General features: G+C 33.9%; 11 protein-coding genes across 15 annotated transcripts in view; 7 read left to right on the forward strand and 4 right to left on the reverse strand.

Moving 5' to 3' along the window:
• LOC142622794 (peptidyl-prolyl cis-trans isomerase CYP57) overlaps nucleotides 1-283 on the reverse strand; it is a 9,600-nt gene extending 9,317 nt beyond the window's left edge. The window contains exon 1 of the mRNA XM_075796328.1: nucleotides 1-283. This exon is cut by the window's left edge and continues 119 nt beyond it. Coding sequence (XP_075652443.1) covers nucleotides 1-101 — 101 coding nt within the window. The 5' untranslated portion in view covers nucleotides 102-283.
• Nucleotides 284-12,637: 12,354 nt separating this feature from the next.
• On the forward strand, nucleotides 12,638-16,701 carry LOC142618126 (U-box domain-containing protein 52). Its single transcript, XM_075791105.1, has 8 exons — nucleotides 12,638-12,821; nucleotides 12,948-13,033; nucleotides 13,320-13,441; nucleotides 13,538-13,750; nucleotides 13,972-14,269; nucleotides 14,450-14,551; nucleotides 15,056-15,484; nucleotides 15,913-16,701. The coding sequence occupies exons 1-8, from the start codon at nucleotides 12,638-12,640 to the stop codon at nucleotides 16,699-16,701; spliced, it is 2,223 nt and encodes a 740-aa protein (XP_075647220.1).
• Nucleotides 16,702-26,004: 9,303 nt separating this feature from the next.
• LOC142622810 (conserved oligomeric Golgi complex subunit 8) lies at nucleotides 26,005-34,561 on the forward strand. The gene is made up of 12 exons (XM_075796356.1): nucleotides 26,005-26,275; nucleotides 26,352-26,504; nucleotides 29,380-29,528; nucleotides 31,106-31,183; nucleotides 31,284-31,377; nucleotides 31,478-31,552; nucleotides 31,735-32,031; nucleotides 32,635-32,702; nucleotides 32,798-32,852; nucleotides 33,019-33,157; nucleotides 33,680-33,864; nucleotides 33,961-34,561. The coding sequence occupies exons 1-12, from the start codon at nucleotides 26,123-26,125 to the stop codon at nucleotides 34,255-34,257; spliced, it is 1,743 nt and encodes a 580-aa protein (XP_075652471.1). The 5' UTR covers nucleotides 26,005-26,122; the 3' UTR covers nucleotides 34,258-34,561.
• Nucleotides 34,562-35,458: 897 nt separating this feature from the next.
• LOC142638624 (uncharacterized) lies at nucleotides 35,459-41,461 on the forward strand. The gene is made up of 12 exons (XM_075812673.1): nucleotides 35,459-35,690; nucleotides 35,805-35,866; nucleotides 36,027-36,077; nucleotides 36,176-36,202; nucleotides 37,229-37,333; nucleotides 38,220-38,327; nucleotides 38,503-38,574; nucleotides 38,672-38,722; nucleotides 39,541-39,603; nucleotides 39,698-39,822; nucleotides 40,118-40,331; nucleotides 40,679-41,461. Exons 1-12 carry the CDS (start codon nucleotides 35,579-35,581, stop codon nucleotides 41,390-41,392), a joined length of 1,704 nt encoding a protein of 567 aa, XP_075668788.1. The 5' UTR covers nucleotides 35,459-35,578; the 3' UTR covers nucleotides 41,393-41,461.
• Nucleotides 41,462-60,083: 18,622 nt separating this feature from the next.
• LOC142608735 (eukaryotic initiation factor 4A-11) lies at nucleotides 60,084-64,260 on the forward strand. Its single transcript, XM_075780423.1, has 5 exons — nucleotides 60,084-60,289; nucleotides 61,595-61,664; nucleotides 61,810-61,916; nucleotides 62,395-62,825; nucleotides 63,162-64,260. The coding sequence occupies exons 2-5, from the start codon at nucleotides 61,597-61,599 to the stop codon at nucleotides 63,795-63,797; spliced, it is 1,242 nt and encodes a 413-aa protein (XP_075636538.1). The 5' UTR covers nucleotides 60,084-60,289; nucleotides 61,595-61,596; the 3' UTR covers nucleotides 63,798-64,260.
• A 1,649-nt stretch (nucleotides 64,261-65,909) lies between these two features.
• Nucleotides 65,910-66,263, forward strand: LOC142618286 (uncharacterized). The gene has a single exon (XM_075791195.1). It carries the CDS (start codon nucleotides 65,910-65,912, stop codon nucleotides 66,261-66,263), a length of 354 nt encoding a protein of 117 aa, XP_075647310.1.
• Nucleotides 66,264-71,939: 5,676 nt separating this feature from the next.
• Nucleotides 71,940-77,006, forward strand: LOC142637628 (putative magnesium transporter NIPA9). Its single transcript, XM_075811778.1, has 9 exons — nucleotides 71,940-72,174; nucleotides 72,269-72,367; nucleotides 73,473-73,602; nucleotides 74,086-74,174; nucleotides 74,284-74,340; nucleotides 74,467-74,525; nucleotides 75,249-75,369; nucleotides 75,721-75,869; nucleotides 76,350-77,006. Exons 1-9 carry the CDS (start codon nucleotides 72,064-72,066, stop codon nucleotides 76,567-76,569), a joined length of 1,035 nt encoding a protein of 344 aa, XP_075667893.1. The 5' UTR covers nucleotides 71,940-72,063; the 3' UTR covers nucleotides 76,570-77,006.
• A 2,952-nt stretch (nucleotides 77,007-79,958) lies between these two features.
• On the reverse strand, nucleotides 79,959-85,516 carry LOC142622762 (cytokinin riboside 5'-monophosphate phosphoribohydrolase LOG8). 3 transcript variants are annotated; one of them, XM_075796291.1, is made up of 9 exons: nucleotides 85,333-85,511; nucleotides 85,059-85,213; nucleotides 84,304-84,401; nucleotides 84,138-84,168; nucleotides 83,751-83,850; nucleotides 83,509-83,579; nucleotides 83,285-83,428; nucleotides 82,474-82,575; nucleotides 79,959-80,314 (listed from the first exon to the last, which is right to left on the reverse strand). In XM_075796291.1, the coding sequence occupies exons 2-8, from the start codon at nucleotides 85,170-85,172 to the stop codon at nucleotides 82,483-82,485; spliced, it is 651 nt and encodes a 216-aa protein (XP_075652406.1). In that variant the 5' UTR covers nucleotides 85,173-85,213; nucleotides 85,333-85,511; the 3' UTR covers nucleotides 79,959-80,314; nucleotides 82,474-82,482. The 3 variants fall into 3 exon arrangements, with proteins under 3 accessions (XP_075652406.1, XP_075652404.1, XP_075652405.1); XM_075796289.1 differs by lacking the exon at nucleotides 79,959-80,314 and having other exon boundaries at nucleotides 82,277-82,575; nucleotides 85,333-85,516; XM_075796290.1 differs by lacking the exons at nucleotides 79,959-80,314; nucleotides 85,333-85,511 and having other exon boundaries at nucleotides 82,277-82,575; nucleotides 85,059-85,317.
• Nucleotides 85,517-92,908: 7,392 nt separating this feature from the next.
• On the reverse strand, nucleotides 92,909-97,212 carry LOC142618417 (uncharacterized). The gene is made up of 14 exons (XM_075791349.1): nucleotides 97,137-97,212; nucleotides 96,474-96,514; nucleotides 96,239-96,308; nucleotides 95,944-96,092; nucleotides 95,763-95,858; nucleotides 95,600-95,670; nucleotides 95,074-95,135; nucleotides 94,884-94,947; nucleotides 94,717-94,798; nucleotides 94,493-94,619; nucleotides 94,176-94,258; nucleotides 94,009-94,072; nucleotides 93,654-93,733; nucleotides 92,909-93,196 (listed from the first exon to the last, which is right to left on the reverse strand). Exons 1-14 carry the CDS (start codon nucleotides 97,210-97,212, stop codon nucleotides 92,909-92,911), a joined length of 1,353 nt encoding a protein of 450 aa, XP_075647464.1.
• Nucleotides 97,213-103,919: 6,707 nt separating this feature from the next.
• LOC142618897 (mitochondrial carrier protein CoAc1-like) lies at nucleotides 103,920-110,594 on the forward strand. The gene is made up of 7 exons (XM_075791953.1): nucleotides 103,920-104,915; nucleotides 106,695-106,780; nucleotides 106,866-107,073; nucleotides 108,025-108,157; nucleotides 108,420-108,604; nucleotides 109,553-109,681; nucleotides 110,172-110,594. Exons 1-7 carry the CDS (start codon nucleotides 104,724-104,726, stop codon nucleotides 110,271-110,273), a joined length of 1,035 nt encoding a protein of 344 aa, XP_075648068.1. The 5' UTR covers nucleotides 103,920-104,723; the 3' UTR covers nucleotides 110,274-110,594.
• A 3,056-nt stretch (nucleotides 110,595-113,650) lies between these two features.
• LOC142635190 (G-type lectin S-receptor-like serine/threonine-protein kinase At4g27290) lies at nucleotides 113,651-119,032 on the reverse strand. Of its 3 annotated transcripts, none has more exons than XM_075809406.1 (7): nucleotides 116,918-119,031; nucleotides 116,667-116,792; nucleotides 115,163-115,323; nucleotides 114,855-115,065; nucleotides 114,484-114,721; nucleotides 114,258-114,408; nucleotides 113,651-114,179 (listed from the first exon to the last, which is right to left on the reverse strand). In XM_075809406.1, exons 1-7 carry the CDS (start codon nucleotides 118,218-118,220, stop codon nucleotides 113,889-113,891), a joined length of 2,481 nt encoding a protein of 826 aa, XP_075665521.1. In that variant the 5' UTR covers nucleotides 118,221-119,031; the 3' UTR covers nucleotides 113,651-113,888. The 3 variants fall into 3 exon arrangements, with proteins under 3 accessions (XP_075665521.1, XP_075665560.1, XP_075665599.1); XM_075809445.1 differs by having other exon boundaries at nucleotides 115,163-115,320; nucleotides 116,918-119,030; XM_075809484.1 differs by lacking the exons at nucleotides 114,855-115,065; nucleotides 115,163-115,323 and having other exon boundaries at nucleotides 116,918-119,032.
• Between the last annotated feature and the right edge of the window lie 11,158 nt (nucleotides 119,033-130,190).

Below are 130,190 nucleotides of genomic sequence, written 5' to 3' on the forward strand. Positions count from 1 at the left end.
GGAGCCTCTTTAGGCCACAGCTCTATGTCCAGAGGGCCGTGGCTGGTGTTCAACACCACCTTCCCCTTCGTCGGTGGCTCTAGCACATAAATCGTCGACATTTGATTTATTTCCCACTCCTCGCTCGCTTTTTATTCTATAAAACTCAACTCAATTCTTTCTTTGCTCACTGCACTGCAATTCTCACAACAAATACACTTCCAATTTCAACAATGGATGAGATGACCCTTTTTTTTTTTTTTTTTTTTTATTTATTATTGGGCGTCTTGCTTCTTCTTTATTTTTGGTTGCTAAATTACAAATTACACTATTTAATTTTGCCTAAAATTCAATTAAGTCATTTAATTGGATATTCTAACTTTCAATTTTGATCCATTCAACTTCAAATATTAATTGAGACGTTAATAATTCTTAAACAAATATTAAAATTTTAAGTTTTTGTAATATAAAATTATGTATAAATAAGATGTTTATTGATCAAATAGTAATTAACATCCGATTTGAATAAAATTTGATAGGTATATTAAGCATATAAGGAACATAAAACTCAACAGTTAAATTTTCAAAATTCACACGAGAGATGTATGAAAACTTTGGAGAGTTTCAATTTTTTTTTTGGCAAAATAACATCATTTTGCTAATAGTTTTGTTAGTTAACAACGTTTTCAAAATATTTTGGAAACTACCATCTAGAGTTTGTTAGACTTGAGTTTATTATAGCAACTCGAGTCCTAAAGACTCAAATTTTATGTGTTGGCAATGCTGAGGTGGAAAGATTATCCATGTAGAACTCAAGTCTTTAAGACTCGAGTTCTATTAGAACAAGAGAGGAAGAGCAAATAAAAACCCAGCAACATGTACACTTTTTCTTCGCTCATTGATTGAGAAATAAACATCTTCAAATATTTAAGCTCAACGAAGAGGCATCAAAACCCAGCAACGCATGCTGCGTCTCAACGTTCATGGTGCCAACAGCTTCTGAAGTTTGTTCATTTTGTTAGAGAATGCCAATTTTTGATTTAGTTCTATTGAGCAAATTTGGGGCTTTTGTGACAACAAACCTAGAAAAACAACAAAACCAAACCCAAGCCGAGATCGAAACTACTGTGGGGTTGTGTTTGATTTGGGTATGGAGAATGGGTATTTTTTTTTATCTTTGGGTTTTGGTTTCTAAGAAATGGGTTTGGTTGTTCTTCTTCTTCTTCAATTAGATCTTGATCTTTCTTTTTCTTCTTCTTCACTCTATTCTTCTTCACTCTATTGTTACAATTCTATGAAAACTTGAGTTCCACGTAGATAATTTTATCTACCTCGACTTGGAAGTCGAATGTTTAAGGCTCGATTTTTACTTTAAACTCGAGTCTGTTAGACTCGAGACGCTAGTTTTCTAAATAATTTTAGAAATCTGCTAACTAACGAAATTGTTTCTAAAATGGTGTTAAATGGGAAAAAAAAAATCTAGAGTTTGAAACTTTGTAATGTAAAAACCCCATGGCGGAGGAGCCCAACGGACCAAGCCTGTTATCCAGTCTATACAAGGACCCTTCTTATGAATGTCAAAAAACTCCATCATTGAATCCTTTGCTTGTCTACTAATCTCATGGAGAGGTCATGCTGATTGTTTTTAGCTAAGCTTGTTCCTTTTATCTGCCATAAACTATATATATATATAGAAAATGGATAAAGGTTTCAAATAAAAACAATTTCACGTGTATGAATTTAATTAGCAATATTTAAAACCTTCAATTTTATTAGAAACGTTAGTACATATTTTTGGATATATATATTAATAAAATTTACACTTCATACTTAGACTTGAGTTTATTGTAGCAACTCGAGTCCTAGAGGCTCAAATTTTATGTGTTGGCAATGCTGAGGTGGAAAGATTATCCATGTAGAACTCAAGTCTTTAAGACTTGAGTTCCATTAGGACAAGAGGGGAATAGCAAATAAAAACCCAGCAACATGTACGCTTTTTCTTCGCTCATTGATTGAGAAATAAACATCTTCAAATATTTAAGCTCAATGGAGAGGCATCAAAACCCAGCAACGCATGCTGTGTCTCAACATTTATTATGCCAACAGCTTCTGAAGTTTGTTCATTTTGTTAGAGAATGCCAATTTTTGATTTAATTCTATTGAGCAAATTTGGGGCTTTTGTGACAACAAACCTAGAAACAACAAAACCAAACCCAAGCCGAGATCAAAACTACCGTGGGGTTGTGTTTGATTTGGGTATGGAGAATGGGTATTTTTTTTTATCTTTGGGTTTTGGTTTCTAAGAAATGGGTTTGGTTGTTCTTCTTCTTCTTCAATTAGATTTTGATCTTTCTTCTTCTTCTTCTTCACCCTATATGCTTCTTCACTCCATATGCTTCTTCACTCCATTGCTATAGTTCTATGAAAACTTGAGTTCCACGTGGATAATTTTATTCACCTCGACTTGGAAGTCGAATGTTTAAGGCTCAATTTTTACTTTGAACTCAAGTCTGTTAGACTTGAGACGCTAGTTTTCTAAATAGTTTTAGAAATCTGCTAACTAACGAAATTGTTTCAAAATGGTGTTAAATGAAAAAAAAAAAAAAATTCTAGAGTTTGAAACTTTGTAATGTAAAAACCCCATGGCGGAGGAGCCCAACGGACCAAGCCTGTTATCCAGTCTATACAAGGACCCTTCTTATGAATGTCAAAAAACTCCATCATTGAATCCTTTGCTTGTCTACTAATCTCATGGAGAGGTCATGTTGATTGTTTCTAGCTAAGCTTGTTCCTTCTATCTGCCATAAACTATATATATATATATATATAGAAAATGGATAAAGGTTTCAAATAAAAACAATTTCACGTGTATGAATTTAATTGGCAATATTTAAAACCTTCAATTTTATTAGAAACGTTAGTACATATTTTTGGATATATATATTAATAAAATTTACACTTCATACTTAGACTTGAGTTTACTGTAGCAACTTGAGTCCTAGAGACTCAAATTTTATGTGTTGGCAATGCTGAGGTAGAAAGATTATCCATGTAGAACTCAAGTCTTTAAGACTTGAGTTCCATTAGGACAAGAGAGGAAGAGCAAATAAAAACCGAGCAACATGTACGTTTTTTCTTCGCTCATTGATTGAGAAATAAACATCTTCAAATATTTAAGCTCAATGGAGAGGCATCAAAGCCCAGCAACGCGTGCTGTGTCTCAACATTCATTATGCCAACAGCTTCTGAAGTTTGTTCATTTTGTTAGAGAATGCCAATTTTTGATTTAATTCTATTGAGCAAATTTGGGGCTTTTGTGACAACAAACCTAGAAACAACAAAACCAAACCCAAGCCGAGATCAAAACTACCGTGGGGTTGTGTTTGATTTTGGTATGGAGAATGGGTATTTTTTTTTTATCTTTGGGTTTTGGTTTCTAAGAAATGGGTTTGGTTGTTCTTCTTCTTCTTCAATTAGATTTTGATCTTTCTTCTTCTTCTTCTTCACCCTATATGCTTCTTCACTCCATATGCTTCTTCACTCCATTGCTATAGTTCTATGAAAACTTGAGTTCCACGTGGATAATTTTATTCACCTCGACTTGGAAGTCGAATGTTTAAGGCTCAATTTTTACTTTGAACTCAAGTCTGTTAGACTTGAGACGCTAGTTTTCTAAATAGTTTTAGAAATCTGCTAACTAACGAAATTGTTTCAAAATGGTGTTAAATGAAAAAAAAAAAAAAAATTCTAGAGTTTGAAACTTTGTAATGTAAAAACCCCATGGCGGAGGAGCCCAACGGACCAAGCCTGTTATCCAGTCTATACAAGGACCCTTCTTATGAATGTCAAAAAACTCCATCATTGAATCCTTTGCTTGTCTACTAATCTCATGGAGAGGTCATGTTGATTGTTTCTAGCTAAGCTTGTTCCTTCTATCTGCCATAAACTATATATATATATATATATATATATATATATATATATATATATATATAGAAAATGGATAAAGGTTTCAAATAAAAACAATTTCACGTGTATGAATTTAATTGGCAATATTTAAAACCTTCAATTTTATTAGAAACGTTAGTACATATTTTTGGATATATATATTAATAAAATTTACACTTCATACTTAGACTTGAGTTTACTGTAGCAACTCGAGTCCTAGAGGCTCAAATTTTATGTGTTGGCAATGCTGAGGTGGAAAGATTATCCATGTAGAACTCAAGTCTTTAAGACTTGAGTTCCATTAGGACAAGAGAGGAATAGCAAATAAAAACCCAGCAACATGTACGCTTTTTCTTCGCTCATTGATTGAGAAATAAACATCTTCAAATATTTAAGCTCAATGGAGAGGCATCAAAACCCAGCAACGCATGCTGTGTCTCAACATTTATTATGCCAACAGCTTCTGAAGTTTGTTCATTTTGTTAGAGAATGCCAATTTTTGATTTAATTCTATTGAGCAAATTTGGGGCTTTTGTGACAACAAACCTAGAAACAACAAAACCAAACCCAAGCCGAGATCAAAACTACCGTGGGGTTGTGTTTGATTTGGGTATGGAGAATGGGTATTTTTTTTTTATCTTTGGGTTTTGGTTTCTAAGAAATGGGTTTGGTTGTTCTTCTTCTTCTTCAATTAGATTTTGATCTTTCTTCTTCTTCTTCTTCACCCTATATGCTTCTTCACTCCATATGCTTCTTCACTCCATTGCTATAGTTCTATGAAAACTTGAGTTCCACGTGGATAATTTTATTCACCTCGACTTGGAAGTCGAATGTTTAAGGCTCAATTTTTACTTTGAACTCAAGTCTGTTAGACTTGAGACGCTAGTTTTCTAAATAGTTTTAGAAATCTGCTAACTAACGAAATTGTTTCAAAATGGTGTTAAATGAAAAAAAAAAAAAAATTCTAGAGTTTGAAACTTTGTAATGTAAAAACCCCATGGCGGAGGAGCCCAACGGACCAAGCCTGTTATCCAGTCTATACAAGGACCCTTCTTATGAATGTCAAAAAACTCCATCATTGAATCCTTTGCTTGTCTACTAATCTCATGGAGAGGTCATGTTGATTGTTTCTAGCTAAGCTTGTTCCTTCTATCTGCCATAAACTATATATATATATATATATATATAGAAAATGGATAAAGGTTTCAAATAAAAACAATTTCACGTGTATGAATTTAATTGGCAATATTTAAAACCTTCAATTTTATTAGAAATGTTAGTACATATTTTTGGATATATATATTAATAAAATTTACACTTCATACTTAGACTTGAGTTTACTGTAGCAACTTGAGTCCTAGAGACTCAAATTTTATGTGTTGGCAATGCTGAGGTAGAAAGATTATCCATGTAGAACTCAAGTCTTTAAGACTTGAGTTCCATTAGGACAAGAGAGGAAGAGCAAATAAAAACCGAGCAACATGTACGCTTTTTCTTCGCTCATTGATTGAGAAATAAACATCTTCAAATATTTAAGCTCAACGGAGAGGCATCAAAGCCCAGCAACGCGTGCTGTGTCTCAACATTCATTATGCCAACAGCTTCTGAAGTTTGTTCATTTTGTTAGAGAATGCCAATTTTTGATTTAATTCTATTGAGCAAATTTGGGGCTTTTGTGACAACAAACCTAGAAACAACAAAACCAAACCCAAGCCGAGATCAAAACTACCACGGGGTTGTGTTTGATTTGGGTATGGAGAATGGGTATTTTTTTTTAATCTTTGGGTTTTGGTTTCTAAGAAATGGGTTTGGTTGTTCTTCTTCTTCTTCAATTAGATCTTGATCTTTCTTTTTCTTCTTCTTCACTCTATTCTTCTTCACTCCATTGTTACAGTTCTATGAAAACTCGAGTTCCACGTAGATAATTTTATCTACCTCGACTTGGAAGTCGAATGTTTAAGGCTCGATTTTTACTTTGAACTCGAGTCTGTTAGACTCGAGACGCTAGTTTTCTAAATAGTTTTAGAAATCTGCTAACTAACAAAATTGTTTCTAAAATGGTGTTAAATGGAAAAAAAAAAAAAAAAAATTCTAGAGTTTGAAACTTTGTAATGTAAAAACCCCATGGCGGAGGAGCCCAACGGACCAAGCCTGTTATCTAGTCTATACAAGGACCCTTCTTATGAATGTCAAAAAACTCCATCATTGAATCCTTTGCTTGTCTACTAATCTCATGGAGAGGTCATGCTGATTGTTTCTAGCTAAACTTGTTCCTTCCATCTGCCATAAACTATATATATATATATATATATAGAAAATGGATAAAGGTTTCAAATAAAAACAATTTCACGTGTATGAATTTAATTGGCAATATTTAAAGCCTTGAATTTTATTGGAAACGTTAGTACATATTTTTGGATATATACATAAATAAAATTTACACTTCATATATACTTAGATTCAATTTTCTACTATATAATATTTGTTTTTGTTTTCTCACTCTAGGCAAAAATTTCTCTTTTTATGATCTTTGTTAAATGGTTGTCAAATTGATTTATGAACAAGTTATGGGTAAAATAAAGAGTTCCATAAATAGTTTTACACTTTTCTCTATTCCATTAATGTGCTAAATAATAAAGATGAACGTAAACTATAAATTGAAATGATTTTATAAAACACGACTTATGTCCAGTGCATCAGTTGTTTAACTAGATTTTATAAGTTTTCGACTTAAATTGATAAAATCAAGATCTATGACCTAATTTCTTTTGTTTTGGGTAGCGGATAACCTAATTTACTTTGTTTTTGGTAGTGGATAATAGAGAGGAGTAAGGGCAACCAACCAATCAGGCTCCTCTAACAAAACCCAAGGACGAAATAGAGAGGACATTGGATGCATGGGTACCCATGTCTTACAAAAATGGACCCAAGAACAACTTTGGCATCACCTTTGGCTTTGAATAGAACATAGGAGTAAGTTAAGGTGAACAACAGTTGAGACAGCCAAGAAATTAAGCAACATTCACTTCAACCCAAGTAGGGGAACTGGAGACATATGAGGTAGTCCAAACATATATATTGGAATATTGCAAAGCCGAAGAAGGTGCAAACAACATCTTCAAAGTTTATTTTTAACAATCCTTTAGATGAAGTTTGGAATAGAGGGGATCTCATCTAAGTGTGTTTTAGGAAGTTGCATGCGAGGAGTAAGAGAGGTTGATCTCAGTTGCGAAGAGTGTGAGCTTTCATTTATCTGATTCGTCAATATCTATATGTGTAGAAATTAAGGTGGAGGAGTATCCTTATCTAGGTAGGGGCATTATGGTGGCAAAAGGAGAGAAACATTTAAGGGCCATTTTGAGTTCGTCCATTATCCATACAATAGTTGCATATGGGCATTGCAAAAAAAAACATGAATGACAACGGATGGGTCTTCACTTGGCAACCCTGGGAAGATAGATGGAGGTAGGCTCATTCGAGACCAGAACGGCAACTAGGTTATAGGTTTCAGCCGTAATATTGGGATAGCTATCAGTGCTGAGTTGTGGGCTCTCAAGGATGGGTTAACTATTTGTAGAGAGTTAATTTTGTCACCTATTGAGATTGAGATTGATGCTAAAGTTGTCCTTGGATGGGTTTCAGATACTAGAGCAACAACATCAGCAGTGGCGGCTCCAGAAATTTTGTTTAGGGGGGTCATTAAAAAATTTTAATAAAACAAAAACTTGAATATATTGAGTTTTATATTGACCAAAAAAATTAATACATGAAAAAAATTAATACATGAAGTTTTACAATTTTTTTCTACAAATTTTAAAATTTTAAATTGTTATATGATAGTTCATTATGAGTTTCTATTTCCAATGTGGGTAGATATGAGCCTATAACTATTTTATTTTGTTAAGTTTTTCTAACATTTTTATTTTTATGTAGTTGTTATTATCTATTTGTTATTGTTTTTATAAAAAATTTTAAAACTAAATAACTAAACTAAACTCATTAGATTTGTATTAATTATTGACATAGACAACTACACTCATTTATATATAAACTTATACACTATGTGTCTATTTAACTAATCAAATGCTTGGACAACCATTAACTTTATAATTTTTTTTTCTTAAATTTTACTAACTTTATAACAAAAAGTTATTATAACATGATAACAATACACACACATGTAACAAACTATCTCTATTTCCTAATTATTATATTATATAAATTTATATTATATACACAAACATTCACACACATCATAATTCACACAAATAGCATTATAACAAAAAGTAATGCACACAATTAATATTAGATACACTCACACACATAATATAAATTTATAAAAAATAGTGATACTCACAATTCACAGACTTTTACACTTTACTCTTAGAGTTGGAAATACTTGTAATAAGTATGTGCAAAATTTAAGTCAGGGAATGCAAAAATATTTTTAAAAATAAATTAAAATATTAAACTATCAAAAAATAATAATATATATATATATATATATTTTTTTTTTTTTGAAGTCAGGGGGTTCATTTGAACCCCTGAATATAGAGTAGAGCCACCCCTGAGCATCAGTCTGGCCAAATTTTTTCGTCTATTTTACACTAAGAACTTACTTTTTCTATTTTACACTACTACTTTTCCAAAACACCCACACTAGTTCATCTTTTTTACCATCTATTCTATTTAAATATTAATATTTCTATAATTTATTGTTATTATTTTTTCATTTTCTATTGTCCTTATCTCTTTTTCTTTTGTACTTATCTCATTTCATTTGATCTGATTTTTCACTCTCATCTCCACTCCTCTGCCGTTTATTCTCAAGACTTTCCTCTTCCTCTCACGGTTAGATTACCTTTCCACCATAACCATCTTCTTCTTCTTTTTCTTCCTTTTCTTTTTTCTTCTTTGTCTCACGGTTAGATACACTCTCCACCACAAGAACCAATCTCCACCACAAGCACCGATCTCAAAGATATGAAGAAATCCCTTTCTATCGAAGCTTGCATGGTTGAATCTCTCTCATTTGATTTCAAGTGTTCTGCCACCATTGGGTTTGTATTTTGATTTTGATTTTGGGTTTGGGTTATGGGTTTTTAGTTGATGGTTTAATTTTAAGTTGATTTTCTGTGGATTTTGGGTAGATCAGGTTTGATTTTAGTTGTATTTTGGATTTTTGTTGTTTTAACAGGTTTTGGTGGTGGTGGTGGTTGTTTTAACAGGCGATGGTGGTGGTGGTTGGGTGGTGATGGTTGGACGGTGTTGGGTGGATGGTGGGATCTGCGTTTTGGTGGTGGTGCTCTTGCAGGTTCTGTGCGTTTGTGTGGGTGTGTTTGTGTTTGTGTATATTAGAGGAAGAAGAAGATGATGAGTTTGAGTTGGTTTTGTAGATGGAGAAGAGGGAGAAAAAAAAGGAGCCAAATGTGAAATTAATAAAATAATAGGATACACATCTACAGTAACTGTGGCAAATGTGTAAATATACACAATTTTAGAAGGACTGATGTGGAAGATTTTTGGGGCAAACTGTGTAAAATTTGTTACTTTTTGCAAAGTTTACATCCACTGATGCAGATGCTCTTATAACTATAACTTACACCAGCAACTCTTATTTTGGATTGCAGGATCCTCATCAACCAAATTCCTTAGGTGAGGATGACAATTTCCACACTTGTGTGGCAGCATGGGAGGACTGATGTCTTGGATTTGCATTCAACTCTAAACATAAAAATTTAACCTTTCTTTGAATTGGGCTAATGCTCAAACTTGGGTCAAAGTTTAATAATTTGGAATTTGGTTTGGAACTCTTAAAATCGTATATCATATCTATATCTATAAAATATCTAAAAGTTAAAGCGTAACATTTATTATTGTTATATGCTTCACATAAGCATAGCATTTTGGTAAACTTAGGTCTATTCCGTTCATTTTGGTCCAATTTAGTTTACTTTGGTCAATTCGGTCTACTTCAGTCCATTTTGATCCAATTCGTTCCATTTCAGTCCAAATCAATTCCCTTTGGTCCATTCAGATTACTTCAGTCCATTTTGATTCAATTTGTTCCATTCGGTCCACTTTGGTCTATTTTGGTCTAATTTGTTCCATTATGTATATTTCGGTCCAATTCGTTCCATATGGTCATTTTGGACTAATTGAACCTTCAATTGATTCATTTTGTAGGTTTCCTTTTCAATTTTAGGATCAAAATTTTATTTTTTTTCTTTATTTTTGGGTTGAAAAGTATGAAATGTTATTCTATTTGAGCCAAACTATTTAGTTTTGGGCTAAAAAAATACAAAAAAAAGCATTAGAAATTAGAGATGTGGGTCCTAAAAAAGATAAATATTATAAATATTAAAAAATGACCTGAAAGTATGAAACTTGATATTGGAAAATCATTTTAAATAACACGTGCACTATTTAATCTACAAATTTTATATTACATTCTTATAAAGTAATATTATTACATTTTCCTACGCATCATGTGAGTTTCAAGTAGTATAATATATTAAATTAGAAGCTTAATAAAAAATTCAAACTAGATTTTAATTGCACTCCGATTTTGCTTTCAAGTGTTTTTCTAATTGCCTTATAAATTAATGCAAAATGTCACTTTAATTATAGTCCAATTTATATTTACATGAAAACTCATGTATCTAAATTTAAAAAGTATAAAGAGACTCCATTTGATTTTTTTATGATACTAAATAATATTATAAATGTGTATAATCTATTACTTTGATATATGTATAATCTATTACTTATTTGGTAAAAATGTTTATTGTGTGTGCATATATATAAGAGTTAGGGAAATGCTAACGGATGCCCTTAGAACATTGGTTAATAATCCATTTAAAGAAAGTTTTTATGGAAAAAAAAACCAATTAATGTTTTGGCAGTTTTTTTTCATTTCCCATAAAAATAGTGCCAAAAATTTTCTAAAATGAATTGTTAAGCAATGTCCTAAAAGCATTCGTTAGCATGACCTTAAGGGCATTCGTTAGCATGACCCTAAGAGTTATAAGCAAATAATGGCTAGTTTTCTCGATAATATGCAACAACCTTCTTCTCAAATAATAATAATAATAATACAAATTTTTTTATAACTTGTTAAAGATGTAAAGTTTTGATTGGTGCAACATCAATTTTGTTGACTCATCACTAACGCTACCTTTATTACACATCAATTTCAATAATCATTTCAATGATTGTGAAACAAATTACAAAAAAATGGGGTTAATAGACTCATTGATAAAATAAATCGACCAAGGTGAACAATAGATTGACTAAAAATAAACTTAAGTAGAATTAAAAGGCTAAAAATCTTATAACTTAATGGCATAGCGTGCTCTCCATTATTAGTAGACCTAATCGACAATTGCTATCATTGTTGTAACTATAAATTAAAAATAGAAAAGAAAAGAGGAAAAAAAAAAAAAAAAAAAAGAGAATCTAGAGGATTGGTAGTGTGAAACATGTGCAGGCTACTGATAGTGTGCAATCTTTTCTTTTTGAGCAAAAACTGAAAACCGTTAGTTATTAACAGTAAATCACCCTATTAACTCACTAACCACTCCTCCTTTAGACTGCACATCCCAAGATTTATTCTACTAATAATTATCTAAAGACAGGTATATGACGTAGCGAATATTCTAGGATTAGTATTTAGCAAAATGCTACGTGCATAATATTTTCCCAATAAATTTTTAACAGTAAGTTATTGTTAGTTATAATTTAATCTTATCACTAAAATTATTTTTTTTTTACTAATAACAATATGTCATTTAAAATTTATTATGAAATTATTGTGAATATAACATTTCTCAAATAATATTTCATGATTAGCCACCATGCTTAAACTAACTCCTAATTATTTGTGGACTAAATTGAAAAATACTCCTTTCGACTAAAATTACATACAAATAAGCTCCAAATTGAAAATAAATAAATAAAAAAATAAAAAAAGGAAAGATAGGCAAATAATAGAAGAGTAGAACCAACAAATACAAATCTTTTGTACTAACTTTTTTATGTTCTACCTTATATTCTACAAATCACAACTTGTTGTGTATTTATTTAACTTTTCTTATAAAAAAAAATAAAATAAAATTTATGGCAAATTGTAATTGGTAAAACATGTAGTAAAACACAAAAAGTAATACAGATAATTTATATTGAGAACGATCCATACGATATCTCATTTTCTCTCTCTCTCCTCCAAAAGTTAAAGTTAAATCCCTAACATATGGTCATAAATTAATTAAGGAATTGACTGACTAGTCGGTTTTTAATTAAAGATTGGCCAGTTGTTCATTTGGTCAAATTGTCTAAATCAAGCGAATGGCTGAGAGTTACATTGTAAAGAATTAGTTAGTAACTTCCGTTTTCCTATTGGTCTCACCTACACCACCTTCATTCTCAAAGTCACAAAAACAATCACAACAGCAACAGCGACAAGGAACTAAAGCCTAAGCCTCAAACCAGCTGCTGCATCTTTCTCTCTTCCTCTTCTTCTTCTTCTTCTTCTTCTTCTTCTAAGATAGCAGCACTGGTTTTGAGGCTGTGGCTATTGGTGATGGTGGTTCTAATCTTTCATTGTTGTATCAACACTTCTATAACATCAACAACAACATCGTCATCATCATAATAACATTATTAATATCTCCAAAAGTATTTGTACTACTTTTGCAAAAAATTAATAACTATGGTTCCAAATTTTTCTGCCAACGATAGTCATAGTACTCCACCCATCAAGTCCACCGCGGTGGCCATTGATAAGGATAAGAACAGCCCTTACGCTGTCAGATGGGCTATTGATCATCTTATGGTTATTAACAATCCCATTATCACCCTCATCCATGTTAGGCACAAAATCAACCACCTCAATCGTAGGTACCCTCTCTCTTTATTTCATTATTATATATTTGGCATATTGCCATGCAGATACTATAGCATGTATCATTTTTGTTTTTGGTTCTGATTTTGGTTTTTGTTTTTTTTGAGAGTTTATGCAGAGGGCGCCAATGATGCTAATCACTCTGCCGAATCTGAAAATAACAATCTCTTCATCCCATACCGCGCTTATTGTGCTCGTAAAGGGGTACGTAGTTACATTTATTTGATTATCCAAGTGACAAACAAGCCAGGCAAATTTTATGTGAAAGTGTATTACACTCTCTCTCATGTAAGAATAGTTTCTCAACAATTTAGCCATATACAGTAGTAGTATATTTGTGAAAGATGTCATTAGTTGGGGGTGATAAAAAAGGTTGCATTTTGCAAATTAAAGATGGTCCATTTCGAAACTGTCTATATACATAGAGTATAAATTGGGAGGCCGGTCCATGTAATTAAACTGACATCAGATATAAAATTCTGAACTTCAGGTTCAATTGAAAGAGGTTGTCCTTGAGGAATATGATGCTCCTAAAGCAATTTTGGATTACATCCACCAGAACTTTATCAACAGTATTGTTGTTGGTGCATCAACGAGGAGTGCTCTCGCAAGGTCTCTCTCATACAAATATTTAAATCGTTAAGAAATAATGAATTTAATCATTTAACCGTTGATCTAAAACTAAGCTATCTGTTTGGGTTCATACAGAAAGTTCAAAGGTTATGATGTACCAGGCAGCTTAATGAAATCTGCACCAAATTTCTGTTCTGTTTACGTAATCTCTAAAGGGAAAATATTGTCAGCTAGGACAGCACTAAGGCCCATGGCAAATACTGCTACCCCACCAAAACAACCCTCATCAGGAGGACTTCCTCCAACACCTGAACAAAATGGAGAAGAAAACAGGTATGTACCCAAAATGTTAGATATTAGTCCATCGATCCACGTGGATGTGATCGTAGTTCTTAAAGTACAACACCTAAGAAACTCTACTTAAACTTAACTCTATATGAATATAACCAGTGTAACATAAGACATCAAAAACTAATAGTGGTGGTCTTGTTATTCAGTTTTCAAGTTTGCCTGTAAACATCCATTCCTTTTATTTATTTTCTTACATATTGTTTCTTGGCAAAACACAGATCTGTAAGGGGATGGAGAAGTGCAGGACCAGGTTATGAGAGATTACTTTTGGAAAAGAACAGTGATGCGATGAGAACATCACGCGAGCGAAGCAGGAATAGTCCAATGAATCTCTCATTGGAGGATATCGAGATTCCCAACCGTGGAGCAAGGTCTTCATTTGGCCAAGATTCTGTCAGGGATGAGAGTGATCTTCCAGGGGTGCTGATGTTTGGATCAGTGGATATCTCAGGCCAAAATTTAGATTTCAGCATTGCAGCAAGTTCTCCCAAGGAACAATCCACCAAACATTCTGCGGTAAGTGCAGATTGGTATTGAATATTGAATGCTAGTAATTAAGAAGGGTCTAAAATTTTGAACACTTTGTAGTCTGTTACCAGTTGCCACACAATAATAATTCTATATCCTATTCCTAACATTAAGAAGTGGTCTCATTATAGTCAAGTAATCTAACTGTGAGCTGCTGGTTTATTACAGCGAGAGCTAGAAGCTGAGATGAGAAAATTGAAGCTTGAACTAAAGCAAACCATGGACATGTACAGCTCAGCTTGCAGAGAAGCAATCTCAGCCAAAAAGAAGGTGACTTTAATTTTTCTTACAACAAGTGGGGGAGGGGATTTGAACCAAGTTCTTCCCATGTTGGAGACCGGGCAATGCTATTGAGGGACAAGGCTCTTGGAAAATGTGACCTTATATTGTCCTTCGAATGTGACCTGCCTTATTTGCTAGCACTCTTCAATGAGCTGTCCTTCGAATTAACTTTGTTTCAAAAGAAAACACTGCATTTTCAATTTTTAGCAATATGATCCTTAAAAATTAGTTTTCTTCACTTGCCACTGTATCTCAATCTTATATTGACACATTCCAATTACAAGCCAGCCAACCAAAGATAAAAAATAAAAATCCAATTTGTTAGTCCACTGTAGCATACTAGATACCATACGTTTCCCAGGTTCATTGATAAATGATTATAGCTCAGGCAGTAATCATTACCATTTATTAGAAAGGAGAAAAAGAGATAGGCAAAGCACACAAAAATCCTAGCCTAGAAACAATTAAAATAATTTTGTTGATGGCTGTCAGGCTAAAGAGCTTCATCAGTGGAAGGTGGAGGAGGCTCGTAAGTTTGAAGAAGCCAAGAATGCTGAAGAAGCAGCTCTTGCTGTTGCAGAAATGGAGAAGGCTAAGTGCAAAGCTGCCATTGAAGCAGCAGAGGCGGCACAGAAGCTAGCTGAGAAGGAATCACAGAGAAGAAAACTGGCAGAGATGAAGGCCAGGCGAGAGGCAGAAGAGAAAAATCGAGCATTGTCTGCATTGGCACAGAATGATATCCGGTATAGAAAATACACCATAGATGAGATTGAAGCAGCAACTGACAAGTTCTCTGAATCAATGAAAATTGGTGAAGGTGGATATGGACCTGTATATAAAGGCAAACTTGATCACACCCCAGTTGCCATCAAAGTTTTGAGACCTGATGCTGCTCAAGGGAGGAAGCAATTCCAACAAGAGGCATGATATTCACACTCTCTTTCTTTAAAAAAAAAAAAGATTAGGAATCTTATATGGAGCATGTTATTGCATAAATTAAGTCAATTGTTAAGGAGCATCAGAACATGCTCACAGGTAGCAATCAACAGATGCTACAGATCAGTATTTTTTTTTTCTTTTATTGTGATTATGGAGTGTGCCAGCTCAACTAATAATGTGTCATACATATTTCGCTTCAGTCCTTGTGAACTTGGGTATCTTCTATACCATATATGAAGTCTGGATGGGATAAATCATTCAAAAAAGAAAGATAATTGGATGAATCTGAGTGCCATAACTAATAAAACAAGATAACTTTAAAGTTTTAATCACTATACCTAGTACGTACTATCATTTTGATAGTTCTCATGATCTCAATTCTTAATGTAGATTGTCTACAACATATGCAGGTTGAGGTCCTTAGCTGCATTAGACATCCTAACATGGTCCTCCTCCTTGGTGCCTGCCCTGAGTATGGATGCTTGATTTACGAGTACATGAATAATGGCAGCTTAGAAGATAGGCTGTTTAGAAGAGGTCACACCACTCCAATTTCCTGGAGGAGAAGATTCAAAATAGCCGCTGAGATTGCAACTGCTCTTCTATTCCTTCACCAAGCAAAGCCAGAACCCCTAGTGCACCGGGACCTAAAACCAGCCAACATCCTCTTAGACCGCAATTTTGTGAGCAAAATTAGTGATGTTGGCCTAGCACGTCTAGTCCCACCTTCTGTGGCTAATAGTGTCACACAATATCACATGACTTCAGCTGCAGGGACTTTTTGTTACATAGATCCTGAGTATCAACAAACAGGCATGTTGACAACCAAATCAGATATATACTCATTTGGGATAATGCTACTCCAAATTATCACAGCCAAGCCCCCTATGGGTCTTGCACACCTTGTTCAAAAGGCCATTGAAAGAGGTACATTTGAAGAGCTGCTTGACCCCGCAGTGACAGACTGGCCTGTTGATGATGCTCTAGAATTTGCTAAATTGGCACTAAAGTGTGCAGAGCTAAGGAAAAAGGACAGGCCAGATCTTGCAGCTGTTATATTGCCAGAGCTCAACCGGTTAAGAGACCTTGGAAGGAACTGTGAAATATACAGAAGTAATGGTAGTCAGAATCACAGCTATTTACCACGTCATCTCACAACAAGTTCACATTCAAGGACAACTGCAAATCAGGTTTTTTGACTTTGTCATAACAGACACTAGATGCACTTTCAAATTCAAGCACAAGGTCATTAACTTTGATATTTCAGCTCAAACATAAAAAACCACAAACTTTTGTAGGGGAAGTTATTGAATCATTTAAATTCTTGTTATATTTCACCATTCCTCCTCAATGTTGGGCCACAAAATTCATTATTTTGAAAATATGTTTGTTTTTTCTCACACTGTTCTAAATATAATTTACTAGGAGCCAATGTAAAACCAGTGATGGGGAATTGAACATAGATTTCAAACAAAAGAAGATGGCAGCAGGTGAAATTGAAGACCACCGGATTCAAAGAACCACTAGCCATAAAGCTGCTTGCATTGGAAGAAACAAGTGGTTTGAATATGTTAAAGGACTGATTTTGGACAAGTAAGTACTAAGGTTTGTTGTAAGAAAAAAATTGGAAAAGAAATGTACATATTCAAGCTTCTTTCAGTGCTTGGAAAATGTCACTTCTGAAAGCTGTATTGGGAAAGTTCCATTAGTTTCTGTTATGTTGGCAACATCATACATAGTGATTTTGTTAATAATATCCTCTTCAATTTGACACACCCTAATCTGGTTTCCATTATGGCTATATAATGCAGTTGTGTACTTGAGATGATGTTCAACACCATCATGGACTAATACTACATAAATGGTTGCTGCCTCTTCAAATAAATGATTAAAGTCACAATTTCCTGACAGTTTAAGCTTTTTGAACAAGCGAAAATTTATCAGATCAGTGGTAATTTATCAGGTTAAACAAAATGAAAATGTTATTTGCACATTATCCCAAGAAGGTATTGTCTTTAACAATGGAAACATTCAAAATAGTGGAGTGGTCAAGATTATCGTCTAAGACTCCTCAAGTCATCCAAGGTGGTGCACCACTCGATTCTTATATGGCATGTCCACTTTATGGATAATACTAAAATCAAATAAGAATTCCCTCGAACCTGCAGTGGAAGAGGACATACAGAAGTCCCCCTTGCAAAGAAAAGTATAAATAAAGAAGAAGCATAGTGTGATACTTTGAAAAGAGAATTGATCCACACAATGATGGATTATGTTTGGAGAAAGGCATAACAAAAAGAAAGAGTTAGATTGTCAAAGAAGTTTTGCTTAGGATTCCCTCCACATGAAAATGAAAGAATACAATATTACATGCTCATACTCCAAGGGGATAATAAAGTAATCATGACTTGTATTTGACAGTGTCCTATAAACGTGATTACACACCGTTTTATGGGTCCCTCAATTATTCATCATACGCTCCATACCTAAATATCACTTTCAAGTTTCAAATGGTTCATAAAGTAATTAGCAAGAGGACAAATTATTATCACAATAATTATACATTAGAGTCTTCTTGGTGGGACATATTATCGCAAAATCAGCTGAAGACTTCATGAAGTTGGGCCCCAGATGGTCAATCTTTCTTGCTCTGTCCATTTACACATACATGAATTATCAGTCACCACCGAAAGAGAAAAAAATGTACTGTTAACCATCTCAATTCAAACAAACTAGAATTATTTGCTTATTTAAAGGCCTCCAGTTCAGGCTTTCCTATTGTGAACATGAACACTCTTTGTGCCCTTACAAGATTAATTCTAAGAAGTCAAGGCCAATATTAGCCTTTTTTACATGTTTTAAGGATATTGGGTGTCCAAAATATAGCCCTTTAAGAAATATTAAATCAGATTGTCTTTTACTTGTTTCTTTTGATCTTTTGGATATGTTTTGTGTATCACACCAACTTTTTTTCTACTACCCCCCAAAAAGAGAGAGAGAAAGAGAGGAGAGAGACACAGTTAGAACACTTGAGAGACCAAATACAAAAAGGGTATTAGGAAATTTCCTCCTTAACAGAAATACACACCAATTCCTCATTAAAGAAAAAGCCTCTAAATTTAACTTTTTAAAAGAGTTATCCACACACATGTATAGGTTAAAGTAACCAATCTTGTACTAGTTGGCCTCATTTGGTTCCGTCCCAAAAAAGTCCCAGAGCACATTAAGAATGACAAGTTTCAGTCCCAAAGACACAATGCCTTATGCCATTCCAATTCAGATGGGTTACTGCAACCACTTGGCTTCTATGAGAAACAAATGGTGTTCTTGGTTCTGCAGGATATGGATCATGGGGCTGCTAATGTTTACGATTGTAACATCTGAGGATCAAATTGGAGCTCCCTCATCCGGTTCACTATGTATCAGTGATTGTGCCACATGTCCTGTCATATGTTCACCACCACCTCCTCTGCTAGAGTCATTTCCACCACCATCACCTCCAGTGCACCACTCACCACCCAAGTACTACTACTCCAACCCTCCTTCACCACCATCACTGCCATCATCATCACCACCAGCATCACCGCCAAAGTCTTCCTCATACCCTTCATTTGGAACTCCTCCACCTCCCTTCAAGTACTACAACAATATGCCTCCTTCAGGTAGGATGCCACCTATGGCAGGACCCAATGATTACCCCTATCCTTACTACTACTTTTATGCCTCCAAGGCAGCTTCTTCACTTCCAGTTGATGCTTCTTTTTACTTTATGTTACTATTTTTCTTTCATTGTGTCTTTTATTTTTGGTGAGTGTAGCAAGGTCCCGAGTTGTTCTATGGGAAAATCTAGCTGATAAATTTGAAGGAGCCATTGTACTTAAAGTTTATTTGCTTCCTTTTGTTATATTTAGAGATAAACTTATCTTCTTCTTTTTTTTTTGGAATGATTTAAGATGTATTTATTTGATTTGTATAGTGTGTTTGTTATGAGAAAATAAAGTACAAGCATGCATATAATTATACATGGTAGTTTTGTTTAGCAACCAATCATGGAGACGAATTTATGGTTCTTATGATGGATGTATTGCCTGACCAAGAACTTAACTTTGATGGCAATCAGAGTATACCAAGAATTTTTCTTTAGATTTTACTCAAAACCAAATAAGAAATATTCTTCGATCGAGAATTAATTAAAAGTTCCCGCAATTTCTTGGAATTGAACTTGAACATCCATGTAATCATGTAAAAGTGGTGAAAAAGCAAGTGCAGCTGGTGTTTCTTGACTTTCTTCTATTTGATATCCAAAAGTGAGTCATTTTACAGGTTGGAAGAAAGAAAAAAAAGTCACTAGTCTAGTAGCACTAGCAACTATTCGTCAATTTTCTTTGAGGTGCCTATGCATGACAATGATGACATGATTCCTTATAAGCATGATTTGTTGTTCGTAGTGGGGCTGGTCCACAAGATAAGATTTTTTTCTATCAGAGAAGATAAGTTTACGCAGATTTTTGGAATTAACCCAAAAACAAATTACTACCATCAAAAACCGCTAAAATTGCGGTGTGGTCGTTCATCACCATTGGTCTTTCCAATTTCTCATGCATCAATTGTTACACTGTTATATTCATTTATGGAAAGCAGTAAACTTTTATACCTGACAGAAACCAGAATTACAAAAGTTGCTGTTAGAAATACTGAATTCAATAATATTATATTTCACTATAAAAGAATATGAGTGCCTTTTATATCGAAGGCATATCAATACAGAATAGGTAAGAGTGTAGTATAAGAATGTTTGCTATACAACTAATTTAGTTTGACCTAAAGCTCATAACACTATAGAAGTTAACAGCCCCCTTAAACTCAAGGTGGATGTGAGACCAACTTGAAGTTGTCAACCAAAGTACGAAGGCTTCTCAAAGACTTAGGTGTGTTTACATTCTTTGCTACTCCTCTTTATTGTAACAGTCAGAGTGCCATTTATATTGCTCACAATGATGTCTTCCATGAACGGACTAAACCCATCAAGATCGATTATCATTTTATTCGTTATCATCTTGTCTATGGTGCTCTCAAACTGATCTCAGTCTCCTCTAAAGATCAACTGCAGATATTTTCATCAAGTCACATCCTAAGGGACGCCTTCATACTTTGGTTGACAACCTCAAGTTGGTCTCACATCCACCTTGAGTTTGAGGGAAGCTGTTAACGTGTATAGTGTTGTGAGCTTTAATCTGGAGATGACCCAAAAAGGCACTCATATGGAGTTTGATTTTGGATGACAGGACTGAAAATGCGATTAATAGCATGAATAACATGAAGTGCAGCTTCGCCTCAAAAAGGAGCAGGAACTTTGGTAGAGAGAAGGAGAGTACGAACAATATCAAGAATATGACGAAATTTTTGTTCAACTCTACCATTTTACTGAAAGGTACCTAGACAAATTAGTTGATGAACAGTGCCATATGAATACAAAATAGCTTGGAAAGCATATTAAGTGTATTCAAGAGCATTATCAGATTGAAAATTTTTTATGTGTTGGAAAACTGAGTTTTAACCATTTTTGCAAAATTACAATATACTTGCAATAATTCAGAACAACATTTCATATGAAAAATCAAGTTATAGTGAGAGTAATCATCAATACTATAAACAGAGGAAGACCCACAAACATCAGAATGAATAGGGTCAAAGATATCAGTAGATACTGATTCACTAGTATGGAAAGGCAAAGCTTGTTGTTTTCCTAACTGACATGAAACACAATCAAAATTTTCTGTAGACACTGAACCTAACAAACCTCTAGAAGCCAATTCTTGAACTCGAGAGGAAGATGAGTGACCAAGTTGGGCATGCCAAAGTGCAAGGGAAGGAATAAAAGAAATAGCAGCAACAGAAACAGGAGCAACAAGTGGAAGACGAAGGTTGTCTACCGGAAACATACGCCCAACTCTAGGACCGATCCCAAGCTCCTTTCCCGTTCTCTAATCTTGCACAATACACCCAGAATAATCAAAGATAATGCGATAACCCAACTCAGCTAATTGTCCCATAGAAAATAAATTGTAAGAAAGGCCAAGAACATTAAAGATCCCAAGAACTAAAAGGTTGGAGGTCGAAACGAAACTTATATTATGATCAGACATTATGGAACCATTTGCTATGCGAATATTAAGAGGGTGTGGTGTATGTTTAAGTTCAGAAAATAAGGACGAGAGAAGTGTCATGTGATTGCAATAAGTGGAATCCATAAGCCAAGAGGAATGAGACATACTAGATAAAGTTGAGAGAAAAGAGGAATAAGATGCATTACCAACCATACGAATGACATTGGTGATGATGTTTTTAAGGTCATCTGTGGACATGGTGAAAGTGCGTCCTGAAGACTTAGACTGTGTAAAGACGGGAGCCATTGGTTGGACACTTTCAGTGTTAGCAACAGTAGTAGCAAAAATTGAAACAACTGATTTGTTGTGATGATAACAAGTTTCAATATTGTGACCAAAAAATTTGCAAAAACGTTTGCTGGATTGTCGGCAGTGATTATTGCAACAAGAAGAAGACTTGTCCTTATTCTTCATTTAGAAACAAAATATGCAAAAATAGACTGCAAAAATAAAATATACGCAAAAAACTGGGTAAGGAGCACCTGAACTACAAAAAGTAAATGATGGCGTAATCAGCTGACTTCAGGATGACGTCAGCTGATGACGTGGTAGTGATGACATCACCTAGGGCTGACGTGGCGTAGATGACGTAATTGATGACGTTAGTAAGTCCAGATTAGGTGTGTGGTAGCGCGTGAAGAAGAGTGACGGTGCATGGAGGTGCGTGGTTTGTCTCGCTGAAACTTTGAGCGGCGCGTGAGAGCGCGTGGAGGCTTAGATGTGGAAGTTTCTAGTGAAGTTGAGTAGATCGGTTGACGATCTACACGATGCTATATCTTGTGTTGTAATCGGAGGTCAGAGGTGACAGATTCGACAATGGCAGTGGTCTTGGCGGCGGAGACGAAGCTTTTGGTGGCAGAGATTTAACTCTGAGGACCTCTGACAACGGCGGAGCAGTTGAGAGAGGGCACTGAGAGGGCTTATTGACCGTAAAAGTTGAGGTAGCGGGAAATACCGACAAAGACAAGACTGCAAGACATAAGAAAATTAGAGCAGTGGCTCTGATACCATGTTAGAAATACTGAATTCAATAGTATTGTATTGCACTATGAAAGAATATATACAAGTGCCTTTTATATAGGAGGCATATGAGTGTAATACAAGGAAGAGCGTAGTACAAGAATGTGTGCTATATAAGTAATCTAGTTGGGCTTAAAGCGCAACAACACTATACACGTTAATAGTTGCATATATGCTCAAGAAGAGTTAGATCAACAAAAATAGAAGGAGCAGAGCCTAAAATGAAAATACTAGCAAGGCATTTACCAAGGAACATGAGTAGGGGCGGAGCTGCACTTAGCAATGGGGGGCCATGGCCCCCCCAAAATTTTTTTAAAACTTCATCATGTATGTATATTTTGCAATTATTTAAAATATTAGACCTTAAAATCAATATTTGGCCCCTCCAAAAAATAAGAGTTGGCCCCTGCAAAAAAGAATTGAACAACTAATTGTTGGGTTCCAAAAAATAGTTGTTAAGAACAACAAACTATCCACCTTGTAACATAAATAGTTGTTACTTTCAAATTTTTAGTATTTTCCTCTCTTAATTGGTAAGTTTTTTTTTTTTTGTTGAGTTTAAATAGTAAGTTTTTAATAAAATAAATTTCTCTTAGAGTTATTTTATTTGAGACCAAGTCTTTTTGTTGTTTTTGTTAAGTTCCAAATTTTTTGTCAATTCTTAATTAGTTAGTCACAAAGCATCAAATGAAAAAAAAACTACGCTGAGGATATGTAACGTTAGAGAGTGACAATAGTTAAAAAACAATTTTCTCTTGGACACACACACACATATAATTTTTATATTTAATTTTCAATTTGGGATTAAGTCTTTTATTGTTATTGTTGTTGTTAAGTTTCCAATTGTTTTTCAATACTTGATCTAGACTAAACATGTTGAATGAAAAAAGGTAGAGGATAATTTAATGTTAGGGGGTAAAAATGTAGCTGTGTAAATGTATGTATGAATATGTAATTCGGCCCCTCCAAACTAAAAATCTTGGCTACGCCCCTGAACATGAGAGTCTGGCTCTAGCCGTGCCTTAATGCATACTTTTGCATTGCTGATCCTAATTAAATAGAGAAACATAAAAGGAAATTTTCTCCAAAAAAAAAAACATAAAAGGAAATGACAACCATAAGTTTTGGAAATGATAATAGAATATATATATATATATATATATATATATATGTGTGTGTGTGTGTGTGTGTGTGTGTGTGTGTGTGTGTGTGGGGACTGGCGTTGGATTCAAAGCCCACCAAAAATAGTGGAAGCTAGCCCAACAAGTCCAAAACAATAAAATTATTAGAGAGTGGATCTTATAAGTAAGCTACTAAGCTAAGTAATTGCAGGCGCTAGATAGATTCGGTTCAAGACAATAGGATTAAACAAACATATTCACTAAAATATCTATCCTCTGTCTAGTCTGAGGACAAAGTATTCTAATATTGATCAAGTTTTTTTGTTTACAAAGTGTTTTTCTCTCTATCCTGTTCTCTTTCATTCTTGCATGCCAATTTTTTATGGAGGCAATTTTTTTTATATAGTCTCTTCTCAATACATCTCAGCCTTCCATCTGTTCAATTTCTAGGAAATCTCTTAGATGTTTGTCCCATCAAGATTCTCCTGGAGGTAATAAGAAGGGCTGTGAGTTGGGAAGACACTGTTCAAATGTCATTTTTCTATAAATGTGACTAGTTCAGTTGGTGCAGTGCATTTAATGTGGTGGTGACAGTCACCTTTCCGCATATTTCTTTTTTCCATTGCTGATACGGTTTTGCTATTTTCCCTGAAGCTTATCTTTCTTGAATGGTTGACTTCCTAAAGCGCTCTTGAGGTGCCTTTGTTTCTCGGAAACCTCGGTTGCTATGTCAATTTCCTTTTTTCTCATTGGCCTTCTGGCCTATGTATGCGTGGACCCTTTAACCATCCTCGAGTATCTGATTGTCCTCAGACATGGCCCATAACCAAAAAATGTGTTCGGATTACCTGCCCTCATAATATATATATATATATATATATATATATATATATATAATTAAATCATATGTATAGTATATATGGCTTGAAACTATTGTAAATAAAATATGTAAATAGACATTTAGGGTGGGGCAAGCAAAAGTTATCTTTGTCCCCCGACTCCCATCACCTCTTTAAAATGAAAGATCTACAGGTAGAACAAGGTAGAATGTGTTAGGTGAGACGGGCTAGTTTTGTCATCCTACAACAAGGACAAAGTGAAAATCTTTTAAGCTTAATGGGCCAAGTTAGCAACTTGAATATGGTTGTTATAACCGCAGTTATCAAATGAGTATCGAGTTGTAATATTAGGTTGCTAATATGTTATTCTATCGAGTAAATGATCATTTACTCCATAGAAATATTAGGTTGTCATTTACTCATTTATTCTATTGAGTAAATTAATTTGTTAATAGTTGGTTAAATAACATAATTTTTTTAATAGAAACAAACACATTTGAAAAAGAGGAAACCAAATTCTAATTCAAAAGCATATCATAGACTCTACTTAAAGGCTATAGTAACATTAAGGTTAAATGACGAACTTTATTGTGCATCTGGTGTGCCTTTGTGTTAGAACTCATTTCTCTCTCCTTTATATGTGTGTTTGTTTCTATATAAAAAAAAAAAAACACAAACTACAACTTTCTACCATCAATACTGTAATTCGAGATTAATTTGTAAATTTCATTCCAACATTAAAATCAATCCATAAATTAAACTTGTCCTTTGCAAAGTACATCCTAAAAAGAGAGTTTTACAATTAACATTTAACTGATTTATATTTATTCTTTACTTTAGATACTAACACTCTGTTTGTTTTGAAATAAAATATTTTTAGAAAAATATTTTACACATTTTACTGAGTTTGTTTTAATGTAAAATATGGTCAATATGTTGGATTTAAGCCATTATGGTGGTGGTTTGGGTGGTCAGTGTATTGGTGGTGGGTTTGTTTTTATTGATTTGGTGGTGGTTGCTTAGATTTGATGGATTGTGAGATTAGGAAATTTGTTCTATTATATATTTTTTGCTATTTTCATGTAGACAATCAAACACCATAAAATAAAAATGCTTTTAGTAAAATTTACATTTGAAAATATTATATTTCGAAACAAAGGGAGCATAATATACAAAATTTTGTAGTTTAGAATATAGATAAAATATTAACTCAAAGAAAATTGAAGTGGCAAAAAAAAGGAAAGCCAAAGAAAATTGATAATAAAAAGATAAAAGTAGGTGAAACAAACGGTGAAGACGAGGGATGATGACGTTGATCTGAAAAGTGAAAACCGTTGAAATCCATTGGGACCCACTCCCAACAGAAGTAAGTTGTTTGAGCAAGCCAAGCCTTGGCGCTCACACACACCTCACTGGATCTAAATCCAGATCCCATTCTCAGAGCTCATCGATCGGAGCAGATCTTCCTTTGAAATGGACTCGGAAAATGCAGCAGAGGAAACGACGCCGTCGTCGCTGTCCAGCCTCATCTCTCTCGCCGTCGCTTCCGCCTCCTCCACCTCCTCCTCCGCTCAACAACCTTACTTCTCCGAGCTCCTCTCCTTCAATCTCGATCGTCTCCAAAAGGTTTTGGTTCTCTCTCTCTCTCTCTCTATGCTTTTGTTTTCTTGTGTGAGAAAATTTTTGTGTAAAAAACTTGTAGGAGCCGGAGCTTCTTCGAGTCGATGCGGAGCGGATCCGGAGGCAAATGCAAGAGGTGGCTGTTGGAAGCTACCGAGCATTCATTGCCGCATCCGGTGCATTGTCTACTATTGGAGAACAAGTTTCTGCTATCGATAACTATCTTGAATCTTTGGTATTCATTCTTCTTTTTCTTGTTTTAGATGCCTTACTCTATTGAATTTTGCTGCTTCGGTTTTGTTCGTAATGTAGATTTATGCTAAATTTTGATTTCGATTTGAATCTAAAGTAGGAATTATATATGTATATGGTTTCTGATCTATTCTGGTTAGGGTTTATGATTAAAATAGAAGAACAATGTGTAAAACCCCAACTCCTGGACCAATCGACCAAACAAAGTTTTCAATTGGTCTCAGGTGCTCTCCATGTCTTCAAAAGTAAGTCTATTTTGCTCCTTCCGAGCAAACCAGCACCATGTTCCAAATCTCTGAGCCATGTTTGCCAAACCAAATTCTCCTTCTAAATAGCAAAGAAGCAACATTCCTTGGCATAACCCATTGAATCCCAAACATCTGAAAAACATCACCCCACAAAGCATTAGCAATGTCACAATGGTTTAAAAGGTGAGCAGCTGTTTCCCCATGACTATGGCACATACAACACCAATTAACCAATGACAAACCCCTCCTTGTGAGGTTAAACCTTCACAGAACAAATGCCTTGATGGAGAAAGGATATGGTACTTGTTAGTAAATCAGAGTTCTTGTTGGTAATACAAAAAGTGCCAGAACCAATTAAAGAAATAGAGTACATGGTGCTATTGTAGCTGTAAGGTTAAGAAGGGACATGAATCTTAGTTTAGAATTTAGGTGGAAAACTTCAGTTTATTTATCCATCTATCCATCTATAAATGATTTTATAAAGGGTAAAGCTGAAAGTTATCAATTTAGACGCCAAATATTATGGCTTAGTCAATTTTAAGTTAACTAGAGAAATTAAGTCCAATTGTTTAAGTTATTAACCAATTGACATGAGCATGGATAGATAAGCATAAAAACAATCCCAATCACAAAAATCAAGCACCCGCAAGAACATTGAAGTAAAGGAGATAAGAACCCGAGAATCAGGCAAAAAAATAAAACTCTTTGGGGCCCTCTAGCACCAAAAGATCCACTTATCAAAAGAATAGTTGTAGTACATTACATATCACTTGCAAAACCCTCCAAGCTGAGTAATGAATATGGACTCAAGTCTCCAGCTCCTGCTAGCAACCGATTCCTCGAATCCTTTTTTCTTGATGGTCTCTGGATCATGGGATTGCTCCAATGATTCCCCAACACCAATCTAGACCATGAACTCTGAAGCTTTCAATGTGAGTGATGGTTTGAATCTCCTGTCATAGAATTTGGCAATTTGAGAGGGAGAAGGTAGAGAGAAGAGAAGGGTTTGAGCTCTAGGGTTTATGTGTTCGCTCTAGCTCTTCTAGTGGAATTGGATGACGAAATTTGTGGGAAATAAGGATTATATAGTGAGGGTAAAAGGCTGGAACAATGGGGAAATTTGTAACAGAATTCTCTCAGGTTCTGGCATTTTTGTATGACTGAGAGAGAGGCAGAAGGGCAAAATCTCTGATCTAACTGAATTTCAAAATCTGGATTAGCCTCTTATTTCACCCAACACTTCCAATTTTGTATGAGTGAGATTCTGCAGATGTGAACTTCAGTTTTCTACACTAACATTTCACATACCCATACAAATTAAAACTCAGAACAGTACATGAACACAAAGAAATTACAAATTAAAATTACATCCAATTTGTCATGTAATTAGCCAACCACTAAACATCCTAACAGTTAGTTGAGTTTGTAGCTTAGGTTTTCCAATTAAATTCAACCATGTGGTTGCATTGAGTAATGGATCACATGATTGGATATATTGTCATTGGAAAAAGATAATGTTGTTTGTGTTGCATTGATCAATACAACTATTTGATTGAATCTAATTAGGGTATCTAAGGTTCAAAACCTAAGGAGTTGTACCTAAATTTTACCCTTGTGTGAATAAGTACTTTTGTATTAGTTATGATGTGAACATAATGATGTATTGTTCTTCTTGATTAGGCTTGTTTGTTGTGGAAATCTCTAAGAAAAACAATGCAAGAATACACTAAAGTTGTTCATGTTGCCAATGAGCTTTAACCTTTAAACCTACTTGGTTTTTCCATTATAAGAATAGGGTGGAGGGTGGGATTCTGGATTCAAGACCCATTTGGTGCATGTGTAGATTATCAATTAAAAGAAAGAAAATAAAATTGAAGTTGGTCATTTGGACGATTTTAATAATTCTAAGGCTATGTTCATTACACAAAAACGCAAAAATAATTAAATTTTGAAACATCATGAAAATTTGATTTTTTTGGAGGGTAAATTCCCACATCTTACAATGCCTATGAATATACCAATTATCATGAAACGCAAGGATTTTAACTCTCACATTTTAGGTAGGAAATGACAGTTCTCCCATATCTTGTATTAAGTAATACTAATGTGAGAGTTAAATTCAACTTTTCATTGAAAAAATAACTACATATAATTAATAGTTTTTAAAAAATCTTTATATTTCATCCAAAAATATGTTTATCAACATTCATGTGTATTTTTCTCATTTAAAAATTATTCATAACGGTCAAATTATTAATTCTCTTAACTGATTATGTATAAGATCAATTTAAACAATCAAATCTTTTATTTATATATATATATATATATATATATATATTATAAATAGTTATTCTAAAATATGATGTTAATTAAAATTTTAAGCATATTAAAAAAAAATTAATTTCAATAACTCTCACTTATCTCCCCCAAAGAAGAAGAAGAAGAAGAAGAAGAAGAAAAACTGTTGAGGACTGTAGTTTTTATGAGATTAAACTCTCAATAAACAATAACTCTTGAGATTTGAATTTCTTAGCAACCAAATAGACCTTAAATAATTGTGAAGTATTTGATGACAAAAAGTATACTGATATGTAATTTCCTCCTTTGCAGATAAATGAGACCCCAAATTTGACGTCTGGTGGCACTGAATTTTTAGAAGCTGCAGAAGAGATTTTAGAGAAGAGGAAGATGAACCAAACATTGCTTGCAAATCACAGTATAGTGCTTGACTTGCTTGAAATTCCCCAGCTTATGGACACGTATGTGTTTCAGTAAATTTGAAGGTCACTTGTTAAAATTGAATCGCTAATCCACGAATAAGAGGTCTTATATGTTGTGTGCCAAGTGTGAAATTTGAATTTATTTCCTGAAACTCATGCATTCTTGATTGAAAATATTATGAAGATTGATTCACTTGAAGGTCACTTGTTAAAATTGAATCACTAATCCACGAATAAGAGGTCTTATATGGTGTGTGCCAAGTTTGAAATTTCCTGAAACTCATGCATTCTTGATTGAAAATATTATCAAGATTGATTCATTTTGTTGTTTAGAGAAGTTATCCTTCCATTTTATGTGCAACAAGTCGATAACCTGCACTTGGTTTTCTTTAACTCTAGCAATCAGATAGTTGTCTTGCCTTGGGGTTTAGACAGTTCATTTGTCAAAGCGGGGAGAAAATTGTCTTTGTCTTTCCAGTGTTGAATTAACCACATTTATGCATTGTATGTTTGATACATTTTGGCGTTAAACATTTAATTTTACATCTGCAGCCCTTAAACTATTTGAGGTGATTGATGTGTGAATGATGATGGGGAACTAGACAATGGTGTTTTTTTTTTTTTTTTTTTCAAAGTAACTGAGAGAAAATGAAATGCTTAAGTAGGAGAAATAATATCAAGAATCAACTGATGTAATGTCATGTTTATATGCATTTACAAGATTTTTTTGGAGGCCCCCGGGGAGGTGGGGGGGGGGGGGGGGGGGGGTTGGGCTGTAAATTGCCCTCTATTTGTGCTAGTTGGAATGGGAGGATCTTTGAGAGGCCTAGTTACAGACTGAGGATCTGGAAAGTATAGTTATGGGATGGATATTTATTGTTGACCTTTGTGGGTGTCTATTATGAATTGTTTATGGAAAGTGGCATGATGATATTTTTTTCTAAACACTGGTATGTTACACATGAACAAAGTGAGTTTTGAACCTATGACCTTACCCTTTTCATCCCTTGCTCTTGGTGCCATTTGAACCAGAGCGCTTGGCAAGTGGCATGATGACTGATCAGTTATAAATGATGTCCTTGCTTCCCCTTGCCTCTTTCTTCTTTCTAGCAATTCTATGTCTTTGTGATTTTCTGATGCAATTCTTTACCTTTATGGTGAAAAGAAAAATCATTTGGTAATATTTTTGAAAAGTAATTAGCATTTTTGTTAAATGTTAAGAATTTACTCACCAAAGTGGATTGTTGGCTTTCATTATTCATGCAATTATTGTTCCTTTTGTTAGACAGGTTTATAATTTAGTATACTATATTTTGTTACTTATCAAAAAAAATTAGTATACTATCTTATTCAGAAATCAGGACTACAAATATTACAATTTGAATGCCATACTATCATCATCCTTTCTGCAGATTATTTTGACTTCATATTTGTAAATGGTGAATTGTTTTCCCTAAGAAAGCAGGATACTGGTTATTTCATATGAAGTAACATTTTAATGGCATTGTTTTTGTTGGTAGGCAGGCATAACAAGTGCAAGACCCGTCTTTCTTAGTGCAGCTATTCTTCTCATATGATATCTACTACAAAGCTTGTTGACTCTCTTCTTTATGCAGTTGTGTAAGGAATGGAAATTATGATGAAGCTCTTGACTTAGAAGCGTTTGTTTGTAAACTTTCAACTATGCACCCCAAGTGAGTTATATCTATTTTGTTCTTCTCACTAGCTAGTATTTGTTTTGGCTGTCAACTTTGTGGAAGGCCGCTTATTGAGGCTCTGACCTTTATCTTTAAGGTTACCTGTTATTCAAGCACTGGCTGCAGAAGTCAGGCAGACAACCCAGTCTCTTCTTTATCAGCTTCTCCAGAAACTTCGCTCAAATATTCAGGTATTCAGTAGCATTGTTCTGTTGGATCATTTACATTGATGCTACTTGTATTTCTGGAAAAAATTATATGTTTTTGTGGATGTATCCTTCTGTATTGCAGTTACCAGAATGCCTTCGTATTATTGGATATCTACGTCGAATAGGAGTGTTTAGTGAGTATGAGATGCGTTTGCAGGTATTTGTGAATGCTTACAATGTGTAATTTATAATTGTGTTAAATGTGATGCTAAAAACTTGATATTCGACACTGGTTGCTGATAGTGCTGCTGGTTTAATGAACTTAAGTGGCTTTTGTTCTTTTTATAGTTGATAGTTCTATGCTTGAATCTGACCAAGATTATTTTTCAAGCGTTACAGTTTTTGAGGTGTCGAGAGGCTTGGCTTACTGGACTTCTTGAGGATCTGGACCAGAGAAATCCTTATGAGTACTTAAAAGGGATGATAAACTGTCATAGGATGCATCTTTTTGATGTAGTTAACCAGTATCGAGCAATATTTGCTGATGATACATCAGGAAGTGAAGAAAACTATGACGGTGGGCTTATTTTTAGTTGGGCTATGCATCAGATTACCTCACACCTTAAAACTCTCAAAGTAATGCTCCCAAAGATAACTGAAGGCGGATCTCTCTCAAATATCTTGGATCAATGCATGGTGAGCATCTTCCATTTAGAATTCAATGCTTGCTTGGCTTGTGCATTTATTCATAGCTTTTGATAGAAGGGATAAACTATATCTTGAAATGAGCCACATCATATTTTTGTGATGGCATGACTACCAATTTGGATGGAGGATTGCATTACTTACAATGAGGAATTTTAGTGATAAAAATGAAAGATTTTAAATTGTAGGGGCCAAATTAGAATTTACTCTATATGTCAAGGACCGAAAGTACAGTCTAGCTTGTTAGGAATATATCCCTAGGGCCCTTTTTATTTTCCTGGCTAAATGATAGAATAACTCCACTCCCCTCAAATCCCCATCCATAACATGTCAAACTACATACCTTCACTAGGCTATAAGGTCACTCCCAGAATGTATTCATATAAAATATCATTGTTTGTGCAGTTCATGACTTGTGGAGGAATGTTGTCTTTCACTTTTAACTTTTCTTTCCCTTATATATGTAATTATTTTATTTTTGCATATGGCAATAATCATAGTCTGTAATTCAATGTTTTTCTGTTTTGCATGGACATATTTTCATGAATCGGGACTGTCCAGAATTTGTTGACTGTTCTTTTGTGTTATTGACAGTACTGTGCTATGGGGCTTGGTTGGGTTGGGCTAGATTTTCGGGGCCTGCTTCCATCGCTTTTTGAAGAGTAATATTCTATTTTATATATTCATTTATCTCTGCCCATAATAATCCTTCCATTTTTTTGGTATCTTATTAAAATTGAGTTTGGTCACTTTATAGGGCAGTTCTCAACTTATTCTCAAAAAATATGAGTACAGCAGTTGAAAATTTTCAGGTAAATTGACCAGAGGTGAAGTTTAATATTTATTTCTGATTTTGGCAAGATATTTAATATATGTTCCTTATGAATAAGAGGCACGTTTGGCTGGTAATTTCACTTTGTACCAGCCTAATGCCTCATATTTGGTGTTATGTAACTTGATGCTGTAACTCTACTCTAGGTGGTCTTGGATTCACATCGTTGGGTCCCACTACCAGCAGTTGGCTTTTCAGCAAATAGTGTTGGTGATGATAGTCATGAGGATGTCACTCCGCCATCTTATCTGATGGAACATCCGCCTCTTGCTGTGTTCATCAATGGTAAGTTCAACATATGCTTCTTAGCTGGGTGCCATTTTAGAACTGATTGTTCTTCACCCTCCCTTGATAATTTTCTTCCTGTGAACCTTGGTGGTTGTAATATGCCTACACTAAGTTATCAGTTGGTGGCTTCATATGAAGTGGAATTGTTCAGATTAAAGGTTTCCTTCCCCTGGGCGCATGGTGGGGGTCTGGGAAGATTTGATAGTAAATATTTGCAAATAGTTACATAGACAACTCTTGACTCTCGTCATCACATTTATCGATGACCTTTTTTTTTTCAGTCTGATGGCTGAATTCCTGTCTGGGAGTTGACTCTTTCCATTTGTTCTTTGTAATGTCTAAAGTTTTGCTATTTACCCACAACTATTGATCGGAAGTCCTCTGACGGTTTTTGGTTTAGACTGAATGGTTGCTATTGATTATTATTTTATAATATAATAGCGCATGATGTTTAGAATATATTTTCTTTGTTCATTTCTTATCCTCTTTGGCATTCATCTCACTTTCTGGTGGTTGTAGGTGTATCTGCAGCAATGAACGAGCTACGTCCCTGTGCCCCTATAAGTTTGAAACATTTACTTGCTCAAGAATTAATTAAGGGATTGCGGACGGTTTCTGACTCTTTGTTGAGGTACAATACAACTAGGATGCTCAGAGAAAGTGAGTCTGGACTTTTCCTCGCTCTTTGCCGGGCATTTATTGAGGTGCTACTCTTACTTGTTGAGCTGATTGCAACTGCAATGTGTCTGTTAATCATATTAACAGCTTCCTCTAATATTTATGAACCCTCTCCTTCATAGGTTGCTTACCCACATTGTGCTACATGCTTTGGCCGTTGTTACCCTGGTGGAGCTGCTCTTATCATGGATGCAAAGAACTTATATGATGGAATTGGCCGCCTTCTGACAGTCTCTCCCTCAAGAGATCTTATCAAACCAGCCAATACTGCAGAAGCAAAGAGCATATCAGAAAATGGTGACTTGCCAGTGGTCGAAAATGGACTTATGCCTGGTGTTGAACAAACCGACGGCACTGATGCTGATGAAAAGGAGAAGAGTCCCGCTTTGCAAACCGATGAAAGGCACAGTGATGTGTGAAAGCACTTCAACGAGCTATAATTTTTCAGCTTTCCGTACCTTAAAACAAAAGGAGAGAGGAGCAGAATAAAACTGGGTCTTATCAGTAGCTTGTAATTATTTCTGTTCGAAGATAGACCAATTTTTTTAAGAAGTCAAAACCAAGATGTATATTAGAAGAGGATTAGATTATCTCAGAGAGACATTTGAGCGTAGATCAGCAAAAATAGTTAGAAAACTTCATCCTGTGTCTTTTATAGTACACATTCATTTTTTTCTCTTACATTTCATTCCATACAATGAAAGGTTATTATTTTTGAACTCTGATTATATGCTTTATACATAAGATGAACATCAGTTTCTTTACCCTTTCCTCATTTAATAGTCAGTTAGTTTTTGAAGGTGTGATTGGGATGTCTGTCACTTTCTCATAGATCTACAATTTTTTTTTTCCGCTACTCATAGTCAGCCACATCAGAGAGTTGTAAAAATAGGTGTGGAATTGGTTATGAATTGTAATCTTAGAGTTTTTCCTTTGAAGGTGAGGCCCTCCGAGTCCCACAACTGTATCAGAACCACGAGAAATAATTCCATGCACCAAGAGAGCCAAATTAAGAGTGTCTAGTGGCTCTACCCCCCAATAAAAAAACATATTACTTAATTTCTTACCTTATTGAGTTGTGTCAACTTATGGTAAGGATAACATTACATTCATATTAGTCCACCACTAACACAATTTTTTGCATCAATCACAACATGTGAAATTGGATGTCCCTAAACTTGATAAAAAAAAATGCTAGGTGTTTTAATTTGATAGCTTGATCGTAGTCACATAAGTCATCCCTTGCTTTGGAGGGGAAGGAAGGGAATGAGTTGGATATTAGTTTTATAAGTTACTAGTTAGCACCGGGCCGCCAAACCGGCAACACCAACTGCCTAGTCCACTAGACCAAAGACCTAGCCACCAAATAAGGAAGAAAACCACTAAAATACTTTATCAAAATTTTAAAGGTAAAAGGTTTAACAATACAAAGGAGCCACCAAATAGGGGAAGAGAACTATTGTGTGTTTTTGTAAAATATTTTATCAAAATTTTAAAGGCAAAAAAAAAAAAAAAAAACATTTTAAGATCAACGAAAAAACATTTTCACGTTTAACCAAATTTTACAATGAAATAAATACTATAAAATGCTAATAATGTTTCTCCATTAATTCCTCACGTGACAAACCGATGGGTCGAAATAGCGATGTGAGAAAAGCAGTGTAGAGCAGTGACAAAGAAGCAAAACCCTTAGGCTTTAGCTGTGTCTGTGTGTGGTCTGGGCTTTTGAAAGAAAGAAAGATGGCGAGTGATGCGCAAGAAGAAGGCGAGGAGCAAGAGCAACAACAGCAGGCACCCCAGAGGATCCAGATATTCCCTACCCCTACCAATGCTATCTCCCCTTTTTGGAGAGGTTTCTCTCTCTCTCTCTCTCTCATATTTTGTAGAGAGATTGTTTGTAAAGTATATTTTCTAATTGAATATTATGTATGTGTTTTATTTATATATGAATCTTCTTCTGTGGCAGAGAAATATGAAAGAGAAGCTAAGAAGTATTGGGACATCTTTTACAAACGCCATCAAGATAGAGTATTTCCTTTTCTATATCTACTCATTTCTCTGCTTATTCAAATGCTATTTACTTGCTTTTTTTTTATTTTATATTTCTATCACTGTAAATAGTACTACCATAACCATTAATCATCTTCACCCATCTAATTTGATGCCCACTTTTTTTCTCTTTCTTCAGTTTTTCAAAGATAGGCACTACTTGGACAAGGAGTGGGGCCACTATTTCTCTGTCAGTATTGGTCTCTTTGTTCCTTTTTATATTTGGAAATTTCTTCAATGATTTAAGATGTATAAATCTTCTATGGGTTTTCTTTTTTGGTTTTTCAGGGATCAGGAAAAAAAGTGCTTTTGGAGGTAAATAACATTGACACAGACACTCTCTCTCTCTCTCTCTCTCTTGCAAAACCAGCCTAGCTTTTTCTTGATAAAAATTATGTATAATTCCTTAGGTGTTGTAACTTTGAATTCAACAATGTGGCTATATTTATCAATGACCTACATGGTTGAATATAATTGTTATTGGAAAAGGTTGCAAGAGCCATATAGCTTAGTGGCATTGCCTAGTCTTCTATATGATGAGAACTAGGTTTCGAAGTCTGCCCTCCCCCACTTGTTATAGCAATTGAATTATCCAAAAAAGGTCGTTGGAAAAGATATCATAGTATTGTTTTTACTTCATTAGTCATTACTACCACGTGTATGAATTCAATTGGGGAACCGAAGTTAAAGCGCCTAGGAATTGTATCTAAGTTTTGCCCTTTTGTTTTGGGTGACTAGGTTGTAATCTAGCTACTTGGGGTTCTTGTATTAATCGAATATTTTTCATGACTTGTTGAAGTTTGTAACTTAGTTTTATGTCACCTTATTTTATCTTTGTACAATGCTTCATCTTTGACTGAAATTTTGATTAATTGAGTTGGATGGAAATAGAGATGTTTGAGACATTGCACATCTTTTTGGAAGTGCCTATGTTGTTAGTGGAATTATTGCGTCAAAATGTTTTGTCTTACAGGTTGAGTTTTAAGTAGTTTAGCTTATTTAATTACTTTTTGCACCTACGGTTTCAATCAACTGAACTACTTCTCATTCTTTTCCTTATTTATTTCCACCACAATGAATGCGTGCTTTTTTTCCATCTCTTCCATTACTTTTACTGATATGGAGTAGAACTTATCAAAGTTATCATGGCTATTCTAATTCTCATAGTTTTTCTCTTATTTATTTATTTTTTTAAAAATAAATTGTGGGGGAAATAGTGTAGCTCATTTTCACACACACACACACACACACACATATACATATATCTATCTTTAGAAGCATCTTAACTGCTCTTAAGAGGTTACTATATATTGGGTAATTAATATTTGTTATTGTTAGCAGGTTGGCTGCGGAGCTGGAAATACTATCTTTCCCCTGCTTGCTACATATCCAGATGTTTTTGTTTATGCATGTGATTTCTCACCACGTGCTGTTAACTTGGTTAAGGTTTGATTTTATTGTTTTCTCTTGCTGAATCATTGTTGAACTTTTATGACTGGACACTTGTGAGATCTTGGTTCATAATGTATTGCTCATAGATAACTTGAATCTGGAATAGTTATGTGTCTATGTCATGATCAAGTAGTGGAGTTGTTGAAGTTTATCAAAAAGCTCATAATATTGGAGAAAAACTCTAAAATTAATATTGGAGGGAGAGGGAGACTAAGCCTTCAATCTTACTATTTAACTCTAAATTCTAATGGTAATGAAATTGGGCTGAATGTTCCATTGTCTAATAATTTGAAGTTTTCTCCTGTTTGATTGCTTCTTTATATTCTACCAACAAACTCAATGACATGCCACCTGTATATGATTCAGAGAAGCTACAACTGGTATGTTGACCAGTTTAATAATGAGTCAAAACTTTGGTGGAAATATGTTTTCTTTTGACCTTTCATAGTACCATGAAGATTTTGCATAAATGTGAAGAGATATGTTGAGTTTGGGCTCTAATCATTGTAAAAGACGTGCTATACATCATGAGTTCAATTTATTGTTTTCACACTTGGCCTTGAATGGCTGGCTTTATTACTTTTGGCATGGGGAAATCTTATGAATTCTCAAATTTCCACCAATCTTAGAATTTATTGAAAATTAGGGGTAAGACTACCTATTAATCACCTCTCACAGATCCTATAGAAGTGGGTGTTTTATGCATTGGGTACGGCCTTAAAATTTATTAAAAATTGGGTACTTTGGGTGGTGACATATATCAATTTTCTTGTTTTATTCGTTTTGTTACTTGTAGCTTTAGGAGTCATTTCGTCCAACTGTAAAACATATAGTTTAGGCAGTTATATTTGGCTGAGTGTATTCATTTTGCTTATTGCAGATGCATAAGGACTTCAAAGAATCCCAAGTTAGTGCATTCGTTTGTGATTTGACAGTTGATGATCTGATCAAGGAGATTCCTCCATCTTCAATTGATATTGTGACCATGGTATTTAAATGGACGTTAGAATATATCAGTTTGCGTGCTTATTGGACATCTGTTTGTTCATGTTCATTGATAAATAATTGCATTTCTACCTAATTTATAATTGAACAATATGTTCTTGTGATTTAGTTTCACTTTGGTGTTTGTTATCCTGTCAACTAGCTGACTTGTTAAGCAGATTTTTGTGTTATCTGCAGTCTCCCCAGAGAAGATGCCTCTAGCGTTGCAGAACATTAGAAAAATTCTGAAGGTACAATATCAGCATACTTGCAATTGTGAAACATATTAATTTTATTGACTTTGGTGTAATGAATGTGAAATGTGAAATTCCAATTTGTACTTTTCAGCCAAATGGTTGTGTGCTGTTTCGTGATTATGCTATTGGTGACCTTGCTCAGGTTGATCTTCTCTCTCTCTCTCTCTCTCTGAATTTTTTTGCTAAGATTGATAAAACTCTGTAATTCTCTGCCAAAGAACTTGAACCCCCCCCCCCCCCCCTCCCAAAAAAAATCTTGAATGGCTGAGGTTTAGTGTTTGGATAGGCTTATTTTGTAAAAGGTGATGCTTTAAAAAGTTGTACATTCTCTTTTAAGGTAAAATTAAGCTCATCCAAAGTGTGAGTTAGTAAACCGGGTTGGTTTTATATTTCTTGAAGGCCAGTAATGGTTATGGTAAAAAAGAAAAAAGGAAAAGAGAAAAGAGAAAAGAGGGGGGGGGGGGGGGGTCTAATTGCCTTTTTTGATAGTTGATAAAAGTTGACTCCTGCATGGGACTAAACCTGTGTCCTCACCCCTCAGCAATTATTTTCCATTTGATCCAAAGATCATTGGTGAAGGTGGGGATTCACTATCTTGTATGGAATATTCCCATCCTTCAATGTGCTTGCTTGAAATGAAGTGGTTTGGTGTATCCTGGGTGATTTAATGTTCTCCTCTTGAACAATATGAGCAGCCATAATATCTTTTAATACAATATGAGCATCCTTGTTCCAACAAACTTAATTTTGATTGTTTAGCCTAAAACAGGGTGTATCACAAAACTAAAATTCTCATTTAATTCATCTATAAAAATAAAGAAAAAATCTCATTTAGTTTGTGGCAAATCACCCCCTCCCCCAACCCCTCCAAAAATTTTGTTTAAGTTATGCGAATCTTATACTGGTTACTTCTTGTCTTTATATAGAGTTTTTCTATATTTTTGTATACTATATTTGCAGGAGAGGTTTACTTGCAAGGATCAAAAGATTAGTGAAAATTTTTATGTCAGGGGTGATGGCACTGTAAGTTCCAGTCTTGTTTATATGATGTTGTCTAGTTTCTTGAGTTAGCCACTTATTTATGTAAAACGTTATTGTTATTATTTTCTCTTTTCAGCGAGCTTTCTATTTTTCTAATGAGTTCTTGACAAGTCTATTTGAAGAAAATGGATTTCATGTTGAAGAACTTGGTTTGTGCTGCAAACAAGTGGAGAACCGCTCGAGGGAGTTGGTGATGAATCGGTAGGTGATTGTGTCTTAAATTTCCATTGCAGTTTTTTATTTTATATTTTTACATTTAAGTTTTACATTTTACTTATGATAGCATAATAGATATATTGTTAATGTGAATTTAGTAATCTGTCTAATTTAGGCTCTAAATTGAATTGTTTTATCAAGTCATTAGCTCAACAATTTAATACGAAAAAGCTTTGCTCTTGGCAAAATTTTTTTTTTTTTGGTGCCAGCCACTTTGTTTAAATTGTATTAAAAGATCATCTCTCTGATGAATGTATGTTTTTGTTTGTCATGATTCCAGGCGTTGGATCCAAGCTGTTTTCCGCCATTCAGATGATGCAAACTCTTCTTCCAGTATGGAAGCTTCAGTTAAGATAGACTTGCCTGGTGAAGAGTATATTGAGCCTAAAGTCAGGGGGAATACATTGACGGAGGTTGTGAATAATTTTGATGTTGACATGTCAGAGGGTGTGGCAGTTGATATGTTTGGAATTTCACCTTCCAATGATAATGAGGTAAAGTTTTACCTTTCTCCTTTTATCTTTCTAGTTGTTCCTAAATTTTCCTAAACTATTGCAACAATTTCTCACCTATGCTTAGGCTGTTAAAAATTCAATACTCTGCGTATGTAACTTGTTTTGTTGGTTACTTCAATAGTAGATTTCATTGCTATCTGAACAGGAAAGATATAGATATTTGAATAAGGTTATAAAAAAAAAAATTTAATTTGCAGAAGTCAAACATGTTTTTTTTTTTTTTAATACTAATTTTTGCCTTTTGGGGTGCTGAACTGATCTTTTAGTACTGGTCATATAATTAGAAAGAGCATTGTTACTCACTTTTTCTTGGTTTTTCCTTTTAGACTGTTGTGGTCAACCTTGGAGAATCTAACTACAAGATTGAAGTACTGTCCAAGGAGTATCAACACACCTGCAAATCAACTGGCTTGATGCTGTGGGAATCAGCTCGTTTGATGGCTTCTGTACTAGCAGGAAATCCTACTATTGTTGCAGGAAAAAGGGTGTTAGAGTTGGGGTGTGGCTGTGGAGGCATCTGCTCTATGGCTGCTGTTGTATCTGCTGACCTAGTAGTTGCCACTGATGGAGATACAATTGCTCTTGACCTACTGTCCCGAAATGTCAATTCAAATATTAAGCCACCATTCCTTGATAAATTGATCACAAAGAGACTACAATGGGGGAACAGAGACCACATAGAAGCCATCAAGGAAATAAATAATAGAGGTTTTGATGTCATTATAGGCACAGATGTGACTTATATTCCTGAAGCTATTTTGCCGTTGTTTGCAACTGCAAAAGAAATGATTTCATCGGAAGGAGGCATTACAGTGGATTGGGAACCAGCATTTATCCTTTGCCATGTTTTTCGCCGAGTAGATGAACCATCTATACTGTCAGCTGCATCCAAATTTGGTTTTAGGCTAGTCGATAAGTGGCATGCAGGAACTCCAAGTAAACAATCTAAAAGCATTATCAATTCTTGGTTCTCAGAGAATGCTTTCAAGGATTGTATTCCAAGTACTGCCCTGAATATTATGTACTTTCAAATAGAGTGAAGTCATTGTCGGGCTTCTGATTTTATAGCAATTTGCATCGTCATCAATTAGTATAATGAGAAGGAAAAAGCTTAAGGCGAGTGACAATGTGCAATTCCTTTCTCTTCATTGTCATTTTGCCTTTTGTGTTACATGAGTTTATTCAATACCTGTACCAGTTCTTTTTGTGTCACGAATTTTTGCTTGTAAGAGAGTATGCATGCAGACCAAAGCAGAATCAATATATATATATATATATATATATAAATAGAGACCTCACGTGGAAGTGCATGGGGTTCTGTCATATGGCGCTTTGTGTAAATACTTTCTCGATCGTTTAGGTTTTTACTTCCTGTTTTCTTATCAATGATTAGTTTAAGCCATAAATGCAGAAAATTAAAAGATTTGGTTATACTCATTTTTCCAACTTCTTGAACTCTTTCACTTTTAATTTCATTATTTTAAAAATGAAAGGTTTTTTCTATTCAATATTAGTTTTCATGTTCTTTTATATATTCCAATTTCACAAATATATCAAAAGGCCAAAAGAAAAACAAAACTAGAGAGATAGAGAAACAAAGAGTGAGAAATTAGTGTCAAATAGATTATGAAATTGACTTTGGTTTCAAGTGCATATGATCTAAACTTCTTAACAACAATATCAAAGCTTGATACAATGCTTTAACAACATATGGAATTTCTAAAAGGTATGTGTTTTTTGTCTTTATTTATATGTTTGAAAAGTGTTTGATCTTTGTAAGTGATTAAGGTACTCAGATGTAAGTAAAATTATATATAAGATATGAAATAGTATAAGTTTATATTTTCCTGTTTAATTATTGTTTTATTTTTAATCTCTTGGCATGTATATTTAGTTTTGTGAATTAGAAATTATAAACCTTAAATCTTAGATGTTTAGCCTTCAAAAGTTCACATGTTTTCTTTTTAAAAAGATAAATACTTCTAAAAAAAGAAAAGGAAATTAAAAAAAAAAAATTTATATTGGTAACAATCAAATGTAAGAGCTAAATATACATATACACCTTATCAAACAAAAGATGGCATATAGTGGCATTTTTAGAGTCTAATTAATTATGGTTACTTATGAATATATTGTGTTACAATTTTTTTTTATTCATTATTTTAGTGACGTATAATACATAATTGAAATTAATTTTCCAAACATTATAACACATATGAGGATTATAAAATAACTAATAATGAGCACGCGCATTGCACGGGACATCTACTAGTTGTAGTTAAAAATGAAGTAATATTTGAAATTTAGTAATTATTGAATGGGTAATTTTTCTATTTTATCCACCTGGCTATATAAATAAAGTTTATTTATATATATTAAAATTTAAAATCAGATTTAGATTTTACTATTAAATTAGTCAAGCTAAAACAGGATAATACATTCATGAAATCTGAAAATGATAAAAAATGTATCTCAATTTTTAACATTTTAGAAGCAATAAATTTAGCCAAGTCCAAGATCCTCCAACACATGAAAGACATCCAACAATCAATTTTGGGATTGAATTAGAGTTGTAATTAACGCAAGTGGAAAACTAATTGAGCACACATGCTAGTAGTTGGTTAGGCTTATATTTAGTTGGAAGTTACTTAGGTAAGTGCACATGTAGCACGTGTATATTCTTTATTCACATGCCTAGCTATTGAGTTCATCCAATAGTAATGAGTCATGTGGCCATTGAGAATGAGGCAAGTGATGCATAAATTGTGCCATGTCATCATCATTGTCTTGGATCAAAGAATAATCAAGTTGTCGCCTAGTTTTCCTATTTTCTCATGGAGGTAGAGACTCCCTTGAGATAGTCTCATCCTTTCTCTTTTTAGTTTTTTTTGGAGGAGTTGACTCATTTGAAGCAATCACAACTCATTCAATCATTAAGTATTCATGGTAAACCTTCATAATTAAAAATTTAAAACCCTAGAAGTGTTGTCACACAAGCATTAATCTCTTAAACCGCCCTAACCTTAAGGACAAACCTTAAACCGTAAGGCCCTAGCTAAACATTGAGTTCTAACATCCAAACCATCAAGAACTATCTTTTTGTTTTGTTTTGTTGATAGACATTAATAAATATCTTGAATCATCCAAGAACCCTAATCCTAACTAAGTTACTTACATATGTTATGATCAGTGAGAAGAGTGATTTTGTTTCAATCACAATTTTTCAAGATATTCACTCTAAAAATGCTAATATATTAAGTTAATTTTATAAAAGGTCCTTGATGAACATAAGCTAGATGAGAGATACCAAGTTTTTATTTTTGGGTACTTGTTCATATCAAATAGACAACTTTCATATATTCATTAGAGTTTAGAAGATGATAAGTTCTCTTGATTTCAAAGTCAATAATCTTGTATATAATATATTTATGACTTATGATTTACTTTTTATCTCATACACTTATATGTACACTTATATGTACCTAGTATATGTGTGTGCTCATGCGCACCTATTTTGAATTTTTCTTATCTAATATATATGTACATCAATATCATAATAATGTGAGTTTCTCATCAAACAAAATTCATAACTCCACTCCTAAACATATTAATTCATTTTTTTAAAAGAAAAAAAGTAAAAATAACTCACCTTTTATTTTGAATATCAATGTTTAATATATATCCAGTATATCGGCAAGTTAAGTTTAATGTGACACAACAGCTAACTAAAAGCAAAACAACACAAAAAATGGATTCAAGTATTAAGAATATTTTCCTTGTAATAAAAAACAGGGTTATTTCATTTCTTTGGTACATTTACTTAGATTTTGTTTTCTTATTATTTATTCAGAATTTAACTAGTAAAAAATTTGTAAAATTTGTGTAAAGAATGTTTTAATACACAATTAAAATCATGAGATGTATTCTTTAGAAGTGATATGAAGGATTTATTTTTGACTGGATAGAAGACATATGAACGGTTAATAATGCAAGAAACACATTAAAACTCATCCAACACTCAACTTTTGACATGCTATATATATCTTCCCTTCCAATTATGGATTTTGATCCTCTATCAATGGATAAATGCTGATAATTAAGTAAATATATTGACGCATATAGAGGATTTTACCAGAGTTGGAAAGGAATTTAAATTCATATGTTTATTTTGTAAAATTGAATTCCTATATATTGAGTAATTTAATTTTTGGAATCATTTTTGACAAAAGAGTAAGAAGGCCACGTTGTATAATGGATTTTTTTTTTTTTTAGGTGGGGGGGGGGGGGGATGGAGGGGAGGATGGTCCCCTGGTCCTCATGTGGCTCTCTTCCACTAGTAATTATCAAACTATCCAAACATCTAATACAAATAACATAAATTAATTTTATATTCTATATCGTATATATCTATGATAAAAACTTAATTTACAAATACATACATATCGATTATATTACAAAACCTGCTTTAGTACATACATATAGATATATATAATAGAAAACATTAGGGTTATTCTCAAATTTCAACGTGCAAAACAATAAAAGAATTGATAAAAAAGTCAAAGATGTTTGTATTGTATATGAAGCTATGAATCACGCTAACAGTTGCTTGCTTAATAAACTATATAAGGTATCAATATTCCCGTGTAAAGGTGTGAATTTGGTATTTATATTTTGTGAAACAGTAATTTAGGATTTCAGGTGGTGGTGGTGGTGGGGATACTGCTAGACCTATACAGATAGATGGAATTGAAGCATGCGTATTGCTATCTTCGAAAAAAACATGTGAATGTATTTACGTTTTTGTGAGCAGTTTAATTTAGTGCTCACTGCTCGATCTGCAACACCTCCATATTGGGCCAATTGCATGCGTATTGCTAGACTGATAGGTCTGGATGATACATGTGATCAAGCACATGGCTATACTCTCTCTCTCTCTCTCTCTCTCTCTCTCTCTCTCTCTCTCTCTCTCTCTCTGCCTCTGATATATATTGCAGTAGTAGTTAATAAGGTGCATGTTGCATGGTTTGTCTTGAGTTGCACAAACAGGTATGGGGCATGCACTCATAGTGAGGATCAGCCTGCTCAGATATTGATCAGCGATCTATACTTCAATATTATTTTCAAACGTTCGATTCTCTTCATATTGATTGTTTATAGAGATTTACATCATGTTGTTTGATTCCTTAAAAGTTGAGTTCCAAAACAAAGTGCTTCCTCATTTTATCTTAATTATTATGTCAAATATATTCTATGGTGATTTGGTAGCCATTCATGGTAACTTATATATATATATATATATATATATATATATATATATATATATATATATATATATAGAGAGAGAGAGAGAGAGAGAGAGAGAGAGAGAGAGAGAGAGAGAGAGATAAGGATTTGGCTACTAAAATTTAGTATATATAGAACACGCTTAATACTTGTTTTATTGAATTATTGCATTTACTAGCTGATATATATATATCGATCTACTTATTGTGATGTTTGGCTACGCAAGGTACTTTTGAGAAGTTTAGGCTCGTTAAACTTAAAACTTTTTTTTTTTCTTCTTAATTTTAGGGGTAATATGAAAATTTAATCCCAACACAACTTTTAGTGTTAGTTTGGTATAGCATACCTCCATGGGTTTATTTTGCATAAAAATAATATAGACAAAATTACTGTCGTACTTAAAGAAATGAGGTATTAAAAAAGCACATACACAAGTAAGTAAAATACTTCACCCACACCCAAAAAAAAAAAAAAAAAAAATCAAACAAGATAGTGTAACCATTTAAGTGTATTTATTTATTTTTTTTGTTGAAATATACTTCTCAGTAAATTAACAAATCACAAAAAAAAAAAAAAAAAAAAAAAAACTACAAGGTGCATGGACTAATCTCATCTCGCTCTAGATTCCCAAGGAAAAAAGGGGGTAAATTGCAAATTAGGCCATTGAAATTAATTTGGAGGTGCTTGGATTTTATATCTTGAGATTTTAGAATTTAGATTTTACCCCCTGAAGTTTGGGGTGTTTAGATTTTACATTTTGATATTTCAAAATTTGAATTTTACTCTCTAAAGTTCAGAAGTGTTTGGGTTGAAATTTCAGGATGTAAAATCCAAACCTTCCCAAACTTTAAAGAGTAAAATTTAAATGCTCCTAAAATTAATAAGGCAAAATTCAAATTCTGAAATGTCAGGATGTAAAATTTGAACACTCCCAAATTTTAAGAAATAAAATTTAAATTCTAAAATTTTAGGGTGTAAAATCTAAATCTCCAAATTTTAGAAATAAAATTTGCAATTTACGCCGAAAAAAAAAAAGAATGATAGAGGAGACAGAGTCTTTGCATAACAATTACAAAAAAGAGCCCATTTGGTAATATTAGGGGAAATAAAATTTGCTTCTTTAAAAATATGATTAAAATTCAATCTGAAAAGGAGCTTGTAATTAATTTACTCCTAGCAATAATATTTCCAATAGCCCAATGGGTGAAAGTTGAAGAATTCTGAAATGGTTAGATCACGTTCAAAGCGTCTCATTCACAAATTACAAATTTGTACTCCAAAGCCTCTGATCTCTGCTGCTAGGGATTTATTAATGTTAAAGAGTCACATATATTGTCTCATGCATTCTTTTGTCATGAGATGTGCCTTTCCCCTTATAGATTATTGACAAAATTTCTTTATTTTTCTCTACTAAAAATATCGGCTTTAATTTTCCCATGGAGAAATTTACTTAATAAAAAATTCACCCTAAATATATAATATGAACATTGACTATACCAAACCCCAAGTCATATAAAAATCAAAGTATTTTGAAGTAATAACTCAATACTACTTAATAAAAAATTCACCCTAATTATATAATATGAACATTGTCTACCAAACACCAAGTCATATAAAAATCAAAGTCTTTTGGAGTAATAAATCAATAATTACTTAATAATATCACCTCAATATATAATATGAACATTGACTACCAAATACCAATAATCATATAAAAATCAAGGTCTTTCGAAGTAATAACTCAATAATGAACTATAATACACATTTTTTTAACAGAAAAAAAATGCTCTTAGGGCAATGGCTAATAATCCATTCAAAGAAAGTTTTTATGAGAAAAGAAAAAATAAAGTAATTAATGTTTTGATAGCTTTTTTCATGTTTCATAAAAGTGATATCCAAATTTTCCTAAAATGGATTGTTAACCTTTACTCTAATGGCACTCATTAGCATTATCTGGAAAAAAAAAATTTGTTATTAATAAATTAGTTTGAACACATAAATTGTTTAGGGTAAGACTTAGGTATAATATTTAGATGTTATTCCTTAGGTTCACCCCTTAAAATTCTGCTATGATGATTTTTTCTCATAGGATGGAAGTGTATTTTTTAGTTAAGTAATCACATGGCTCAATCTTAAGTGGGAAACCTAAGGAATAACACCTAAAGTATTGTACTTAAATTTTGTCCAATTGTTTATGCGTGGTTGTTTAATACTCAATAATTAAGGTGTTGATTTATAAAAAAAAAAAAATAATTAAGGTTTTGTGTTGAAGTAATAAATAGTAAAGGGGAAATGCTAATGAATGCCATTAGGGCATTGATTAATAATTCATTTAAAGAAAATTTTTATGGGAAAAGAAAATAAAACAATTAATATTTTGATAATTTTTTTCATTTCCCATAAAAATGATGTCAAAACTTTCTTAAATTGGATTGTTAACCAATGTCCTAAGGTCATAAGTTAATGTGCATTAATACTCAATTAAATAATGTTTTCATACATTTAAAACAAATAAAGTCATTGTGCACAGATATAGCAAAAGCATATTCAATCACAATGAATGTGGATTCCAATTAGCTCAATTAGTAAAGTCTTTAATAGTTGTATAAGAGATCTAAGATTCAATCCCCACCTACACCAAAAACTGATTGGTGTCTTGGTCTGATGATAAAGAGCGATCATCAAGAATGGACGCTATAGGTTGGAATTCTCTAAAAAAAAAAAATCACAATGAATGTGTACGTGTAAACCAATATATTATTAAGAGATTCTTCTTTTCAAGTACTACAAGTCATAATTAAATTTTATTATTTTGTTTAAATAATATATATAGATAGTCTTGTAAATTGTCATGTAGTAGAGTAGAAAGATATTCCACTAAATTGGCATGAAGGAAATTTTTTTTTTCTTAAAAAGTGCATAAGAATATCATTTAATAGAGTATTAAATGAACCTTTAATTAATTTGTGCTTTAAGAACACTCGTTAACAAAAGTCAAAAATCAAACCGATCTATTCGGATGTGATCCTCTACATGAGCACTTAGATGATGGAAATTCTTAGAATATCTTATTTTTGAAAAAGAAAAAGAAAAAGAAAAAGCTAATCTTTGGGCATGCAACATGTGGTCTTCATATACCTAATTCATGGTTGAAATTCAACCAACAAGCAGCTAACCCTGGAATGCCACTTGGAAAAACCCTGTGGAAGCTCAATACATGTCAAACCCAATTGGGATGCCGAAAGTAGATGAAGATGGATAGGGATGCATGAGAACATGACGTGATAGAGGTCTTCTTTACCTGCCATTAGGGCTACAAAAAATGAAAAAGGGACACTGTCCCAATCCCATTCCCATAGCAGCCGCAGATGCTTATCATTATTGGTGATGATGCAAGTTGGCACTCTCCCTTTTGAACATCTATTATTTGCTTCTTCGAAACTCCATTTTGGAATCAACATATATGTTATGTAAGCACTTCCCTCATTCCCCACTCCTCTAAAGGGAAAGTCCATATCATCATATACAAATTCCCACTTTCCCTAATGGGAAACTTTTCTTCTAGCTTTTCCTCTGTACCCACCAAGTCTCATCATTCATTACAACCATTTCAACAATAACCGATCAATAATATCAACATCTCGATCATATTGCAATTTATCTCTTCATCATTGTTACTCTCACTTGGATATGACACAACACCTAATAAGAAACAATGGCTTTGATTGGCTTTATGCATAAGGTTTGCTGTATAATATTGTTGAATCATGACGTTATATAAGGTACATGCATGATATATATATGGAATATAAAAAAGATTTTTTAACTGACCAATATTATAGTTAGTTTTTGCATAACTACTGTTACGCAAGTATCAAATCTAATCTTAATTTACACTACTAAAAATACAGATTGTAAAAAAGTCATGACGTCCATTTGCATTGATTGGTCCAAATATTATCAATGATTCTTTGTATTATTATGGTTTAATTAATTAAAAAGCATATATACTTTAGGTTGCTTTAGCGCCGCATGAGATCTTTGCGTGGCCTTTGTGTTTATGAGCCACTGTCAAGCTCTCATTTGTTAATTCGTTTCTAAACTTTTATTTTTTCTTTCCCCTCATCTTTCTCCGAGGGAAAGGGGGGACCTGCCATTATACTTCCATGTTGTAAGCTTCAAATTGATTTTCAGTTAATTAACATAAAGTATAAACCAAGGCACCTTGTACATTCCTTGCAAAAAAGATGCATTCCATTTTGTTTGTCTTCGCATGGACCTATCTTCTTGAACTTGATATAAATTCGAGCATCCACAAATCTATGTTTTTTTTTATAAAGCACATTGAATACTTCATTTTAAATCTTTTGGAGAACATAATGCTGAATAAATGTGAAAAAGATGTTTAATTGCTTTTAAGGTCAATGGACAGTTACAAACAATTTTGCACCAGTCAAAGTGACAAAGCCTAGCTAATACAGTAACCATTAATACATGAAAAGCATTGTGATTGATTGGATGTTTAACCTGAAAGGCCACATCTTTTTCTTAATGATCATTATATTCTTGAATCTAATTATCAATATGGTCATTTATTCTTCTCAAAAAAAAAAATATGGTCATTTATTGAAGTGTCACGTGAAATGTCCAAACATATGATAGCATTTACATCAGCACGGTAAAAATATATAGTATAAGGCCCAAAAAAGACGCCTATATTAGTATATCTATTCATCGAGCAAAATGGGATTTTGCTACAATAGTATTTATGCACAAAACTTAAGTATAGTACTTTAGGTACCGTTTTTTAAGTTTCACTTTTAAGATTCAATTATGTGACTACTTAACTAAAAAATACACTTCCATCTTATATGAAAAAATTCACATTGCAAAATCTTAAAAGGGGAATTTAAGAAATAACACCTAAGTACTATACCTAAGTCTTGCATTTTGTACAAATGTATAAGTCATGGTAACTTATGCAAAATGCTTTTTTATTCTATTTTTTGCGTTTTTTGAATGATAATTGTTGTGTGTGAAGAGAGTGAAACGATTAAAATAATCAAGAAATTTTGAAATTTGAATGAAATAGAAAATAAAATAGATAATAAACCATAATTTTTGTTTAAATTAATGTGAATACTCTTAATATTTCATCCAACTTGTTTACACAAAATGATATGGAGGTACTCACAAGCACAAATCTCTCTCTCTCTCTCTCAATTATAATTTGATAGATGGGAAAGGGGGGTTTTGGGAGATTTGGACCCTAGAAACATTAAAAGGTGCAAGCTCTTGGCAAAAATCTTTTTTAATTATTAGATGATTGCATTCACCTATTATTTACACGTTTGGGTTTGATTGTTCTAGAAAATATAAATTTTATTTTATTTTAAATTTTTTTTGTATTGGTAAATATAATCATCTAATTGAATTCAATTGACAAATCTACAATTTACATTTCTTGAAAATGTTAACTTCGACATTTTTTTTCCTGACAAAACCCTTTCATATATAGTTATAACTGATATAAGGAGACCATGGCAAGGCATGGGATTGGGGTGGAGAGGTGAGGTGAGGTGATAAAGGAGGAAGAGGAAGGATTGGTGGGTTACAAATTTAGAATTACAAGATGCATTGGTAACTGTAATTGAATAAATGAGTCTGGTTAGATTATATGCATATGGGGGAGTGAACAAGAAGATAAAGTTTCTAGACTACTTTTTTCTTTTTTCTTTTCTCTCTCTTCTGTAAAAATGGTATTAAAATATTAGGCAGTGAGCAGGATGATAAACCCACACATAATTATTCCATATTCCATATATACGTGATGCAACCATTCTCTTTCTAACTTTCTGATGCTATATAAAGCTCAACAGAGCTTCACTTCTTCTTCACACAACAAATCCTAGCTTTGTTTCAAGTATATGAAACTGGTCTAAATTGGGTTTGGCAAAGATACAGCAAAAGACTGTTTTGCTTTGGCTTGTGCAGTTACAGTCTAGCTAGCTAGCAGGGATACTATTTTTTGGTCATCGAGGATTAAAGGGTAAGGGAGGTGACAGAAGAGAGTGAGCACACATGGTATTTCTTGCATGCTGGGTTTCATGCTCGAAGCTCTGCGTGCTCACGCTCTATCTGTCACCCCACAACCTCTCTCTCTCTCTCTCTCTCTCTCACTCTCTCTCTCTCTCTCTCCTTGTGTGCTTTTCAAACCTAATCTCTCTCTTTCTCTCTCTCCTTGTGTGTGAATTTTGTGTGCTTTTTTTAAACCTAAAACCTTCTCAAACCCGTTTAGATTTGAGGAATCTTATTAGTCCAATCTCTCTCATCACTTGTATCTGAGAAATCTTATCTCATCTTTAAACATGTTAGTTTATTCAATTGTACTCACACAAGATCAATCTAAAGTTAATGTTAAATTTTAAAATAAAATTTAACCACATTCAACCATAGATAAAAACCATACGATCACTACATGAGTTGAGCACTATTAATCATTCAATTTGTATAAAGTTTTACTAAACACTTAGGTATTTTATAAGGAGACAAAGAAATAGGGGGGAGAAACTTAAGATTTTTAAATATTATTAATTTTTATTTTTGGGTTTAGATCAGATTCTCAAAACCTAAAACAATCTCTTATATAAACCTGAAAATTTCTTGATTCTTTCCAACTAATAAACTTCAAACTCATCTAATTAGGATCAAGATTGGTTAGAAAACCCATTAAACCGTTTTTTCTAGGTTTTTTTTTTTTTTTTTTTGACTTTACTAACTTGTTTCTGCAGCTCAGAATCCATAACCGACCTTCAAATATTGGGAGTAAGGCTTGTTTATTATCATTATTGTTGTTATTTACTAACTTTATTTCTATGTATAATCTTTTAAAAGTCTATGCATCAGATCTAGCTATATTATAGATGTTTGATATGGCTTGCCCTAATTATGTAGTCCTGTGGTCTTTGCTTCTTTGACACAAACTCAGAATGACTTGTGTAGTTGTTGTGTGCAATAAGTGCCCGTTTGTCAGTTTTTTGTTTTCATTTAAAAAGAACAAAGTTTCTCTCTAAGCTAATTTGAAGGGAAATTCTTCAAATTTTTTATATATTTCATTTTTAGGTATGAATTTTGTAAATTGAACTGTTGAATTTCATATTCCTTATGTTCTTAATATGCAATTGATTTTTAATTTTCTTAAAATATTATAAGTATTAAGGATGTAATAAGAACATATAATCTAATAGTTAGATTTTTAAAAAGTCACAATCAATATAAATGATATATGATGAGTTTGTAAAATTTTTCTTCAAACTAGTTTGGAGAGAAACTTTGAGAGATGGAGAATTAACTTTGTTAAAGAATACTAAAAGTTTGGAGAAAAACTTTGAAAGAATGAAAAATCAGCTTTGTTAAATAGTCCTATCCTAATTAATGCCTGGCCAGCTGAATTTTTGGTCCTGTACTACCTTGTACCTTCATCAGAAGATAAGATTTGTCTGACTTGGTTGGCTTGTCATTAATTGAGTCTGTCACCACACCATCTGAAGAGCTTTATTCTCACTGAAAAATGGGATTTTTAAGTGTCAAATATGGTCTTTGTGTAGGGGTTTAGAGAGAAAGAGATGGGCTGAGAGAATGGATGGTTTTTACTGTCTAGAACTATGCATGTTGCCCTTAGTGTAGGATAATTAAGGTGGGTAGTTTTTTTTTTTTTTGGTGGTAAATCTGACTGCAAATATAGTATCGTTTTATTTTTATTTACAACTTAATTTTAGACATTTAAGGACTTTGTACAGGAGGAAGTTAAATGCAAAATGTAGAAACCAATTTTTTATGTACCAACCTAGTATGTCTTCTTCTTCTTCTGTTTCCCATTTTTTCTTGGTTTTTCTTTTTCTTTCTCACATAGTGATGAATTCAGGTAAGGTGCAGAAATTCTTTGGTTTCTTGAAGATCAACCTCAGAGTTAGTTTCAAAAGCTGTTCGCTGTAGCTGAGGCAAGGAGAATTTTGCTTATTTTGATTTGTTTTTTGGGCTTAATTTTTTTTAAAAAGTAATAGACTTCAATATTCTTTCCCAATAGCTTGTAAATTAAAATCCCTTTGGGGTTTTAATGCTTCTCATGTAAACCAATTCTATAAATAAGTTGACAAAGAATCTTTCTTATGACTATTCAATTTGTGTTGCAGGTTTTGGAAGTATTTTCCCATTAAATTGTTTTTTAGTGTCATGTTTTAGCCAAATAGTAGTTATGGGAACGATTGGAAGAATCTGAAAACTACAAGCGTGTTTACAGGAGAAGAAGATTGAAATCTTGTATGACAATTCTCCAACATGAATAACATGGCTTACACTATTGTATGGTTCTTTAGCCTCTACTTAAACTAGTATTATGCTCAAAATGTCCAAATGATAGAGAAGACTCATTTGGTACGTAAATAGTGTTGGTACTATTTTCTTAAATTTCTTTTCTTATATTTAGAACAACCGAATCAATTACCTTATAAATTCGGATCAAAGAACTGTTAGAGACAGCCTTGTGGACGCCTGTTATCTTGGCCAAGCTACTTGAAACGTCTAGCTGTTTGTCTGATCTTGAGTTCATCTAAAACCAAGAATAATCAGCAGGTTAATTATGTGGAACAACTTTTTTTTTTATTTTTTTTATTGGAATGATGAGGTAAATACAAGACTTGGTAAGAAACAAACGTATCTTGTTTTTCATTTTGGTGAAAAAGACTTTGAGATTTGATCAAAGGGAATATATCTCTACTGACGAATTTGGAGATAAAGGCTGTCATAATGTTGGATTTCTCAGGCTGAAATAATTTCCTTAAAAAAATCTAATGGACTCTGAGGCTCTTAAGGTCTAAGCAACAAGTCATTCTTTAGGGGCAAGAAGATTTTGATTCTTTCTTCTTCTTCTTTTCTTAATTTAAATATGATATTGGGTAATCATAGAAAATTTTAATCAGTGAATTCAGTTAAAATTACATGGTCAGAACTCGGAAATGCTATGAAACGGTTTAACTCGATCAGATATGGATTTACCATGTAACTTAAAAAGGGTTGCAATTTTGATTTCTTGTTTATAGTGACTTATATCATTGTTCCCAACAAGAAAAGTTTCATATGCATCCGTACATTTTGCTCGAATCAATTATGGTTGGTAATTGTCGTAAAAATGCCTGGATGTCAGATTTATTATGATTAGATCAATGCAACCTTTAGAACAAATTGTCAATTACGAATAACACTAATAGCTTTTTTAATTTTTTACCATATATTCTTGTCACCACTTCATGGTTTTATGCTTATATCATCCATACTTTTACATATCAGATCTTTGACTCGGACATTCTGCCTGCACATCACAATCATGAAATTAATTAAAATGGTAACCCATGTCCGAAACAAAATCTTTGCAATACTTTAATTAAAACTCATGAACGGTTCCCATAATATCTGGTAGAAAAAGGGAAAAAAAATGATGATTAAAAAAATGGAATATTAAAGAAAAAATAGGAAAAATTACAATTATTGTTTTGCTAAGATATATAATTGTGTCGTGGCAACTTTATAAAAAGGGCTATCCTTGGCATTTAAGTGAGGAACACAATTATACTATGTGCATTTTTTCCCAGATTAATACTTGTGAACTTCTGAAGGGAGTTGCTAGAGAAGATATAATCAATCTAAAAGTAAAAATGTCAAAGTTAGTAGGCCATGGCAATATGCCCAAAAAGAAAGAGCAGATGATGAAAACTCTCTTAATATAAGATAACCACACATCAGAGTTAGAGAAGAGCTTGGAAGTACCAAAGAAAACCCACGTTTAGGAACACACTGTACAAAAGCGAAATATTACATGTAAGAGCTAGCAATATTGAAATAATGGTTAATCTTCAAAGTTAAAAAATAATATATGGTTAATCAATTAATGTAGATAACTTTAGCTTCAAATCAAGGAAAGAAAAATCTATAAGCAGCTATAAAATTTCTCTTTTGTACAGTGTAATGGTTCATGTAGATAGCTTTAGCTTCAATATCAAGGAAACTCTCGCTCTCCATCTCAAATTCTCAATACCCAAAAAAGACATGGGAGAACATGACAATTATTTTTTTTAGGACATGACGTGCACATTGCACGCTCTAAAGAGCATAATGGGAGCAATTCAAGGGAGGAAAGACCATATCTTTTAAACCTAGAGAAAGCGTCCCATCAGCCTCATCCAACACAAACATTTTGATGTTGTTGACACGAAGTGACTGCCTTTGCAACATGGTTGTTAAAATATAAACAAGAAAATATAGAAGAAGACTAGATATCCCTGAACATTTATATTATATATATTAAATTAGGACAAAATTTATGTACAATGTCTTAGGTATTACTCCTTAAATTTTCCTCTTAAAATTCTACCATGTAGCTATTTAACTTAAAAAATACACTTTATTCATGAAAAAAAAAACCACATAACAGAATGTTAAAAGAAAAACCTAAAGAATATTATATAAGTACTGTACCTAAGTCTCACTCATTGAATTATACATTGCATTAATTACTCAATATCTATATTATCTATAAGAAGATTTTATTCTTTGAATTGAACTTTTTTGTGGTTTAAAAATACCCTTATTAATGAAGGATAATTTATCTTTAAAATAGGGTCATAACAAATTTCAAGTAACAAATTTCATTTTGAGTTCAAAAAGAGACTCCTAAAATTTGGGATTCTTTCCCGTTCATCATTTTAATTACTTCCTAAAATTTAGTATTCTTTATTCACTTTTCCTCCGAATAAAAGTAAAACACCCCCAATTTAACAATTTAAAAGTAAAAAACTAAAAGAACTCCTAAAATTTAGCATTCTTTCCTCTCACGTTTATCTTATTTTTCCTAGCTTAACTTTTCTTTATATCATTGCACCACTTTCAAATACATATACTTTTAAAAAAGAAATTACAGTTACTTCTTATTTCTAAAGTTTATCATTTTTATTTGTTTGAAAAAATAAAATTTCAAATTATAATAGATATAAATTATTAATCTTTATCCAAAAAAATAAATATAAAAGAGTCTCTGAGCATGTGTCTATTTATAGAAATATATTAGTTTTAGCATGATAACCCTAAAACTAAAACTATGGTAGCTCATGGTATTCCAAATTTACAATAGCCTATTGTATTCTACAAAACCATGGTGGAGGATGTTCCACTACATGCTTATCCTTTACTGATAAAACCATTTTGTCTTAATAAAGTTGGAAGTCTTTTCTCTCCCAAAAAAAAAAAAAATGGTCTACACATTTATAACAATATCTTAATATATAAATTAATTAGCTACACATTTATGAATCTATGACAATGCCATAATTATTCTAACATAGTCCTCTCAAATTCAAGGTAAAGGTTTGAAGAAAACTTGAGTTTGGAATGAATTTTTCAATGCAAGCAAGGCTTTTAATGCCCAATTGAATGAATTGCAATCCACCCAAAAAAACCTAAAAAGGATCATTGTTTAGAGGAAGAAACTTGTGAAACGAGTGATGTACACACACACACATACAAAAAAAAAACGTTTTGGTGTGAGAGCGCTAGTAGACTAATCTCCAACAAGTGTTTTGTGTGGATTAAGGACTTATGGAAACTAGAAAATAGGTCAAGTGTGTTGACAAGACAAAACTGGTGAGCAAATTAAAAGCTCTAAACTCATGTGAGACACATGGATGGTGTCTTCAGAGTAGGAAATGGTGAGTGAAACCATAAAGAACTGCATGATTGAGAGTTGAGACTGAGATGGTGCATGTGGGTGTATGCGATACATACCCGAATGATGAGTATGAGAAGAACTAGATGCATACTTGAGGAGTCAGAGTATACATGGGATCCCCGTGGGTCGTTGGGGAATGTGCAGGAATGATCTCAAAGTAAGTTTTAGTCTGTTGCTTAGGTAAGGGAAAACACCAAAAAATGCTTCAACAAAGAGACTTGGTTCAACGACATAGACCCTCGTGCCATGTAAAAATATAAAGGGTTGTGTTACGGTGCCCATTAACAACACACGTTTGAGTAATTTCTTGGGTGACTTTTTTAGCTTTTGACAATTTTTTAGTTTTTGGCAAGTTTTTTTTATCTCTTTTGGTAATTTTTTTGACAACTTTTTTTTTTTCTTTTTTTTTAAGTGAAACACAAAAAAGGAAACATTAACAAGCACCGCACAGTGCTTGTTAACATTTCCCAAATATAAATAAGAGAGAGAGAGAGAGAGAGAGAGAGAGGGAAAATTAACCTGCTTTGGTCTAGCGACATATGTCTACAACAAAAGCCATAAACGACTATATTTTTCTGTTAGAAGTATATAGTTAAAAGATTATATTTACTATATCTCAATAGTTTAAGTTTTTGAGACAATCGATAATTTAACATGGTATTAGAGTAATAGGTTCTCAGTTTGATCATTTATCTCCTCCACTCTACCTCCTATTTAAATTCCCACGTGTTGGACCTCACCTATTAAAATGTAGTTTCGGCTTACATGTGAGGGGGAGTTTAGAAGTATGTGATTAAATAATTAAATTTACCATATCCCAATAGCTTAAGTTTTTGTGACAATCAATAATTTAACATTTTCTATATTGAATTGTGTGTTACAGTGCACCCAATATATATAGGAATATGTTGGATTTAGTTGGTAATCCTTAAAGTATGAAAATCCATATTATTCAATGAAACTATTATCTACACATTTATTGCAATTTTTTTTTATACAAGATAGAAATTCTATTTTAACTTAATCTAAGTGTATATGCGTGTGAAACTCCCTCCTAGAGACTTGAACCCTGTCCCTTATCCTCTACACCCAACAAGCAATTATACATGTGGCAATTTCTTAATATAGTTGAATTAGCTACATATTTATGAATATCCTAATATATTTTAACAATTCCATTCATGTGACTTTGAGTGACAACAACATGATGAATTCCAACAAAAATAATTCAGTTGCTCACGAACAATAGTCCCAACAGCACACATAAATCTTCCCTCTAACCCCACCCCCCCCCCCCCCCCCAAAAAAATCAAGGCCAGTATGACCACCTCAATCTATAGCTTACTCTTTGCTTTAGTAGAAGCAAGCACCAAGGCTTAATTATCAATAGGATTTTTAAATTGTGCAATCAACATCCAAGTAGGTTTAAAAAACCAGAGGAGCTGCGGAAGAGAGTCAGTCACATTGAGATGGCAAATGATGCCAAGTATTGCGACATAGTAAGGAGACTATATATAGAGCAAACATGAATTGAGTCATGTGGATGTTTGGTTGGAAGGAGGGGAGGACAAAAAAATTGGTGGGGTTAGGTGTTTTCCTCTCGAGCCTACCAAAATATTTTCTCTCTAAAATAGAGATAAAACTGAATAGGAGGAATTTTATAGGTAAATGACGAATTTGATAGGTAAAACTGAGTCATGTTTTTTTTTTTTTTTTTTTTGGTGTGGTTTGTATGTTGTCTCTTCCTTCTTCTTTTTTTCTTTTTTTGGTTTGGACATTGCCTCTTACTTTTTTTTTTTTTTTCCTTCTTCTTCTTGTGATTTTTTTCTTTTGTTTTTGTTTTCTATTTAGACGTCATTTTTTTTCTAGATATGATTTTTATTTCCTAATAAATTTGGGTGATTTTTTTTTCACTTTTTTTTGTTTTAATTGAGTATATTTTTTAATAAGAGCATATGAGTAAATTTATACAAACACATTTTTTTCATCCTTCCACTTTTTCACTCCCAATCAAAGAAAAATAAAGGAAATTAAAATATTTTCTATCTTCCAACCAAACGGACCATTAATCCGTAAGGGTAAAAAAAAAGTTGTTAGTAAATACTTGCTAGAGCTTATTTATAGCTTATCCAATTTATTTTGGCTTAATTACAGTTATATTTTGACTAACTTAATAAATTTAATGTGAAAAAAAAAAGACAATGAAACTATACTTGCTAGAGCAAACGAAAACTAAGGACCTGTTTGACACCTAATTTTAACACACAACTATACATTTTAAACAATATTACACATATTTACACACACTTTTCACCCACACAAATATCAAAAACACTCTAACAACATAATTTAAACTACTCTTCCAAACACCTCTAATTAACGGATGCTAATTTACAGCTCACAAACAGCTCTATAAGTAGTTTCACTTCACCTTCACCTTTCTTATTTAGGACAAAACATAATAATAATAATCGATGTTTGTTTTATATACGAATACGACTTTTCTGGTATAGAATAGAATCCAACGACGTCGTAACAAAAACAAAAACAAAACGTCTACGAGAAAACACAAGCAGTAAAAAAGCAATAACAAACAAGTGTGAAGGGCAAAACTGCCAAAACGAAAAAAGCCGATGCCGATCACAAAAGTCCAAAATCCCTAAATCAAAAACACATTTTTTTTTTTCCCCAATCCTCTTTTATTGCTTTTTAGCCTCTGCTTCTTCTTCTTCCTCTCTCTCTGCGTTTCATTGCTTTATTCCCTTAACTCCTCCAACCTAAAGAGATCCGAGGAGTTTGGGAAAAGAAACCCTAACCCTTAAAACCCCTTTTAATCAAACAATCTCTCTTTCTCTCTCGTTATCGCTTTCAGTTCAAGGTAAAAGCTTGCTTCTTTTTTCTTTTTTCTTTTTTGGTTTGAGTATGGATTTGGTTGTTGATGATTGGTTTTATTGTGTTTGTGAGCTTAGATCGATGAATAATTTTCTGGGCTTTCTTTGTTTTTCGATAAAATTTTGAAAAGATTGGAAATTTGGTCTTATTCATGTGCTTATTGTTCTTAATCTGTCATTGATTTTAATGAAACTTTCTGGGTTTAGCTCATCTAGTTTGATTTTTTTGTATCTTACTGGACAAGATCAGCTGTGATTTAGTTCATTAAATAGGATTCGTTTGTGAATAACTTGCTCCTGAATTATTTGTGTAAGGTTTTTCTTCCTCTTGGTGATGATGGGTTCATTAGGTTGTGTGGTTGAGTATATTTTGGGGGGACTGTGGGTGTTGTCTGGGTGGACATGGATTTGAAAATTTACGGGTAAGCTGTAATGTAATTCGCTTTTCAACTAATGAAGTTGAAGGATTGAATAAGGATATGCTTATAGCATATTGTATAGGGATTATTGACAGATTTCAGCTATGTAATAGAAATGTTAAACAAGTTGCTTACATGGTGTTCCGATATGTCTGTGATGAATCTTTTTATTTTTTATTTTTATCATCCACTCAACTTAGATATACCTTTATCTTCACTTTCTATCATCCAACATCTCTGAATGATTTCAATTTAGAGATAGCATTCTGGATTTTGGGATCTTTTAATGATACTTGTGCTCCACCCCTTGAAATAATGATGCTTTACAAAATGGTTATCAAACGGATCTTAATGAATCTACTATGCTTACCATGTTGCCCTTGTGTACTTGTTTTTTCATGAGCTGGGATCATCTTTGCAAATTGATTTGTTTGGCGGCTAGAGAACAAAAAGAGAAATAATCCCCTTCATGTAATTGTGCTTGTATATGGCATGTCATGTAGTCTTCGGTGGCTTTGGTTGGAATTATATGGAAATATGCTGTTGATTTAGCTGGAACCTTTTTTTCTGTTTGTGTTTATACTTCTTAGGATTCAGCAAAACTAGTATTGGAACTGAATCTTTCATTTTTTATGAATTTATCTTTACCTCTAATAACCTCAGGAAAAAAATTTATTTAGTTTCTTTCTAAGTGGCTTAGTGAATTCAAATTGATATCTTTTTAGCAAGATCTTGCCTTGTATGTTAATACAAATTCATATAATTGTTAGCCAATAATACATAGAAGATCTACTTTGTTATTGGTATGCATAACTAAATCAAGGTTTGCTTAAGTACATTAAGAGTTTATTATTTACTGCCTACTCTTTGCAGTCATGGCTGGTGTGGCACCAGAGGGATCGCAATTTGACGCTCGTCAATATGATGCTAAAATGAGCGAATTGTAAGTTATTTCCCTTCTATTTTGTTTTCCCAAAATTTTCTACACATGCATTGCTGGTGACGCATACTTATTTTGGCATATCATGCTTATTATATGATGCCTACAATAAAAGACTCATGCTTTGTTAATGAATTATTGGGAGCAGATTGGGAACTGATGGGCAAGAGTTCTTCACATCATATGATGAAGTTTTTGAGAGTTTTGATGCTATGGGTTTGCAAGAGAACCTCCTAAGAGGAATCTATGCCTATGGTATGTCAGATCATGCGTTTTGCTTTTGAAAGAAATTCAAACTTTCTGAGTCGGTGTATCTTGTTGAGGAAGTAAATGCAACCCACAGACATATGTGTTTCCCTGTAGAAAAAAAATGTCATGATTCTAGTTTTTTTTTATTATTATTTTTTTAATATTTTACGAAGATTGAAATCACAGACATATGTGTTTAAGAACGTCCTATTTCTTTTGTCCATCATGGCTCTGTAAGCAGATTCATTTTTTCTGGCAATATCCTCTAATTGTTTTTATGTTCACGGCTGCCATGGCTTCAGAAATTGTTTTACGAATCAGGTTGTAAAAATACTTGTGTGTGCAAAGGATGGTGTTCATTTAAAGTGATGTTTTGCAGTATAACATGATAAGTCAACGCCTTTTTTCTCTAATATTTACTCTGAGACTTGACTTTAAACTTGTGGTAACATGGGAAGCTGATATTTGGATGAAACTTTTGAAGGTTTTGAGAAGCCCTCTGCAATTCAGCAAAGGGGGATTGTTCCTTTCTGCAAGGGACTCGATGTGATTCAACAAGCACAGTCTGGAACTGGAAAAACTGCTACTTTTTGCTCTGGAATTTTGCAGCAGCTTGACTATGGCTTGGTTGAATGCCAGGCATTAGTTCTTGCTCCCACTAGAGAGCTTGCTCAACAGATTGAGAAGGTCATGCGGGCCCTTGGTGACTATTTGGGTGTCAAGGTTCATGCCTGTGTTGGTGGAACCAGTGTCCGCGAGGATCAAAGAATTCTTTCTGCTGGGGTCCATGTTGTTGTTGGTACCCCAGGTCGTGTGTTTGACATGCTGCGGAGGCAATCACTTCGCCCTGATTACATTAAGATGTTTGTGTTAGATGAAGCAGATGAAATGCTTTCACGAGGGTTCAAGGATCAGGTGCTTGCTATTCTTTTAATACGAATCTATTATTTTTGTGCTGCCTTCAAATATTATCTAGAAATGTGAGTTTGAGGTTTTTTTTATTATTTTTTTTAAAAAAATTAATGTGGCATTCATACTTAATTCAAGATAGTGGGAAAATATCTTACTCATTTCATGCTAGTTATTGGTAAAACTTGTGTTGGCATCTGGTGTGCTTATTCTTTTTAAATGAATGTGCGGCCTTGCAAGCTGAATTTTGCTCCAGTGTGTTAAAGATCAGTTTTCACCTAATCTAAATGCTGTCCATTTTGGTAGTACCTTGTTCTAACAAGCAGGGTTTCTATTTTCTAGATCTATGATATCTTCCAGCTGCTGCCACCAAAAATTCAGGTTGGGGTTTTCTCTGCCACAATGCCACCTGAGGCCCTTGAGATCACAAGGAAGTTCATGAATAAACCTGTGAGGATTCTTGTTAAACGTGATGAGCTAACCCTTGAGGGTATCAAGCAATTCCATGTCAATGTTGAAAAGGAGGAATGGAAGCTCGAGACTCTCTGTGATCTTTATGAAACCTTGGCAATCACTCAAAGTGTCATTTTTGTGAACACCAGGCGCAAGGTTGATTGGCTGACAGACAAGATGCGCAGTCGTGATCATACAGTTTCTGCCACCCACGGAGACATGGACCAAAACACAAGGGACATCATCATGCGGGAATTCCGGTCTGGGTCTTCTCGTGTTCTCATCACTACTGATCTCTTGGCCAGGGGTATTGATGTCCAGCAAGTTTCTCTTGTGATAAATTATGATCTTCCAACACAGCCAGAGAACTACCTCCATCGAATTGGTCGTAGTGGAAGGTTTGGGAGGAAGGGTGTTGCCATCAATTTTGTGACCAAGGATGATGATAGGATGCTCTTTGACATCCAGAAGTTCTACAATGTGGTGATTGAGGAGCTGCCAGCAAATGTTGCTGATCTCCTTTGATGTGCTTTTAGCTGGCATGTTCGAAGGATTCTAATCTGGAAGCAATATTTATTACTTTATTTCTCGTAGGTCTAGGGCTTTTTATAAGCATGGATTGAACTTGCCTAAAAATGGGGGGTTTTGGGTTCTCTGCGTTTGAGATGGGAGGCCATTCCCAATTTGGGCAAAGTATCCATTTTTGCAAATTTTGTCATGAGTTTGCTTTGTACTTCTGATGTCTTATTAAAGTAAAAGATTTGCAGAATCGATTGTAGCTTTGTTTGGTCTCATTTGAGCTAAGCTTGGTTTTCCGTGTATGTGTGAGAGGGGATGTTATGTAGAGTTGAAACATGATTTGATTATGTTGGGATGTTATGTAGAGCTGAACTTGCTCCAGTGTTTCTCTTTGAGCTGTTAACTTGCTATATCTAGTCTATCTCTGCGACTCTTCACTTTAAAATAATTATTTTTTTGGTACCAAAAACTGGAAGATGAAGCTGTGTTTGTGTTTCAACTACCTTAACACTAGAACATACCTCAAATTTGATCTTTTGGGCTGGACTGGATATTCCATTCTTTATTCTCTATCTCTCTCTCATTTTTATCTCTCAAATCTGTTTTTTACCTCCTGGCCTAATCCTTTGTGAATGATATGAGGTTTCTCTATATGGCTTGTGTTTTATGCTCGTTTGAGTATGCTGTGGAGGATCATGTATGGTTTTGAATTGAAGAACAAAATATTGCCTCTTGAAGTGATTCTCCACCCTCTGTTACCCACTTGCTGGAGGATGGTTATAGGATCTCTCCCCTTGGAATTCCCTAAGATATGCTTCAGAATATGTTGTATTATGAGGAACTCTCAAAATGCAATGGTAACATTAAGAACACTTCTATTATAATTATGCAAAGGGATGTCTGTGTGTGTTAGGGAGAACAAAGGGATTCAGAAGGAGAATAAAAAAAAGCACGATGACTTTTTCTGTTCATATTTTAATTATGCAACCGAACATGGCACCCGACATAATAATTTGCACCCTCGGGTACTCCAAAATCAACTTCATATTTATTATTTAGTGATTGATAAGTCTTTTTCTCCTTCAATGAAAATTGAACCAGAATTTATTTGGCCTTTTCTTAATTACAAAAAGCTCCACTTATTTCATGGTTAGAGTTTAAGATTTTAAGATATAATGCAGCTGTAATTATTTAGCTTATTTATAGAGCTGAATAATTCAATTAAAAACAAAGTGTGCCAAAGGAACACATAAAAGAAAATAAATCTGGGAAATAGTACATATATTGACTACATCTCGGCTTAGAGAGTAGTAATATCAACACTAAAATATTGGACTCAACTCCTCTGCTCGACTGACCATCCATCTTATTTGAATGTTTGGAATAATAGGAGGGACATAATATTTGTTACAAATTGAAACAATATCATTTTTACCTAGTAATTATTATACGCCTATCACAAAAAAAAAAAAATCAAGTATGATTCTAACCATTCGATAAACAAGCCCTTATATATCTTAAATCAAAATAAAGATACAATTAAAACATGACAATGTGTTTAAAATTAATCCATATCAATCTTATTAGTCTCGTCTCATGTCTCTTCCAATACTCGAATGCATGTGTGAGAAGTCTTGCCATAAAATAATGGTAAGAGTAAAAATAATGGTAAAGAGTAAAGACAATCAACCAACACAACAAAAATCGTAAAGACTATTATAGACGTGGGCTCAACGCTAGTCTTTTGGGGTTTGGTCCAAGTCAATGCAGCATTTAAGAAATAAAACAAAATCAAAATAAAAGAACTTAAGACCAGACAACATGATTCCCCCACTGAACACGCCAACTACAATCAACCCCAAAGTCAGGACTACTCCTATCCGAATCCGAAAATAAGGAAAATAAAAAATAAAAAAGTTAACTTTTTTGGGCACACCAAACCAATGTAACCAACATTAACCAACCCAGGTAGAGATAGCTAGAGCTGGTTAACCCATTACTAGACCCTACGTTTCAATAATTCATATTATATACTCCTGTCAAGATCAAAGCCTCACACCAAAAACAGAAACCACCTTAAAAATTGAATCTTTCTGTGTATCTCTGCCACAAAATATCATGGGAGACTACAACAGATCAGATGAATATGGGCATGGGAATATGCAGATGGAGAGCTATTATGGGCCACCACCACCCAGACCAGCCACTTCCTATGAACTCAGGTCCTACAGTGCCTCCTATGGACAGACCCAGATGGCCAACTACAACAACAAAAATAGGGGCATGAAGCTCAAGAAAGCGAAGAGTGCTTCTGCAAAGTCCTGGGCTTTTGGTGACCCTGAGTTTCAGAGGAAGAAGAGGGTTGCTAGCTATAAGATGTACTCTGTGGAAGGCCAAGTTAAGGGCTCCTTGAGGAGAAGCTTCAGGTGGCTTAAACATAAGTACGTCCAAGTGGTTTATGGCTGGTGGTGATTCTATACTCTGCTCTTTTCTTCTTGTATGTTAATTGCTACAAGTTCTGTTTGAATTTGACAATTTCAAATTTTGTGTCATTCTATAACTGTGTTTATGAAGTTTGTGGGTCTTGTGATCATAAATTCATGATTTGGGTTGATCAATAAACTGAGTGGTAAATTGGTGGGTAAACTGTGTTACTTTGTTGGCTCCTGGAGGATATTCTTTCAGGCTTGGAAGTTATTTTATTTATGTCACTTATAATTTTTGCTAGCCGACCCCCAAAATTGTGGGACTAGGCTTTGTTTGTTGTTGTATGATTCTTGATACTGGTGTCATCGAAAGCTATATTTGTCTTTTGAGATTGCCTAATGTTGATGAACCACCTTGGAGTACTCTTGGCTTTCTAATTTTTGGCACTTTGTACAAAATATAAATGTGGGATTTGATTTTTTTTATTTATAGGAATTTGATTTCTTTCTTAAGTAAAGGGGTTGCTTTCATCTAGTTGTTTATATTTATAGAAAGTACTTTCTTTGGTTATGACCTTAGAATTTTTTTTTTCTTGCCTTTTATTTTGATCATATCAAAAACACCTCTTTCCCTAGCCCAAGTTAATGTTTAGCATGATCCTTCTTTCTATTATTGTCTTTTCGTGTCAACCCGCATGGTAATTACACCTGCAATATCTCTATTGTAAATGCTCTGGTTACAGTCCATGGTTGACTCACAGCGATCAATAGTCAAGGTTACTCAGTATAAGTTTTGCCTTTGCGACCATATCTTGTTTAGTGATAGACTGATGCTAGCATATCATTTTAGCCCTTAAAAAGATTTCGTTAAAACTATTTCCTAGTCCATAGGATCAAAATGGATTAATGATTCTACTAACCTATAATTTCATTCAATACTCTTGGGCGCAATGCTTTCTCATCTCACGTTAGGTATATGGGGTATATGTTGTTTATGAATGACTTATGGGATGTTCCTTATTTGAGTATGGAGCATGTACCTTTATTCTTTGTCTTGTATTTTGCTCTGTCATTTACTGGAGTACTTCTTCTTCTTGTTTGCTGAGTCATGCTCCAGCATCCTAAAGCTTGATAAAATTATCATGTGATCATATGCGGACAATCATACTATATATAAATCTGTCATTTTTTATCCAAATAGAATATGGTTGTACATCCTGGTTGAGGATTTTAATGGAAGCAGTGACATGCTAGGAGTATGTGTCTTCATTAGTCATTAGCTTTAGTAACTTCTGAAGTCCCTTTATATCATCATTTTCCATTGACAATGGCTTTTCCAGCTGCTGAAATTCTCAGTCTTATTAGTTAATTAGGTTATTAGTATTATATTTACTTTCATAGAGTCAAGGTTATTTTTTGTAATTCAGGTCTTCCTAAGTGAATTAGAATTAGGGTTTAGTCCTAGTATGTTATATAAGAATGTTACTGTACTCCTACGGAGAAATTTGATAGTTTGCTTGATTGATAAAATTTCCATTGAGACTTTCTTAATGGTCTTGTGCTGATTCCAGCCAACTCTAAGTGTTGATTCCTAAGTTTTGCTTTCTTCTACCGATTTCAAGCAAGCCTATGTGTTGATTCCTATGTTCTTATATTTTACCAAAAATAATTTTTTGTCTTTAAATTTTACATGAAGTTCGGTTTTCATCCCCAATTACAAAAGTTTGGTTTTCACCCCTAAATTATCAACAAAAAAAAAAAAATTCTTTTCATAAAAAAGTTACACTTTGTCCTTTTGTCCACTTTCATTAACTGTTTACCCTACATGTCTAACAGAATGCCTAGGTGGCATTACTAAATTTGACATGAAACACAAAGAAAAACACATAACTTAATATGACATGGACATAAACATTATTTCCTTTTTTTTCTCACATTTTCTCGACAACCAAACACAATCTTCCAAAAATTCAGAACTTCGTGTGGTAAAGGACATAATTTGAAGTACCCATCAAGGATCTTTAACTTTAGTTCCCTATCATATTCAGTTATTAAACAATATTGAGGGTATGTATTAAGCTCAGTCTTAGCCGAAAGGCAAGGATAGGCAATAAGTTTAAGCACAAGAAAAAGTTGTTATTTCTTGAAGACATAACTAGCAGAGCAGTTTTAGATTTATCCAATTACACTACACAAACCTGTATAATTTCAATGCTGGCGCTAGTTCCTTGAATAACTTGTATCCTGTACGTTGCAATCCCACAACAAAGATGGTCACACCAAGGAGCATGGAGATACTAGAGACCTCAAAGCCAGTCTCACCCCAAATTAACTTGGATCCACACAATTATTGATAAGCTGACAGTACCACCAACAGATACTGTTATAAGAGGCAGTTGAAGAAGCTGGACATCTGCTTTGCTTCTTTTGGGTCAAATTGATCAGCACCGTGTATTTGGTTTCTAATAAAACGGAAAGGAAATTTATATATTAAATATTTTAACAATTTTTTTAATGTTTTGGTCCATGTCATACTAATACTTAGGATAATGATTTTTAATTTTTAATTTTTTTTTTTAAGTTTTTAATGTGGTGCTCTATTTCAGATTAAGTAATGTCACAGGTATCTAATACATAGGATAGAAAGTTAACAGAAGTGGATGTTTTCAATTGTTTATTGACAAAAAAAAAAATTATGATAGTTTAGATATTTAGGGATGGAAACCAAATTTCATATAAACTTTAAGGACAGCCAATATTTTTGCCTTTTCTTTTTCTGTTCTTTCATTTCAGAGTTGCATCAATTTTGATTTTGTCTTCTTTCAGTTATTTTCAAAGGAAATAGAGTTTTGTCTTTTTGGGACTTTTATATTTATATTTGAATGTCCAATAAATTCCCTTGAGTTTTTAAGTGTGGGTTTTCCTGTGAATTGAAGGAAGTTGTATCCTGTCCAATAAAAACTTTGGTTCATTGAGGTGACAGATGATAAAGTTCTGTTTCAATTTAATGGGTGAGCTGGGTCCTAGGGTGTGAGTTTTTTCTACTTTTTTTTTTTTTTTTGTAGAGATGCGGTTGCTTTCTTGGGTGAAGTTACGTAGACGGTTAATTTGTTACATCTGAGTTGGTTCTATCGTGCTAGCAACCTTCTTTCTCCTTTGAACTTTTTCCCTCCATATTGAGAGTAACTATAAGCAATGGAGAGTGAGGTTCTAGTGTCTAACAACTTTAAACTCTTTTTTATTTTGCTATTATTCAAGTTTTGCTTTTGGGACTTTGGGTATGTATGATGTGCATTAAAAAAAAAAAAAAAAAAACTTTCTTTATAATTTCCATGGTAGTTGTAACTGTTTCTATCGTCCTCCTTCATTGTTAGTTTTTCATTCACTTGATGTTAATGGTTTCTTACCTGTCATTTGACTCAGACCATGATTGTTGGAACTGTGTTGATCACAACACTCACTTTACTTCTCCTCCACTCTTCATTTTTTGAAGCAACATGATAAAACCCGTAACTTCACATCCAGTTCTGATATAAAGATTATGATCCAAAACCTCTATGTTTGAAAATAAGCGAAGTACCAATTGGCTTAGGTTGGATTTCGGTTTTCCTTCTCTGGATTTTGCAAAGATGAAGTAGATGAAATTGGGGATTGAATCTCAAATACTAATTTTGTTTTAGTGCATTTCAATCTGAATGTATGTTTATGCACGTGAAAAATAATTACCCTCTATGCTCTGGGTTATAATTGCCTTGGACTAAGAAATTACTGTATAGCCTTATATTTACAGAAAATAATTCTCTCCATTTGAAATGAATTAATTTCATTCATATTTATTAATCTTCTATAAATCATTTGTGTCATTTAATCATTTTTCAAACTTACTAAAATGTGGAAGCAAATTAGCCATGTCAGGGATCCCTAGGTCATCTTGCACTCATGTCACCACAAAACGCAGCAGTCAATGACTTAGAGTTGTCATCATGTCTTGCCAGTTTAAAAAATTAAAGGGCAACTATGTCTGATTTTAATATCAGTACAGCACATTATGCTCAAAGTTCATGTCTTTTTGTAATTTATAAACTATGCTTAAGTTTATGTCACAGCATGTCAGATGGGTTTATATAATGTATTGATAAAAGATTCTTAGGGAAGATGAATTTTAATAGATACACGTCCTGAGGACACCAGGTAATGCTGGACCACACGATGAGAAAGTTTTTAAATGAAGTTTCAGTTTGCATAAGGAGGTGCATTAGGACCATCTGCATTGGACACTGATGCTCATTTTATTGTTCAACGCTCTATGGTATTAGATAGGTTACTGTCACCATCCATTTCAGACAACCTTGGGAGTGTAATTTTCATTTGGCATGCATCTTCCCCTTCCATCTTCACTCGGATGAATTTTATTAATTTGCCTCTGTGGTCGGAAAAATTATTGTATAGAGACAATCTCATGGAGTGCGCTTCTCACAATATGTGGGTATGTGGGTCTCATAGCCAACCAAATGTCATAAGGGTGTATCATGAGATGGTCTTATGAGATACTTTCTCTTGTGATCGATGCATGAATCACAAAGTATAATGCCTTACCTAACATTGATTGTCAAGAATTCTTCTAGATGTAAATCCAATTATAGTGGTATTATTGTATTGAGATTACAATATGTGAGCTGTTGTGCAAGAACTTAAAACCAAAGTGAATTTAAAAAGAAAAAAGAAAAAAGAAGAAATAGATGATTAAATTTGTGAAATTATTAATAAATAAAAAAATGTCTGAAATTATAAAATTTTCCTTGAAATGGACCCTCTTTATTTTAAAAGCAAGTAAAAGAAGTTCTTTTTTCCAATTATTCACATTTTGAACCATTAGGGAAAATAGTAAAACACAATAAAAACAAGAACTTGGGTATATATTATTTGCTTTTTTAAGGGCAGAAATCAGCCTATAAAATAACTGTGGCTATTAGCATTAGGAAAAATAGTAAAACACAATAAAAACTGGAACTTGGAATTGAAGCATTAGGGGTAAAACACAATAAAATCGGGAACTTGGAATTGCAAAATAATCACCCTAGTCATGAGTAGATATTATCCACTTTGTGGCTCATAGGTTTCAATATATTGAAGGGAGATCATTCCTTATAAGCACATTCACATATACTTCTCCAAACAATATAAGACTTCAAGACTGTTTCTTCCTTTGATTCTTTACAATCCACTCCCTCACAAGCACACACATCCTCACATGTAGGGCTCTTACTTTCGGATTGGATATGACTCTAATGCCATTTCTAATAACCCAATCTCAATTGTGTAGATATTGTTTAGTTTAAGGCTCATACCCCCCTTACGATTTTCTATTTTTTTCTCATCTTTATTTATTTTTTTATTTTTTTATGGGAAGCTCTCCTTATTTATTTTAGTTTAAGAGAGAGTTTTAACCGACATCGGGAAGCAACTTTCACTAATATGGTGACGTTAAGACCAAATAAAATAATATTTTAAAAAAAGGGAAATTAAAGGGAGAAAAATCATTGAGAGGAAATCACAAATTAGAAATCAGATCAAATTGAAATTATCAATGGCCGCCACCATGTTCACTCTCCATGCTTTGCTCGTGTAAAACTAAGCCACATCATCAGCAATGGCCCCCACCCACCCCCACAAAACAAATATAAAAATTTGTTAACTTCAGACCTCAGCCAAAACCAAACGAAACCTTACCAAACAATGAATAATAACAAGACTCATATTGTTTAGAAACAAAAATAGGAGGATACATCTGAGCGAGCGAGCGAGCGAGAGAGAGAGAGAGAGAGAGGGAGAGGGAGAGATCGGAGATGTGGGAATCGATTCTTTTAACGTTAGCAGCAACAGCTGGAAACAACATCGGCAAAGTTCTTCAGAAAAAGGGCACCGTCATTCTTCCCCCACTCTCTTTCAAGTTCAAGGTTCTTTCTTTTTAATATAGATCACAGCCCTTTTGATTTTCATGCATGCCCAGTTAATCAAATTTTGTAATTTATTGTTATTATTGGCATCCAGGTGATAAGGGCATATGCTTTCAACAAATCTTGGTTGATTGGTTTTCTAATGGATATCTTTGGAGCAATGTTGATGTTGAGGGCACTCTCTCAAGCTCCTGTATGTACTATGTACCCCCCCTTCACTTTCTTCTACCTTTCCTATCTTGCTTATTATTTTTTTACTATATATATCTTATTTCTTGCTATAAATCATATTAAAAAAAAGACCCCATTTTTTTTATAAAAAATAATTGTCAATTTAAGTCCCAAATTTACCAAATCCTTTCAATATAAAGACAGGCTTGTTCATAAATCAATTTGGTAGTCATTGAACATAGAGGCTAGAGAGATAAAACGTTGCTTTGAGTTAGAATGTGATTGCCAAAAACTCTAAATTGACTATTCAATTCAAACACAAAGTTTATTAACGGTTTTCTTTTCTCTATGCTTTATTGCTGCCCAGAATATTGTAAATGACTAATGTAGATGGATAGGGACTTCAAATTGAAACGGTTTCATAAGTTTGGGACTTTGAAATAGGATATAACTGTGAGCCTTCTTATGTAGTTTTCCCAAATAATAATAATAATAGTGATGATGATAGAAAGTTACGTGTTCTAGTTAGCTTAACCGATAAAGTCTTTTGTCATCTAATAACTGGCCTAGCTAGGATCTAGGATTGAATCTTGCCAATAGCAAAAAGGAAACCCATTAGTGTCTTGGCCTGATAGTAAATACTAATCATCATAGAGCAAACATCATAGTTTCAAATTTTATCATATCTATAGAAAAAGTGATAGAAAGTTATTAGTCCTTGTGTTATTTTGTGAAGGTTCTTTTTGTTAGCATAAACATGAAAACCAATATTATATGTGAGAATTTGTAGAATTGAATTTGTTTAACACATTACATGCATAAATGTATATTTGCCTTTGTTTTTTTATTGGTAAATTAGACATTCACCCAATGGATCTTGAACTTGTAGTTGCACCCTCCACCTAACACTTGCAAGGGAAGGAGTTGCCATTTGAGCTCAGCTAGAGCTCATTGGCATACATTTATATTTGCAAAATGCGAACCTAAATATTCTATCTAGTTATTTAGCTTATCTGCAAATTTTTGTCATCACAGACCAAAAGGTTAACCCTACTACTTAAATATATATATAGTGGTTTTGTGCATTTGTTTCAACCTTGGTTGGATTCTTAACAATATGCTCTCAGGTATCTGTCATCCAACCAGTTTCTGGCTGTGGACTCGCTATTCTTTCTATCTTTTCACATTTTTATCTAAAGGAAGTCATGAATGCTATTGACTGGATGGGAATTACTTTGGCGGGTATTGGTACCATAGGTAATCTAAGCTCTTCATGATTATCTATGTTGATTATAACAAGTGAATATTTTAGAATCTTGAGCTCTCATAATTATTATGTCAAGTAGAAGTTAGGAATATTCTTTACGCATTCCTTTTTCTAAACTTTCAGCATGAGGCCCGTGAGGTGTGTAAATTAGCAGTGAATTTATGCTCTTTGTGATTTCACTTTTTTATTATCCCAAGCCTATCAAGATGTTTATGCTTTGCAAAGAAAAGTTTATAAAACTTCAATGCTTTCTATGATGAGCTCTAGCTGAAATGGCACCTTCTTCCCATGTAAGAGTATGGTGGAGATTAAGGTTGTGGATTCAAGATCCACTGGTGCTTGTGTGACTTACTAATTTAAAAAAAAGTTCAATGCTTTCAATATTGGTTATGCTTTTATTTTCTTCTTTTTTTAATATTGAATTGATTTGACCCTATATGGTATTATAATCTGTGATGCTTTTGTATTTGCAGGAGTTGGTGCTGGAGGTGAGGAGCAAGAGGCTACTTCCATATCTATTTTACATTTACCATGGCTGGCATTCTTTGTTGCCATCTTGTTTGTAGGTACCTTATACTATGCACCATCTGATCTTTAGTATTGATGCTCCACATATTGTTTTGTATAACAATTATGTGATGATCTAAGCCTTATAGAACGCTTGCACTTAGGTACTTCTTAATGGATGGCTTCGGATTTACAGACGCCAACGAAGAGAACAGGAGATGGTAAATTCCCCTTTAATTATGTTGACACTTAGTAAGATTTATTCAATGGCTTTTTAGTACTAGTTATACTATTGATAGTGTTTGCTACATATCCTCTTCCTTTGTTGACATTCTCCTTTGATGCAGATGGAATTTGAAGTTGTTGAAGAAATTATATATGGCTTGGAATCTGGCATTTTGTTTGGGTACTGTTACTATATCCTCACTGAGCCTTTTTTTTTGCATATAACTTCTCTGTGTTTTGACCTCACTTCTCCCCTATCTTTTAGTTTTAGGATAAAAGGTCTTGCAATAAAATACCATAAATCAATGTTGAATTGTAACTGTTGTCCTTGGAATTCTGACTTTGCTCAATTGCTGGAAAATAGGAAAGGTCCACCCATTCCCCCAAAAAAATAAATAAAAGGATAATAAAAAGAAGAAGGGGAATTTGGGTCATGCCCAAATATCTTCTTCTTTTTTTTTTTCTTTTTTTTTTCTTTTTTTTCTTATAGCATGGGGGGAGGGGGGATTCGAACCCAAGTTCTTCACAAGGAGAGAACTGGGCAATGGCACTAAGCCACAATGCTCTTGGCAACATGCTAGCATATCTTACTAGAGCGTGATTGAATTGTAGCATCACTTGAATAGACAACTTTCATCTACAAACATCTTATATCATGGCAAAATGCTATACAGCATCTAAAATATATTTTTACAAATAGGATCTTGTTGAATAATCTCCATAACATCACTTCTCTCATTTTCCTTCATTACTTTAAAAAATTGTAAGTTTTAAATAAAATCATTTTGATGCTAAAAAAAAATTAAAACAATTTGTTGAATAGTTTATGTTACAATCTGTCTCTAATGAAGTTCAACATATATAAAGAAAATCTTTCAAGTAATGTTAGTACATCTAATTGCAGGATGGCATCTGTAATATCAAAGATGGGATTTGTATTTTTTGAGCAGGGCTTCCATAGCATGCTGGTACCTATCTGCATATCAATCAGTGTATGTTGTAGCGGTACAGGATTTTATTATCAGGTATCTTGAGCAGTTGACTTAATCCACTTTTCATATCTAAATGTTGATGGATTTGCATCTGTGATATTTAACCAATTAACCTTTCTTGAGTCAAAAATAGACTTTAGCTACATACCAAAATGTCTGCCATTTTAAAGATTTTTTTCACAATGTGTCTGTAACCGTGTGTCTGTGTCTGTGTGTGTTTTTTTTTTGGGGTGGGGGGGGGGTGTTGTTGTGAATTGGGTGTTCTCTTCTGTGTTTTTACATAATCCATCATGGAACCATTTCTATTGAAGCTGCTGGGTGTTTGTCAGAAAATTATACATAAACAACATCATCATAACGTGCTTATTCATTCTATTTTAACAGACTCGTGGTCTAAAGCATGGGAGAGCAATTGTTGTATCCACGTGTGCAGCTGTTGCATCAATTGTGACTGGTGTTCTTGCTGGTATGCTGGCATTAGGTGAACGATTGCCTTCAGCACCAACAGCTCGTTTTTCACTTCTGCTTGGATGGTATAAAATACTGGGCTTTTTTTTTTATTATATAAAAAAAAAAACTTAATATGCTTAGAGAAGAAAGCCTCTTGAATCTAATCTTTGGGCCTGATTTTTAAACCTTGAAATATGGTGCAAGCCGATTGATCTCATTTTAGAAATCTTTCCTAGCACTTCCTTAAAAATATAGTTATCAGTCTGCATTAATTGGGTGTATCTTTAGTGGATCTATTCATTTTTATGCTGGCCGTCAACCTACCATGACCCTTCACCTTTTGGGTAAAATTATGCAGTCTGAAATATATGGTCATGTTAAATTACTTGTCATGTACTCATTTCAATAGAAGTATTATTACCTATTAAAAAAAAAATTGATAGTTCAGTCCTTACTCTCAATTTGCAAAAACATTGTCCACAAGGATTAGGGCACAAATGGAGATTTGAGCGCTCTTGTTCAGGATTCATGTGCCATATGTTTTGTTCATTTCTTTAATGCAGGTTACTCATTATTTTGGGCGTGATTTTACTTGTGACTTCAACGCGGCTACTTAGACACCTTCCACGGCCATTACGCGATTTTTTACAAAGCGGTGTTGACAGAAATTTCAACCTTAGACGATCCGGATCTGCCCGTGTTAGGGATACAAACCCAAGTGCTGTTATCCAGGCATCAACATTACATTCTTTGATATCATCCCCTTCTAAAGAGAAGGCTTGAATTGACAACGATGGGGAGATTGTTGCATACACAACTATGTTAAGATTCTTGTTGACAGGCTTGTACATGGCATGAAAAGTAGCTCCATTTGGTCTCTAATTTGAGGTTGGGGTGTATAGTACCGTTCATCTGCTCATTCATTTTTAGAGGTTGAAATTTTTTTTAGATCATTCCTTGTGTCAGACATCTCTTACTAGATATATTGTTGTACCTGTTTGAAACTCTTGCCTCCTACATTCCATTTAGTCTCAAGTTTTTGTTTTTTGGTTACTTCAAGGATGATGATCTTAGTGACTAGTTATGGAATGGTAAACAGGCATTGGTTCATGTGCAAGTGACTTGAGGCAGAATGATTTCAAGCTCTTTTTTTGAACAGTGGGGCAATGTACTAGCTATTTTCCATCTAGTAATGCTCTTCACAATGATTAACGAGACAAATTGTGACTGAAACATTACTTTCACACAGTTTATTAATGATGTCATTATTAGCTCTAATCACTGTATGCCAAGTCAGCATCTACGAAACATATTTGTGAAAAATTGCCTTTTAGACCTGGTTTTCTTTTTTTTTTTTTTAAATTTTTCTAGCAGATAATTGTCAAGAGGTGGTACAAGGCTACAGGTTACACTTTCTTGAGTTGCTTTCACTTTCAGAAGTATAAGAGCATTTACATCAATTCTTTCATTTTACATGTCCACTTTTACACTAAAAACTCACTTTTTTTACTTTACACATCCAATTTTATAAAACACCCACATCAGTCCATCTATTCTATCACCTTTTTTTAATTAAATAATCAATTTTTTTTTATTTATCCCAACTACCCCGATATAATACGCGCATTTTCTCTCTCTCCCTACTCATTTTTGATTTGTTGCTCTCTCTCTATACCCATCTCTCCAACTCTCCCTCTCCCTCTCCCTCTCCCTCTCGATCAATTCTCCTTCTCCAATCACGAGTTCAAATCAACTCTCCCTCTCCGATCCACGAGCTCCAAGCTTCGATCCGCGTCCGCAAGCTCCGATCCGCGTCCGCGAGCTCCAATCCTCGATCCATGAGCTCCGATCCTCGATCCGCGAGCTCCGATCCAGTCAAGCACCGATTTGTGTTTGTGTATCTCTATGTTTTTTTTTTTTTTGAGCAAAGTGTATCTCTGTGTTGATTTGTTTGTGTGTGGGTGTGTTTATGTGCATCTAAGGAAAAAGAAAAAGATGAGAGAATTGAGTTTGTTGAGCACAGATCAGAGAGAGAAAAAAAGGAGCGAACGAAAAAATGATAAAATATTGTATAAACGAGTTACAGTAGCCGTGTGTATTTACACGGTTACTGTAGCTCGTGGATGGTTTTGCAAGATTTTACATAGTTTTAGCCCCACTGATGTGGGTGTTTTTTTTACTAAAATGTGTAAAATGAAGAATTTTTTGTATTATAGAAGATTATACAAGAACTGATGTGGATGCTCTAACTGGGTAAATACTCGTGTGGCTAAGGATGTCAACTGTTGAGATACGAGGAATTAGCTAGGCTCCAGAGTCTAGTGTCTACAACTATAACATAGACATTACTGTAGGAAGTAGGAACTAGGAAGTAGAGATAGAATTTTATTTTAGTATTAGATTTCATAAAATACAACAGAAAATCTAAAGTATAAATAGTAAAGGGATGTGTTAACGGGCACCGCAAGGTGCCCGTTAACAGCAATATTTTTATATATATTTTTTACAAAAGTTTTTGATTTTATTTACTTTTATGTCAAATTTTTAACTTTTTAAGTACTATATGGTGTTCTTTGTGACTTTTTTGCTGACATCTTTTTTTTTGTGTCATTTTTCACCTTATCAAGTACTCCCAATAGTAAATTGTAGGCCTCATAAAGTACTTTTTGATCCCTCCAAAAGCAAATCCAAACAAGCCTTTAGCTTCTCAACATATCCAGACTCTTTTTTCCTTTCCAGTATCTGAAACTCTATATAAATAGCATATAAGGTGCCCTTATCTCTTAGTTCTTACAACTTGAAAGAAATTTGCAATATTCAACGTCATTTAAATTTTGGTTTAAATGCCAATGATCATCTAGTTTTGTGAGATACATCCTTTCAGGGTGAAATTCTACAATACCCATATTTTTTTTTGTGTGGATATGATACTTCTATTAGGTTTTAGGACTATCCAAACACTTGGCAAAGGTTAATCTTTGACTACATCTAAAGAAGACCTAAAGATCTACGTCCTCTCCCAATCAACACTGGTGACTGGTAGCTCAGTTGTCATCATCATGACATACCCATGAAACGAATTGCTCATTAGAGACAACTGGCCGGTCGAACACCCAAGGTTTGGTGGTCAACAATGGGTGAGCTTTTTTTGAACTTGAACTTGAACTCTTCGAGTTAGTTGGCAGGTGGAACATAAACCCACCCAAACCCTGTGGACACCCCTAACCTCTATTTATTTTCATGTTAATTGTAATATATCAACTAAGATGGTGTCTATATCAAATCGCATAATAGGTTCAACCACATGATAACCCCTTTTTTTTTAATAACAATGAGAGTCACATGATTGTAACTTTGTCATAAATGCTAGTAACTAACGTCACATTAAATAATAAGTCTATAACAGATGCCACACTCCCAAAAAAATTGGGAGTAAAATAGAAGAACCCCCGTTTCATCAAAATTCATAGAGTTTAACGATAAAAAATGGAGTTTGCATGTCATCCAAATTTGTCACCATCAAACTATTTATAGATTACAAGTCTTCCTCACAAATATTGGCTTGACAATTAGAGAATGTGACAGGTTGGAAATCGTCATATTTATGCAGGGCCAGGCCCTGTCATAATTTCTCTCCCTCTGTCTCAAACAGAGGCATACACTCAACAATGTATCATTTTTATCAAATTCATTAGAATCATTAGACACAAATCTCATATCCAATTCATTAGAACTAAGCCCTTCTAGTCAAAATAAATGGAGAAACTCGTCCAGTTACTTATCTCTGACTCTCTGTCTCAACAGTGGTTTAAGAAGGGTGGCTCTATTTAATCGTCAGAGATATTATACATTACTTAAAAGTTTTTCTATCAATTTTTTTTAGCTTTCACTTTGTCTCGTTCTTCATTTCCCTTTTACTTTTTTGTATTAAGCATTTACACAGTTCCACAATAAACAGCAGAATGATGGTAAGGACAAGAGTGGCACAGACAAGAGGACTGGCAAAACAAGACCTGATATTAAGTTAAAAAAGTTATGAAGGGACCTCTCTCAGATGAATAGTAAGATACCTCTGCAGTCACTTCATGGTATGTCGACTTAAGAAATAGATGGCTTTTCAGTGTTACAGAAACCCAATTAAAATGTGGAAAGGAGAGGGGGACCCCCTTAAAGAAATAACAACCATTTCCACTTTCATATTCATGACATTACCAGAGGTCCACCATCACTAGGACAAAAGCTACCACTAGTGAAAAATCCATTATGCAAAAACAAAACCCAATATTCAAAATCCTAGAGATATCCTCAAATTCATAATGCAACCATTTGCAATAGGAGTATAGGACACATATTATGGTATGCAGGGGCCAACTGTCATTTCACCAAAAGAGTTTACTTATGAGGAAAAAATGGCAGCAATGCCCCATAACTAGACTTGTCAGAGAGAAGAGGGCCATAACGTTAGGACCCCTCAGTTGGTAATCCATGTGAGTTACAGTATGGCACCTCCATATAAGGCCAAGCTTACCTACAAGAAAGATATATGAATTGGGATTTCCAAAAGTGACAGATCATCAGGTTTCATATCAGCTAGGACAAGTTCATTGGCTACTATTCTGATACCCTATCAAGTATATAGGCAGGTTCTGTAATGGAACACCAACCTTTTATGACTGTCACTGCTTCCTACTGTTAGCAAAATAACTGAGCATCAAGCAACTTTAATGAAAAACTACTTTCACCAAACACTAGGAATAAAAAAAATGTTGGAAAAATTACATTTTACCACATGGTTTGAATTGAATTCAATTTCCCAACTTGTGATTAAAAAATTTACACTTTTCCCACTTGAAACTTAATTCCTTCAAAAAATTAGCCTAAAATCTTTATAAAAAAAAATTGCAAGTATAAATTATGTTTTTTTAAGAGTAAATCCAGAGAACAAACTAATAACCTTATTACAAATCTACATTACATTATTCATGAACACAAGAAAATACAATTAAATCTCAAGTGTGTAAAGTGCAACTTTCTAAACCATGAGTTAGCAAATCAAATTTGACTCAAATCATAGGTGAGTAAAGTGTGAATGAACCCACATAATTTTGTAATAGGAAACAAGGGAAGCTGAAAAGAGAAAAATTAGGTCATGGGGTGGTAGGGTAGCCATCTCCTGGAGAGCATCTGGTACTTATGTCTTCAAATTACAATTTGTACCTCAAAATAATTTGAGGCTGTTAAAATGAAGTATGTTTTCAAATTTTCATCCATGTGCAAACTCACAGTTTACTAACTAAGTAACTTCACAGCAAACTCAACCCATTCCTAACTCACCCATTTAGTCATTAGCGGTAAATTAACTCTTCTTTATCAACAACAAACCTCAGATGTGTTTTTGTACTTTTCTATGAAAGTCTGTAAATACCAATAATAGGAATTTTTTGAACAAGTTGCTTAAATTTCTCATATTGGAAGATGATGCTGAAACTTGTATGAACATTTGTCATAGTTTGCCAGGAATATTCTTACTAAAGTTGTTGTGAACAGGGATTGAATACCCAAGAAAGCTAAAGACAGTAAGGGAGAAAAATAGTTAAGGATGAATCGCTCAACAATTTTTTCTTTTTTGGGTCAAACTCTATGCTTCTAACTTATTCAGAAAAGGTGGTAGGCGACACCATCTTCTTCTGAATATAAATTAGGAGGGAGACATTTCTTGAAGTTATTAATCATGACATGAACAAGAAATCAACTAAATAAGTAAACAGAAATAAATTTCTATACCTTAATTATACTACTTTTTCCACCCAAAATTCAATCCTTTTTAAGTTCTAAAAAAGGGGTTAATTAATTTTATAAGCAGCACCCTGGTATCTCATGTAACTGGACCATGATCCAGGCTTGTACAAAGCATTCTTGGGCATGTAGCTCTAAGAATACTCGCTCTTTTTTAGTGGCTTGATGGTAAATTTGCAGCACCTCCTTGAGGGATGGTGTTGAATCTAGTTGCAAAGAGGTTACCTTCACTTTGGCATCACTAATCCTCTCTTCCTCCCAACTTTTAAAACAACAAATGCACCAATTGCTCCCAGCTAGCTTCTCCCTGTTAGTAGATACTAGGAAGCACTAGCTGCTTCAAAAAAATAACCTAAGAATGAAATTATTTGACGTTATAAAATCAAAAGAATAACTAGAAGGAAGCTTCCTAAACATGTTCTCTAGTATGTTTACTAAATGAATGTGATTTAGAATTGATTGTTCCTTTGATGGTATCATGCGTGGATCTCATGATGAAGTCATCTTTAGGTTATACTGGGATTCAATAGCTTCACCAAAAGTCCAAGTTGTCCTCAAATCAGCTATCTAGTCCAATTAAGCCACTAAATTGTGGGACCTCTCACCACTTACTAGAAGATTCTGTACTATTTCATATCAGCGCTTCCCAATTTCAAAGTATCTTTGCCCTTTAGCAAGTGGAACCAACCAGATATGACTACAGAACAGTGTTTCTATTGACCATAAAGCAAAGATTATAAAACAGCAAGGAAATAAATTTACTACAATTCAAACACAAAGGCCGACAAAAGTACGTAGTAATGAACAATATATGGTCCCATCTATATAGATTCTTCCACATATTTAAATGATGATGAATCACATCAGGAATCAATTAGGAGAAAGACCTACCAATAATAATTACTGTGCATTTTCGTTTCCTGTATAATTACCAAGTTGCTCCATCTGCCAGCTTTCATGAGAAGCAACATGTTCATGGAAAGGAGTATATTGCTGTAAAAGTATATTAAAGAATTAGATGACAGATATAGTACAAAGACTTTATTACAATTTATAGCATCTCCCTGTAAAAAATTTGAAACAAAATTTCATGCTAGCCTGCTAATGGAATGTTTACTATGCAAATATACCCTCTTTTTCATATGACAAAACAAAAGGTGCCATAAAGGAAGGGGGAGCAAGGAAATGTGCTCTCATTTATTCTTGGTACTTATATGATAGCGAATAAGAGGTGGCCATATCACCAGGCATTGACAATATATATGTCCAAGCAGATTTGAAATTTGCGTTTCAATCGGCCCCACTAACTAACATGACTCAAATTTATGTGGTAGGCAGGTTATTTATAATACTAAGAACTTCACAAACTCAATGATATTTTCTTAGTAAATTTGGTAAAGCTCATCCATGTGATAGGCAGCTTAGCCATTTGATAGATAGTAATTTAAGAAGTTCCATTATTTCAGTAAGGTTTGGTTTTCTTTTTCATAGGAAATCTGGTCATGCTTTATCCATCTCTTGTGCTTGGGGAAGCAATGAATGTGTGTTAGAATTGTAACTGGAATTTATAAGCTAATCTTGTATCTCTCTCTCTCTCCCCCCCCCCCCCCCCTCTCTCTTTAAGAAGGTAAAAAAGAAGAAAATGTTTTCTTCCTATAACAAAGCCTAATTGACTATGTGGGAGAATTATTTATAAGGATACCTCCATCTTCATCATTAGTTCTTTGGCAGTTGGAGCAGAGACAACTATATGCCGAGCACCTGGTTTGATGAATCCTTCTTCAACGCCATTGTCAAATAATGCCAGCAAGCAATTATAGTACCCATCAACATTTAGCAGACCAACCTATAGAAATAAAATTCAGTTACAACCTTGGTAATTTTCCAATTCTTTTAGATCTTCAAATATAAAAATTGATAAGTTACTGGTTTCTTATGAATTCCAAGTTGGGCCCATGTTATCATCTCCAACAGCTCTTCCATGGTTCCATATCCTCCTAAAACCACCAAAAAAGAAAAAGATATGTTGGCAAAAAAAAAAAAAAAAAATCTTGAGAATAACAATTTTGAGTTTATAAATGAAAATCAACAGAGTTTCAAGTAGCAACATATTTAAGGTGAATGCTTATTTTCTTTTGATTACAGATGAGAACTTTCCAGGGGATTACCAGGAAGAGCAATAAAGGCATCAGCTTCTCGAGCCATTGCAGCTTTACGCTCGTGCATGTCTGTAACAGTTCTTACTTCTCCAACAGTTTGACCAGATATCTGTCAGCGTTATCCACAATACACTAGACCAAGTGAATAGTTTTTTAACTACCAACATATCCAGGTACTTTCCATAGTATAGGTAGCTAATATCAAATAGGACCTGATTATAATTTGTCCCCCTAATTAGGGCTGCTGTGAATTAAAATCTGGTGGAATGCATACTGTCTATTATATACTCCAAAGAAACTTCATTTGCATTGCAAGGACTTTGGGGAAAAAGAGAAAACAATAGAAAAAGCATTCTAGTTCAATGCATACATAAACAGATAAAAGAGAACAGATACCTCAAGGGGCATGAGAGCTGTTGGAATGACCCTGTACATGAAACACAATTACGAATTTCATCAGTGATACAATGTGTTCAATGACCACTTATCTTGCATTTGATGACAGGATTATCAATGAAAGATATGGACAATGTACTGTTGAACGCATATTTCTTAGTTATACCCGAGAACGTGGCAACCTCCATCATACACTGTCTGAGATATCAAACCCATTAACCCAACGCTTCCTCCACCATACACCAAGTCTATCCTCCTCTTCACCTGTTACAGACCCATAAAGTTAACACCAACCACACATAATCCTTTTAGAGTAACCCTATCAAGGATAGCAGCCAACCCAAGAACATCCTGTTAACTACATGAAATGCACAATTCACAAAACTCATCAATGTGTAAAACTTTTAGTCAAATTAATGTCCTGTGACCATAAATCACAATCCGCTAATAGTGTCATTACCAAACAGAACCGTACCTAACACATCAACCTATCATTTCACAACTACAAGCTCATTTTAAGGCCAAAGCCCAAAAGCAAAGTACCGCTCCATTATCTTTAAAAAAGCAATCCCAGTTTTCAAAATATCAAGCACCTAGTACACAGAACTTAAAGATGATTACAATACCACTAAAAAGAACACGTTTTGAAAACATACACCAGTCCCAGTTCAAAATATCAATCGCCCCGTACACAGAACCTAAAGATGAATAGAATATCATCAATAAGAAAGAACACATTTTGAAAACATACACCAGTCCCAGTTCAAAATATCCAACACCCAGTACTCAGAACCTAAAGATGAATACAATTTCATTAAAAAGAACACGTTTTGAAATCTTTCAAATACAATAGACCAAAGCTTGAGACTCTACACTAACCTTAAGCAAAGGAAGAGAGTAACAAAAGAAAAACAAACAAACCAGTTCATTGCCTAATTCAAGAGCAGCATCACTGAAGACTTTTCTGTGGCCAGAGTTGCTCCCACAGAACACACAAACCCTCCTGAACTTGCTTTTTGTATTGCCTTCTTCCATTTACGATTGCTTTTCTCTTTTCCTTTTTTTTTCAATTCAATCTCAAAACATTGGAAATAACAAATCAAAACACAAAGCCAAACCTTGTTATGCAGATAACAAATATATACATACATATATAATTATATATTACTTCTATTACAAACACCCCAATACTTACAAAAATAAACGCCACCCAATAAAAGAAATCTATAAAAGACTTCCTTTTTGGATGAGTATCTATAAAAGACTTCAAAAAGACAATCTGGGTTGATCTTAAAGCGATGAACACGGCAATTGAATTCAAGTAATAGATGGGTCTTTATATCTTTGGTGAATGGGAGCACGCGAGTCCTTTCTAATCCAACGTCTTTGTGTCGGCTATATATATATATATATATATACACATATATTTATTTATTTATTGTATGGATTAAGTAAATACGATATAATTTGATAAAATAGAGTAAGAGGATGATTTTTGACCAGTTGAAGCTACGTTAAAAACAGCGAAGAAATCCAATAAAGAAAAGGGCTTTTTGGTAATAATAATGTTTATATTTTTTTTTAAATATATATAAATAAAAAAATAAGTAAAAAAATACATATAATATTATTTAAATATTAAAAATTATTATTTAAACACACTAACTAAACAATCCCAAATTTTCATTGTTATTATCTTTAATGATAGTAAACCCCGAAATTGCTAGCGCATAGGGTCAAAGTACTACAATAATGGAACGGGGCATTGTCCAAAAAGACTATTTTTGAATAATTAAAAAAAAAAAGATTATTTTTAAAATAGAGCTTGTTTGGTATATATATTTAAAAATTAAAAGTTACTGTTTAAAAATATTTGTGAAAATATGTGTAAGTGAAAAAATATATAGAAATACATGTAATATTGTTTAAAAACTATAAATTATTGTTTGAAAACACAAATCAAACATCACTACATAGGGGTGGCAAAATTTGACACGACCCGCGAACCCGACACGACACGACACGAAATTAGCAGGTTATGGGTTGAGACTTAACGGGTTCGTATTATATTCAGGTTGACACGACTAACCCGTTTAATAAATGGGTTGGGTTAGTGTTGAACACATAGAACCCGTTTGACCCGTCTAACCCGTTTAATTAAATGATATTTTACCAATATACCCTTCAAACTCTAGGTATATAAACTTATTAGTTGTTGTGATTTATTTTCTTTGACATATTGTGCTTGATTATTTGTGATATTGGGATATGCCTTAATTTTGAATGATTATTTGTGATGCAGTTACTTGTTAATTCTGAATTTTATATTAAAAATATTTATTTGTTTGTTTTTTCATTAATTTTTATTTTTCATTTTGATAAAATCTGATAAACAGGTCGACACGACTGACCTGTTTAATAAATGGGTCGTGTTAGGGTTGAGGAATCTTGACCCGTTTAATAAACATGTCGGGTTAGTGTTGACCTATGTAGTCGAATACTCATGACTTGATACGACACGAACCCGACACGCGAACACGAATTGCCACCCCTACCGCTACATCTCAACTACTGTAATTGTAGCAAGATAGTATTTTTGTTAAATAGTTTTTATTGTCTCTCACCTCTGTCAAATTATGTTAAGTATTTTATTGTGTAAATATATTACTTTAATATATTATATAATAAAGTAGTTTTGAGTTATTTTATGTTAAGTATTTTATTGTGTAAATATATTATTTTAATATATTATATAATAAAATAGTAATAATAAAGTAATTTTTTAAATGATAAAATAGATTTTTTTTTACAATCCTGATGTTAATCTACAAGGAAGAGGCTTTTTTTTTTTTGTAAATTGTAAAAGTCCAAAAAAGAGAGTGGACTTGGGCCACTTGGCAAAAAGAAGACAAAGGTTAAGGTTACTGTCACGGTTGGACTTGACTTCTTATATAACACAACAATCTTGTAATTACCATGATGTTGTTATTTTTAATCATATTAATATTGATTCATTGATTGCACATTATAACATTTTAAAAGCATTGAGTGTCCTTGAGCCACCCTACAATCTAATCTTTACCCTTGACAATGATGTATGTGACATGTTTTTTTTGTGTTGTGTATTTCTTTAAAAATAATAATAAATTATGCATTGTTAACAATATTATTGTCATTATTATTATTATTATCTGGTTTTCTTCATTCTTTAGGGTTTAAGGGAGGAATGGCGAAAGTGATTAAAATTAAATTAAATTTTTTTATCTCTAACTCCGTGAATGCATTTGCCTCTATGATAATTAATTTAGGTATCAACTTCATAAGATAAAAAAAAGGGGAACAAGGCATTGATGACTAAAACTCTTTTGTACAAATTATTAAAAAAAAAATTCACATTGAATATAAAGAATTTCATAATAAGATATGTACTCTGAATTAAACATGACAATCAATGTGTTAATATGCTATTATACAATTCAGTAATGTTCTACTATAAAAATTTATCTTGTGAGATGAAATCCTTATCTGATGTCTTTCAAAGAGATTTTGTGTAGGTAAATGTTAAATAGAACGTGTTATTTGACCATAAAAGCGGGTGAAAAGTGAAAACAAGTGTGTATTTTAAAAAAAAGTAAAAACAAGTATATATATTATATAAAATAAAGATTGAGCTAAAAAATTGTGATTCTGCCAAATAGTTTCATCAAGTTACAACAATATTTTGAATAAAAACATTTTGTAGATAAAGACAAAAATTTATTTGTTCTTAATTATCAATTTTTTTAGATAAAATAACAATAAATGTTTTAACAAAACATGCAACATGCATCTAAGTTTTTGTTGATATAGACAATAATTTACTTATTTTTATCAATTTCTTTAGATAAAGTAACATAAGTATTTTAACAAAACATGCAATATGCATCTAAGTTTTAGAAATTTAAATTCTACTCCAACAATATATGTATTTATATTGGAATGATGTACAAGTTGTATATGTTTAAAACATGTAACATGCATCTAAATTTCAAAAATCTAAATCCTACTCCAACTAAAAATCTATTATCAAAATTTCAAAACTTATACATATTCACCAACAATCTTTCCATAAAATCTCTCTTGCACCCCACTTTCTTGTTTATTAAGTATTTTAATAAAGCATGCAACATGCATCTAAGTTTCAAAAATTAAAATCCTATTCAAAACTTATATATATTCATCCCTCTTATGTATATTTATTTGTATTGGAAGGATATACATATTGTATTGATTCATAGGAGTTGATAAATTTATATGATACTCTCTCTCTCTAAAATAATTTTTTCCCTAATAAACAACTACTCTCATTAATTATTAAATTAACGTTTTATTAATTGTTAGGATATATTTCCTCAAATTAAGGGATAAAATTAACAATATTTTAATTTACAAACTAAAAGTCTATTATAATTTTTTCAAAATTCCTTCCCAAGAAAAAAACAAATAAATTCTAAACTGAAATTTGGAATCCTACACAACACCCCATGCTTTTTTTTCCCTTCAGGTTGCATCTTACACTTTATTAATTATTTAAAAATTATTTTATTAATTGTTACGATATATTTCCTCGAATCAAGGGATAAGATTTAATTAGAATTTAATTTAGCTAACATTATATTATCAAAGTTTTAAAAATTTAAATCCTACTCCACCAAAAAATTTATTATTAGAATTTCAAAAATCCTACTCCAGCTATAAAATCCTTCTTGCACCCCACGTTTTGGTTTATTTTTTTTATTTTTATTTTTTTCAAGTTGCAACTTACACATGTATATGTATATGATAATTTTGATTAAATAAATTTATTTGATTTATTGTTATTTGCTTCTAAATAAAAAATAATTAAATGAGTTATTATTTGTTTCTAAATAACTACTTGAGTTCAAATCACCCTTGTAATGGCAGAAATTGAACCCTCGATCCAAAAGAATAGAGTGATGGCCCAATAAGTCCATAACAATAGATTTGTTAGAGAGTGAATTTTGCAAGTAAGACTTAATGAATCAAGTTTGGGCCATAATAGGTAGGACTCATGCTTGAATGGAAAGTAGACACAATTTGAAGAGAAAAACACTCCTCGGTCAAATCCGAGGAAGATATGTTCTTATATTTATTTCAACTTTTTCTAAGTACAAAGAGTTTTTTTTTTCCCCTTTATTTCTTTTTAGATTACATGCTTCTCTCTCGTGGAGGCCCTTCCCCTTATATAGTATTCTTCTTTCCCTTCATCCCAGCCTTCCACTTGTTGATTATGTAGATAATCTCTTGGATGTTTGTCCCATCAGAATCCTCTTAGAAGCTTTGGATGTAACTGTAAGACTAAATATCCTTGTTATGGCGTCACTTCCACATAAATGCGGCCAAATGGTAGCAGCCTTTGTCTCAAGTATTCCTCAGTTCACTGTTGACTCCATTTTCTAAAGCCTATCCTCCAAAGTATGGCTGCCCTTTGCACAGTATTCTCTAGGTGATCAACCTCCAGACTCCCTCATTGCCACTCTAGGAAGTTTGGCTCCTCGAAAGACATCCCTTGTTCATTGTTGTTGGCATTTGTCCTTGGCCCATTAACCCCCATGCTCTTCTTACTATTTGTTCATCTTCGGGTTGCTTTGCATCCTCGGGCGCGGTCCACAACCCAATGTTTCTACTCAGTTTTCTTATCCCCACAACCCTCTTTATTAATAAATAAGGAATTAAAAAAAATAATTAGAAAAGTTTTTATTGATAATTTTAATTAGAGATATTATATATAAGGACAAATATACAAAATTATGCATTTTATATAATAATAATCATTCATTTGTTTAGAAACAAGTTTTAAAATTGTGTAATAATAACTCATTTAGTTATATATATATATATATATATATATGAACTGATGTTGAAAATTTACTATAGTACAACCAATTTTTTTATTGGGTCTGAAAAGTTTTCCTTGAGGCCTATTTTGCTTAGCTTGCTCATATATTGGGCTGAGAAAGGCATCTAGCCCATGCCCACAAGTATTTAAGAAAGCCTAAATGAAATAAACTTGAATTGCATGTCTTTTATATATATATATATATATATATATATTTTGTTTCTTAGATTGGAGTAGCATGATGTTAGCAAATCAGCTGTGCTTGAATCCTAAGCAAAATTATGTAACTGACACGAAATACGTTTTACAGAAAAGAATTTTTGAGTTGTTGCTAGCAGATGTTACAGATCCTACAACTTAATGTTTTTTGTAGTCAAATTTGTTAGTGACAGACTGACATAGGTTTTATTGAGCTGTTGTGGCCAAAGGATTCAAGTTCATGTGTGACATTGGGGAGTAAGGTACTAAAGGAAATTGTCCTGGTTATGGTTATAATGGATTTTAGAGACAGAAAGACCATAACCCCTATTGTTAATTCAACCTCTTTTATTCTTAAATGATAGGAGTAGTATATTTAGAACAAGGTATAACTAACTTGACCGTAAAAAAGGATGTGGCTTTCAGCCAAAATAAAAAGTCTTGGACCACTCAAAATAGTAACTCTGCCTCCTCACCTCTAGTTCCTCTCAATTCCTAAACTCAAGCAAGTAGTTTCGGATTCCCAAGAAACAAAAAGAGTAGGGACGAGAAAAAACAAAAAACAAAACACACTTTTCATTTTCAGACTCCATTTTCCTTGACCAAGATCCATACATTGCTCAACTTTTTTTAACATCAAACCCGGAAGGAACAGAAAACGGACAGCAGAAAAAGATAGTAAAAACATGGTGTGAGACACAGAGAGAGAGAGGGAGAGATAAAAATTTCACATCTTGTCTTGGATGTGAGTCATGGGAAGAAGAATTCCTAGTGATGAGAATTTGTCAATACATTCAGAACTTTCATTTTCACTACTTGCCATAGGGGTGGTCGCAACAATTGCAATGATCGCAGCTCTATGTGGTGTCCGGTCAAAGAAAAAATCATCACCTCTTTCCTCACCACCTCTTAATAAAACAGAAGAGAATTCAGTAGTGTCTAACTCAGCATCCACTACAGTGACAATGACATCTTCAAAAGCTGCAGAACCAGTAGAATTAGAGGATAGTTCACATAACAAAAAACCACAGATCAAAGAACTTCCACTTCCACCATCAATGCAGCCAATGAAAGAGTCTCATTCTTGCAATCTCATCACAAGGTCCTCGTCTGAGAGAAGACTGCCGATGAGTTTAAGCATGAAACTGCCAAGAAGCTTGTCAACGGCAAAAAGGGAAGAAAATCGAAGAAAGGAAGAAAATCATCAACAAAAGAAAGGAGACTTGAACTCGGAAGACACAGTTTGGATGAAGACAATTATCTTAGGAGAAAAATGTAAAGTACCGGCAGAGGATGATGCTGCTGTAATTTATGATGGTAAGGGAAATAGAATCTCAGCATACCACCCTAAGACCCCAAGTATGTTCTCTTTGTCTAGGCAATGCTCGTTCAAAGATCAAGATATTTCTTGACCTTAGTAAAGAGTGGAAAATGAAAGAACAAAAAGGAACATCTAGGAATGGGAGAAGAATTTCCTGATTCATTATATCATTACCGTGTCATATGCCGGTAAATAGATCTTTTTTTCTTTTTTTTAAGCTTTTCATTATTTTTTATGAATACGGCTGTTTTGATATAATAATAGAGTGACTTCATTCATTAGCATGAGAACAATCTTATCTGTGAATTGAGAATGTAGGACATTGAGGCTACCAACTTATGCTACAGCCTCATTACAGCAATAAGCTGAGTGAAATATCAACTAGATTATTTGATTATGCCATAAATGTCTATACTAGTTTCAGAAGTCATGAGTTCAAGCCAACCTTCAATGCATGGCTGTGTCTTTTGGTGCAAAGGTTAGGACAAGATTATTTGTACAAAATTACGTCTCACCCCCTTTTGCCCCTCTTTCTTTCTGAATTTCTGCTAAACTACAGCAAGTACCAACTATTTTTGAGTATATGATACTTGGCACTAATTATGAGAAAGTTATAATCAAAAGCTTTACCTAGCATTCTGTAGGGAACCATAAACTGTATGCAAAACAAAGCTGTGGCATTGAAATCCAAATTGAGACAAATTTTTGCATAGTTGAAATATTCAAGCTCTTGGTATACGATCAACTGAAAATTTCGTTAAGCTGCATCAACCTTATTCCATACTTAAGGAAGAATGAGACCATAGATTAATGATAATATCTCAGGCATTGCACATCCACTAAGGTAATATGACATGAAAAGGCTTCAGAAACATTATGTTTGAAGTACATGGTAATGATTTGAATTTAAGATTCAGAAAATATCCTGAGTTATTAGAAAAAAAATTCTAAACCAATGTATATAAAATATGTTTCTAGTTTCAGTTACTCAGGAGCAATAGAGTGACAGCAAAATAGGCTCTCATAGTTGACTATTGCTGTAAAATCAATTTTTGTCATAAAAAATTGCAACACCAGTTATTTAGGCTACTTTGTGTCCACTTATGTGTACATGAAGTACTCTTTATAACACCAGTTTTAATTCAGTATTATAGAGGTCTATTTCTTGGAGAAAAAAAGGCCTTACCTTCTTAAAATTGAAATGCACCCAGCTCCAATAAGGCCTTCTCCATCAAGCTGTGTAACCAATGACTTGATTTTCAGATCATTTTTTGTAGCTTTAGATGTAATGGCACCATAAATTATGATTTACATGAGAGGGAAATGGGGTTTGTCAAACAGCTTCTCGATTGGCTAGTGCTGAAAATTTTCACCATTGCTTAGGCTCATGGACTTGAAGGACTTGATAAAGGACTCGTACATTTTAACGATTCCTACTAGAAGATGTGCCATTGCCTTCGAGGACACAATGGAAGAGTTTTTCAGCTCTGTCTGTATCTCCTGGACTGCTTTGGGTTTTGCATCAATGGTTTCAGGGGAGGGTCTCGATTTATCTAGCACCAGTGTATCTTTGCACCTGTTACTGGCAGAAGCTTGGATTGGCAAATCCCTTGGTTGCCGCATGGGTTTAGAGCTAGATAGCTGTATAGGTCCAATCATCTCAGGATTAGTAAAGGTTCATGGCATTGTCAATACAAACGCTGAGGTACAACAGAAATATAGAGAGAGGAAAAATAACATGCAGCATATAAAACTATGGCAAGGAAAACCAAAAAAGCATTCTATTTTTATTCAACTACTTGCATTTGGCTTGTCATATCAAATTAACAGCTTGACTTATAGGCCTGAAATTCAGACTTGCTCAATTGAGGCAGAATAAATAATATGGCAATACTTCAGAAGTTTTTCTGGTATTTGAAGAAATTGAATTATAAACTAAAATTCATAGCATATTGAGTAATATTTGTCTCAATTCATGAGATTTTTGATGAAAATTATTTGTCAAAATCTGTACATAGTTCAACAAATTTTATGAAGTATGCTTCTAGTGAAACAGATAATTCAACTCCTAGATTTGACAATAGTCACTATAGTCTACCTTAGCATCTTTAGACACTGCTGAAACCTTTGCAACACTCTTCTGTTCCGGAAATCTTCCAGCACTTCTTTCTTCTCCACCTGCAACAGATTTAACAAAGAAACATTTTAGTCTCTTCCGTGTGATAGGAACACGAATTCATTGATGTATAATGGTGACAACACTAAATATTGGGATTTTAAAAAGAAATAGAGGTGATTCAACTTTCAAGATGGATTTTTTATTTATGAAAATATATGGTGCAATAAAGTTCTTGATGATTCCATCCCAAGAAAAATTAAAAATACTCATGGGACTATATGTAAAATATAATATGTATAAGATATTAGGAAAGATAACTATATCGAGAAGACACCTGACTGTCTGTTATAATTGGCAGCAACATGGCTTTCCTGAGTGCTTGTTCCTGCAACATGGCCCTAATGTGAAAAGTAGTTAATTAGCAGATTAAAAATGACCCTATGTTATTTTCATTAAGGAATATAATGAAAGAGTTTTTTTCCATTCTAAAATGCCACTTACAAGAGCTCGAGCAGGGGGAGCAGCAAGCACTGACTGTTGGTACTTCAAAATGGTCCAGTCAAACACATAATCCATTTTTAATCCTGAACAAAGTAAAATATTCAACAACCAAGCCTTAGTCCCAAAATTTTGGGGTCAAATATGGATCCTTAACAAACTAGTCAGGGTTCTTGTGAACTATAGAATATGTACAATTACATCGATACTATAGCTGAAAGGAAAGAGTGAACTATGACTACTAGAGCTACTGCCATACTTAAAATTCTCATTCAATCTTATGACACTATACAAGAAAAGCAGGGATATAATATACAAACCTTCACGAGAAAAAAGGCTTCGGAACATTCTTTTAAGATAACCATAATCTGGCTTAGTATCAAAGTGCAATGAGCAACAGTAGTAAAAGTAACAAGCAAATTCTATTGGGCAACCATGGCATAAGTCCTGCAGAAAAATCAGTAAACTTTCTAGAAAAGATATCTTAACTAGACGTGTAAACACTAAAGAGATGTAATTGTTAAGTTATTTTTAAAAATAATACCTCAATAGAAGTGGAATCCTTTATTTCTCTAACCTTTTCTAACTTATTTTTTTGAGTTGCAGCTTTAATTTGCCAAGGAAGACTACCAAAATAAGAAAAGAGCAAGAAGGTTCAAGTTATGCAATATAGAGTATAGACAATTAAAAAGGTTATGAACCAATATTTACCTTCCCTTTAAGAAATAAATGAGAACATATCCAAGAGATTCTAAATCATCCCTTCTGCTTTGTTCTATGAATGTTAATAAAGACAGTTAGCCATAATATTCAAAGCATCAACTTGGGATCAAACCAGTTACCAATGCTACCAAATACACCAGGTACACAGCCAAAAGAAGAAGAAAGAACAGAAACATACGAATGCCACGGTGAGTATTTCTACTGGCAAATCTTTCGGTTCCAACAAAATTCCTATTTTCTCTGCATAGGATGATGACCGTGTTAGACAAAAATAATGGCAGAGGAATGCTTACCATGCATTCTGTAATGATACTAGATACTTCAAATTTTACTAAAGAAGCCTTACAAACTGATATGTTACCAATCATAAAATAAGTAATTCAACATTTATTTATTATGTTGTTGAAGCAGCACTCACATTCACTGTCAAATGAGTTTGTACTTTGTAGGCTTTTTGTAGAAAGATTTGTAGTAGTTTTAACATTTTCCTTCCATAATATCAAGCAGATGGTGAGAATAAATGCAAAATTTGCTAAGTTGTAATACTAAAATCAACATTAATGCAGATATTATTTCAATGATATATGTTATGACATTTCATATTAAGAGATCAATTGTGGACTGGGGATAATGCTAGTCTGATTGTCTCTTTGGTGTGAACATCAGATAAGCTTATCTGAAAATGAAATCAATGCTCCACAAACCTATAAGGAATGTGATTATATGTTGAGGGATGTCTATACTTGGTAGCCAGACCAAAATCCATGATGAAGACCTAGATGCAAAACAAAAACCCATTAAGCACATCAACAATATCCTGAAAGTAAATACAGCAGGGAAAGTACTAAAATCCTTAAAATGTTAGACCTCATTATCTTTACTTCTCCTTCCCATAATGAAATTGTCTGGCTTGATATCTCGATGTAGATAAGATTTCGAGTGAACAAATTCAATTCTGTCAATCTGACAGGAAGATCAAAGTCACTACTGATGGTTTGGAAAAGTAGACTTCAAAACAGAATTAAGTACAAACTGGATGCAAACTTACCATCTGATCTGCAAGCATGAGAACAGATTTTAAAGACAGTTTATTACCACAAATCTTAAATAGTTCTTCAAGGTTCTCTCCCAATAAATCCATGGCAAGAACATTATAATTTCCATCAACACCGGACCATTTAACATTTGGAATTCCAGCTGCCAAAGAAGACAGTTATTAGACATTAAACCAAGGAGTTAGAGCAAATGAACATAATTTTCTAATTAAGATTAAAAATAAAAACCAAAAATTGAAATAAGGCCAACTGGAAAAAAGGCAATAGATTGTTTAATTAGTAGCATACTTCCACCCTGTAGTATTTTGTACACTCTTGACTCATGCATAAGTTGGGGGTGTTTAGTCTCGACATGTTCCTGTGGATAAAGTGCACGCCTTTTAGTATTATTAACAAACAGCATCAGCCCTTAATCAGTTGAAGCAAGTATAAGCTCTCTCATTTGCATATTAATATCAATACTTAAAATTAGAATATGAGTGAAAACGTTTCTTTGTCAGTTGTAGTGCAGAAAACCACTCACATGCTTTATAGCAACCTCTTCACCTGTAAGGACATCAGTACCTGCAACATGTAAACCATCCCATCATTAACATCAAGCCCCTGTTGATCTATCATATGAGATTATAGCTCGGTACTAATCAATAGTCCACGTTTAGCTTCCCTATTGCTTCCTTTTCCATGTATTGATAAGTTTCCTTTGCCACACACATCGTTAGGCATGAAAAACTTACAATGATACTAGTGTACAACTCTCTCATTTAAAAATCTTTTGTAATTTGGTGTTAGCTAAATTAGATTCACACAAATAAGAAATCAAAAACACCCACATAAGAACATTCACATAAAACAGAAAGTTTAATGTGATTTCAGCCAAAACCCGTGCCTACATCTAGGTACAGACAACACCAAAATCCGTTGTTACCGTTATGGATATTGCAACAAAAAGCCAAACTCTTAATCATCAGTGCAGAATAACCATCAAACTACTATCCAAAGAAACTTGTGAATACCAAATTACTTCTTTATCAAGCAAAACACCGTTTTTTTTTCCACACCAAGGGAAATCAAACAAGTAACCAACTCAAATTAAGTTAATTGTTCCAACAAAGTTCGTAAACATTAACGAACAAGACAATACAATTTTATGGTACAAAAAGGATCAAAAAAAGTAATTAGTACAGACCATGGAATATCACCCCAAAAGAGCCGCTTCCAATCTTTGGACCGAGTTTGTACTTGTTCGAAATAGAAGGCTCCATTATTCAGTAGCTAGCTGACAGAACCGATCTTAAGTAGTGGTGCAGTACTATAGATATATATATATATATATATATATATATATATGTTCTTTATTTGTATAAGTGCAACGTTAGACTTAGGGTTGAACTCAAGGGTTTAGTGCAGTTCATTTAACGATTTTGAGGCAATTGTAGTGGAGGTCTGTGTCCAGAAGAGAAGAGAGGAGAGAGGACAAGTGGTAGAAGAACCTCGTATCTCCATGGAAGGAACGTTACTCATGTTTTGTGTTACGGTGTGTGTGTGTTAGGACAACAACAATATTGTAGGGTTTCTGGCAAGCCAGGGTTTTACTTGTTTTTTTTGGAGTGTACATGGAGGCGCTTTGTCTTTGTGTGGATCTTCAAACTCAATTATTTGTCTTCTTTTTTTCTTTTTTAGTGGAGAAACCACAAGTAATTAATATTAATACCTACGAAAAGAAACAAGAGGGCCAAACTTAATTTTTGTTGTTATTATTTTATTTTATTTTTAGAAAGACCAAACTTAATAGTTAAGTTACACTCAATCAAGGATATTGCAAAACAAAATATGAACAAAATCATTCATATTTGGAAATTAATACGTTTTTCATCAAACAAACAATCGATTTTTCAAGAATTATAGAGTCAACCATTCATTAATCATATACTAAATTCCAAAGCAACGAACACAACATAAAAAGAAAAGAGGGAAAGAAAATTGTTCTTTGATTCGCCTCTCCACCTTTATAAGTGGTAAAATATTAAGGCAAGTAATGAGCTACCACGACATATATGCAAGCCATGAATGGAGGTGTTCAACAATGGGAAGTAAAATTGAAAATTAAGAAAGAAAGTGTAGAGCAGAAGTAGAACACATACAACTTCTTTTTTTCTTTTTTCTTTTTTTAAATATAAAAAATGTGAAATCCTTTATTTGCAGAGGGAAAAAAACCACGAAGGCCAGTCAAGGAGATCTCCTGTTACTCAAGTGTTGCATCACAATGGAATGGTGTCTAGCTATGTTGCTTAAGTGTTACATTGTGATTGGTACATCTATTTTTTTCCCTAGTAAGTATCATGATGATTTCATATATAAGTGTGCATTTATGAAATTAAGTGTGAGTTTGAATGTCTATATATATAGACAAATAACATATTTGGATTTACAGTGAATTAAAGCTGAAATAGCTATCGTATTGTACGGTGTAATTATATTTTAATGATATGTCTACAACATTTTCACAATATTTTTACAACAAATCTTAAGTGGCAGGTTGTTATTGTTGGGGAAAAAAATAATCTTAGGATTAGGTTCAATTTTGAACCAATAACAAATAACTACTTATGATTTGTTGTGAAAATATTATAAAAATATTGTAAATGTAGCATCTCTCAAAAAATAATTATGATTTAAGAGTTGAGATCAAAACTTAAAAGTGAACTTCTAATTTTCAAATCCCAATCCATGCATGATAGATATTGGGCTAGTGCTATTATGACAAGTTCCTCAAATATGGCTTCTGGTGCTACTGTGCCATTCTAAATGACACAAGAGTTTATATAGTAAAAAGAACCGTGAAAGATAAGAGTAATAATAGTCACATATTCAGCATATATACATTATCACATGAATTGAGATTGTATTTTAAAAACACAATTTTACAAGGGAATATGGATAGATTGTTTAATAAGAATTTCTGAAAAGATACAATGGCAAGTAATCGATTACCTTTTCAAATAGGCTATTTACTGTATGTGACTTAGTGAATGTGACTAATGGCTGTATGACTTTTTTTTTTTTTTTTCCTGGCTGAATAATGGAGTCTTTTGGCTAAATATTATAAAAAATGAAGTTTTTTGTTGTTATAGGGACTGTTCAAAGTTATTTGGTAAAATGAGGAAAGAGACTGAATTTCGGCAACAGCGTTGCCGAAATTGCATAAAAAATATGAGAGAGAAATAATTTTGCAGGTGATGGCAGGATTTGAATTTTGGTAATCCCATTACCGAAATTCCTGCTGCCCAAACCATTGCCCGAGTGAGTGCCCAAATAAAAACAATTGTGGCAATGCCATTGACGAAAATGGGGGAAAAAGAAAAAAAAAAACAATTGAGGTGCCATTGCCGAAAATGGGAGAAAAGTAAAAAAAAAAAAAAAAAATCAATTGTGGCAATGGCATTGCCGAAAATGGGGGAAAATATTAAAAAAAAAAAAAAGAGAATCAATTGTGGCAATGGCATTGCCGAAAATGAGGAAAAAGTAAAAAAAAAAAAATCTATTGTGGCAATGGCATTGCCGAAAATTGGAGAAAAAAAAAATTGTGGCAACCAAGTCGCCGAAAATGGAGGGAAAAACAAATGCTGCGTCCACAACATTTTTCACAACAAATTACAAGTGGTTAGTTGTTATTAGTTTAAATTTAAACCTAATACTAAGATAATTTTTGTGCCCCAATAATAACAATCAGTAACAACCTGCCAGTTAGGATTTGTTGTAAAAATATTGTGGACGTATCATTTCTAAAAAAAATTGTGGTGTCGAAATAGAAGGAAAAAAAAAAGTGGCAAATTTTTTTTTTCCCTGTATTTCGGCAATGCAATTGCCACAAAACAATTTGCCACTTTTTTTTTTCCTTTCTATTTTGACACTACGATTTTTTTTAGAAATGATACATTCACAACATTTTCACAACAAATTCTAAGTGGCAGGTTGTTACTGATTGTTATTATTGGGGCAAAAAAGTAATTTTAGTGTTAGGTTCAAATTTGAACAAAAAACAACTAACCACCTGTAATTTGTTGTGAAAAATGTTGTGGACGTAGCATCTTTTTTTTTTCCCCTCCATTTTCGGCAACTTGGTTGCCACAATTCTTCTTTTTATTATTATTTTTTTCCCTCCCATTTTCGGCAATGCCATCGCCACAATTGGTTTCCATTTCAGCCTTTTGGGCACTTCACGAGCAGACCTGGTAGTATGGGCAGGACAAGAATTTCGGTAATCTCATTACCAAAATTCAATTTTCTCTCTCTCCTGACACATTCTACTTTTTCTTGCAATTTCGGCAACATCGTTGCCGAAATTCAGTCTCTCTCCTCATTTTTCTAAATAACTTTAAACAGTACCTATAATTACAATAAACTCCATTTTTTAAAATTTTTAGCAAAAAGAATCTGAATAATGGCTTCATGACTTTATCCATGGCTACGTTGACTTGGAAATAGGAATATGATGGCGAGTCAAAAGATCAACCACGTAAAATAAAAGCAAATATAAGCCATGGAAGCCATGCAATACATGAAAGGCCAGGGTTCCAACAAATTAATTCTCACATCCGAATTAGTTACTAGTGGCATTTTGCCGTTAATTTCAAGTGGACATTACTTGTACAACCTTTGTTGTCTTCTGCGAATTATTTATAGCAGTCACGGCCATCAATCATGTTCACATGGATGATGGATATATGTCACGTTCTTGTTCAAAATTTAGTTGCTCTCTGCATATAAATCTGCTGTTCTTTTGGTTGGATAAGTAGATTAGCAAATATTCTTGCGCCCATGCATACAGCTTCAGTCAATTGGACCTTTAGAGTAACTGCATCAGTTCGTTTATTTTACACATCTATTTTTACACTAAAAACTTACTTTTTCTATTTTACACGTTCATTTATACAAAATACTCACATCAGTTCATCTATTTTACCATCTTTTTTAATTAAATAATCAATTTTTCCAAATTTTTTATTATTTTGGTTAACTGCCTATACATATCCCCGCGCTCTCTCTCTCTCTCTACCTATTTTCCAGCTTTGATCTCCGATTCACAGCACCACCGATCCCAGCTCCGATCTCCGATCCACAGCACTACCGATCCACAGCACCGATCCTCAGCTCCGATCAGGCAAGACCCGACAAGCACCAATCTCCCTGGCTCCAATCCACAATCACTGAGCAGATCCGAGATCTCCCTAGCTCCGATTAGGCAAGACCCAACTCCGATCAAGCACCGATCTGTCTCTTTGTTGTTTGTCCGTGTGAGTTTGTTTGTGTGTGGGTGTGTTTGTATCTGTGTGTGTGTGTGTTTTTTTTTTTGAGCAAGTGTATCTCTTTTGATTTGTCTGTGGATGTTACTGAGTTTGTTGAGCACGGAGGAAAGAGAGAAAAAAAGGAGCGAACGGGAAATGATTAAAATAATAAATAGGCGAGCTACAGTAGCCGTGTGTATTTACACGGTTACTGTAGCTCGTGTATGAATTTTCACAATTTTACATCTTTTTAGAAGTATTGATGTATGACATTTTTAAGGCAAAATATGTAAAATTGATCTGTTTTTTTATTTTACATGATTTTACAACTACTGATGTGGATGCTCTTAATTAAACATAAAGTTTTGTGCGAAGTTGGAAAATTTAGTCTTAACTCATTTCAGATGAATAGTTGAGCCTTTTGGTTGTTCGATAACCAGTTGATTGATTAACATATATTATATTGACTTTTCAATTTTATTTTTCTTTTCAAATTTGTATTGGACAATTGATTTTATGAATGGTACCTCGTAACTTTGCAAATTGCATTGGTTTTTTGTTAATCATCCTTGTCATATATATATATATATATATATATATATATATATATATGTGTGTGTGTGTGTGTGTGTGTGTTGCTCTACTTAATATTTTTTATTAAATTAAAAATTTGAGATTTTCATCATTAAATAATATGTTTTTATATTTTTAACATGCATACCAAATTTCAATTCAATTAAACTTTATATACTATTTAATCTATTTTTGATGCATAATTTTAAATTATAAAAATTTAAATTTTAAACATTTGATTAATGACATAATTATTAATTTTTTATTATTTTGAAATTTTATAAGTAAAAAATATACGAAAAATAAGGTAAACCAACAATATATTTTTCAAAATATACATCAAATAAAAAAATATTAAATAATGTAATATTACTTAAAATTATTTAAAAAAAATGTAACTTGTTTAATGGCGACTCGTTAAAAGTTGAAAGAAGGAAGAAGCCACACGCATCACATGTGACATAACAAAAATTAGTAGCTGGAGTCGGTAATCAATTTTTGGATAAATAATATAGAATATTTCTACAGAAAAAGGAGGAGGAGGAAGATGAGGAGGAGGGCACTAGATTCTACAGTATCTTAAAGTTTACTTTTGAAAAAGCTCAGAAGTAGTTGGGAATGGCATGGCTAAGGCTAACTTGCAATATATTAAAATGTGTGGTGGAAACCTACTAAGATTTTAATCGGTGAAGATTGAAAAAATAATGAAGAGGAGAGAAACGGATAAGATAAGGTTCAATATTTAAAGTTTACTTCGAAAAGTTAATTGCTTTTTCGTTCTTTAACTCACTTATATTTTAAATTTTGTGTACGTATTCATATTATTGGGTATTTTTAAATAAAATTAAAATATATGAAGTATTTCATTTATCTTATACTATATAAAAATATTATGACGAATAGTTTTATGGAATTTCCAAGAATAAATAAAAAGCAAGGTTCTATAAATCTTTACAAGATTCTTAATCAAATAGAACTTAGCATATGCTTACAAAATCAAATCATGGCTACATAAAAAAAAATACTAAATAAACAATGTTTTGGCATATGATGTCTTACATCCATAATCTTGACCATATTCTTAAACAAATAGAAAATCAAATATTGAGCCATCATTTTGAATTTAATTCCTGTCTTAAAAAAGCATTTATTTCTTAATCAAATAGAAGTATAGAACTTAGCATGCTTTATGCTTAGAAAATCAAATATCAAGTCATTGTCTAGCATCGAATCCTATACCTAAAAAAAATCGGAAAGAAAAAAGATGTATTGTCTCTATAAAACTTTATGAGATTCTTAATGGTATGCTTAGAATGAGGAATACAAGCCATCGTCCAGGTTTAATTCATGTTTTGATATAATATTAAAAAATCAATCATTATATACTATATAGTCTAAGCACTTGGATTGGGTCCATTATCCAATTACACCAAATGATGACACCTCCAATAATAATAAAATATGGTATCATCTACATGAGTTCAATCCAACTTACTCAGATATAGGTTTTAGATTATACTATACCTATATGTAATATTTTTTTTGGGCTAAATTGTAAATTATACTTCTAAAATTTTGAGGTGTTTAGATTGTAATATCTTAAAATTTCAGAGTTTAGAATTTACCCTTAAATAAAAATTTTATTTCTTCTGCATCAGCAACTCCTTCGTTCATATTTTTCATTAAGCGTCATATAAGTTTATTACACGTGTTTAATTCATCTAATAAAATAATGTCACGTCATTTTTATTATGTCATATCATTTTTAATTTTATATATTGCAAAAATAATATAACAACATTTTATTGGTCAAACAAAACAAGCATGTCAAACTGATGTGACAGAAAAATTACTAATGCAAGCAAAATAAAACTTTATGAAATAAAATTCAAATTCCAAAATTTCAAAACATAAAAATTCAAATATATATATATATATATATATATTTTTTTTTTTTTTTGAGTGGGAAAAACATCCAGATCTCATTAACTGAAGTGGCCAAATCAGCCTAAATTGCATTTTAGCTTTTTTATTTTATTTTATTTTTAAAGGGTGATGGTCCACCATAGTCAATAAACCAGAGTTGTACTCTATCACGGTTCCACAAAGAAAAACCCCATTTTGAATTGAATTCGCGTTCAAACCGAAAGACACAGAAAAATAGAAAAAGACCCAACAAATTTCGTTGAGAAAGAAACCTCAAGGAAACCTCCTCCTTCCAACGCCGAAGGAGAACAGGTACCTTCTCTTCATCTTCATATTCGCATACCTGTTCTCCTACAACAAAAAGCTTCCATCTTTGATAGGTTCTCCTCCATATCCGATCCAATTCCTCAATAAATTTCATTACTTTTTATGTGGGGATCGATCATTTGGTCCTAGATTCAACTGGGTATTCCTTAGATTGAAGGGTTGTCAAGTATTTGCTCAGACTTGTGGAGATTCGGATCAAAATCTGCAATAATCTCAGGGTTTTTTTTTTTCAAAAGGGTGTTGATGAATTTGCTTTAAATTGGTGGGATTGTTGTTTTAATCGAAAGGGGTTGCTGATATTTGATCTGGGTCTTTGTTGTTTGGGTGAAATATCTGATTGACAGTGATAAAACGTTAAGTTGGTTATGGTTGTTGTAATTGAAGGAAGGGTTTTGGATATTTGATCTGCCTAAGCCAGGTTCTGTGTGCATGTTGATGTATCATATTGTCATTGGGAAGAAGGATCGGCTTGTGAACGTGCCCACCTGGTTTCTGGGTGCTCTCAGGCCATTTTACCTGCCCATTGAACAAAAGGCCTTTTCATTTTGCGTTCCTAGAGATAGATGGGATAGGGAGGTCTTTAAGCTGCAGGGTGGCTAAGCAGAATTTGTCAAATTTACGGAGTTTTTTGGTAGTGAAATTGTTTTTTTGAGTGATTTGGGATGGATTCTTCGCAAGGGTCGGTGTTGTCTTCAAATGTGGCAGGGCTAGTTGATGGTTCATCAGCTCAAAGAGAGGTGTCTTACCTTGATGGTATTCCTATTTATGTCAAGGAGCTTATTGCTGGAGGTGCTGCTGGTGCATTCGCTAAGACTACTGTTGCACCCCTGGAACGGATCAAAATACTCTTGCAGGTAAAGCGTACAAAAAAAAAAAAAAAAAGATTCCCTTTCTCGAAATCTTTTCATTTTTTTTAATGAATATAATTAGATATAATGGTTCTACATGACTTGCTGTATCTTATAGATATGCTCACATGCACCCCATGAATTTTGGACCCCTAAACACGCCATGCACTTGGGTATTGAACCTATAACCTCATCTTCCACCTTGCTTCTTACAAGGGGAGGAGGTGCCGTTTGAGCTAAAGCTGATTGGCACCAAAAATATTACCATTAAGTTAACTTTAACAAAAACTATGGAGAATGCAACTTAAGCTACACCAAAATTCGGATGATGTTATTTAGAATGTGGATGGTTGGGGGTATGTGAAAAGGTAACCATTATAGTTATTTTGGATAGAGTTTTTATCAAGTGGTTGGGGGCCTTGGGGTGGGATTAAGTATAGTTATTAATATAGGGTTTTGAAATTATTAGGCATGGAATAATGTGGAAAGAATAAAAAGTTGAAGAATATATTTGGAAAGTGGGAGAAGCTGTGGCCAATGAGCTCTGGCTCAATCACACTTCCTCCTCTGAGAATGGATAGAGGATCAGGTCAAGGTTCAAAACCCATTGGATGTGTTTGTAACTTATCAATATCAAAATAAACAAATAAATGAAAAAGTTTGGGAGAAGTAATGTGTATAAATAATAGAGAAAGCAATGCCATATATGTATGATCATTTGACAGGATGAACAGTTTTGCTTGTAGTTTGGAATCTTGTTATGATTGTAACAATATTTGTGTCTGATTTTGGAGATATAAACTATATGGGTATCATTTGGAATTTGGTTTATTTAAGGAAATAATAATAATAATAATAATAATAATAATAATAATAAACAATAGGACCATGGATGATGTACAATCTTGAAAGTTCAGAAGGTTAACAAACAGGGTAGCTTTAAAAGCATAGGTAAGGAAGTCGGCAAGTTGATTGATATTTTTGCCTACCCGTAATGGCAATGAATTAATGAATTAGGTAAGAAGGGATAAGGTAATTGATTTAGTTTAAAGATGTGAGAAGGACGGAAGGTACGATAGAAAGTTTGTTGATCTTGCAATACAACAGGCTATCATAGCATAAGCTCACAATAGGCTTAAATCTAAATGTAGGATGGGAAAAACCATATGTATGGTTGTCCCCAAGTATTGGGAGGGCTTTGTATGGCTCAAAAGGGAAAGCAACTAATAGGTGAGTTATTTTATCATATTTGGAGTAATTTGATTGAGGACTATTTGGACTCAGAGAAGTTGTGCTATTAATGGGAGTTTGGCTCCTCTTGACGAGGTTAATCTCCCTTCCTATAAAATGTGTTTGCTTCACTTGATGGTTCTTTCTCTACTTATCTCAATCTTTTAGATTTTTTACATAGTAAGCTGTAAATGTCCCTTTCGGTATTTTCTTTCTATACACTTCTGCAGGTGTTTTTCAACGCAGTATCTAATAAGGAGGATTGATTAGGAGTTGCAGTTTGATTGTAGTTTGAGTATGATTAGAATTTTGTTAAAAGTGATTACTCACACAAAATTGATACATAAAGTGAATATTTTTACATACTATGATTAATTTAAGTATGTTATAATAAGTATTAAAGCTTGTTTTGAAGCTTGAATCCTGGATTTATCATTAAAAACTAAAATCTGGTGCTTTATACTTTTTTTTTTTATTATTTAAAATTCATAATTTTTTTTTTCCAGAATTTCTTAACTGTCTTTTTCTGTTTTTTCTGTGTGGGGATATTTACAGACCAGAACAGAGGGTTTCCATTCTCTTGGGGTGTTTCAATCTTTGAAGAAGTTACTGAAGCATGAAGGTTTTCAAGGATTCTATAAGTAAGTTCACACTCATTAAATTCAATAATTTATTATATCTATCCCACAATAACGTATTCTAGCTTATACTTGTATGTATTTTTAGAGGAAATGGAGCAAGCGTCATTCGAATCATTCCTTATGCAGCCCTGCATTTCATGACTTATGAACAGTATCGGTGTTGGATCCTGAACAACTGTTCTGCCTTAGGAACGGGGCCCCTTATTGATCTTCTAGCTGGTTCAGCGGCTGGAGGAACTGCAGTTCTATGCACATATCCTTTAGATCTGGCTCGTACTAAACTTGCTTATCAGGTATATATCTTGCATAATAATGATGAAACATATGGTCTTATCTGAATGAGGTGGAGTATCTATGGCATAGTGGAATTTGTAGTCATTAAATGTAAATTAACTGATGTTTCTTGTTTACTTATCAAAAAACTGATATGTTTCTTGTTTAGGATTATAGTTAGTGCTATGAAATATTTATCTTTGTGAGTTGTTATCTAATTTCTTATGCTTTCCTCCCCATTTGTTTAAAAGACGAGTCTTAAATATTCATCTAATTTGTTTTTATATGTGCCAATACATGGAGTTTACCTCCAAATTAGTTTGATGGAAAATTCCTCTAGCGCACTACGTGGCAATTCAAAAGACCATCCACATGTAGTTTTAGTCACTTGACCTATTTAATGAGTCACGTGATTTAATACACGTGGATGGTTTTAAGAATCACCACATAATGGATTGTAGGAGATTTCTCCAAACTGGTGACTATGTCCCAAGAAAAAAAATGTTGTAATGTTTCTGAAAGTTATTTTGAATATCTTGCATAATAATTTTCTTGTGCTATATTTTGTCTGCTTTCTATATATTTCAAACATGTTATGTGAAGGATTTGATTCATAGATTTTTTTAAAAAAAAAAAGTAATAATATTTATTCGAAAAAAAAAAAAAACAACAAATACATAAATTTTTTTGGTTTAGGGAAGTGACAAACTATGTGAGGCTCTATATCAAGATGTTTCTCATAACTTATTATGATCTGCTTGTCTTACCTTTGATGGTGTACTCGCAGATAATTTGGGTGTAAATGCATAGTAGTTCAGTGTTTAGATGACTATTTAACTATGTTAAGCTGTTAGGGAATTTTATGTGGAGTTTTCTGGTTCTTTTTCATCTTCTGGTTGATTGTTCCATAGTTAAAATTGTGATTATTTGATGCCTTTTTACTTTTGTATTTAATCTTTATGGTTTTGTAGGTTACTGACACTAGAGGAAGTTTTAATTATGGTATGAAAAGCAATCATGCTCAACCTGCATATAATGGCATAAAAGACGTACTTAGAAGCGTTTACAAGGAAGGAGGTGTCCGTGGACTTTATCGCGGTGTAGGTATGTATGTGCTACATTGTTGTGTTCATTACTTTTCAATGTGGTAAGCCCCCCATTACATGGCATTTATGAGTATTGAAAGGGTTTTTTTTTTTTGGGGGGGGGGGGGGTTTGAGGGTGGGGGCGATCGCCTTTTTTTCCCCCCCATTTTATAGCTATAACTATCCTTGTCAAAGTTGTTTGTCATTTTTCCTCTCTTTCCCCATGTGATATAAAATATTGGGTGGTTAATATTCATTAAAAGCTTCCTTTGTTTGAGCAGGCCCAACACTCACTGGAATCCTTCCTTATGCTGGTTTAAAGTTCTACATATATGAGGAACTCAAGAGGCGTGTTCCTGAAGAGCATCAAACGTCCATTATGATGCGTCTCTCCTGTGGAGCTCTTGCTGGGTTATTTGGGCAGACCTTCACATACCCGTTAGATGTTGTCAGGAGGCAGATGCAGGTATTGCCTATTACAATCCTTTTACACTGTTGGTAGCAAGGGATCTGCTTTTTCTTTAACTGACTAAACACCAGAAGTATTTTCTGGGGCAAGCAAAAGTTGATGCAAGGGGAAGCCATGAGGGTAATATAGCTATTAATGTCTCTGTGAACCATGTTCTGAGCTCATGGTAGTTAAGCTGGTGAAAAACTTTAGGGTTTCTGTCAGAAGACGCTTTTTTTTTATAGCAAGCCACATGGTGAACAGGCCAGGGTTGCTGTTTTATTAATAATTGTATACGTATGCTATCTCCCTCGGTCTGGTTTTACTCATTGACATTAGCTAAATATAAATTTGATTGTAAGCAACATATCAAAGCTGGGGTAGATGCCTAGATTTGACCCTTTAACTGAATCTTTTGACTCATGCTGTATCCAGATTTTCTTAGTTTAGAATGACCAGCAAGGGTGGTTTGCTAATCTCTTAGGAATTGCATGATGGTGAAATAGTAAACTAATCAGTTTTGTACAGGTTTTCCAAATCATTTTACAGGTAGTGAACCAATGATTGAGATTTACTGAAAATTCTTGAGGTCAACTACATGCAATAGCTATCAAAATTATGAAATTATTCCTGATACATAAAGAAATTGGACTGCCAGACTTGAACTTTTTTAAGATTGTAAGGATTAAAACTAATTACTGAACAAGATACAATGTAGTTGCTATATTGACCTCAGGCTGTAGATGGGTATATTTAAAATTAATAATGCATCTCAAGTTTACTTACCAAGGATTGGCTTGAGCTCAAACACAACAAGCAAAGAAATAACTTGCAGAAAGCTTTTGCGGTCCATTGGCTTGACATTCTTGAAACATTGATGCCATTGTAATTGCTAAATCAAGTTGATACTATAACATGAATTACATGGAGCTGATATTTTACATTACTTGTGGGGTGCAATTGCAGGTTGAAAATTTGCAACCTTCATTCCAAGGAAGTGCCAGATATAGAAACACATGGGAAGGTCTTACTACTATTGTTCGTAATCAAGGATGGAGACAACTGTTTGCAGGTCTAAGCATTAACTATATAAAGGTAATTGTTGATAGTTACTTTATACATGCTGTCTGGATTTCAGATTGATGCCTTTCAAGATTTTGTCTTTTAGTTGAATTCTTTTGTAATTGCTGCATTTTTCTGTGGCTAGCTTTCTAGGATTTCATGTTGGTCAGATTGTGCATTAGCATATATTAATTGATCTTCTTGAAGCACTGCAACAATGCGGTGTTATGTTCTCACTAAATATATTTCTTACTAAAAACATGCATGTGCAGAGAGTAGTTCTTTTTCTTATAGTTCAATGAAGTAGGTTTGTCTGTCTATGATGTATCTATCATTGATGCTTCAAAGAAGAATTTTAGGCTCTGATTGCTTAGACCAATTTTTATATGGTGTGGAGTACAAGTTCATAGACCACTTAAGCTGTTAAGAAGAGAATACAAAGTTATTAAGGATGACCTTGTTTGTGTGATTGGTCTCTTGAAGCACAAGTGTCTTGCTAACAATGATTATATTATGTTCTTAGATTGTTCCTTCTGTGGCCATTGGTTTCACTGCGTACGACATGATGAAGTTTTGGCTCCGCATCCCACCTCGACAGAAGACTCAATCAATATCTGCTGCCTAATTCCTTTGGAATAAGACCATAAATGCAACTTAGTTACATTGGCTGTGAAATGCAGAATGACGAACGATCTATAGATGCAAGTAATCAACAAAGGTGTCCTCAAAATAATACTCTATGATTGTCTCAGTTAATGATTAGTAAGATATGGTGAACTAGGTGGGTCCAAGCTGTAAACTTGGGAGTCTTAAGTCTGTTGAGATTCTATTTATATTCAAAGCAGTGTGCTTGTTTTATTGGAGAGAAATAATTTTATATGTAAAAATTTGTCCTTTTTAAAGTTGTTTAATCATATGGCAGGAAAAAGTTATTTTTTTTTCCCAATTGTTATTGAATTAATGTTGGTTGGTTTTAAGACTTTGCTGTGTATTTAAGAGTTAAGTCTTTTTGAATATACACCATTGTCAGTTTTTTTAAGACCTCTTTATTCTCTATATGTGTGTTAAAATACTTAGTATTCTAAAAAAAAAAAAAAATGTTGTTTGGTTTAAACCTTATTTTTGGTAAGAAATTTTTTGGGTCACAAGATGAATATAGAGAGAATTCAAAATCATATACTGCTAATAGGATACACAAACTTTGATATTTATAATTGATATGATGAATTGGGAAACTGTGAAACAACTTGACAACTTGGGATTGATTGTGACTAGCTCAAAGGCAGCCTGTTATATTTGGGACACCGGCAATTTTGAAGATTTGCCGTCTCATAATTTGTTATTTGGATAGTTTCAATTGTCATATTTTGCTCTTAGATACATAGATACTTTTTGGTTTGGTTTGTGACACTTGTGTTTAGCTCCCTTCAGCTTAGATACGTTAGTCAGTATGGTAAACTTTAATTAAATTTGATGAAGTGATATATATATATATATATATATTCTATGACTTGTATATTCTCAAAATTGATACATTTAACCCATCGTATGATTTTCAAATTTAATGACAAGACATTTTTCCTTTGCGCCACAAGATAATACACTTGCGAGAAACTCAACACATAAACATTGGTTTAGTGGCTTAAAATATATACTTGTGCATGGTTATCCTTCTACTAAGCTTAAGAATGTGATATATGATTGGACAATTGGATAGACTCTGAGGAGGTATGAGTCATGAAGTAGAAATGTTTTTTTTCTTAAAATTTGTATTAGAGGGTGTTACATTTGTGTTATTCAAAAGTGGCAACATAAGAAGTTAATGGTCTCTAAAATCCATATTGATATCTATATCTATATAATATCTATAAGCCGAAGTATAGTATTTATTGCCGTTATACTCCTATTAAGCCACATCAACATAACATTTTGATCCATTCAATCAACATAACATTTTGATCCATTCAATATAGTTCGGTCCCATTCGGTTATTTTGATCCATTCAGTATAGTTCGGTCCCATTCGGTCCACTTTTGTTCATTTAGTCTATTTCGGTCCCATTCCATCCAATTCTGTTCATTCTATCCACTTCAGTATAATTCGGTCTATTTTGGTCCTATTCGGTGTACTTGAACCTCATTCTATCCACTTCAGTACATTTCGGTCCACTTTAGTCCCATTCAGTCCAATTAGGTCCGATTTTGTACACATCAGTATAATTCGGTCCAATTAAGTCCACTTTACTTCAATTCGGTCCTATTCAGTCCACTTCAGTCCAATTTGGTCCACTTTGATCCATTTGGACTAATTAAACCTTAAATTAATCCATTTAAATCTTTTTATTAAATTATATTATATATATGTATTGTTGTTGAATGCAAATGTGTTCCATTATATAAAACTTATAAAAATATAAAATATTTTTAAAAATACATGCACTATTTAACTTACAAATATCATGTGGGTTTACGACTAATTTTTGAATAAAGGGTTGTTACACTTTTTACATTTAAAGAGAAAATGAAGTAATAATTTTATGCTAGTGAAATCACGTCTTAGTACTATCATTGCACAAAAAGTGGTTGACTGTTGACACCCTGGCTTATGGGTCTCAACTCTCATATCCTATGCATATTTTGATTTAATATATTTTCACCATCAATAACAAGGCTACAGTTGTTCAGAGTACAGGCCTACAACCACAATCATTTTACCATTATTTGCTCACATGTCATTCACGTGATGCAATTAGCGTTGTAATTAGTTTTGCATGCATGTCATAAATTAATTAGTTGTAACTAAAATTAGTTAGTTAGATTTCATTATGTTAGGCTTGTTAGTTGGTTTGTTGATAGGCTCCGTATCTGTATTTATAAAGAGAGCAGCACATGTAATTATTTAGATCTTTTTTCATTAAAGATTGTGAATTTCACTCTCAAAATTCCTTTTCATCTTCCTAATTCATTTCCATGGTTGAAGCTTCAACAACTTCTGATTCTATTACCACTCCTACAATTACAAACAGTTCTTGTTAGCCAATTACTCATTGTAAAAAACTATCAAACCTGGTCTCGCTTAATGATCAAGGCTCTCACAGCCAAGACTAAAATTGGTTTTGTCAATGGCACAATATACCTATGAATACGGTCCAAATTTCAGTCGTTTGATAAGATGCAACACAATGGTGCTCTTGTGGATTCTCAATTCTACTTCTAAAGACGTAGTTTTCGGTGTGAATATTTACACATAGACAGCTTGAGATGTTCGGTTGGGGGGCTTTGTTTAGATATCACTTATTTTGCTGAAACTGAAAACTTTTTACTGAAAGTACAGTAGATAAATGTAAAAGTTAGTTGAAATAGTATAGTAGGACCCATGAATAGTACCAAAAAGTGCAGTGAGGTCCATAAATAGTAGCAAAAATAAACTGAATAGTAAAATAATTTTAATTTTTCATTCTTATCCAAACGCATGCTGGATCTTCAAGAGAGGTTTGCACAAAGGAATGCACCTTGAATCTTTCAAATTTAGAAGGCAATCTCATTTCTTGCTCAAAATTAGTCCATTTTGAGTGCTTACTTTACTAGGCTTAAAAAACTTTGGGATGAGTTATCTAATTACGAGGCTTGGTTTGATTATCGTATTCAAGAATACATTATGCATTCTTTAGTATTGTTTTCAAAGCAATTTGGACCACTTTTTAGTTGGAATTACTTCCAAACTATCAAGATAACTACAATTAACCTTTGTTGATATATTGAGATCATCATTGGAGCCGAGAACTAAAGATTATTAACTAGTACAAAATGAGGTGTTTACAGATGATTCTTTTTACTCAACCTACATTCTCAGATTCAATATTAAGTGTGCCATTTTCAAACAACTACATCTCATTCATTTCAAATCCAAATTGTATCAAATCTATGTCCATTTTAAAATTTTGGATGTCTACTTACCAATGAAACAATTTTCACATAGAAATTCATTATAGTGGGAAACATAAGGAAAAAGATCATCAAATTCTCATATTTAAGCATATTAAAAGTTAGTTGTTTTTGAGCAACTTTTGGCCCAAACTCAAACCTACATAGTATTGTAGAAGCCATTATAAACCTTTAAAGTTCAAATAAGACTGATATCACATACGTGGAGAATACAAGTGTGTATAATTTACTAAATGTCTAGATGCAAAATATCAATCATAAGATATGTTACACAATGCAATTGATATGATGCTTGACTATCGAGCCTCTAACACGGTAATAGTAATTTCATTGACTGAGGATGGCTGGTTCTTGCTTAACGAAGGTGATTTTTTTCCTACAAAGAAACCTACCTCTTTGGGTTCAGGTAATGGAGCCTCACTGTGCAACAGCATAACCACAGATGACATATTTGGCCGATCGTCATGATGTTGCAAACATAAGAAACTAATATGGAGGCAACGTTTAATCTTCGATTGGATGCCAGAGTCCTCTAAGCAAGTATCAATCAGTTCTAAAGGCCTACCTTCTTTCCATAATTTCCATGCCTAAAATATTTACAAATTCTCAATCATTATTTGTATCACTATATGTAAGATAGAGGATGAAATTTGTTGAGAACTCACATGTTCAACAAGGTTTAGATTATGATCTGGATGGGACCAGCCTCGATTTTTCTTTCCACTTATTATCTCCAACAACGATATTCCAAAACTAAAAACATCAGATTTTACTGAAAATATACCATTAATTGCATATTCAGGTGCCATATAGCCACTGCAAAAACATCATTAAGCATTAAAATATTTGATTAAAAAAATGTCAACAATAAAACATGTTGAGAATACGTACTATGTTCCAACCACTCGTCTTGTGTTTCCTTCAGTCTGATCTCCACCAACACTTCTAGCCATACCGAAGTCAGAAATTTTTGGAATCATCTTATTATCAAGTAAAACATTGCTTGCTTTGAGGTCTCTATGTATAATCCTCAGTCTAGAATCTTCGTGAAGATAGAGAAGCCCTCGCGCAATCCCATGGATAATGTTAAAGCGCATAGACCAACCCAAAACTTTAGCTCTTGTTTGATCTGAAAAGTTTATCATTTATGTTAATACTAAGTTCAACATGAATAATGAAACAAGAAATTGGTATTTCTTCAAATAACAATGAAAACTTTCATGGAGTTTGGTAAAAATTATTTGTTTTAGAGAAGTTCAAACCAAAAATGAAGGAATCCAAGCTTCCATTGGGCATATATTCATAGATTAGGATTTTCTCATCTCCTTCAATGCAATAGCCCAAAAGCCTAACAAGATTTCGATGCTGCAATTTGGCGATTAGTATAACTTCATTTTTAAACTCTTTCAATCCTTGCCCAGAACTCCGTGAAAGTCTTTTCACAGCAATTTCTTTTCCATCCACTAGTGTACCCTGAAATTTCAAATATGCAAGTAGTTTCTTTTATTGACGTTGAGTATGGTAAGAATTGCTTTTTTGTGATCTTTATAAAAGCATGCTGCAAAGTTACCTTATATACAAGTCCAAAGCCACCTTCACCAAGCTTGCTATTACTTGAAAAGTTGTCAGTGGCAGTGGCTAGGGTAGCTAGGGTGAAGAATGTGACCTCCATGTCTTCACTTTGGCCTTCAACGTTCTGGTCTATTATCACATTATTCTCCAATTTCTCTGCTAAGATCATGATGGGCTTCACATTATACATAAGAAATAAGAATAGGGGATTGTTAAATTTGGTTTAGACCCACTATTTAATTACACAACAGAATTATTATTTGATTTCAAATCTTCTAAATTTGGTGATCCAAAATATCAATATCAATAATCAAAATACAATAAGTGACCAAGATATAAAGCAAAATAAAATAAAATAAAACTATAAACGCATAAGACAAGTAGGTTGTGTTTGACATTGGCTTAAAAAATCTTTTATTTATTTATTATTATTTGACTTATTTTTGCTACCATTTAGCTTATTTTTGATATTATTTATGGGTCCGATTGTATTGTTTGATACTATTCATGAGTTTTACTGTACTATTTCAACTACTTTTTAACTTTATTTACAATACTTTTAAAAAAAAGTTTTCAATTTCAGTTAAATAAGTTATTTTCAAACAGACTTGTAATATGATTCTGAAGTGCAAAAACCTATGGAGAACTCTCTAAAGGAAAAAGGACTTTTTTTTTTTTTTTTTTGGTTGAGAATTAGGACTATATGTGTAAACTACTCCCACAAAGGCAATCAACTAGAAAAGGATGTGTTTTACAGTCTTGAAAAAAAAAAAAAAATTGCACGTGGCTTTAATTTCCCAATAGATAACTTCTGCGACTCACAATAGCTTTAAAACTTTGAGCTTCTTCCTATATGGATTCCTTCGATTCCTTCATGAATGGCAGGTCTGTGTAAATTAACTAGAACCTTTGGTGCACTCCAATTAAGGTACCTCCTTGAATATTTGATCTACAGTCAACTCACTAGAAGAAATGCTATGTGGTTTTGAACTTTGGATCACAAAATTTTATAAAACTACTAGGATTCTCTCAAGAAAGCTCATGGATGAAAGGCATGGTTTTTTCACGACAAGTGTTGTGCTAGTTTCTACCTTTCCAACTTTACAGGAAATCTTGCATAAGATAGTATAAATTGGTGCTTACATATACGGTTGTTATTCTAATCAAAACAAAGATTTAGATTTTTTTTGTGATTCTCGTTCAATGGGCCATTTCAGCCCATCTTTTTTTTTTTTTTTTTTTTTTTTGAGCAAATTTCAGCCCATCTATATTTAGCAGCTTAAGTCAACCTATTGGTCCCCCCGCTTAAGGCTACAACATATTTTAACGTTACCATTATTTTGCAAATTTTATTCCTTAACATTATTTTTCTTAAGATCAAATGGCTAAACTCACAACTTTTCTTGTTCAACATCTTATTAGCTGCTTTGTACGTTTCTAGAAGTTTAATTAAACAATCTTGAAATATCTTTTCCAAAGTGGGTCGGAGAAAGAAATATTACCTCTGAAGTTTGACCTTTTGCTAATGCAGTAGAGAATCAAGAGCACCCCAAAAACGACCGCAATTGAAACCACAACTATCACTATAAGCTTCGTCTTATGCTTGTCTTTCTCCTCTTTTTGATTGACTTTGCAGAAGAAAAGCAAAAATATTTTAGTAATGCAATAAAATAGATGGAAACAACAAAGATTATAGCTTCAATGGCATGTAAAAATATATATTAAAGAGCAATAAAGACCGTAGGCCTATTACCTTGCTCAGAAGCAGGCATTCGAATATATATATCCTGCATAGAAGGATACTGCCCACTAGCTGCAGCCTGTCTTATATCAATTAGATCCCCAAACCACATGGCGCAGCCACTTCCTCCATTTTTAATATCTGAGTTTGCATAAGCCGTACAGGAACAGTTGTTCAAACATCTGACTCTGCATTCGTTAAGATTCATACTGCCGTTCACCCAAGAATACGTGGTATCTGGCATTTTGAGCCCAACAAATTTAGCAAACCCAATTTTATCTTTATCCTCGCAGCTCAATTGGGTAATGCGTACACATCCCTTAGACCACTCATCTGGGTTCCATGTATCTGGTGACTTATGCTTGAATCCTTCTACACATTGACAGATAGGTAACTTACCAATGATACAATTTCCATAAGGACCACATAAGTTATAGGTGTCACATTTGTCTTTTGGTGAAGAAATGTATGTGGTCCATTTTTTATCTGCTTCGACCCATATGCAGCGCTCATATGAGGACGTATTTTCGTTCAAAACAGCTCTTGAGATTACAGATTTTTTAATCAGGTGGAATATCAAGTATACCTCATCGCTGTTGATGACAAAATCGTAGGTGTAAACCTGATTGTCGTCCAAGCCTGGTACACCACTGAAACCAAGGCCATTCCATGGTCCGGTTCGTAAGAACTTCTTGGTGCCTTTCTTTAAGACTATTTCAGGGCGATTATGAAGTTCAACCCCCCAACTCAGTTCTCCAGGAGACGGGTCATCTGGACTCTTCCATGCAGATAAGCGCCGTTCCAGACCAATCTTTAAGTCCCATCCAAGCTTCATTCCTGGTAGCCAAGTATCAGAAGGATAGTCAAAGCTTTGCCACAAATATTTTTCTGGGTTTTCTTCCTTCTCTTCTCTTAACACTAGATTTCCTGAATCTAAAAGCTGGACTATTGGATTCCAGGCCTTTTTTGTTGAGTTTGCCGACCAAGCAACTGTTGTATTCTGGCTGAGAAGAACAAGACTACCTGAACTGTTTACCATCAACATGCCAGACGAGTCGTTTATTGGATTGAGCCGGTTTGCAACCCAAACAACCGTTCTACCTGGGATATTGTTGTACCATATTCCCAAGTAACGGTTACCGGAATTACCAGGACTAAAGAACCCCAGGGCAAAGCTTCCATCTCTAGAGACCAGAGTCATGCCCTCTGTGAGGGATTCGGATTTTGCGATGCCGTCAGCAGCATCCGACAGTACAAAGAAGAAAAGAAGCAAACTTGAACTCAACAACAACAACACAAAAGCAAAGATGTCCATTACTTCCTGTTGTTAGAGCTCTTAGCCAACCTTTTAAAGTTAGGCCTATTATAATGAGCAAAGACTAGATCACGGAAGGCCATGCGTTGACTGAGTCTAGGGGCGGCAAACCCAAACCTACCGACTCTAATTAAACCTAAATCCACCCGATTATTAGTTAAATTAAAGGGTCATCAACCCGATTAGACATAGTGATAATTGAATTTTAACTAAAAACTTTGGCGCCTATTTAACCCCAAAAAAAAAAAAAAAAAAACCAAATTCACCCAGCTCTTCCCACCCAAAAAAAAAAAAAAACCCATATGATCGTGCTCACCCTCGTCCTCATGATCGTCGACTTGACCGTGAGAGTGAGTCGACGAGCTCGGATTGGAGCTGAACGAAATCGACTCGGCTTCCAGAGGAGCAGTGTGACTCAGCAGAATATTCCGAAACTCGTCCTCCAGCCGAGCCATGGCGATCCGAATTGTCGAGTTCAAACCGCTTTCATCGCTGTTGCTGCTTTCGTTGTTGATGGTGGTGGAAGATAGCGACCGTTGGATTTCATCGACGGCTAGTAAGTAACGATCAGCTTCGTTCCGATCAGAATCGAAGATCATTTTCTCTCTGGCTTCCTCCGATGCGGTTGAGTTCCACCGCAGGATTATCCCCTCCGCTTCATCCAACGGCGTTCGTTTATCCTCCGGTGGCTCCATTAACCAAAAGAAAAAAAAAATCTAGGAGAAGGTTTTTGATTTTTGGTTATGGTGGTGGGGAAGATACTTAATGAGAGAGAGCGTTAGGATTAGGATAGGGAAAATTGAGGGTGTGGGTGTGGGTGTGGGTGTGGGGGGGTGTGGGTGTGACTGACTGACTGACTGACTTTGTGCGTGTGTTTTTGTCTTGGAGTGTGGATTTTTTAGTGGTATAGAATTTCTTAACAAAATAATGCACCTGCCAAAAAAAGAAAAGAAAATTAAGGTCCGCTTAGATAAAACATATTTTTGAAAAGTGAAAATATCATAATAAAATAAATTTTAAATGTTTGAATAGTATTGTGAGACTCATTTTTAATAAAAAATTGTTAAAAAAGTTCGCGTACTACGCACTTTGTCCCTTAAGTTGCAGAAACGAAAAAAAGAAAAGAAAAGAGAAAACGCAAGTTCAAAAAACGCAGCCACAATAATCTCTATCCAAACACATTCTTAGCGTGCTTGTACTTGGTCATATTTTTGAGTTTTTGAGGTAATTTGGTAATTTTATAAGTTTCGAGAGTATTTTGGTCAATTTTTGAATTTCGGGAGTATTTTGGTAATTTTTAGATTTTAGAGTATTTTGGTTATTTTTAAGTTCGAGGGTATTTTAGTCAATTTTTAAGTTTCGGAGGTATTTTGGTAATTTTTAGGCTTCGAGGGTATTATGGTCATTTTCTGTGTTTTGGGGGTATTTTAATAATTTTTAGGCTTCGGGGTATTTTGGTCATTTTTTGGGTTTCGGGGGTATGTTGATAATTTTTAGGTTTTCGGGGTATTTTGGTAATTTTTAGATTTGGGGAGTATTTTGGTCATTTTTTAAAATTTTAGAGTACTTTAGTGTCATTTTGGTAACTTTGATAATTGGGTGGGTTGGGGTTTACTTATAATAATTGGGTTGAGTTGGGTTGAGTTAAAAGCAATTAGTTAAATGGGTTTCAATGAGCAAATGAGTTTTATATACCCAACCTAATTATGTCCACCCAAACCCACCCATTTGCCACCTTAGTTGACTCAGATACGTGGTTGTTCTTTTGAGTAATGGTCCATTAAACAATAACTGGCTTGTTAGAAAACTCCAAATTTTTTCGTGAAGCAAAAATTTCTTGTATTTATTACTCGCAGTCGTAGATGTCGCCTTTTTGGAAAGGTGAGTACTAGGATTTGAAATTAAGGAGAACTATAGTTTTATCTCAAAAAAAGGAGAATTATAGTACTAGTTGCGCTTATTTTCACCACAATACCATATTTGGGAATTCCAGGCTTCCAGCATTGTAATTTTACATTACAAATACAATGTAAACGAAGAATTTTTCCTGTAGTAAAAACATATCCCCTCCTCTCATTATTCATTGATAATAGAGTCCACTAATTAAAAATTTAATTAGTAAATCCCATATTACGTGAGAGAAGTGAAAACATCATAGTCGCACTCCCAAAATAATCCTAAAAATAATATAGTAGTATTAAGTTAAATATTTTGATTGAAAGAAATAAATAAAGAAAAATGTTTCATAACATTTTCACAATAAATCTTAAGTGTCAAGCAATTACTAGCTCCATCGCATCAGAATAAATCCTAGAATATGGCAGGTAGTTTAGATCCAGTCGAGAAGCATTCCTTTTGGCCCATATGCTCCAAGAAATATACGCAAATCTTTTAGCCAAGTTCCCATTCTTGACGTTGAGAATTCCCATAAAGAGGTCTAGAAAATTTGCAAAGTGGACCAAAAGTTGCTATTGGCAATAATCAATCTCCCACCATGTTTCTTTGACTGCTTGGCGTTCCCAAAGAGCATGAATGGTGTCTTCTACCCCATTGTGGCAGCAATCACAAGTTGCAGTTCTCGTTACTTGTCGCCGAAACAGGTTTTTCTTTGTTGGAAGTGACTCGTTGCTTGCCCTCCACAGAAAGTGTTTTATTTTGCTTGGGATGTCAAAGTCCCACAAGTCCTTCCAGAAGGTTCCCTCAGAAGATCGGTTTGACGATCCTGGTTTTTTTTCCTTTGTTCTACCTCTATAAGCAATCAATATGCACTTTTAGTCGTATAGTTGTCGTCCTTAGAGCCAGACCAGATAAGGCAATCAGTAGCTTGGCTTACACTCAGGGGAATGCTACTGATAGCCCTTGCTTCATGTGGCAGAAATTCCTCCTCGATCCTGTCATGTATCCATCTTGTACCATCTTCATTCAAGAGTGCATAGACCCGAGTATTTCCAAGGAAGTTTTTCTATGGTGAGATAACTTTGCTTGAGTGAGGGTCAGGTAACCATCTGTCGCCTCTAATATGGACTTTCTCCCCATTCCCTATCCTTCAAACAGCACCAATTCGATTACCTACCGTGCCTTAAGGATGCTTTTCCATGCAAATAGGCCCTTCGTATTGACTGCTTCGTCCATGATTGTGCATTGGGGAAGTATTTTGCTTTGAAGACCTTGTAAAGAAGAGAATTTGTATTATGGAGTAGTTGCCATACTTGCTTACCCAGCAAAGTTAAGTTGAAATTCTCTATGTCTTGAAATCCTAGGCCTCCTCTAGATTTGGGTTTGCACATTTTATTCCACGCAATCTAGTGAATTTTCCTTGTCTCTCCATTATATCCCCACCAAAATTTTCGGATTACTGCTTCAATATCCCTGCATAGACTTTTTGGGAGTTTAAAACAATTCATAGTGTAGGTGGGCATTGCTTGTAGCATTTCTTTGATCAATACCTATTGGTCTGCTTGAGAAAGGAGTTTCTCTTTCCAACCTTCAATTTTATGCCAAATCCTTTCACGGATATAACTGAAGCTTTGTTTCTTTGCTCTACCTATAAAAGAAGGGAGACCAAGGTATTTCTCAAATTGGGAAATAATGGTTACCCCAAGCTGATTCTTGATTGCTGTTTGCTTATGATGGTTGGTGTTGGAGCTAAAGTAGAGTTGAGTTTTGTCCTTGTTAATGCACTGCCCCGAAGCTCTTTCATATGCTTCTAGGATCTCCATCACCGTGGTGCATTCCTGGTCATTGGTTTTGCAAAAGAGAAGGCTGTCATCCGCAAAGAATAGGTGTGTGATTTTTGGACCATCCCTACACAAGGATACACCTTGGATGGCCCCTCTATCCTCCGCCTGTTTAATAAGAGAGTGTAAACCTCCTGCACATAAGAGAAAGAAGTAAGGTGATAAAGGTCTCCTTGCCGAAGCCCTCTTTGGGGATGAAATAAACCATGTAGTTCACCATTAATCATGACAGAGAATGAAACAGACTGTATACATGAACTGATTAGATTGATCCATTTATTTGTAAAGCCCAATTTTTCCATCAGTTTTTCTAAAAATTTCCACTCAACCCTGTCATATGCTTTGCTCATGTCCAATTTTAGAGCCATGTAACCAGTTTTTCCTTTCTTTTATATTTTTGAGGTGGTGCAAGGTTTCAAAGGCGATAAGGATGTTGTCTGATATAAGGCGATCAGACATGAAGGCACTTTGTGATTTTAAGATAAGTTTTGGGATACATTTTTTCAAATGGTTTGCCATTGTTTTGGATATTATTTTGTACAGGACATTACATAAGCTTATTGGTCGAAAATCTGTTGGTCTTTCTGGAGATTTGTTTTTTGGGATGAGGGCAGGGACGGAGCCAGAACTTAGAGTTAGGGGGGGCGGCTCTGCTGTTGGTTGTGTGCAATAACTTCGGCCTTCGAATTTGTTGCTACTTAGTCACTTACTTACTAGTTGTTTAAAATTTTTTAAAGGGTTAGATTTTTTGTTTTAAGTAAAATTGGCTGATCAGACTTAATTTTTTTATTTTTTTTAGTTTTACTATTGATAATTTTTGTTGTTGTACTAATTTTTTTGGGCTTGTATATTTCTTTTTTAGATTTTAGACATATAAATATTTTTTAATGGTCTTTAAAATGTGGAAAATGTTTGAACTACAAACCTTTTTACAAATTGCTAATAATGTAAGTGGTAAACCCAAATGCGAACCAATAAGAATTTGTTACCTTAACCGTCTGTAAAAATGTTATAGAAAAATTTGTGACTATAACAATACTCTTAAAAGAATCAATGATATTTTTAAGGGAGCAAAAGTGTAATTTTCTAAAACAAAATAGCTAAAATTAGTACCTAATATATATAATAATAATAATATTTTTTTTAAAAAGGGGGGGCCATTGCCCCCCCAAGTCCAAACATGGCTCCGTCCATGGATGAGGGTGAAGAAATTATGATTAATATTGGAACGGAGGGAGCCCGTGTTTAGTACAGAGAGACAGGCAGCAGTGACATCTTGGCCCACTATGTTCCCATAAATTTTATAAAATAAAGGAGGCATACCGTCGGGTCTAGGTTCCGTCATTGCTTTCATCTGCTTGATGGCTTTCTCCACTTCCCCAATTGTGAAATCCTTGGTCAGGTAGGCATTCATGGCAGGGGTGACCTTGCACTCAACACCTTGAAGAATGGTCTCAAAATTGGATGGTGCCACTGAAATAAAGAGGTTTTTAAAGTATTCCACCATTGCTGCCCCAATATGTTTTTCATTCGTTGCTTCTGACCCATCCTCTAATTTCAATTTGGATATGAAATTCCTTCTGTTGCGTTGGGTAGCTCTACTATGAAAATAGCCAGTGTTTAAATCTTCATCTTGCAGCCAGCTTACCCTTGATCTCTGCTACCACATGCAATCTTCTTTCAGCATAAGATCATATACCTCACTTCTCAAGGTCCGAACCTATTCATGGTTTTCCCCAACCATGGATAGAGCTTCTGCTTGTGCTAAAAGCTTCTTTTTTTGGCTCAATAGTTTCCAAATGTGGCCAAAGGATAGCCTAGTCCAGGTTTTTAACTTTCTCCGACATTTATCAATCTTATGGACCAGTGTTGTCATCAAGTTATCTGAGTGTAGCCCCTCCCAAGCATTTTGATAACTCCTTTGCATCGTTCGTCTTTCATCCACATTGCCTTAAAGCGGAAAGGGCGCCCATTCTTATAGAAACGCTTATTCTCATCATCAGAACAAATCCATAGTGGGCAATGGTCGGATAAGGATCCCGATATATGATGAACTTTGACCGATGGGAACATTTGTGACAATAGGGGGTGGCCACACCTCTATCAAGTCTGATCCATGTAACCACACCATCAAATTGGTTGTTGCACCATGTAAAGGGGGAACCTACAAACTCCAAGTCCCTGAAACCACAAAAATCCAAGGTTGCCCTGAATTCTACCATCTATCTTTCCCGTCTCTCAGCACCTCTCAATTTTTCTTCCCTTTCACAATTTCATTGAAATCCCCTACACAGCACTAAGGAAGATCCATATGAAGACATAAGTGCTTTAGTAGTGCTCATGAGTGTTCCCAGTTGGCCGTTACTGGGTCTCTATAGAAACCCGTAAACTGCCAGGCGTCATCCATTCCTGGGTTAACTACTACGTCTATGTAAGTTGGTAACGAGTTAAGAGCCTGTAAATTCAATCCTTTTTTCCAGTACAGAGCTAGACCACCCCTTGCGTTGTGTCTGGGGACAATGAATAATTTTTCCATGTCAAGTTTACGACAAAGGTTCTTAAGATATCTTTCTTTTGATCTTGTTTCCATAAGGAAAACCATGTTTGGGGAATATTTTTCACCATCTCGGTGAGCTCTAGGACTCCACGTGATTTCCCCAAACCACGGCAGTTCCAACTGATGTAGTTCATGGTGATCGGCATGGCTAGACATCAGCCACCGCCTCATTGTTGTAGGAATGTATCGCATTCTGGGTTAGGGTTTGTTTTTTGGTAGGTTGGCTATCTTCGTGTTGGATGGGGGGTTTTACGTGGTTCATAATCTGGCAAGGTTTCATCATGGGTTATGTTTTTTGTGTTTTGGGTCAGTTGGGTCCATGTGGTTTTGTGGGCTTTAGGGTCCATCCGTTTGGGTGGAAAATAGAGAGGATGGAAAATAGAAGAAGGAAAATAGGGTGAAAAATACTATTTTTCACTGTTCGTTTGGGGAAGGAAAATAGGAAGGAGAGAAAATCGGAGAGAAAGTTTTCTCTCCGAGCCCACATTTTTTTTCCTTCCAAATTGGAAGGAAAATCTGGAGAGAAAAGTGTTATGGTAGCACTTTTACAAAAATACCCTCTTCCCACCTATTTTTTTTTTCAACGTTCTCTTCTCTCTCTTTTTTTTTTTTTTTTCAATGTTACACCTGAACGTTCTTTTTTTTTTTTTTTTTCAACGTTACCTAACCGTTCTTTTTTCAACATGACCTAATCTAATTTTTACATTATAATAATAAAAATAAAAATATAAATTTATATATATGATGTGATAAATTTTATATTATGTAATGAGTACAAATAAATCTATTTCTTACGTATTATGTAACAAGGGTATAATAGTCAATTTATATAAATTACATTTTCCATCCTTCCATTTTTCTCTTCAACCGAACAAAAGAGTTTTCCACCCTCCCACTCTTCCACCCCTCCAACCGAACACATAATAGGAAAAACTAAATATTTTTCATCCTCCCATTTTTCCACCCTCCAACCGAACGGACCCTTAGTGGTTTTGCCTGGCTCGGTTTTAGTGGTGAGCATGGGTGGGTTGCTTTCTGGGTTATCGTGATTCATGGGTTCAGGAGTTAAAGTGGTAGAGGGAGGGATTATGGTTTTTGGTGTGGGCTTTTTATGGGGCTCCACAAGTGATGGTCGAAGGTTTTAGGAGTTGTTGGTTTCTTTTTGGTCAATGATTGCTCTAATAATTGGTTTTGTAACCGTGGAGTCTTCAGTGGCGTAATCTACGTTGCAATGAATTCCATGTAAGGCATGCAACGTCTCTGCGGTTTCCGTGTTCTTCGGGCCAGCTGTTTCAATGCTAGCCGTTTGTTGCTCAGCTATACTGGAGTTCGGCATCCTCGGCGCCGCCGTTGTCCATTTATGTGCTTTGTGCTTTGGTTCATCCCTCTTCGTTCTTGGTGTTTCCTCTTGTGTCCGATGTGGCTCTGTTGGCTTAAACTGATTCTTTGCTCCCATCGCAACCAGTCTATGTCTAGGGACCACTATTGAAAATTTCTTGTAAAACTAGTCAACATCTGCTCTAAGCCAATCATCGAATTGTTGTTCATCTTTTTTCAACGATCCCTTGCTCCTCAGCCAAGGCTCACAATCCCTATCATCGTGTAAGACTTTCCGCACCAATAGCAAAAGTTTGGCATACGTTCATACTTCAGAACAGCCCAGCCAATAGCTTTGCCCTCCGACCATATTTTTCGAACCCCGTCAAGTGGTTTTGCAATATCAATCCGGACCCTCACTTGTAAATAGTTACCTGTGCTGCCTTCACCTTCAGATTCTGTCATGTGTAGTAAGGTTCCTAGAGTGCTCCCAATAGAATCACGAGTTTTAGGAGTAAGGCAGTGCATTGGGAGGTCGTGGATTTGTACCCAAAATGATGAAAATTGGAAGGAGAGGGCAGATATTGGAATGTTTGCCTCCACACGTTCATATGTTTTTTTTCAAAAGGGTGTTGATGATTTTGCTTTAAATTGGTGGGATTGTTGTTTTAATCGAAAGGGGTTGCTGATATTTGATCTGGGTCTTTGTTGTTTGGGAGAAATATTTGATTGACAGTGATAAAACGTTAAGTTGTTATGGTTGTTGTAATTGAAGGAAGGGTTTTGGATATTTGATCTGCCTAAGCCAGGTTCTGTGTGCATGTTGATGTATCATATTGTCATTGGGAAGAAGGATCGGCTTGTGAACGTGCCCACCTGGTTTCTGGGTGCTCTCAGGCCATTTTACCTGCCCATTGAACAAAAGGCCTTTTCATTTTGCGTTCCTAGAGATAGATGGGATAGGCAGGTCTTTAAGCTGCACGGTGGCTAAGCAGAATTTGTCAAATTTACGGAGTTTTTTGATAGTGAACTTAACTGACAAGCCACATTTATTTATGAGAAATGTTACATTCGTAACATCTTCATCATAATATATTCTAAGTGTCAAATTGTTACTAGTAAAGTAAAAAAAGTGATCTTAATGGTGACTCAGATTAGAACTAGTAATTGCTTGACACTTAAAATTTATTGTGAAAATATTATGAAATATTTTTCTTTATTTATCTCTTCCAATCAAAAAAATTAACTTAATACTACTACATTATTTTTAAGATTATTTTGGGAGTGTGACTACGATGTTTTCACTTCTCTCACATAATATGGGATTTACTAATTAAATTTTTAATTAGTGGACTCCATTATGAATAATGAGAGAAGAGGATATGTTATTATTATAGGGAAATTCTTCCTTTACATTGTATTTGTAATGTAAATTTACATTGCAAGAACAATATTATAAGTCCCAAATATGGTACTGTGGTGAAAATAAGCTCAACTGGTACTATAATTCTCCTTAGTGACCGTTTAGATACTGCGTGAAGTCTACATTTTTTTTTTTGGGGGAAAAACACGTCTCAGCGGCTTTATGTCACACTAGTGGGTCCTGTGCACTATTTACGAACCCACAAACCTCTTTTTTCAACAACTTTTTAATTAAAAATGGGCCTTACGGCATTATTCACTCATTTAAAAATTATTTTGTTACAATATTTTCAGTTTTCGGCAAAATAAACAGTATCTAAACGAACCCTAATTTCAAATCCTAGTGCTCACCTTTCCAAAAATGCGACATTTGCGACTGCGAGTGATAAATACAGGAAATTTTTTAGTGTTGGGCTTGCTCAAACAAAGGAAGCTTTTAATGAATATTAACCACACCATATTTTATATCACATAGGGAAAGAGGGGAAAAAATGACAAACTTTTTTGACAAGGATAGTTATAGCCATAAAATGGGGGGGAAAAAAAGGCAATCGCCCCCACCCTCAAACCCCCCCCCCCCCCCCCCCCCCACAAAAAAAAACCCTTTCAATACTCATAAGTGCCATGTAATGGGGCTCACCACATTGAAAGGTAACGAACACAACAATGTAGCACATACATACCTACACCGCGATAAAGTCCACGCACACCTCCTTCCTTGTAAACGCTTCTAAGTACGTCTTTTATGCCATTATATGCAGGTTGAGCATGATTGCTTTTTGTACCATAATTAAAGCTTCCTCTAGTATCAGTAACCTACAAAACCATAAAGAATTAAATACAAAAGTAAAAAAGGCATCAAATAATGACAATTTTAACAATGGAACAATCAACCAGAAGATGAAAAAGAACCAGAAAACTCCACATAAAATTCCCTAACAGCTTAACATAGTTATATAGTCATCTAAACACTGAACTACTATGCATTTACACCCAAATTATCTGTGAGTACACCATCAAACGTAAGACAACCAGATCATAATAAGTTATGAGAAACATCTTGATATAGAGCCTCACATAGTTTGTCACTTCCCTAAACCAAAAAATTTATGTATTTGTTGTTGTTGTTTTTTTTTTAATAAATATTATTACTTTTTTTTTTAAAGCTATGAATTAAATCCTTCACGTAACATGTTTGAAATATATAGAAAGCAGACAAAATATAGCACAAGAAAATTATTATGCAAGATATTTAAAATAAACTTTCAAAAACATTACAACATTTTTTTCTTAGGACATAGTCACCAATTTGGAGAAATCTCCTACAATCCATTATGTGGTGATTCTTAAAACCATCCACATGAATTAAATCACGTGACTCATTAAATAGGTCATGTGACTAAAACTACATGTGGATGGTCTTTTGAATTGCCACATAGTGTGCTGGAGAAATTTTCCATCAAACTAATTTGGGGGTAAACTCTATGCATTGGCACATATAAAAACAAATTAGATGAATATTTAATACTCATTTTAAAAAATGGGGTGGAAAGCATAAGAATTAGATAACAACTCACAAAGAAAAATATTTAGTAGCATTAACTACAATCCTAAACAAGAAACATATCAGTTTTTTGATAAGTAAACAAGAAACATCAGTTAATTTACATTTAATAACTACAAATTCACACTATGCCATAGATACTCCACCTCATTCAGATAAGACCATATGTTTCATCATTATTATGCAAGATATATACCTGATAAGCAAGTTTAGTACGAGCCAGATCTAAAGGATATGTGCATAGAACTACAGTTCCTCCAGCCGCTGAACCAGCTAGAAGATCAATAAGGGGCCCCGTTCCTAAGGCAGAACAGTTGTTCAGGATCCAACACTAATACTGTTCATAAGTCATGAAATGCAGGGCTGCATAAGGAACGATTCAAATGACGCTTGCTCCGTTTCCTCTAAAATACATACAAGTATAAGCTAGAATACGTTATGGTGGGATAGATATAATAAATGATTGAATTTAATGAGTGTGAACTTACTTATAGAATCCTTGAAAACCTACATGCTTCAGTAACTTCTTCAAAGATTGAAACACCCCAAGAGAATGGAACCCCTCTGCTCTGGTATAACTTGGTTGGGAATTTTTGTATCCCGTCAGCGATTTAGTTCAAACATGAGGGAAAAAGTTGGGAAAAATGTGTTAAACATTGGATAATGAGTTAATTGATCTTCTTTAAAAAAAACATTAGGTATCATTGATTGCTTACAAATGGGCTACAATTCCTACTTGTAGTACCTTTTCAGATGTTCAACATTCCATACAAGGAAAGACTCCTACATTCAAGGGATCTTAGTTCACTTTTTATCACTATATAAGTATCAGACCTCTTTTTCTCTAAGTTACGCAAAAAATCCCTAGCTCTCTCACTATAAAGTTCTTGGAGATCTTTCATTCACTGACTTGACCTTTGGAGGGTCTTTGGCTGGCACCTCACCGGTGCTCTTCTATTAGTTCTTGGTTTCTTGTTCTTTGAGTGCCCATTGGAGCGTTCGAGCACACTCATTGACAATTTTGTACATCATCAGTTGGCCCCATTTGTGGGAAACAAGCGATTACCTATATCATCGCTTCCAAGATAAAGAGTTGCATGGTCCAAAAGCGATCGATGGCTACCATCAAACCAAGAGACAGGGTACCCCCCCCCCCCCCCCAACGCCTTGTATAGACAAGTGCAAACCCTGGCAGCGGGCGGTTGAGTGGCTCACGCAGCACAACCAAGAGTTGGAGCAATAACTAAACCAAAGGAACAAACGACGTCGCAAAGATTAGCACGACGAATGAGACAATGAAGAACAGAATGACAATCACCTCTTAACGGCAGACCAACAGGAAAAGGAAGATCAAGAAGAAAGTAATATCCCCA

This window comes from Castanea sativa, chromosome 1 (genome assembly GCF_040712315.1).
Source record: "Castanea sativa cultivar Marrone di Chiusa Pesio chromosome 1, ASM4071231v1".
Taxonomy (NCBI): domain Eukaryota; kingdom Viridiplantae; phylum Streptophyta; class Magnoliopsida; order Fagales; family Fagaceae; genus Castanea; species Castanea sativa.

Excerpts from the sequence above, each read along its gene's own strand:
- LOC142618126 (XM_075791105.1), top strand. The coding sequence starts at position 12,638 with ATGGTTCCAAATTTTTCTGCCAACGATAGTCATAGTACTCCACCCATC. Across the intron at positions 13,751-13,971 it reads AACAGGTATGTACCCAAAAT|ATCTGTAAGGGGATGGAGAA; the intron begins GTTAGATATTAG and ends GGCAAAACACAG. Across the intron at positions 14,270-14,449 it reads AATCCACCAAACATTCTGCG|CGAGAGCTAGAAGCTGAGAT; the intron begins GTAAGTGCAGAT and ends GGTTTATTACAG.
- LOC142622810 (XM_075796356.1), top strand. The coding sequence starts at position 26,123 with ATGGACTCGGAAAATGCAGCAGAGGAAACGACGCCGTCGTCGCTGTCC. Across the intron at positions 26,276-26,351 it reads ATCTCGATCGTCTCCAAAAG|GAGCCGGAGCTTCTTCGAGT; the intron begins GTTTTGGTTCTC and ends AAAAACTTGTAG. Across the intron at positions 31,184-31,283 it reads CTTTCAACTATGCACCCCAA|GTTACCTGTTATTCAAGCAC; the intron begins GTGAGTTATATC and ends TTTATCTTTAAG.
- LOC142638624 (XM_075812673.1), top strand. The coding sequence starts at position 35,579 with ATGGCGAGTGATGCGCAAGAAGAAGGCGAGGAGCAAGAGCAACAACAG. Across the intron at positions 35,867-36,026 it reads ACAAACGCCATCAAGATAGA|TTTTTCAAAGATAGGCACTA; the intron begins GTATTTCCTTTT and ends CTCTTTCTTCAG. Across the intron at positions 38,575-38,671 it reads ACATTAGAAAAATTCTGAAG|CCAAATGGTTGTGTGCTGTT; the intron begins GTACAATATCAG and ends TGTACTTTTCAG.
- LOC142608735 (XM_075780423.1), top strand. The coding sequence starts at position 61,597 with ATGGCTGGTGTGGCACCAGAGGGATCGCAATTTGACGCTCGTCAATAT. Across the intron at positions 61,665-61,809 it reads GATGCTAAAATGAGCGAATT|ATTGGGAACTGATGGGCAAG; the intron begins GTAAGTTATTTC and ends TATTGGGAGCAG. Across the intron at positions 62,826-63,161 it reads CACGAGGGTTCAAGGATCAG|ATCTATGATATCTTCCAGCT; the intron begins GTGCTTGCTATT and ends TCTATTTTCTAG.
- LOC142618286 (XM_075791195.1), top strand. The coding sequence starts at position 65,910 with ATGGGAGACTACAACAGATCAGATGAATATGGGCATGGGAATATGCAG.
- LOC142637628 (XM_075811778.1), top strand. The coding sequence starts at position 72,064 with ATGTGGGAATCGATTCTTTTAACGTTAGCAGCAACAGCTGGAAACAAC. Across the intron at positions 73,603-74,085 it reads GGCGGGTATTGGTACCATAG|GAGTTGGTGCTGGAGGTGAG; the intron begins GTAATCTAAGCT and ends TTGTATTTGCAG. Across the intron at positions 74,175-74,283 it reads TCTTTGTTGCCATCTTGTTT|GTACTTCTTAATGGATGGCT; the intron begins GTAGGTACCTTA and ends GCTTGCACTTAG.
- LOC142622762 (XM_075796291.1), bottom strand. The coding sequence starts at position 85,172 with ATGGAAGAAGGCAATACAAAAAGCAAGTTCAGGAGGGTTTGTGTGTTC. Across the intron at positions 83,580-83,750 it reads TGCCTTTATTGCTCTTCCTG|GAGGATATGGAACCATGGAA; the intron begins GTAATCCCCTGG and ends TGGTGGTTTTAG. Across the intron at positions 83,429-83,508 it reads TTGGAATTCATAAGAAACCA|GTTGGTCTGCTAAATGTTGA; the intron begins GTAACTTATCAA and ends TTATTTCTATAG.
- LOC142618417 (XM_075791349.1), bottom strand. The coding sequence starts at position 97,212 with ATGGAGCCTTCTATTTCGAACAAGTACAAACTCGGTCCAAAGATTGGA. Across the intron at positions 94,259-94,492 it reads AAGCCTTTTTTCTCGTGAAG|GATTAAAAATGGATTATGTG; the intron begins GTTTGTATATTA and ends TACTTTGTTCAG. Across the intron at positions 93,734-94,008 it reads CAATTATAACAGACAGTCAG|GTGGAGAAGAAAGAAGTGCT; the intron begins GTGTCTTCTCGA and ends AATCTGTTGCAG.
- LOC142618897 (XM_075791953.1), top strand. The coding sequence starts at position 104,724 with ATGGATTCTTCGCAAGGGTCGGTGTTGTCTTCAAATGTGGCAGGGCTA. Across the intron at positions 106,781-106,865 it reads GGTTTTCAAGGATTCTATAA|AGGAAATGGAGCAAGCGTCA; the intron begins GTAAGTTCACAC and ends ATGTATTTTTAG. Across the intron at positions 109,682-110,171 it reads TAAGCATTAACTATATAAAG|ATTGTTCCTTCTGTGGCCAT; the intron begins GTAATTGTTGAT and ends TTATGTTCTTAG.
- LOC142635190 (XM_075809406.1), bottom strand. The coding sequence starts at position 118,220 with ATGGACATCTTTGCTTTTGTGTTGTTGTTGTTGAGTTCAAGTTTGCTT. Across the intron at positions 115,066-115,162 it reads GCTTTGGACTTGTATATAAG|GGTACACTAGTGGATGGAAA; the intron begins GTAACTTTGCAG and ends TTGAAATTTCAG. Across the intron at positions 114,180-114,257 it reads ATCTAAACCTTGTTGAACAT|GCATGGAAATTATGGAAAGA; the intron begins GTGAGTTCTCAA and ends TAAATATTTTAG.